General features: G+C 47.7%; 2 protein-coding genes across 17 annotated transcripts; both read right to left on the bottom strand.

Annotated features, from left to right (window-relative positions):
* Positions 1-29,784: 29,784 nt before the first annotated feature.
* Positions 29,785-88,989, bottom strand: LOC116938862 (toll-like receptor 2). Of its 16 annotated transcripts, none has more exons than XR_012930299.1 (4): positions 77,793-79,144; positions 63,547-63,624; positions 30,743-30,965; positions 29,785-30,549 (listed from the first exon to the last, which is right to left on the bottom strand). XR_012930299.1 is itself a non-coding variant. In XM_076054204.1 (4 exons), the coding sequence occupies exons 3-4, from the start codon at positions 58,499-58,501 to the stop codon at positions 49,652-49,654; spliced, it is 2,508 nt and encodes an 835-aa protein (XP_075910319.1). In that variant the 5' UTR covers positions 58,502-58,538; positions 63,547-63,624; positions 88,765-88,989; the 3' UTR covers positions 45,501-49,651. The 16 variants fall into 16 exon arrangements, 12 of the variants coding, with proteins under 12 accessions (XP_075910319.1, XP_075910336.1, XP_075910297.1 ...); XM_076054204.1 differs by lacking the exons at positions 29,785-30,549; positions 30,743-30,965; positions 77,793-79,144 and adding exons at positions 45,501-52,123; positions 58,466-58,538; positions 88,765-88,989; XM_076054221.1 differs by lacking the exons at positions 29,785-30,549; positions 30,743-30,965; positions 77,793-79,144 and adding exons at positions 45,501-52,123; positions 62,646-62,770; positions 88,765-88,927.
* A 34,454-nt stretch (positions 88,990-123,443) lies between these two features.
* On the bottom strand, positions 123,444-130,500 carry LOC116938864 (uncharacterized). The gene is made up of 2 exons (XM_032946605.2): positions 130,085-130,500; positions 123,444-127,373 (listed from the first exon to the last, which is right to left on the bottom strand). Exon 2 carries the CDS (start codon positions 127,330-127,332, stop codon positions 126,223-126,225), a length of 1,110 nt encoding a protein of 369 aa, XP_032802496.1. The 5' UTR covers positions 127,333-127,373; positions 130,085-130,500; the 3' UTR covers positions 123,444-126,222.
* Positions 130,501-144,179: the final 13,679 nt, after the last annotated feature.

Raw genomic sequence — 144,179 nt, 5'->3', positions numbered from 1 at the left:
TGAGGTTCAGCCGCACGCGATTTTTCTTCATGTAGTGAACAGTACTGTACACGGATATGACAAGAGTGCAATGTAGAGACAAGGTAAGCAGGTCACTTTCAATAAATATAAAGTATATAAGTACAAAATGCACAAGTACACATTCCTGCCGATTTTTCAACACTAAATGCAAGCTTGGGCACCACACCATGACAACAACAGTCCATGACCACACCAAGACAACACGCTGTCCCTCAATTTGCACAGTAACATTGAAATATCTGTAAATGGTTACGGATTGAAGTTACAAATCAAATTTGCACATGTGGCTGCAGTGTCCAGCACCAATCTTTTGTATCCCATTGGTCTGTGAAAAATTGCAAAATTAGGCTATTGTACAGTGGATGCTCAGGCAATCGTAATAATAATTAATATAATAATCTCTCTATATAAAAGGGAAATTTGTGAATATGTGTGTCTGTTCAAAATGTTTAGCGTACTTCCCGACATGCAACAAACTTGAAATTTGCCATGTGGTACCTTTCAGGCTATACACCATGCAAAAGATTTGAAATACACTTGTATTTTTATTGGGTGGGGGCGCAATAATGCATATACAGTATTTTGCACGGCAAGTGAGCGGTGACGTCACATCTGTAATGTCACCCGCATGCGGCAGCATCACGTGTGTGCCTGCTGACGTCACGCACCCCCCCCCACCCTCCGCGTACGCTGTGTATTCATCCAAGACAAGAATTCAAGTCCCGGGCGAAGTCGGGTAGTAAAGCTAGTTTAGTATATTTGGCTTTTGCCCCATTATAGTGCAAGTTAATTATGAAGGTGATATACTTTACAGACAAAGCTGTGGTACGTTAATGTCAGGGGGCGATGTATGACCCTGTGTGTTATAACCGTAAAACATGAACGTGGCGCTGCAAACAGCTTCATTTTACTGCGGTAACTGCTGGGGAAACATCGTCACTAAAGCGTATACCTTTAATCTTCATGGCCACTGAGCGCCACTTTATTACCTACAATTACGAAACGCAGGTCATACAATTTGCTTGCTAACACTTTTGAACGGCCTGAGTGAACTAATCTGCATTGAGACTCAAGGGCTCATAGGCTAATGAACAATTGAATCAACACCTCAAGTGGTCTTGTTCCAATTTAATGTTGTGGGTGTTGCTTTTATGCAATGGTGTTAAAAAAATCAACTTCACATAACTAGGTAAATGTTTCGGCAGAACAATGTTCTGTTGAGAGGCAATAAAAATAAGCTTGATTTAGATTGCGGAATACACTAAATAATTTTGCAAAAATATCTGTAGAAGATAAAATAAGGGGTTGAGGGATTTAATTGTGTAAAAAGTATTTTTTCAGCATCAAAACACATATAGTAAATCCTTGCCCATCGTTTTTGAAAATATCCGCAATTGGCAACTCCGCAATCCCCAAACTCAATGGCGGAGCCAGGATTTTCAGGTAGAGGCGGCAACCCCTCCAGGAATAAACAATGATAGGAGTTTCTACGTCATGGGACCTCCTTTGTCCGTACCAAAATATGATAATACATTTTTCCCGTTTTATCTGGCAACAAAACAGGTGTTAAGTTGTTAAAACACCTAACTGAAACCTTTTACAAGGAATCATGTCTGCATTAACCACAACACTTATGTTCAAAATGCAAACAAAAAAACATACTCTGTTTATATTATCAAACGCACCTGGCAAGCTGTAGAGTATGTTTTGTGTTTAATGCAGACATGATTCCTTGTAAAAGGTTTCAGTTTGGTGTTTTAACAACTTAACACCTGTTATGTTGCCAGATAAAAGGGGAAACACTTCTTCTCATGATAGGAGTTGTTAGTAAGGACTTGTCCCTTGCTTTTTATTCGATGTGTGTGCGGCAATGGTGCAGCCATCGATCGAGGGTCGAATTAGATCCGTGTGTGATCGGCATCGCGCTCGCTGAAGCTTAATGCCTTCAGGGAAGTCGTGTACTGTATACGCAACTGCGCACAATTCTGAGTCACTTATAACTGCGTGGTGCCACTGCAGTGGAGCAGCTCGGGCCGGCGCTACCCCCTCCTCGCACCCCCCCCCCCCCCCCACGAACGCACGCACGCCCCACTAAACACTCGCATGCACCCCCGTAGGGTCTCGAGGAGGGATCACCTGGTACGATGGGTTTTCACCCGAGAACTCCACTAGTAGGGACGTTCCACGGTTTCCCCGGACCAGCTTTACAGGCCGGCCGCGATGAAGCATACACAACACAGGGGGGATGGGAACTTCAGCCAGCACCCAGCAACAGGGTAAACAGTGCGGTGGGAGGGAAAAGCCCCAGGCCGATAAGAAGTTGACTTAAGTGGGAGGGGGCGAGGGGATTATCCTGGACACAGAGACAATGGGAAGGGGGGGGATGACGCGACCCCCCCCCCCCCCCAACGGCCAGGGCGCTCAAAACGGCTGCAAAGAGGATTCGATTGGATGCTCAGGATCACGTCATATGACCCAGGGATTAACGGGCTTTGGAAACATAAGGGGGGGCAGGAGGGAAAATTGGGTCAGAGTCCTTCTGGAGCAGCGGGAGAAGCCAGCCGTCCTCAGTGTCCGTGCGACGCCTGCAGGGTGGAGCTGAAAGCGATCGATCAGAAAAAGTCCCCAACGCGAGCATCTTCCGCAACCCCATCGGGCAGCTGCAGAGGTGAGTGGATACGTAAAAGGGAGGCCAATTCAGTCAGCTTGAGCTTAGGTGATAGACGCACTCTGCGACGGGTAGGTGAGAGGAAGAAGGGTGCTGGCTGGAGGGGGCCATACATGGGGGTTCCTATTCGCTCCGGGAAATAAATCTTAGCACAGACTGACGTTGTGACGTATGGTGCATGTATACGTGTGAAGAGCGGTGGTACAGCGATCGGCGTACGACGGTGTGTGGGTAACTTTAATCAGTATAAGTACGACGCGCGCGCACACACAAATAAATAATCAAATAAAGGGACGCTTGACCGCGCGGCGAGCGTAGCGCGCAGAGTAATTAATTGATTCCGAGCGCGCCATATTAACATACCAATGCTTGACCGCGCCGTGAGTGTAGCGGGCAGAGATTAATTAATTGATTCCAAGCGCCGTCAGCTTGTTGACACAACGGCTTAGGGGAGATTATTAACTATCCCCACACAGCAGCGAGCCAAACCCTTACGTAACCCACGCAGTTAGGACCCGCGAATGGGGGAAGGCACGCGCGTACTCAACCCCTCGCCGGGCTCGGCCAGCCGCTAGCTATCTCGGTTCGAGGTGACCCTGGTACGGGGGGCACGGGGGGCCCCGAAAGACCCATACGCGGAGGGGATGGGGGTGGCAAACATCGCACCCCCCCCCTCGCGCGTGGAGGGGGAGGGGGGCACGAGACCCAACCAATTAGATGTGGCGCCCCCCCCCCCGCTCGTGGAGCGTGAGGGGGAGATCAGCCCCCACGTAATGGGGAGTGGGGAGGGGGGCATTAGCCCCCACAAATGCTTTGCCGTTACTTATTCCCAATTATGGACTCAAGACTATTGTCATATCTCATAGAGTCCCTGGCACATAATAATGTGCTACACAGTGGCAGTGGGGGTCGCAAAATGCCGATTTATAACTAATAAACCTCAATGATCCGATCTAAATTAGGGATTTTGAACGGATCATTGGGGGGGCACGTGCGACCCCACCCCCACTGGCTCCGCCACTGGCTCTGCCAGTGGCGGTTTGGGCACTGGCTCTGCCAGTGCCCAAACTCAAAGGCAAATGGGAAAACTGGCGTTTGGTTTATTTGTTACCCTACAGCAACCAAAACATTAAACAGGAAGTATTTTGAATGTAAAATATTATATTTTCTTGTGTTAAATCTAACTTGTACGGTAAATGTGTAGAATGAACAAACTAAATGTAGTGTACAATGCTGTACACATATCCATGCATGTTCAGTACACTCCCGAAAGAAGCATCTCGGGTGGTTGAACCTCACTGCCTCCTCATTGGAGCCTGGGAACACCGCTTGGGAGATGGCGCGTGTGTTCTTCCACGTGTGGCTGGTGTGGGCTTACCTGTGTAGTGGGTTCCAGACACGGAGACGGCAGAATAGAAGCAGCACTATTTATTTAAACCTTAACAAGGGTTACACTAGAAGGGGTAGCGGCCCCTCCACCCGTATAACTCAGGAACACACCCCAGGCTCTCTAGCCTAAGCTCTAGGCTCCCAGTTCCTCCTGGTAGGGCTCTAAGGGAGGCTATCAGATCCGGCCCTGGTTAGACTCTGGGGCTCTGGGGCCGCACCACTGGCTTGTTGTGCCGGCCCTGAAAAGGGCAGCGGTCACAGGAGTTCCAGGGTCTCACCTAGCTGGCCTTCTTTCTTCACTGGTTGCTTCAGCCTCGGGCCCCACACTGTGCCCCAAGCTCCCTGGCTCCCCGCACTTTATACCCACTGGAGCCTTAGCGGACGTTGTTGTAGCCACCAAGGTGTGGGTGAACCACACCTTCCCGTGCCATGTGTTTATTCCCCATAGCACCCCTACATCACCCCCTCCCGTGTAACCCACAGCCGTCCCGGCTGCAACAATACTCGAACAATAAACACAACAAACCCCCACCCGTGCGTGCCTCATAAGAACGAACACCCAAATAAATAACCCAACCCACCTATACAAAATTACACTATATACACATATACATTGTACCCCCCCCCCCCCCCCCCATCAACGCAGCAAGAAAATTTAACAGTGAACAACAAGAGTAACAAGAACCATTATTACAACAAGCGGCGCGTTTTGGCGCGAGTCCGTTTTGCGGGTCCATCGTAGGGGCAGGGTCCGGTCGGCCCGGCAGTGGGCACCGGCTGTGCAGGTGCACCGTCTTCCATCACCCCGGAAGGGCAAACTCCGTCCCCACCGGGTGGCGCAGGCGTGCTGGAAGCCGTCATTCTTGAGGCGCCTGAAGGTGGAACAGTTAGCGAAGCATCAAGGGCAGGTGACGAAGACGCCGTCCGGGAGTCAGCGGACACATCACATGCTCGACCCGTGTAATGTGGTGGAGGGACGCGCGGCACCACAAACGGCTTCAGACGCGAGGGGTGTACGTGCCAGCGGCGTTTCCCCCACTGGATACGAACGCACTGCGGCCGCATAACCTTCACAATAACCACAGGGCCCCTCCAAGGCCTCAACAATTTCGGCGAGGTCGCCAATGGCACCTGAGGGCAGTGCAGCCAGGCTTGATCGCCTGGCTTCCACGCATGTGTGCGTGATTGGCGCGATCGCAACCTCTCGTTGGCCTTCTGCCGAGAGGAAGAGTTTTGGGCCGCTGCCTCCCGTGCCTCGGTCAACCTCAGGATATAAAATTGAACGTGGTCGGCCAATTTCGATTTTCTGCTGGTTTCCGAGACACGGAGCTGAGTCGCAATTGGTGGGTCAACGTCGCGACCGTACATCAAAAAGAACGGCGAGAAGCCGGTTGCCGCGTGAGAAGCCATTCTATAGGCGGCCAAAACCCCCGGAATGTGAAGGTCCCAATCGGTCTGGGAGTCACACACCTGGTGACACAACATAGATGTGAGCATCCTATGCAGCCGCTCCACCATGCCATCGGTTTGTGGGTGATAGGGGGAAGTGCGAATCTTTTTCGTACCAAGAAGCGCACACCTCGTGCAGAAGGACGCCAGAGAAGTTCTTCCCTTGGTCAGTCAGCAGCCATTCGGGAGCACCCTTGTCGAGGACATAGCCCTGGACAAAGGCCTCGGCAACGGCTGCTACTGACTGGTTAGCGAGAGGCCATGCCATAGGCCATTGGGTGAAATATTCCACGCCAACCAGCAGGTACTTGTTACCCCTAGGGGTCGCAGGGAAGGGCCCCAATATGTCGAGTGCGACGAGTTCGTTAACCCGAGAGACCGTGATAGATTGTAGCGGTGGGCAGGCGCCTTTCGCTGGTGGTTTTCGTTGGGCGCACTGAGTGCATGCACCCAGGAGGTCATCCACATCCCTTGCCATACCCGGCCAGAAGAAATCCAGCTGGAGCACGGCAAGGGTCTTGTGGGTCCCCAGGTGCAAAAGCCGCTCGTGTGCGGCCCAAACGGCCTTACCCCGCAAAGCGGATGGCACCACAAGCCTGTGACGGCAGGCCCTCCCATCCCAACGCATTAGGAGCCCCTGGAGCAGCCCGTACGAATCAATCCCCGCGACCCTCCGCACGGAACCCCCTGCGCGACTACGCAACGCGAGGAGGGATGCGTCCTCCATCTGGAGGCACCCCCATTCCGCAACAGACAACCCCAGCAAGGAGTCCGCACCTCCCTCCCCGACAGGACCCTCAGGCAAGGGGTCCTCAGTGGCAGCAGCGAGAACCGGGATATCTAAGGGGGGGCTATCCTCTGGCGGCTTACAACGCCCCGATCCCCTGAGACAAGCACAATCTGAGGCGGGCGGCAGGCGAGACAGCGCATCCGCATTAGTGTGCCGAGCACCCTTCCGATATGTGGTCGTGAAATCATAATCCTGAAGGATTTCGAGCCATCGGGACAATTGCCCCGAAGGCTGCGTCACCCGCAAGGCATATTGTAATGCCGCATGGTCCGTACGGACAGTGAAATGCCGACCGTACAGGTATGGGCGATACTGTTGCATAAAAAATACAATAGCCAAGAGTTCCCGACGCGTGACGCAGTATCTCTGTTCCGCCAGAGACAAAACCCTACTGCCATAAGCCACGACGCGTTCCACACCACAGATCACCTGTGAGAGCACACCCCCAATACCCGTATTGCTGGCATCTGTATCGAGCAGGAAGGGTTCCGAAAAATCGGGGTAGCTCAATGGAGGGGCCCGCACGAGAGCGTCGCGAAGGGAACAAAAAGCGACCTCCTCCTCCTGGCCCCAGTGAAATTTCACTCCCTTCGCCGTCAGAGCGTGTAAGGGCTTAGCAATGGTCACGAAATCCGCGACGAACCGCCGGTAATAAGACGCAAATCCAATGAAACTCCTGACCTCAGCCACCGAGGTGGGGGTTGGCCAGGAGCTGACACACTGCGTCTTTACGGGATCGGTGGATATGCCCGAGCGGCTGACGATGTGCCCCAAATAGCGTACGGATTCCCGTAGCAGGTGGCACTTTTGCGGCTTAAATTTCAAATTCGCAGCACGCATTTTGAGGAACACGGCGCGCAAGCGCAAAAGGTGTTCATCAAATGTCTTGCTGAACACGATGACGTCATCCAGATAGATCAAACAGACGTTCCACTGTAAGCCAGCCAAAACCAGTTCCATAAGGCGCTGAAATGTCGCCGGAGCGGAGTGTAATCCCATAGGTAACCGGTTAAATTGGAATAGGCCGTGTGGTGTGCGAAACGCAGTCTTTGGCTTGGACTCATCATCCAATGGGAGTTGCCAGAATCCGGATAACAAGTCCAACATAGAAAAAAAACGTGCACCAGCCAGAGCATCCAGAGATTCGTCCATCCGGGGAAGTGGATACGCGTCGGCCACGGAGATCTTATTAAGGCGGCGAAAATCCACACAGAATCGCAAGGACCCATCGTGCTTTTTGACAAGCACTGTGGGTGCTCCCCATGGACTGGTGGAAGGGGCTATAATGTCTGCAGCCAGCATGTCATCCACTGCCGATTTGACATGATCTTTTTCGGCCGGACTTAACCGAAAAGGATTCTGGCGTACCGGGGCATTGTCACCCGTGTCAATGTGGTGACGCAACAATTTCGTGCACCCAATGTCATATTTGTGTTTACTAAAGACATCGGAAAATTCCGTCAGAAGGGTGCATAGGCCGGCACGCTGGGAGTCGGACAGATCACTCGTGCCCGAACATAGTGCGTCCATCCAACTATCGCCCCCCTCAGGATGCGGTTGAGCCAGAGGATCGGTCCCCACATTACCCATAACCGTGTCTACCACGGGGACCGGCGTCGCGTGCGCGAGCACAGTTCCCTGAGGAACGACGGCCGTCTGTACGCCAACGTTAAGGACGAAGATAAACGGGTCATTGCTCCCCTTAACGAGCGTTTGAGCGGCCACCAGATCCAGCCCGTTTTCCCCAGCCCTCGAGGGCCCAAACAGAATTCCCTGGTCCAGAACACCGGGCACGAAAGGCCGACGTAAGCGAAGCGGCACGAGCATTTGCGCCCCGGGAGGTACACGCACCGTCCGTGTGACGAACGCTTGTATCGACGCGCACGCTGCCCTTGAGGTGACAGGAGAAGGCAGGAATGTTACCCATCGGCCCGAGGGAAGCTCGATGCAACCCTGATCAATTAGAATTTTAATCGGCATTTTGCCCAAAAAGTCCGTCCCCAACAAGCACGGAACCGCCAGCGAGGACGAGACTAATATCGGCCCGGAGAGTTTGATATCGCCAATGCAAATTTGTTCTCGAATTTGGCCTATGATACCCAGCGAACCCCCATTCGCTGCGTAACACGGAACGGTGACTGGGAGCAAGGGGCGGCTTTGAACGGGAAGAATATTATAAATCAAGTCTGACACAATGGTCGCCGAAGCTCCCGTATCGACGAGGATACGCACCTCGACCCCGTCAATGCGACCCGCGACCACGGACGAGCCTGCCGACGCAGCAACAATGCGGTGGGCCAATTCCGTCCACTGCCCCGGCCCGAGCACCCTCTCGACCCCGCCGCCACCCAACAAACCAATGGGCGTACCCCGAGGCCCGTACACCGAAACACGCGAGGTGGGGACAGGTGTGTGCACAGGCCGAGCATGTGGGGTGCCGCGACTTGCCGGGTTGCGATGCGGAGGCCTGTAGGCTGTAGCGCTGTCCGACCGTCCCGGCTGTCGTTGACGAGGCGCCCGGCATTCCGCAGCCACGTGGCCCTTGTGGCCACAGTTGTAGCACGTGATGAGCGCCTTGGGGTGCTCCTGGCGATCCAGTGTTGTCCGAGCCGGCTTCCCTCCGGATCTCCACTCCACCGGGCGACCCGCCGCGAAGACCTCCTCGGAGGGGGGGATGGTCGGCGTCCCAGCGCACACCGCAGCTGCGCCCTTGGGGACGAGAGGTGATCGATGCTGCGCTATCAGGTGCGCGTGGATGTGTCTTGCTGCCCGCAAGGAGCACATGTCCGCGTCGTCCTCTGCGACGATGACGATCTGTAGCTCCTGGGCCAACGCCAGGAGCTTCTCCGTCACCATCGCGTCCACCCCTTCGCCGTCCATCCGCGGGAAAGCCGCTTTTGCGAGGGCCAGGAGAGCCGTGCGATATGCCAGCGGTGGCTCCTTCTGGCCCCTGCACCGCTCGTGGAAAAGTTTGCGGCAGTCCGACCATGGCCCGTAGACTATGGTGAGGACCTGGAGCGCCGACTGTAGCGTAGATCACGTTGATCTGGGAGCTGTGATGAGCATAGCAAGGGCGTCATCGTCCAGCATGGCCGATAGCACACTCAACGCCTCGTTGTCCGTCCAGCCGGCCATTTCTTGATGAGTGAGAAAGCGGCGTTGAAAGGCCCCCCAGTCGCCGCCGTCTGAAACGAACTCCTTCAACACCGGCAGGCGTTGTTGAAACGATGGCTTCGTCTCTGAGAGGTGCCGCGCGCCATTTCCGGCCTCTCCGCCGGTGTTGGAGGGGCTGGGGACACCCATCGGCGGTCGCGCAGGTGATGACGATGCGCCCTCCGATTGGTCCTGACAGCGGGCGTCCGTTGGTGATGACGTCACCACCGCTGATTGGCCCACAGCGTCCACGTGGAGCTGCGACTCTCCAATCGCCGTGGCGGACACTGTCATGGCGGCAAATCCGAAATCTGGTGGCTGTGTTTCGGCGGGAAATGCCGTTGAATGGCGTTCGTCTCTCTGCCACCCTTTGCGCCCGCAGCCCCGCGCGGTTGATTTCCTCCAGCGTGGAAGCCGCGGCATACAGCAGCTCAGCCAGTCGAGAGTGAGCCGCCTGCAACCCGTCCTCCATCGGCGGCCACTCCTCCAGCGGCGGCTGCTGTTGGGGCGTCTGGGGCATCCCAGGATCGTCGGCCGCGGCCTCTGGCGCAATCCCAGGCGAGCCGTCCTCCTCCTGGGGTTCCTGTGATCGGTTTGTACTCCTTGTGTCCATTTTAAGACCACTTATGACACCAGTTGTAGTGGGTTCCAGGACACGGAGACGGCAGAATAGAAGCAGCACTATTTATTTAAACCTTAACAAGGGTTACACTAGAAGGGGTAGCGGCCCCTCCACCCGTATAACTCAGGAACACACCCCAGGCTCTCTAGCCTAAGCTCTAGGCTCCCAGTTCCTCCTGGTAGGGCTCTAAGGGAGGCTATCAGATCCGGCCCTGGTTAGGCACAGATCTCGGCACCCCGCCGACCAGACCGGCCCTTAGAAGGACTCTGACTTTGGGGCTCTGGGGCCGCACCACTGGCTTGCTGTGCCGGCCCTGAAAAGGGCAGCGGTCACAGGAGTTCCAGGGTCTCACCTAGCTGGCCTTCTTTCTTCACTGGTTGCTTCAGCCTCGGGCCCCACACTCTGCCCCGAGCTCCCTGGCTCCCCGCACTTTATACCCACTGGAGCCTTAGCGGACGTTGTTGTAGCAACCAAGGTGTGGGTGAACCACACCTTCCCGTGCCATGTGTTTATTCCCCATAGCACCCCTACGCCCGTGATGAATCGCACGTATTATTGTGCACTCTGCAGCGTGTTGCAGCATATGACACTTCAGGAGCCGTTTTGTATTACATTTGCTGCTGTAATCGCTACAGGTTGCCATGTGCGTTTGTTAATAATTATAAGTGAAGGCAATGATGATCCAAGATAAGAACCCAAGTCTCACGTGCACAGCAGGCCATGTCCAGCAGGGTGTAGATTATTGAGAGTACAGGGCACACCAGAAAGTTTAGATTTGGGGTGGACTCCGTGCTGGTGAGATACTACTTTAGCTCCAAATAAAATATAAAATGTAACTTTAATTAATCTTGAATGTTATTCGACTGACGGATTTGGTAATGTTAATTGACTCTTGATTTATTTATTGACGGTGATGAAGATATTCACAATTGAAACTTTGATATCAAAGTTGATTTCAATTTATAAAATACTAATTGGGTCTAGAATATCAACACTGGTACTCCCATGAACTGAGGGAGTGCGCTGAGGTGTTGTGTGATGTGGAGGGTGATAATGGTGTGTCTGGTCATGATTACAGGTGTAGGGACAGTATAACCGCCACTAGGGGGATAGAGCGCTGAACAGGGTGAAGGAAAGGCGCGGAGATGATTGAGGGTCGAGTGTCATGATGGTATATCCGCCACTAGGGGGATAGAGCACTCAACAGGATAAAAGGGGAGCACGGAGATGATCGAGGGTCGATTGAGTAACGTTCGGTTGGTCGGGTCACGTCGTCGGGTCGTGGAGCTGCAATAGCCTCAATTTAAGGGATTACGTAGTGACAAGGACGTCTACACCAATTATAGAACCAGCTCCGAAAAGGTCCTGATTAATAAACGGATTGCCTCCAACCACGTAGTGTGTGATTTAATTGAAGAGCACTACATCTGGTGTAAGAAGTTATAATAGTTGGTGATAGCGTAGTTCAGTCATGTTAACAAGGAGGAAGCAGGACGACCACGACAACGGGGCTCCCCTCACAATCGACGCGGGTGCTCAGGACCCGGAGATGGAGCAGGACACTGTTATGCCGCCGACGCGGGGAGAAGACCGAAATCTCACCACACTGCCGCCTCCAAGGAGTGAGTGCCGTACCAAGAAAGACATTATGGGAGACCTGGCCGCCGTCACTGCCTTAGGTGCCGTTAAACAGCAGGAGGAAGACGAGAGGATGCCCGTCCAATGCCCCGGACTTCCACCGCCGCCGTTTCCCACGCACGGAAAACCTGAGGGACGCAAGCAGCGCAAGTGCCTGCCAATTTGGACAGCGGGCGTGAAATACTTCCCGCCCAATTTCAAGTTCCACCGACAGCGCTATCCCAGGACCGTGGACTCAAGAAGAGACTACCATTCGTCAAGGAATTTACAGCAACTGGCAGCGATTGGGAAGCATTCAGACGTCGATTTACCGCCACTTACAAGCTAGCCAACTGGACGGAGGAGGAGGCGCTACGTGTGCTGCCAACGGCGTTGGACAACGAAGCTCTGGCTGCGTTCGATGCTATTCCCGAAGAGGACAAGCCCTCTCTGTCCCAAGCTCTGGCTCAGATGGCGCTAATCTACACTCCCCAGTCGCACAAGCACCAGAAGTTCGCCACACGGAGGCGGGGGGAGGCCGAGACGGCTCTCGCCTTTCGCAGCGCGCTTCTGGCGCTAGCAAAGTCAGCCTACCCCTGGATGGACCAGGTCGGTAGGGACTCGCGAGTTCTGGAAACGATGCTCCAGCTCGCCCGGGAACTATGGGTTGTGCTGCCTGCGATGGACGACGATGACCTCTCCTCGCTCAGAATTGCGCGGTGCCTGGAGGCACACTTCAGCATTCAGCAACGCTCCGATGTGGCTGCAGGCGTCCTAACCACCCCGGAGGGCGGAGCGGCCTAAGATGGAGCATCACCAAGAGCCTGCGCTTCCTTCTCCAGGGGTATGGGAAGGAGGGCAGATGCGAGGCCACACAGTGACCAAGGACACCCAACGGAGCCTTCCTCCCACCAGAGGGACGGGCCGGTGGTGTGCTTTAAATGCGGCCTGCCGGGACACGTCTCCATTGGCTGCCGCACTCTACGGGCAAGACCTCCCACATCGCCGCCGTACTACAATCCTCTCATCGGGGCCCACAGGCAAGTTGCGGTGCACCTCACACAGCCCACACATCCACCTCTTGCATCGAGTTTGGGATCGTGGGTCGTCGGTGCGAGTCGGGGCACGTCACGGGTGGGACGCGTTGTTGCGGGTGAAGGTTGGCCGCGGTGTCCCGCGCAATTGCACGCCTTGGGTCATTGCTGCAGCAGCAGTGTCGTCCAGTGTCATTGGGACTACCGATGGGATTGAGGTACGGTTACTTGTGGATACAGGTGCATCAGCGACAATCATTTTTTAGATTATTTACGTCAGTTTGCCGCCAAAATCTCACGCCATTTTGCCTGTTGATATCCCGTATTTTGCTGCAAACGGTCAATCATTGGGGATTATTGGACAGTTAATAGCGACAGTATGCATCGGCGACATTAGCTTGACGGGCCCTGTGCTTGTTTCCACGTCTCTGGCTATACCTTGTTTATTGGGAACAGATTTTATAGACAAAATGCCCCTGAAGATCCTTATCGGTCAAGGCTGCATAGAATTACCTTCAGATTGCCGAATGGCATTTTTAACATCGCCAAATTTCTTCCGCACGGCAAATACATCAGATCTGGCGATGGCCACCCGTACTGTTAAAATCCCCCCCGGCGCACACATGCTAATTCCCTTGCGCTTAAAGAAACACCTTGATAGGCAACATTCCAAGGAAGGGATGTTGTTGGTTCCCTCCAACAAGGCTGCTCGGGGAGAAAGCTTATTCTTTGCGTAGACCTTGGTGGCAAATAAGAACCGTTTATCCAAGTTTTAAACATGTGTTCGGTTGCATCAGTCATTCAAGAGGGCGCTGTTTGGCTTACGCATCGCCCGCATGTTGCGATAGTGAAATTGGCGGGAATGTGGCCATCGATTGTGAAATTGGTGGGAATGTGGCCATCACATCGGCTGCAGGACAGACTGAGCAAGGTGATGTGGCATGGCTTGATGCGCTCTGCGCGGAGAGCAACGATTTATCAACAGAACAGAGACTTGAATTGCGTGCGCTTCTAGAGGAGTTTGCCAATGTTTTCAGTAAAACTAAATATGATATTGGCTGCACGCCCCTGTTACACCACCATATTGATACGGGAGACTCCGTTCCTATTCGGCAAATCCGTGCAGATTAAGCCCCAAAGAGAAGAACTATGTGCGCTGTGCAGTTGACGAGATGTTGGCCGCCGATATTATTTCCCCGTCCAACAGTCCGTGGGGTTGCCCCCATTGTGCTCATCAAAAAGCAGGATGGGAGTCTACGCTTATCAAAGTTTCTGTAGCAGATGCGTACCTGCTCCTGCGGATGGATGACTCGTTAGATGCTTTGTCAGGGGCGAAGTTTTTCTCCACACTTGATTTACAATTGGGGTTTTGGCAGTTGCCTCTCGACAATAGCTCCAAACCTAAGACCGCTTTCCGCACACCACAAGGCCTTTTCGAATTCAACCGGCTTCCGATGGGTCTTAACTCGGCACCGGCTACTTTCCAAAGATTGATGGAATTGGTGTTGGCGGGACTTTAATGGGACGCGTGTCTGATTTACCTGGACGACGTCACTGTTTTCAGCCGTACATTCAAAGAACACCTAGGAAGGTTTCGGGCGGTTTTTCTCAAAATGTGGGTCGCAAAATTAAAATTTAAACCTCAGAAATGCCACCTGTTGCAAAGATCTGTCCAGTACCTCGGTCACATTGTCAGCGAATCTGGGATCTCGTTGGATCTCGACAAAACTGCGTGCGTGCTCACATGACCAACCCCCACGTCGGTGGGTGAGGTACGGAGTTTCGTTGGATTTGCGTTGTACTATAGACGTTTTGTCCCTGGATTCGCTACAATCGCCAAGCCACTTCATGTCCTCACGTCCAAGGGACAGAAATTTCGGTGGGGGGAGGAGGAAGCTGCATTTGCTGCGCTGCATTCAGCCTTGCCAACGCACCTCCCCTTCGGTACCCCAATTTTTCTGTTCCCTTCATCCTCGACACAGACGCCAGTAACACCGGCATAGGCACTGTATTATCGCAGGTTGTGGACGGTATTGAGCGGGTGGTTGCTTACGGCAGTAGGGTGCTGTCTGCTGCGGAGCAGCGCTACTGCGTTACACGCAGAAAATTGCTGGCCATAGTATTTTTCATCCAGAAGTACCGTCCGTACCTTTATGGACAGCAATTCGCTGTGCGCTTGGACCACGCAGCCTTGCAGTACGCGTTGCCTGTCGAACAGCCATCGGGTCAACTTTCCTACTGGCTGGAAGTCCTTCAGGACTATTCCTTCGTTGTATCCTACAGAAAGGGTGTCCGCCACACAAATCCTGACGCCCTGTCACAATTGCCACCCAGTGACAGGTGTGCATGCATTTCAGGCACGGGGCGATGCAAGTCCGCCAATACAGTACCACCACGGTCTGTCGTCGCTGCAGCAGATGCTGCGCACACAGAAGCGCCCAACATGTGGGATCGTACGCTCGGCCTCTCAAACACTGAGTGGGAGCAATTCCAGGTGGAGGACGCCTTGGTAATTAAAATTAGACGCCGTATTAACGACTCTGAGGCAGATGGGAACCGATGAGTCGGGTCTTCGGTGATCATTTCAGGGGGCCTGTTGATGAAATGGGATGCTGAGTTGCAACAGTACAATATAGTGGTTCCAACCGTCTTGCGGGGTAAACTGACATGGGCGATGCATGAACGCGTAATACATTACGGTGTCCCAAAGACCTTGTCTACGCTCCGCCTGCATTTTTTTTGGCCGGGCATGGCGGGAGAAGTACAAAATGTCTTGAGGGGATGCACGGAATGTGCGTGTCGGAAACCACCACCCAAAATGGCTTGTCCCCCCTTGAAATCAATCAGTGTGCCCCGTGTCAACGAGCTCTTGGCACTCGACATGCTTGGTCCGTTACACACCACCCCGCGGGGTAATAAATATTTATTAGTGGGTGTCGAGTACCTTTCACGGTGGCCGATGGCCTGGCCGGTGCCGGACCAGTCGGCTGCCACCATTACTGATGCTTTCCTCCACGGGTACGTTTTGGATAAAGGATCCCTGGAACGTCTCCTTACGGACTAATGCAGAAATGTATCTTCTAAATTACTCAAGGAAGTATACGGCCTGTTGGGCACAAAAAAGGTCCGCACCTCACCCTATCACCCACAGACTGATGGCATGGTGGAATGCCTACACAGGACTCTAACATCCATGCTGTGTCACCAGGTCACTGAGGATCAGTCTGACTGGGACCTGCACGTTCCTGGTGTTCTCACAGTGTACAGATTGGCCCCGCATGCATCCACCAGCTTCTCGACATTTTTCCTTATGTATGGGAGGGAATATGATCCACCCATCCAAGTTCAATTGAACCCGGAGCTGGGGAAAAGCAAACTGGCCGACCCCATGCGCCTTACCCTCAAGCACTTGTCAGAGGCTAGGGAAGCTTCTCGGGGGAATTCGGGCCTGAGGCAGGCCGCGAATGAACGGCTGGTTACTCTCCGGGAATCAGGGACTAAATGGGAGCCGGGTGATAAGGCTTGGCTCCACTGCCCCCAAGTTCCATTGGGTACATCCCTGAAACTGTACAAGCCCTGGCAGGGTCCAGTCACAATCATTGAGCTAGAAGGCCCCGCAGAGTGTACGCATTCAGATCGGCCGCTGGCGCTAGTTCATGCATGCGTTGTGATTTAAACCTTTTTATCCACCCGACAGTCTCGCTTCATCTCCACTAACCGAAGGCTGTGTGTCAGGCGTACCCGGCGAGCCGGGCCAAGGACTAGGGGACGTTGTCCCTCAGGCATCTACTGACTCTCTGCCCACAGGATCCCAGCGCTTAAGGACCATGGAGTAATCGGCTTCACCCGCAACGAGCGGACTTCCTCCGACGTCTTCTCATTCTCCTCCTCCGGAGAGGAAAACCCCATCAGGACCACTTCCACCGGTCCCTGGAAGCCCAGCAACGAGGACCTGCACTAGAACGAGCAGCTTAAAGTTACTTTCATGTCCTAATGCCGTTGGCTTACGTTCGATCACTCTCATGCTGTTTTGGAGGCTGGTTACAACTAGAATCAATATATAGAACGGAGTTGGAAGAAGATCAGAACGATTAAGTCATGAAAATAGTTTTTGTGATAATTCATGACATTTAATGCACAATTCATTACATTTAATGTAATGAATTGTGTTACGTTGTGCTGTTCGTTAAAAATGCACAAAATGGCCGAATTAGAGCTTGAACGTTGGGGTGAGGGGAATAGGTGATTTGGCAGAGATTGCTATCCTGATTTGGATACAGTATAAGAAAAAATAATTGTTTATTGTCAGTAAAGTATGATTTTCCCATTTTACATATATAATTTTACATAAAACTGATTACTGTTTTCAGGGACTAGGAAATTTAGGAGACGCTACAGATGTTTTGGACAGATGTTTGATGTTAAATATTTAAATATTTCTTGTTAAATAATACGTATGTTAAATGTTTTTAGATATGATACATTTCTGTTATCATTATTGAGATTTGGGATGGACTCCGTGCTGAGGGACTGAGCTGAGGTGTTGTGTGACGTGGAGGGTGATAGAGGGTGTGTCTGTTCATGATTGCAGGCACGCACATAAAGCGTTGCTGTTTCACAAACCTCTGGTGCCCATCTGAAGTGGAGTCGACCACTTATTATGAAGACAGAGTATCTTCTCATCGTCTGGAAATTTATTATTATTGTTGTCTATTTAGCCGGCCTGCCGGCGACACACGAAATCATTGCAAGTTGTATCGTTACAGGAACCGCATATGGTCGAGTTACCAGGGCTTGATTGGCGTGAAACTGTAAAACCACAATAGCTAACTCCGCGAGAGGGAATTGTTTGCTGTATACGATCCAATACGTACTTAAGTATTGAAAGGTTGCAGCCTGGCAAATGGACTTTGGTTTAGGGTCCCAGTAGCCACTAATTACGCCCTCATGGCAGGGGGTCACGTAACATTTCCCACGACAGCTGAGATGCCATCTGGATGAATACGCCATAAGCTGCCACAAGGACACTGTGGTGCCTTGACTTAACCACACACAGAGGTGTGCATTGCTTGTACAAAGTTATTATCCAGACCGTCAACTCAACAGAACTGAGAATGTGATCATCTCAGTAGGCAGCAGTAACACTAAGACACAACTAAAGACCAGTTATGTCATCATTACGACTCATCAATAATGTACAATAATCAATGTTTGTTGCTGCCACATGCTTCTGGAAACCCACATTGAGTAAGTGGTCTAAATGAATTACTGTGGTGCCTGTAGAGTCCAGCGAACTCAAGGGGCCTTGTGTCCCAGATTAGTGCTCGCCTGAGGAAGGGGGGGGGGCGTTTACAGTCAATGGGGCCCACGCAGGACATGAACTGAGCAGACCCAACAGAACTGAGAACCCTGTAACCCCGGGCCCACCCCAATTATTCTTAACAATGGTTCTGACAGTAATTAGGGTATTTGTGGTGGTGTGGCGGTGATGGTGATTGCTGCGATGGGGAGCAATAGTGGAGTGGTTAGCATACTGCCCTCATGGCCAACACCAGTGACAATTATCTGAATCGGTCTTGGGCTTCTCCTCGGTCGACTCTGCCTCAAATTAATACCTGGTGTGGTGTTATCATCGCCACTAGGGAGACAAAGGTGACCAGGCGTGGTGCTGGCCACCCACCCCCTCGTCTGCCATGCCGGCGTTCATAGGCGCTCGCACTTGCTCCTCCAGTCTGTTAAGGCTATACATAGGATCTTTGTTTTGTGGTTGTAGCAGTTATGGCAGTGTGGTGGTGCACCTCGTGGGGCAAAAGCGGCGTGGTGGCATCACTACCACTTGGTGGCGAACGGCTGTTGTTAATGGTGGTGGTGATGGTGGTTATTGTTGTGGTGGAAGTAGTCGTGCTAGCTGTTGTAGTAGGGGTGATGGATATGGAGTGAGTTTTGAGGCAAGGATCCGGGGGGTCCAGGTCGGGAAGCCAATGGGAGCCCACGCAGATTACCGACTTTGACAGCAGTTCTTACAGTCAATATCGGTCTGTCATCCACTCACACTCGCGCTGCCTTCAGCCGCAATCATTTATTTACAAGCAATAAGTTCTATATCTGAACTGTGGTAGTTTCACTGGAATATTTTGTCTCTCTCAAGTGATATTTTGAACATTTCCAAGGCTAGACTCTCGATCAATTCTCCGTTTATTGCATAACTGTGAATTGTATGTTTATATAATTGATACTCTTGTGGTGCCGCCGCAGCGGAGCCGCTCCAGCGGAACCGCGCCCACCACTGCGACGCCATCACCGATGCCGTGGATTTCCTGCCACTCTCCCAGAGCCAGTGCCTTCTCAGACGTCCGCCTTTTGGCCACTGCACAGTCGTGAAGCCGCTGCAGCAGGGCCGCTCTGCCGAGGTCGTGCCCACCGCCGCAAAGCCGCCACCGGGGGATGTCGACGCCGACGCGGCGCACCCTCACCACTCCCCCTCCCCCCCACACGAACGTACACACGCCCCACGTAGAGCCGGGAGGGGAGGTCACCTGGCTGGTTTTTGTCCAGAAGTCCCTAGTGGGATCGAACTTCATGGTTTCCTGCAGCCGGGAAATTGGGCGATCTTCCCCCTGTAGCTGACATACACTGTGGCACCGCGACCTAATATTAAAGTTGCATGGTCACGGCAAGGGCCATCGAACCACCGCGAGTGGAGCCACACATGCACAAGCACGGATCAGTGGACTGGTAGCGGGAGAACAGAGAGCGGACGTCGGTGAGATCACTGCGGCGACGTCACCCGAGCTGGGATCCGGGCATCGATATGGCGGGAGAATCCGAGCCCCTGATTGGACGGGAGTCCAAGGGTCTGAAAGAGCAAAATTCCTTTGTTGTAGGTAGGGTAAAAGGAGGGGGATTGGGGTAGCAAGGGGGTTCTTCTTCTTCAAGATCATCGCGGTCCCGGGAGCAGGAGAGTCAGCCATCCGAGACGTCCATGAGACGTACTCCAGCATCGACAGGCTCGCCGCCTCATCCCCTTACAGCGGTCAGTACATCGGGGAGAAGTAAGTACGAGTGAGAGAGGCGCAAGTTTGGGCGTTTTAAACCCAGGATAGAGAGCGGGGCGATCGGTAGGAGAAATCGACTCGAAGACCTCCGAGGGATAGATTAGCGTCCACTGACCATACCATCACAGGTAAATAAAATTCGCTAGTGGGGGGATAAAACTGTGTTGCGTGGTCTTTTGGGAGTGTGAAGTGGGGGGCAGTGTGCGCTGGGTGTCTACGTGTATGCGCGGCTTTGCACCTCGAGACGAAGCGTGGGGTGTTTACGTGCCCGCACGATTGCTCAGAATAGTGCTTAGCGATCGCGTACCTGGGTGGCTGTGTCGCGGTCACGCACCCGCACAAGTGTCTAATCGCGAGGTAGCTAGTTAAAGCGCCGAGCGCGCGCGTATTCGCGCGACTGTTTGAGCGGGACCTTTAACTCAGAGCCAAGCGAGCGTCCCCAATCAGCGGCGCGCGCACGGCAGAAACCCCGCCCACCCGTCCCCCGGCTCCAACCCCCTCGCGTGCGATTGGTTTGTTTACGGGCAGAGGGTAGGGGCGTGTTTGTTATTGTCGGCACACGTGGAGCGCGGGTGGGAGGGAAACACACGCCGCGCCTGTTTGTTTACGGGGGTGCGGAGATTTACTGGCGAGCGTGTTTACAGCCCCACCCCGCCGTTGCACAGTGTAGCGCATCGCAAGCGCAAAGCGTATGAGCCGCTAATTAAACTATGCAAACGCGCTCGACATCCCAGGCAGAGGTACAGGGGGGTGAGACGTTAGGGGTCGGTAGTCTGGACCTGACAGAGCAGCCGGGGGGTAGCGGTATGAGTGGAACGGGGGAGTCGGTGGGCAACGGCCCCGACAATTCAGTGATGGCGGGGGACGGTAGCCCCCACAGTTTGGCGTCAGAAGCGGTACGAACCCCCGCGTTACCCCACGCGAAAATAAGGCATATATTCACCGGCCGGGGTACACCTTCGTGGAAAGCATTTGCCCGCAACGTCCTAGGGGCTAAGGAAATTAATGGGTGGACGGACGCGCAGGTGTTATGTCAACTTAATATGAATTTGGATGGGCGGGCAGCCGATTTTGTGGAAGCCCTACCCGCAAGCGTGCAGACACAGCTAGAGGAGCTGATGCGCCGACTTGATCTGCGTTTTGGTACGCGCGATGAGGAGGAGGCAAAAGCGGCCTTAGAGGCACGCCGTCACCAACCCGGCGAGGACCTGCGCGATTATGCCGAGGATTTGCGCGAGCTAACAAAGATCGCACGCCCGGGGTACACGACGGAAGTGATTGAGGAGCTGGCCGCAGAGAAAATCCAACGATGCTTAACGCGGACGGTGTGGTGGCAGCCAGACATGAACTGTACGCGCCTCCCCTTTAATGCCCTTGTCGAGCGCGCGCGCAAATGTGAAAGAATTTCTAGCGAACGCGCACAGCTCCGAGGACTGGGACGGGAGCGCACCATCGCAAGTCTGTCCACCGAGGAGGAAGAGGAGGAACAGGAGCTCGCCAGGATGGTAAGGGGTCGGGAAAGGGAGCCTCCGGCATCCCCCAAAACAACCCCGGGATGGGTAGCGGGGATACAGACAGGCATCGGGGGGATCGACAACAAGGTAACCCAAGTAGGTGAAAGAATAACCCAAGTGGACAACAAGGTAACCCAAGTACGGGCACATATGACTGCGCTGCAAACTACGGTGGAGACGGTTCAGACCGAGGTGGGAGGGCTGGCTGGGAGGGTAGCCCGACTAGAGGCGGAGTCTGGGCAGCGGCGTACGGGAGGGGAAAGAGGGAGCGGGCAGGGAGGCTCCTACGGGGCCGCCGCCCTTCCCTGAGCATGTTACCTGTGCGACCAGCGAGGTCATCTGGTGAGGGACTGTCCCCAGATCGCCCGTGCTAGAAAGGCGCCAGGGTTAAACGCCAGCGCCCCCTAGAGAGTAGACCACCTAGAGGTGCAATCAACGAGGTCCCGAAACAAAACGGCGATAATAATAATGGTGAGCAAGTGACACCCACACAGGTGCCGGCACAACACCCAAGGACGGTGGTGAGGACGGGCGACTGGCTACGGGAGCTGGTGGCAGGAATCACGGGGGCCACGTCGCTGGTGGAAGGACAGGTGAACGGGCAGCGCACCCGGATCCTACTGGACACGGGAGCCGTAGCCTCACTCGTGAGCGCCGTGCACTGCAGCGTGCTCGGGGTTGACGTGAGTCGCCTGCAGGCCCCGGATTGCGCGCTGCACACAGCGAGCGGAGCCGGGATGGGGTGGCTGGGAAGGATCTCCCTCGAGGTCCGTCTCGGAAACCAGGTGTGCACCCAGGAATTCTACGTCTCGAGTGTGTTGTGCCATGAGTGTATTGCAGGTACAGACCTCCTGGAAAAGCTGGGGCTCAACGTGCAGCCCCACCAGCGATGCGCCGCCGTGGAGGGCAGCGGGGAGCGGATCCCGTTCCTGGGACCCGAGCCGAATCGCCCTTGCTTCACACCCGTGGCCGCTACGCTGGTGTCGGCCGTCACCATCTGGCCGCTCGCCGAGATGCTGGTGCCAGTGGCAACCCCCTCCGCCGACCCCACACACCGACCATCGGGCGAGGTAATGCTAACTCCTCACCCAGAGTTGGCAGCGCGGTACGGAGTCGTAGGGTCGGCCACGCTGGTAAACGCAGGTGGGGGCTGACTGTTCATGCGGGTGTTTAACCCACACAGTACCCCGGCGATGCTACAACGACGCACCACAGTAGCCACCATACACCCCCTGCATGCGCGCCACTCTAACGACTCGGTGTTTGCACTCTGGGTGGAAGACCCTGGCCACTCCGAGGACAACCAGGATCTGGCCTGGCAGGTCGGCCCAACCCCCCGGGCCGAGATCGCTCCCCTGCATGATGCGTTACATGTGCCTTGGGCAGATTTACCTAAGGGGGAGGCCGATCAGCTGCGCGGGTTGTTACGGGAGTACGCCGACGTGTTCAGTGAGCACGATTCAGATGTAGGCCGAACAGACCTTGTTAAGCACCAAATTGACACAGGTGCAGCCCGACCGATCAAACTCCCTGCATACCGGGTGGGCGCGCCCGAACGGACCCAGATCAAGGAGGCAGTCGCAGACATGCTACGTGATAACATAATTCAGCCCTCGACGAGCCCCTGGTCTGCCCCAGTGGTACTAGTGACGAAAAAATACGGGTCGACCCGATTCTGCGTTGATTACCGAAAATTGAACGCAGTCACCCTCGGCGACGCCTTCCCCATACCGCGCATCGACGACACCTTTGACAGCCTCGCAGGAGCACGGTATTTTTCCACCCTCGATCTGGCGTCCGGGTACTGGCAGGTGGAGATGGCGGAGGAGGATCGGCCGAAAACCGCGTTCACCACCCCAATGGGGCTGTTTTAGTTTCGAGTGCTGCCGTTCGGACTCACTAACGCGCCCGCGACGTTCCAGCGGTTGATGGAGTTGGTAATGCGGGGCTTACAGTGGGAACAGTGCCTGATTTACCTGGACGACGTGATAGTGTTCAGCAGATCTCTGTCCGAGCACTGGTCCAGGTTGCGAGAGGTGTTCCAGCGACTACGAGCAGCCCATCTCAAGCTCAAGCCGCTTAAGTGCTACATTGTGCAGCGAGAGGTAGGGTACCTCGGACACCGAGTCAGGGAGGCGGGGGTGCGCACCGATCTGGAAAAGGTGCGCACCGTAGTGGAATGGCCACGGCCCAGGAATCTGACGGAGATCAGGTCATTCTTGGGACTCGCCACCTATTATCATCGATTTGTTAAGGGATTCAGCGAGATTTCACGCCCCCTCACCCAACTCACCTCCCCTAAGAACCCCTATCGATGGACGGAGGCCTGCCAAACGGCCTTCACCACCCTCAAAGAACACCTCACCCACACCCCTACCCTCGCTTTCCCCGATTTCACCACGGATTTTATCTTAGACACCGACACCTGCAGCAGTGGGCTGGACGCGGTGCTGTCACAGGTGCAGGGTGGGATGGAGCGGGTCATCGCATACGCCAGTCGAACCCTGAGTGGGGCTGAGCTGAATTATTGCGTGACCCGTCAAGAACTGTATGCCGTGGTCTTCGCGTGTAAACAATTCCGACGGTATTTGTACGGCAGGAAATGTCGGGTACGCACTGACCATTATGCCCTGCAGTTTCTCCTTACATTCAAGGAACCGCGGGGGCAGGCAGATGGCCCGGTGGCTGGCGCAGCTGCAGGAGTACAACCTGCAAATAGAGTACCGAGCTGGGCGCACGCACGCAAACGCCCTGTCGAGGCGGCCCGCGGTGGGCACCGAGACAAGGGCGGAGGAAGCTTGCCTGTGCTTCACGGGGGGCCATTGCCGGCAGGTGGTGGACCCCAGGAGCGCACCGAGACTAACCCTCCCCCGGTGAGAGGCAGTGCAGTATGTGCCACAGAGACCCCGGTAGGAGGAACCAGGGACCCGGGGGACCACTCGGCGGACACGGAGCCCACACCCCGGGGCCCGACGGGTCGCTCAACCCCACCCGATCGGATCCAGGAGGACGTCGGCTGCGCCTTCCCGAGCCTGGACGGCGAGCAGCTGAGGCGGATCCAGCTGCGGGATCCAGATCTAGCGGCGGTGGAGGCGGCCCTACGGGAGAAAGAAGACACCCTACCAGGGCCCTGGAATGGTTTGTATGCCCGATTGTGCGTGCAGAACGGGGTGGTACGGGAGCTAACCGAAGCCGGCCAGCCAGGGTGCATCTGCGTCCCCGCCCAGATGCGACCCCAGCTGCTGAGACTAGTGCACGACCACCCGCTCGGGGGCCATGATGGAGAACGGCGCACTCGTGAAACCCTGCGCCGCCAGTATCTCTGGCCCAAGTTGGCACAAGACGTGGCCGCCTGGGTGCAGGGCTGCCGCGCGTGTCAGCAATGCGGGCTGAAACCGGCGCGATACCAGGTACCCCTGAGGCCGTTCCGCATCAGCCGGACGAACCAGTTGGTCGGGATCGACCTGCAGGGGCCATTCCCGCGATCCCACCGGGGCAACCGATATATTCTCGTAGCGGTGGAGTACTTCACACGCTATCCCGTAGCGGTAGCCATCCCCAATAAGACAGCCCTCGTAGTGGCCCGAGCGTTCGTGGAACACTACGTACTGAAGCACGGGATCCCCGAATGGGTCATTACTGACCAGGGTAGTGAGTTCGAGGCAGAACTATTCCAGGCACTGTGCCGGGAGTTCGGGATCCAGAAGGACCGAACTACGGCGTATCACCCCCAGGCAAATGGGATGGTAGAGAGAATGAACCAGACCCTAGCCGGGAAGCATAAACGCATGGCGGCCACGAATCAACGGGACTGGGACGAACACCTCCCCAATGCGCTGTTCGCCTACGCCACCACAGTACACACATCCATGGGACAGACCCCGTTCCTAATGATGTTTGGTCGCGAGTCTCGCCTGCCTACAGATCTGCTGTTCGGTGTCCCTCCGCCGCAAGAGGAGGAAGGGAGCCACCCCGTGGAGCACTTGATGGGGACCCTGCGAGAAGCTAGGGTCCGTGCCTACCCGCAAGGCGAGACCGCACACCGGCGGCAGGAGCGGGGCGCCCGACCCCGGATGGAGCCCCCCTTCTACTCGGCGGGCTCTAAGGTGTGGCTGCACACCCCTCGCGTCGGGGCCGGGCAGGTGGGGAAGTTAGCCACCTACTGGCGGGGGCCCTGGACGGTGGGGCGACAGATCTCCCCCTGGACGATACTGATTCAGGGGGGAGAGAGGGGCCGGGAGATGGTAGTTAATGTTCGGCGACTTAAACCATGGAGGGCGGCCACAGCGAGGGAGAACCCCGCCGTTCAAAGACTCCGAAACCCCGGGGTCCCCACACCCCCGATACCTGGGGGCCTCGCAGAGTATATTGGCCCCACGGGGTCCCGGGCCCCAGGGGGTCCCGGCCCAAGCCAGGAGAGACGAGGACGGCGCCCCTGAACCCTACCGCCCCCGAGTTTGTCTCCCAGCCCGCAGGTACCCAGGGCCGGAGGGAACCATTGGAGTGGAGAAGGAGACCGCCGCCGGAACCCCGAGAGACGGAGCCACCACCGCCGAGACCAGCCACGAGAGCCGGGCGAGTCCCGCGGACCCCGCGGCGCTACCTTGTAGGGGCAACCCAGGCGAGGTGCTCCAGTCAACCCGGGACGGGGACTGGCACCTCGGGGGGCTGTGTGGTGCCCCCGCAGCGGAGCCGCTCCAGCGGAACTGCGCCCACCACCGCGACGCCGTCACCGATGCCGCAGATTTCCCGCCACTCTCCCGGAGCCGGTGCCTTCTCAGACGTCCGCGTTTTGGACACTGCACAGTCGTGAGGCCGCTGCAGCAGGGCCGCTCTGCCGAGGTCGTGCCCACCGCCGCAAAGCCGCCACCGGGGGATGTCGATGCTGACGTGGCGCACCCTCACCAACCCCCCCCTCCCCCCCACACGAACGTACACACGCCCCAAGTAGAGCTGGGAGGGGAGGTCACCCGGCTGATAGGTTTTTGTCCAGAAGTCCCTAGTGGGATCGAACTTCATGGTTTCCTGCGGCCGGGAAATTGGGCGATCTTCCCCCTGTAGCTGACATGCACTGCGGCGCCGCGACCTAATATTAAAGTTGCATGGTCACGAGAAGGGCCATCGAACCACCACGAGTGGAGCCACACACGCACAAGCACGGGTCAGTGGACTGGTAGCGGGAGAACAGAGAGCGGACGTCGGTGAGATCACTGCGGCGACGTCGCCCGAGCTGGGATCCGGGCATCGATAGGGCGGGAGAATCCGAGCCCCTGATTTGACGGGAGGCCAAGGGTCTGAAAGAGCAAAATTCCTTTGTTGTAGGTAGGGTAAAAGGAGGGGGATTGGGGTAGCAAGGGGGTTCTTCTTCTTCAAGATCATCGCGGTCCCGGGAGCAGGAGAGTCAGCCATCCGAGACGTCCGTGAGACGTACTCCAGCATCGACAGGCTCGCCGCCTCATCCCCTTACAGCGGTCAGTACATCGGGGAGAAGTAAGTACGAGTGAGAGAGGCGTAAGTTTAGGCGTTTTAAATCCAGGATAGAAAGCGGGGCGATCGGTAGGAGAAATCGACTGGAAGACCTCCGAGGGATAGATTAGCGTCCACTGACCATACCATCACAGGTAAATAAAATTCGCTAGTGGAGGGATAAAACTGTGTTGCGTGGTCTTTTGGGAGTGTGAAGTGGAGGGCAGTGTGCGCTGCGTGTCTACGTGTATGCGCGGCTGTGCACCTCGAGACGAAGCGTGGGGTGTTTACGTGCCCGCACGATTGCTCACAATAGTGCTTAGCGATCGCGTACCTGGGTGACTGTGTCGTGGTCACGCACCCGCACAAGTGTCTAATCGCGAGGTAGCTAGTTAAAGCGCCGAGCGCGCGCGTATCGCGCGACTGTTTGAGCGGGACCTTTAACTCAGAGCCAAGCGAGCGTCCCCAATCAGCGGCGCGCGCACGGCAGAAACCCTGCCAGCCCGTCCCCCGGCTCCAACCCCCTCGCGTGCGATTGGTTTGTTTACGGGCAGAGGGTAGGGGCGTGTTTGTTATTGTCTGCACACGTGGAGCGCGGGTGGGAGGGAAACACACGCCGCGCCTGTTTGTTTACGGGCGGTGCGGAGATTTACTGGCGAGCGCGCTTACAGCCCCACCCCGCCGTTGCACAGTGTAGCGCATCGCAAGCGCAAAGCGTATGAGCCGCTAATTAAACTATGCAAACGCGGTCGACATCCCAGGCAGAGGTACAGGGGGGCGAGACGTTAGGGGTCGGTAGTCTGGACCTGACAGAGCAGCCGGGGGGTAGCGGTATGAGTGGAACGGGGGAGTCGGTGGGCAACGGCCCCGACAATTCAGTGATGGCGGGGGACGGTAGCCCCCACACTCTGATGGTTGATGTGACCTATTGTTACATTTAGATTGGTTTAACCACGACTAAGCTGATCCTTTTATAACTTTGTCAGTTGTTTTAGTCACATTTCATTGGAGCTTTCACTGTTCACTCCAGCCAATTATATTTTTTCAATTTGATTTTTTACTGAAGGTTTAATAAAGACACAGTGGAGGAATGTGAACAGACCAGATATGGCGCAATCATGGACGTGTGAGGGTTGTAATGAATACGATCACGAGCATGCATTTAGTGACACAAGAAGTCATAGAGCAAACAATGACAAACACGTTTATAACAATGTTTTAAACAGTCTCATTGCATAACCAAAATAGGTTATATTATATTGCCAGCTTTTCATATCCCTTCCTCCCCTGATGATAAAACCGAGGAAGCTTTTCTTAAACAATAAACCTTCGCCAGAGTCCTCAAGAGTCCAATCGGCAGTCGTAAATCCATGCCAGAACTCGACTTTCCCTTTTCCCAAAAGCCCCGGACTTCATTATCCGATGACAACATAGTCCTGTTGCACTCCTCTACAGAGAACCAAACCCCTTGATCATACAATTGATTTTGATTATCTTTATGTTTTGTGTAAAACTAATTATTACTAGCCAATACTAATTTCGGGTCGATTGAAATTGAGAGAAATAAAAATAATTGCAACTGTTTTAATAGCTACAGGCTCAGTGCCACTTGGAAGCATATGATCAGGTAATATACAGTAAAATTGCATGCCTATTCAGGTTATATTGTGGAGCCATGCGCTGAACCCTGCACGTTACTTTCTGTGGTCGGGGCAGGCACCCCAGGGGGTGCAGCGGTAGCATAGTAACATAAGCGCTTATTAAAATAAGCGCACACCCATAGTTGCTATCGCAGCTACACAAATGTAAATGGATACACGGTATGGCAGGGTACAAAGGAACCTCGGGCTACGGATGCATAAGCGGAATGTGGGAGACGTGTTGTTTGTGGGTTGCTCTCACTCCTCTCTCTGTGTTAATGCTAGGACCGCCATTCCCCCACACCTCTGACAAATGTTTTTTGGCCAAGTGACTCCAAGTTGGATGCCTGATTATGTTTTCCTAATGTATGAGGTTCAATGTGATCAAATACGTGGCGGTCCCCAGCAGAGTATAGAAATGGCCGCGCTCAAGCCCGTGGGAACGACCGCTTCTCGCTGGGAGTAATTCAAAAGTTGATTGACAGCGGGCATATGAGGAAGGCGGGGAGGGATGAAACGGGGGAGTTGGGGTTAAGTGATTGGCGCTGGCGAATCCCCTGTGAACAATCCTCTATCGGTCGCAAATCATGGAGCTAGGGCCCAGAGTGGGCGTAAACTATGAAGGGGAGGCATCGGGGCAATAGCGGCTCAGTCTGCAGGAGAGCGAGCTGGGGAGTGGTCGTGCGTGGACGAAGCCGTAGTAGATTTTGTTTGCCAGGAAATAACCCAACTTATATAGCAAAGGAGGAACACATTCATGATAGGTCATCGAGGAATAATTATTGCATGGGCAAGGATTGACCCAGGAACATTTCTGGGAGAGAAATTAATGTAAGGGAGGATGTCTCCCATCTCCCCGCTCATCTGGGACCCACTGCTCCCCTCTTCCGTGTCCTGGGGAGGGTTGCTGCTCACCGACTCCCGCCCCTTCGCTGCGGCCCCTCGGGGCCGCAGCGAAGGGGCGCGTAGCCACCAAAATTCAACGCGGCTACCTGCCCGGCACCGCGCACCAATTGCATGCACGGGACCCGGGGTCGGGGGTCGGGGGTCGGAGGGCAGGGGCGTCACTCGTACGCACGCAGCCGATTGGAGGAAGTACCTCGGAGCAGGTTTAAAGGGTTTTGTGAACAACCTCGCGGGTACGCCGCTCGTGCACCTCTCGCAGACGCTAACCACGAGCTACACAGTTAATCTCGGGTGCACGCCGCCCGTCTATCTCGCGTACACGTTAACTACGAGCTACAAGCAGTGGCGAGCGCACACACGTGGGTAAAATACACGCTCGTGCGCGAACACAAGATACCACAACAAGAAGGCTCACAGCACATGCACTCCTCTCTGCACTCGCAGGGACGACACGACAAGGTTTATTGTCTACTGGCGATTTATTCTCCGCGAAAAATGTAGCTAAACTACCCATGTCAGTGTGGGCCAGCAGGGAAGGTCTAACCTATCTCCCGGTAGTCTAGGACTCAATCTCTCCCGTCTCTCCCTGATCACTCTCCCTATGGATATTCCCTTTAATCTGACCTCTCTCCTGCGTACTCACGGTCCGACTCTGAGGTGTAGGAAGCCGTGGAAAGGCGAAGCTGCACGTAGTCCTTGCTGGGAATGGGGCCTGGCTGCGCTGCGACTCGTCACACGGACGATCCAGTAGCAGGCATGATGACTCCGCCGATCCTTGACCCCAGAAGAACACGACTCACTCACCTCTACCTCCTCTGCCCTTTTTATGGTCCCTACATCAAAGATAACGTGCCGCTAATCCGCTGGCCTCTCGTCCAATCAGGAGCCTCGGATTTCCCGCTCCTCGCTAATCCGATCGGTGCTCTCTCCGACGTCCGCTCTTTACACACGTTGTACACACGCAACGCAAGGAGGGGGCCCCCTGCCTTCCCGCCGCTCGCTACTCCGCCCACCCCCTACCTGCCTGCTGACCCGTGTGTGTTTTTGTTGTTTCCTATCCGCGGTGGCTCGGCAGCCCCGTCGTGACCATGTGGTTGCAACCCGAGTCACGGCGCCGCGGTGCACGTTAGCCTCGGGAGAGGTCGCCCAATTCCCTGGTCGCAGGAAACCGTGAAGCTTGGTCCCATGAGGGGGCTTCTGGGTGAAAACCTGTCAGCCAGGTGACCTCCCCTCGGGGCTCTATGTGGGGGTGTGTGTGTGTTCATGTGGGGGGGTGGTGAGAGAAGAGCAGCGTCGGCCCCGTCGCTCAGAGGTGGCGGCATCACGGCCACGGAGTCGTCAGGATGGCCTCGCTGCTATGGCATCACAGTGGCAGGCATGGCTCCGATGGAGCAGCTTCGCTGCTGTGGCACCACAACCTCCCCTCAGGGCTCTATGTGGGGGTGTGTGTGTGTTCATGTGGGGGGTGGTGAGGGAAGAGCAGCATCGGCCCCGTCGCTCGGAGGTGGCGGCGTCGCGGCCACGGCGTTGGCAGGACAGCCTTGCTGCTGCGGCACCACAGCGGCAGGCACGGTTCCGACGGAGCAACTTCGCTGCTCTGGCACCACAAGGATCCGTGGCCAAACACCATAAACTTGCTGCCTACCCGAGTGAAAATACAGGGCAAAGAGACAAGCATCTCCCTTGTTGTTTCAACGACTGTGAATTAACAAACCTGGTATTTTAGAGCACCACAATGTTTAAATTGACAACCACGGCATGTGAATACTCTTAAAAACGTGTTATGATGTATTGTTACATCACAATACAGCACAGAGTCAGGAGGTTTTGAAAATGACTAGTTGCATGTTTTATTAACATCCACTTATCCATATGTAGTGACATAGAATGGGTCACTACGGCACCTAGCACCAGTTACTTATAGGGGAACTGGGAGTTTATTAGCCCTCTCTGCAAGTAGGGCATGCAATGGCATAGAATGGGTCCCTAGGGGGTGTAGTTCTGGTGGCTGGCAGAGAGGGGGCATTTGAGGACGTAGCAGCCCGGTTGGCTGGCAAGGGCACGTGATAGGCCAGGGTAAGGATGTGGGCCAAAGGTAACAGAAGGGACACGTGGGGTATGGCCCAAAAGCTTCTGGTAGATTCCAGAAGGAGGCATGGCCGAGGGCGGAATCAGGCCACGCTGGGGCGCATGAAAGGGAGGTCCCGAGGCTGGGTCGGGGCTATCTGCTGGAATGGAGTCCTCCGTGCTACGTCTTCCCCTAGGTCTTCGGTCTTCGTGCTCGGCATAGTGGGTCAGGCAGTGTGCTGACTGTCCTGGCCCGGTTTATGTAGTTATCCCGTTGTGGTCCATAGAATAAACATGTTGCCTCCTGAGTTAGTGTGTGTCTCTCAGTGAACCTACCACACATACATAAGTGCCATGAGGTCTGGGTTAAACATATCAATTTGATAACGAATTATGGAAGTTTATATTTAATCGAAGGACCATTCAGGACAATATACATAATACGAATTATGTCAATTCTCCACGACCAAAGATGTTTCAAGGTGTATAGCCAGAGCTGTGCCCGACCGCCTTTTTCTTCCCAGTGGCTGTCACGGAATGGTGCAGCAGGAATTCATTTTAAGGATGGGGTGGGGGGTAACCAAGGCCGTTTTGCAATAAACATGGCTACAGACACACCACACCTAGGGACACTCAAGTGAGTCTGTGCTCACAAAAATCCTGGGATGACCTCCGGAGGGGGTATGATAGGGGTTATGACATCAGGCTCCAGGATGTCTGCGGAGCCAAAATCAGGGATGAACTCCTGCTGACATGATGGATGCACCACGTGTGCCAAGATAGGAGGAATGTCGGCCGCTAATGTGTCTTAGGTAATTAATCACATAAGCTAGAAATACAATATAAACAGCACACAAAATCATAGAAGTCAGTTCTGCACCGGCAGACTTCGACACTTTCCCTCGTGACTGCAATCGTGTTGAGTTCTGCACTGGCGGACTCCGGGACTTGCCCTTGTGACCGGTAAGAGTGTTGAGTCCTGCATTGCAGACTCTGGGATTTGCCCTCGTGACTGGAGTTCCTGCTAAGGCAGATTCTAAATGTAGCTAGAAGGTTTCTCTTACTTTTTTATTCCGTTTGTTTTTTAGTCGTTTGGGGAGCCAAGGGCTGCGATAAGTTACGTGGTGGCAGAAGATTGTTAATGAGAGCGCCCCTGGCAAGGTTGTCTTATACGTCCTTTTTCATGCCATTGTGGTGTGAATTTTCTGTTTAATACTGTACTTAGGTAACAGGGTCAGGGAATTGCTGTAAAACGCCTGTGGTGACATTAAGAAGCTTTCCAAGTGGAGACCTTAGGTACAAATCAGTATTGAGTGTGCACAGCATATTTCCCAAGATGCAGGCTGGGAAATCCTGTTGATAGCCGAGCCAGTGACTGAAATTGTATGAGGTGAATGGTTTGGAGATCAAAACATCCAGGAATGGTAGCATGCCATCCTTTTCCACTTCCATGGTGAATTTGATAAACGGGTGTATGGAATTGATGTGGTTGAGAAATTGGATCAGTGCTGGCAGGCCATGTGGCCAGATGACGAACGTGTCATCCACGTATCTTTACCACAAGGAAGGACGTAGGGTGGATGTCTGGATGGCATCTGTCTCAAATGTCTCCAGCAGAGACATGATGGCTCGTTGGGACATTCGGTCCACAGGAAAGCCACCCACACGGATGCCAATCTAAAGCCTAACTCCTACCACCATCCAGCCCAGAAGAATTCCCTCATCAAAACACTACACCATAGGGCCCGTTGCATCTCCGACCAGCACCACCTATCCAGTGAGTTGGAGCACGTACACCAACCCTCAGGATGAACGGATACTCAGACCGTACAATCCGCAAAGCTGTCTCCTCAGCCATGTGGAGACAACCTTCTGAGGATCCAACCAAAACCATCACTTTACCGTACATAGCAGGGGTTACCAAGAAGATTTCCAAAATCTTAAACACAAAATCCAGGTTCGTTTCAACACAGTACACAAAAATCGTGATTTAATCCCATCTGTAAAGGATGTGATTCCTGACATGCAATAACCTGGTGTCTACAAACTGAGTTGTGGTTGCGGCAGCAGTTACATTGGGGAAACGAAACAACATGTCTCGGACTGCGTTCGTGAACACAAGGCAGATCTGAAACACGGTATGACCGATCATTGTTTTAACGCTGTGGGCTCACACGAAATAGATTTTTGCAAGACGGAGGTACTCTGCAAACATACCGGCTCCGTTCAGAGATTTGTTCATTAAACCATCCAGATATATAAACACAGACACAACTTCAACCGAGAGGATGCGTACAAACTGAGCAATCATTGGAAGGACGTTATTAACCAGGTAAAATCTTAACTGGCTGTAATGTTTCCATCCTACCTGCCTATGTCAGCTGTTATTTCCGACTCTTTGTGTGTGTGTCTCTCTCTCTATCTATGCCTCTCTCTTAGATCTTTCCTTTGCATTGCACTCTCATGCCTTTAGATTGCACTCTCATACTCACATGCCCTTTGGATTTCACCCATTGGGTTACACTCATGCCTTTAGATTGCACCACTCTTCGATTTTACATTAACATGCTAATCTCTCACATTAACATAGCCACTTCCGTGCCCTCGTCTAGGAGGCTGCTTTCCTACCTTATAGTTACGTGCTAATTTTTCACTTTAACATCATGCTAATCTCTCACATTAACATAGCCACTTCCGTGCCCTTGTCGAGGAGGCCGCTCCCCTATCTTACAGTTACATGCTAATTTCTCACATTAACATCACTAGCCCCGGCCACTTCGTTATGACCCTTGGGCTACACCCATTTCAAACCTTTTAAAACAGTCTGCCTCAGCAGCAGAGCATGCTTTCCCACCTGATGACGGACGCTTGTGTTGTGCCCGAAACGTCATGATTTATTTATACCTACATGACTTGACCGAAATAACCAAAGAGTATGGATTCCTGCAGTCACGAAAGCTTCAAATCAAGAATGGTCTGCCTATTGTTCTCTTTTGATCACGTGATCGTGAATATTGGAATTTTTTTGTATTGTGATCATTCAGTAAGGATTGATGAGTATGTATGTTTGCATGGGTACTGTCGTTGCTATTATTTTCTGATTATAAGAGTTTGGGATATTAGAGTAAGTTTATATTAAAGTTTCTTAGATCAAACAGGTTTCCGAGGGCTATTTTCCTAGCTCATACATCAATGTCTTAATTATGAGAACTGTATCCTGCGGTGAGCTCTGAATACTGAGACGTGGCATAATTACACGTATAATTGTTCAAGCGAGAATGAGTAAATGTTAAAGCGAGAATGATTGTATTGTCACGATTGGTAATACATACCCCTAGACAACGAGGGAGGCAATAATAATAACTTTCAGAAATACGCGGAACTTCCGTGTGGATTTGGGCAGTCCCCAATATACAAAAGGGTATGATCTGAAGTCATACAACAACCGCCATTTGCTGCTAAGTGGCGGTGATGTCACCACGGCGCTTGTGCCAGGCTATGTGCCAAATTGCTGTGTTTTAGCTGCCCGGCGCTCCGCTCATTGTGAGCGTCGCTCCTCTGCCCTCCGTTGTTGTTGGAGGACAACTACCTCCAACTACCCAGTAGCTTCCTTGACGAGTCTCCTCCACAGAAGCCGACCTTGACACCGCTGATACCAGTCATCGGCAAGTCCACTCAGCTCCACATCATCCTGGCCCACATCACTCCATCTCTTCTCTAGCCCGTGCCCCACTCGTTTACCACCCTCTATCCGGCCGAACGGGCTACATGACACAGCCAACGCAGCCTTGCCTGCCGGAAGAGCTCACCGATGGGAGTGGCCAGCACCACGCCCGGCCGCCTTTGTCTACCCAGTGGCGTTGTTTACATACCGCAGCAGGTAGGCATTTGAGGCTAAGTATACCTAGGTGCTAGGGGATAGTCATCACAGTTGTTAAGGCACATACTCACTTTCACATGCACAGACAGCAGAGCTGCTGATAGGAGTCCACCAGAATCCTGGCCCACCATCGGTACAGCATAGGCTGATATAATAGGGCTTCGACATGCACCATCTCTTCATCATCTGCACCTGGAACCCGCTCTCCTGAGGATGCTCTCTGGCCTCGGGCTTCTTCGAGGTCAACGTCAGAGACTGCATCGGCACCGTGGTTGCAGAGGCGGTAGGGGCCGCTGTTCACAGGCCAACCTTCAACCAGCCATCTCCTCTAATCCTCGACGCCTCGCCTCTACGGATCTTCACATCCACCTTCACACATTTGCCTCGGCCTACTCATCTCACGCTCCATTACCAACAAATCAGCCCTGATTCACGATACCATCTCGGACCACCACATTGACCTTTTGCTCATTACTGAGACCTGGTGCAGGCAAGACTCCTCGCCAGCCATCTCTCTGGAAGTTGCGCCCCCGGGATACAAGGTTCTTCATAAACCTCGCGCAACTAACCAGCGGGGCAGTGGCTTAGCGGTCGTTTACAATGCACACTTGAAAATTAAAGAGCTTTATCTACCGATGGCTCCTGCCACCTTCGAGGTCCAGTCCGTATCTTTCACTACTAATAACGAGTGCTTTTCCATCATTTCCATCTATCGCCCTCCATATGGCAGCATCAATACCTTCTTAAACGATATTTCGGAATTCCTTTACCTCATTCCTAACCCATCTCACAGGCTCGTGCTTACAGGTGACTTTAACTGCCCCGGCAATACCCCATCCTCCATCGATAGTCACCTTGAGTCAACATTGGCCTGCCACAACCTGGTCATCACAAACTCAGGCCCCACCAGAGGTTCCTCAACAAATGTTGAGAGCATGCTCGACCTGGTTCTGGAACCTGACCAGCATCGACGCATCATTGCATTGGGAGTTTTCCAAACTGGTTACTCTGACCACTGCCTCATACTTTTTTCCCTCCAAATTCCCAAGCCAATCACTATCAAATTCATCCGCAACTCCCGTAATTTAAAGGGTATCGAGTTTTCTGCTTTACACCACCTCCTCGCAAACTCGCCTTCAATGTTATCCCCATAATCGGATCCAACCGTCTGCGCTCTCCAACTAGAAGCTGACATGAGGGCTGCGCTGGACAAACTGGCTCCATTAAAATCACGAACCGCTAGGCAGTCTTCCCACGACACTCACTGGCTCTCAAGAGACGCCATCATTGCTAAGCGAACCCGGAGGCGCCTCGAAAGTATCGCATCCCGCAGTGGTCTACCTGCTGATCGACTTGCCTACAGAGTTGCCTGCAGGAAAACTAACACACTTATACTTGTCTCACGTTCCTCCTACATTGAAGAACGCATCAAAACAGCAACCGGAAAACCGTGCATTCTATGGATAACCCTCAAAGATCTTCTACACCCCGGTAGCACCATGGTCCCTCACCTTAGCGATCCCCTGGCCTCACTGAAACTTGCCACCTCTTTTAACACTTACTTCACCAACAAGCTGATCACCATCGCAAACTCCTGCACGTCGACCCACACATCGCACCATTGTACCCCGCTCCAGTTCCTGAAATTGTAAGCATTCACCCAGACACCTTTCTAACTACGCTCAAGCCGGTGTCTACAAAAGACGTTTTCTCTTTAATTGAATCACTTCAATTGAAGTCATCTCCACTCGACGTGCTCCCAGGTTCCTTGTTCAAACAATGTGTTTCGGAACTCGCCATCATGATCAGGAACATCGCAAATGCCTCATTCTCTATGGGGTGTTTTCCATCCAACCTCAAATCTGGCCTGGTTTCTCCCTTGTTAAAGAAACCAAGTCTCGACCTGGATGACCTAGTTATCATCCCATCACTAATCTCTCGAGCCTCTCTAAACTCCTTGAACGACTAGCCCTCGCCCAGCTAAAACCACACATCACCTCCTCCGCAAACTACTGCTGCTTCCAGTCAGCGTACCGTCAAAACTACTCCACAGAAACAGCACTCACTAGAGTGCTCGATGGCATTTGAACGATTATTGATTCTGGCTCCATTGTTGCACTTATAAGTCTGGACATTTCGTCAGCCTTCGACACCATCAACCACTCACTCCTTACTTCCCTCCTGAAATCCGACTTCGGTATATGTGGCTCAGCTCTCAAGTGGATAGTTTCGTACCTTTCTGACCAGTAATCTTCAGCCAGGATGGGCACGTCCACATCGCCTGAAACAAAAGCATTATGCGGGGTTCCCCAGGGCTCCGTCCTAGGTTCCCAGCTCTTCACAGCCTACACTTCCCCGATCGGCCGGCTCATCGCAAGCTTTGGTGTTAAGCACCACTCATACGCGGATGATACTATTCTATTCACCGCCATCAATTCTAGCAATGCATCTGGATTCGAGAGGCTCTCGGAATGTACCAACACCTTGCAACAGTGGTTCACTGCACACAACCTAGCCCTTAATCCGAAAAAGTCAGTGGCCATCATGTTAGGTACCAAGCAACGTCTCAACTCATCAGCACTCCCAACACACAAACACATCTTTGGTCACAGCATCAGGTTCACCGATCACTTCAGCTACCTCGGTGTCATCCTAGATTAAACTTTATCCTTCGACCGTCAAACCAATCACATCATCAGTTCATGTAACTTTCACCTGAAGGCTCTCAGACACTTATGTCCTCTCATCTCCACTGAAATTGCCCATTAGCATGTTGCATAGTTGGGTCTCGCCTTAACTATTGCAACTCCCTCCTCGTCCGGACCTCCACTGGCAACCTAAAAAAGACTTCAAATACTACAAAACAACCTAGCACGCGTCGTCATTGGCCACACTCATCCCCGACTCGACTCACTTGCCTGTCTCCGTGCCCTCAACTAGCTACCCATCGCCAGCAGGGTCATATACAAGATCGCCTGCCTCTGCCACCATGCTTTCACATCTGCCTGCTCACAGTACCTTTCTTCATTACTGACGACTTGCAGCTCAGCACACGGCTGATGCCTGCGCAGCGCGACTCACGACTTCCTCTTGATACCAAGATCCAGGATGGTCACGTCTATGCGCCGCTTCTCAGTGGCAGCCCCAACAGTCTGGAACGCTATCCCTCTGCACATTCGCAGCATCACCTCGATCGCCTCCTTCAAAAGACATTTAAAAGCTCATCTCTATAACCATGCTTTCGAGCAACTCTGAGCTTGGCTCCACACCTCTGAGTTGCGGCCGTTAGGTCTGCAAATTTGTGCGCGTTATGAATTGCATTATTATCATATTATTACAGACAAAGATCCCACATATACTCTTTGGTTCTATTCGGTAAAGTCACGTAGGTAAAAATAAAACAACAAAAATCACTACGTTTCGGCCACAACACAAGCGGCCTTCATCAGGTGAAGGGACCAGACTGCCTCGAGGACAGCGCTGGAGTGAACACAGCCAAGCTCAGACCGCGACCTTTAAGCTGTGTGAGAGGAATTAAGGTGCCTTGACAAAGGAATTAGCATTAAAATTAGCATTTAATTGGCGGACTTAGCATGATGAACGGTGTAGAGGGGGTGAACATGTGCAAGTCGGCGAGGGGGGGAGGGGGAGTTTACATATTGATGGTGTGAAAAGGGAATTTTAAGAGCTGTGAAAGTTTGAGGTACCACTACTTGAAAAAATATATACTGTACCATTGAAAATTAGTTTAATGTTTGGTTCGATTTAGAACATCTTTCCAATGGTTGCTTAATTTGAAACCATCTTCTCGGTTGAAATTGTGTCTGTGTTTGTAAATCTGAATTGCCTCGTGAACAAATCTCTGATAAAAAAAAACCCGTGGGTTTGCAAAGAACCTTGGTATCGGAGAAAATTATATCGTGATCACCCACAGCATTGTAACAGTGATCAACTACAGCAGAATAATTCGTTCTGCCGTGTTTCAAATCTGATTTGTGCTCGCGAATTCGGTCAGAGACATGTCGCTTGGTCTCCCCGAAATAGCAATCACCGCAGGTACAACTCAATTTGTAAACCCCGGGGTACTGTAAGTCAGGAATGACATCCTTCACGGATGGGATCAGATCACGAATTTTGTGTACTGTATTGAACCGGACCTGGATCTTGTGTTTGTTTAGAATTTTGGAAATCTTTTTAGTAACGCCTGCTATATATGGTAGTGTGATGGTTTTGACCGGAGTATCAAGTGGTTGTTTCTGTATGGAGGGAGAAACAGCTTGTGGATGACACTTTCATCATTTGGCCACATGGCCTCCCAGCTCTGAACCTTTTCCTACACCACATCAATTCCAGACATCCCGCCATCAAATTCACCATGGAAGTGGAGAAAGATGGCAAGCTACCATTCTTAGATGTTCTGTTTGAGAGGAGACCTGATGGCTCATTGGGGCATTCTGTCTGCAGGAAACCCACCCACACAGATTCCTACTTGAAGCCTTATTCCCACCACCACCCAGCTCGAAATAATTATCTCATCAAACCTTTATACCATAGGGCTCATTGCATTTCGGACCAACACCACCTGACCAGTGAATTAAAACATGTACACCTGGCCCTCAAAAGGAATGGATACTCTGACCGTACCATCCGCCAAGCTGTTTCTCCCTCCATACAGAAACAACCACTTGATACTCCGGTCAGAAACCATCCGGTCAAAACCATTCACTACCATACACTCTCTCACGCACACCATCTCCCCGTGCAGTTGCACCACACACAAAATCGCAGACACCACACTGATGTTCTACCCACACACACAGAAATCACACTGCACCTGTATATTAACGACGCAAATGCACACTACCTGGAGGAGGGATACTTTGCGAGTAGAGCTTAGCCTAACTCTGCCTACGAACCCAATCACTCAAACGTCCTACCACATACCTCGTAGCTGTACTCACGGTGTCGCACGGACGCTGTGAGAGTTGGAGGTAGAAGGACGAGAGATAACTTCACCTATCACTGCCTCGTAGCAGCACTCTCTGGCATCACACGGATGCCGCGAGCGGCTCAAGGAGGCAGGACGGCAGGGAGTGGGTCTTGACAGCCCGGAGGTTGAAGACAACCGACTCAAATCGTCCCGGGCTACTCTTTTTTATTCCCTTAACTTCAAAGGCCCGGGTTGCCATTGTACTGCGTGGCCAATCGTGCGCTTACCTGCGGTTACCGCCCCCCCTCCCGTTACCGTGTCCTCCTTCGAGTGCTGCGCAGTGGCAGCTGCGGGCGGCGGCGACCACCCATTGTCCTTTTGTCTGGAAGGGCTCTCGCGCTTTTTGCCTGCTTAATATTCCGCCCTCTGTCCTCCCCCCAATGTTGTAACTCATTGCGGTTGGCCCAGGGAACCTTTTACTTTCTGCGCCCATACACGTTTAAGCCAATTTTAGGGGCACCGCAATGTAACCTGTCCTGCGAGGGTTGGCCAATCTCCTGGCACCGGGAAACCGTGGGACTTCTCTTCTAGGGGCCCTTCGGATTAAAACCCGATGTGCCAGGCAATCTCCCGCCAGGACACTACGTGCGTGTGCTGCATGCGGGTGTATGTTTAGTGCAGTGGCCAGTAGGGAATCATGGCGCTTGAGGAGTTGCTCTGCGGTCGTGGCACCACACAAGTTCTATTAGTGAGTAGGACACATAAGAGGGTGGGTGGCCAGCAGCATACCTGATCGCCTTTGTATCCTTAGTGGCGATGTTCATACATGGCACAAGGTACTTATTTTAGGCTGAGTCGACCTAGGGAAGGCCTAGAAGCAGTTAAGATAATCGTTACTGGTGGGCATTTGCAGGAATGAAACTTGCCTAGGCATGTTTATTTAACACAGCATAGTGCTCACCGTTAAATTCCCATTCCTGACGCAAAAAATTTTCACAGAGATCTCCCATGTACCCTTAACATATTGTTGGGGCAAGTGCAGCGAGCACCCATGAAGGCCGACATGGCACACAAGAGGGTGGGTGGCCAGCACCACGGCTTGCCGCCTTTGTCTCCCTAGTGGTGATGTTTCCACACTGCACTAGGTACTCATTTTAAGCTGAGTCAACCTCAGGGAGGCCCAGGAGCCGTTTAGAAAGTGGTCACTGGGATTGCAAGTGAGAGGGAATCTAACTCGGGATGCTGGGTTCGTATCGCAGCATAGAGATAATCGCTGCAATCCCGTTCCTAACACATACACTAAACACATATACACCCACGTGCGTACACACTCAACACGCACACTGCCAGTGGTGACATGAGGACTCATTACAGCTTGCGGAGGATTGATTCGTTTCGCCACTGCGAGTAGGCGTTTGCAAGCAGTTGTTTTCATGGAATTTGTTATCTCCGTGTTGCCGTAAGTGGGGCTTTCGTCCAATGATTGTGTCGACATATGATCAGTTGGACCAATGAATGGGCCTCAGGAACAGAATCCGTTCGTAAAGTGTTATGATGTTGAGTTGCAAATAATGTAGCATTTTCAGCACAGGATTATTAATTATTGCATGGACAGGGTGTATCACCTTTATTTTATTATCAGAAGTTTGTATCACGTTTACAGGTCATTTATACATGAGGTAACGCTTAGCAAGCATCCACCCAGCCTGTGCAATGATGCTAAGTATTGCCATACGACGCGAGGTCTACGTGAACAGGGTGGGGGAACTGGAGGAACGGCGCCACCCGAGGCTTTGCCGGTGCAGTGAGGGCCGGCCCGGGGTGGTCCCCACCATGGGCAGTCCTTTGTGCGTGATCTTCGCTAGACTCGCTGCCCAGATCACTTGACTCTCTGCCATGCTGCCTGGCCAGGCAGTGGGCCCAAAGGTACCACCCCCGGCTACCCCACAAACTTTTGTCCACCTGGCTGTCGGCCCCAGACGGCTCGGCTGACTCCATGTCCAAGTCCCGGAAAGGAGCGGGGGGGTGGGGAGGAGGCTGGAGGAGCAGCCCCGAGCTGCACTCGCCCCGAGCGTAGCCCACCTTAGAGGTACTCCTTCCCCTCAGAGTGCACTGGCATACGCCACACACTCATGCTCCCACCCCTCAGCTGGGCAACCACTCCGCACCCCACAACCTCACCCCGGGGTTAATACCCCACACCCTGCTTTGTTGAGTCGGAGGTGCCCGTGCAACCATCGCTTTAGGTGTGTACCTCTATGCATGTATGTACCTTTTGGTGGCCTAACCCGAGGGTGGGTATGTATGTGTAGAGTAATAGCGCTAGCTGCTGACGGAAAGTGGTAACTGCAGTCTACGGCAGTACACACGTCAGCAGGCGAAGACAACTAGGGCCGAGTTCATGGAGGGGTCCCATCTGGAAGCCCCGGGAACCTGCTAATAGTTCCAGAAGGGGGGCATGGCCAGGGTGGAGCAAGGTCACGCCGTGAGCTTAAGGGGGAGCCCCTCGCCGTGCTGTCTTCTCGCCACCGTTGTCGCCACCGTCTTCACCATCGCTGGGCGCCGCTAGCGAGACAGCCTGCCAACTGTTCTTGCTAGATAGTGCCGCCATCGATAGATGGTTCTGTGTGATATATAGTGTACACCCATGTAGGGTGCGTTTAGTCCCCATTGTGTGTGGAATAAAGGTGCCTAAAATTACCACTGTCTCCGAACTGCGTCACTACAACTGGTATCAGAAGTGGTTGGAAAAATTCAATAGACATTAGGATATAGTAGCAATGTCAAAGTTATCAAGGAAAAGGAACCCACCCATAGTGTCATCAGAGGATGAGGATGGCGAGACGGTCATCCCTCCAACAGCCCCGGGACCCAGGACCCCAGTTACAAACCCCATCAGCGCGAGAGCAGCGACTGCGGATCAGTGCGAGAGGGGCACCAACCTGCTCCTCGTGGCTGTCGGTCAGCTGGTCGTGCAGATCTCCGCATCCGCGCCTGCCATTCAGGGGATGTCAAGCGGGCCGTGGAGCTCGCCGGAGCTGCCATCTGCAGTGCCAATTCCCGAGGCGGAGACCACGCAGTTGCTGGCTGCTATTACGCCCATGGAGGGCACTGCAGAGCCTGCGGGGGCCATTTGGCATGGGCGGTGGGGCTCGCTGGAGCTGCCACCGGCAGCAGGGGTTCCTGTGGCAGAGACCACACAGTTGCCGACCGCCCTTTCACCCGTAAAGGGCACGGCGGAGACCACGCGGTTGCCGGCTGCCATTTCGCCTGTGGAGGGCACAGCAGAGCCTGCGGGAGACATTTGGCATGAGCCACGGGGCTCGCCGGGGCTGCCGTCTGCAGCGTCGATTCCCACGGCGGAGACCACGAGGTCGCCGGGTTCCAATTTGCACGCGGAGTTCAAGGCGTGGCCGGCAGGCACCAGTTGGAGCAGGACATGGGAGAACGCTATGGAGGCGTCACGTCCGGCGGTGCTGCAAGGAGCCGCGTGTCGACCATGGAGGCTGCCTCCCATTCGGGAGTTCAAGACGGCGGGAGGCGATTGGATGGCGCTCCGTCATTACTACGAAGCAGCTTGGGTGTCTGTCAGGTAGACGAAAGAGGTGGCCCTGCAGGCCCTACCAATGGCTCTCGCTCGCCAGGGAGGAGCCGTGGCCCTTTAGGCCATTTTGTTTGTTCCTCGGGGCCCCCAAGAAGTACAGGATCCTGCCCAAGGCGGGGGACCAGTGTCAAGGACTCGGTTCATGTGAGCAATGTGCGGTAAAGCGAACTCTCCCTAGGACTGTATGATTGGGGAAAAATTACGTGTTAAAGGGGAACGGGCGCTGAGAAGGGGTTGTGTGGTGCTGCGTGCTTTGTGTTGGTGGTTCTGTTTTTTGCCTGCGCCACACGCCAAGTGTCACGGCTGTTGTGTTGTCGGTTCGCGGGGAGCGCTGCGGTTGTACTGTGTGCCTGCGCGCTTGCCGACTTGCTCGGGGGGTTGTTGAGGCGCAGGGAGTAGCGCGATTGTGGTTTTGGATGGTTGTATTTTTTTGCGTTTTGAGGGTTTTTGAATGTTCCTCGGTTGTGGGAGTTGCTCTGCCTGTTCACCCAGTTGCGTTGCTGTGTATCAGCCGGGACAACTGTTGTTTTTTAAACAAAGGGGGGGGGGGGTGATGTAGTGTAATAGCGCTGGCTGGTGAACAGCAACGGCAACTGTAGTAGACAGACAGTACACACGCTGGTGAGCGTGAGCACGGGTGTATTGGGAGAACGGAGGAACTAGTGTAAGGGTCACGGAGGACCACATCTGGAGGCCCCTGGAACCTGCTAGCAGGTTCAAGAAGGGAGGTGCAGTCAGGGCGGCGCCAGGCCGCGCTGGTAGCATAAAAGGAGCCAAGAGTGAGGGCTCGAGGCTGCCGGTTCTGGGAACAGACTCATCTTGTTGTTGCTGTCGTCTCGTCGCCGTCGTCGCTAAATGTCTCCGTTAGATATTGCACTACAAAGGATAGTAGTTGGCTATCTCAGTCAGCGCCATCAGCGTTAGATGGCTAGTGTTATGTACAGGCTTAACTGAGCTACTGTGGAGAGTGTGCGGACAAGACCGTGAAAGTTGTTAATAAAGTGCCTTCTAGAAACTGTCTCTGAATCGTTGACACTACATGTGTATCTCTCCACAGCGTTGGTGTGAATACCACCTAAGGTCGGCCCCTCGTGCTCACGGCTAATCTACACTCTTCCCTCCTTTTAGCGTGCTGTCAGTGCGAGGCATAGGTATATCGGACCGGAGCTTGGTACGGTTCGAAAGAGGTGGAACTGCTTTATGCACGATGCAGATTATACGGTGGCGGCCCTTCTGGGCTCGACATGAGGCTAAAGTCGGCCCCTTGTGCCTCACCCATGGTGAATTTACACTTTTCCCGCCATTTCGTGAGCTCTAATGGCATGGGGCCCAAGCTATATCGGGCCAGACCCGATCCAGCCCCATAAAGGGGGAACCATTCGTACACAATATAAATTACTCGGTGGTGGGCCCTCTACGTGCGGTGTGAGCGTGGCCTAAATTTGGCTCCTTGCCCAAATACCACCCAAAACCCCCTCCACCTGAGGTTATACCGCCTTCCCATGGGTCAGAGAAATGGTTCCTCGGGATGGAGACCGTGTACACGTCTCGCTGGCGACATGGAAGGTTTTCTAAACTGAGGGCCTCCCGGTCGGATCGAGCCCCCTCATAGATTTAGCTACCCGCTTAACCACAACAGTCCCTTGCACACCCACACCGTGTATATATCTTAAACAAACACAAGATCCAGATTCGTTTCAACACAGTACACAAAATCCGTTATTTAATCCATCTGTAAAGGATGTGATTCTTGACATGCAATACCCTGATGTCTACAAACTGAGTTGTGGTTGCGGCAGCAGTTACATTGGGGAAACGAAACGACATGCCTCGACCGCGTTCGTAAACACAAAGCAGATCTGAAACACGGTAGGACCAATACCGCTGCCATTGCTTATCATTGTTTTAACGCTGTGGGCTCACGCGAAATAGATTTTTCCAAGACGGAGGTACGCTGTAAAACTATCAGCTACCTTCAGAGATTACTCTTTGTTTTTTTTTCAGTAAAGTCACATAATAGCGTACGACGTTTCTGTTGCAACACAAGCAGCCATCATCAGGTACAGAAGAGCTAAATTTGGGAGAGAGGGGAAACACATAACCTCAGATGTATATACAGACACCCAAGTAGGGGGAACTGACACAGATACAACAGGGGACACAGAGAGAGAAGCATACCAGACAAACAGGGTTTAGCAAAATTTTTGGAACCATGTAAAGCAACACAGATGGTCGGTCAAAACACAATTAACGCATAGTCCGGTTGATCACGTTATTTCAAAGATTGCTAAATTGCAAGTTAAGTATGAAACTCAAAATACAGACCACACACACACAGAGACATCCAAGAAGAGCGAACCAGCACAGAGACAAGCACACAGTAAAGTCGCCTTAAATAGGCAGCGAAGGCAAGGCTGAGGTATGCATGGAGCAGAGTGGGGGGTGGCAGCACACAATGGGACAAATCAGCATGAGGTAGTGGGGATCGGCAGCATGCACTCGGAAGCAACAAGGCCCACACACAGGCAGAGACAGCACAGAGACACAAATACAAGCCAAGACACAAAGGCAGATACACAAGCAGAGACAACACACAGACACAAAAGCTTCAAATCAAGTCTGAACCACCTCTCCGGGGAGGTAAGAGGTTTGTGTCTTTGTGTTGTCTCTGCTTGTGTATCTGCCTTTGTGTCTTGGCTTGGATTTGTGTCTATGTACTGTCTCTGCCTGTGTGTGGGCCTTGTTGCTTCCGAGTGGGTGCTGCCGATCCCCACTACCTCATGCTGATTTGTCCCATTGTGTGCTGCCGCCCCCCACTCTGCTCCATGCATACCTCATGCTAATTTTGTTCCATTGTCTCTCAGCCTTACCTTCACTGCCTATTTAAGGCGAGTTTACTGTGTGCTTGTCTCTGTGCTTGTTCGCTCTTCTTGGATGTCTGTGTGTGTGTGTGGTCTGTATTGAGTTTCATACTTAACTTGCAATTTAGCAATCTTTGACATAACGTGATCAACCGGACTATGCGTTAATTGTGTTTTGACCGACCGTCTGTGTTGCTTTACGTGGTTCCAAAAATTTTGCTAAACCCTGTTTGTCTGGTATGCTTCTCTCTCTGTGTCCCCTGTTGTATCTCTGTCAGTCCCCCCTACTTGGGTGTCTGTATATACATCTCAGTTCATGTGTTTCCCCTATCTCCCAAATTTAGCTCTTCTGTACCTGATGATGGCTGCTTGTGTTGCAACCGAAACGTCGTATGCTATTGTTATTTTATTATTTCTTATTTAGACGTGACTTTACCGAAAAAACCAAAGAGTAATTCCTGCAGTCACGAAAGCTTCAAATCAACTCCTACCTTCAGAGATTTGTTCATGAAGCCATCCAGATATGTAAACAGAGACACAACTTCAACCGATAGGATGGGTACAAACTGAGCAATCATTGGAAGGACGTTATTAACCAGGTAAGTCTTAACTGACTGTGATGTTTCCATCCTACCTGCCTATGTCAGCTGATATTTGCGACCATCTGTCTCTCTCTCTATGCCTCTCTCTTAGATCTCTCATGCTCACATGTCCTTTGCATTGCACTCATGCCTTTGGATTGTACTCTCATGCTCACATGTCTTTTGGATTGCACTCTCATACTCACATGCCCTTTGAATTGCACCCTTTGTGTAGCTCTCATGCCTTTGGATTGCACCACTCTTTGATTTTACATTAACATGCTAATCTCTCACATTAACATAGCCACTTCCGTGCCCTCGTCGAGGAGGCCACTCTCCTATATTACAGTTACATGCTAATTTCTCACATTAACATCACTAGCCCCGGCCACTTATTTATGACCCTTGGGCTACACCCATTTCAAACCTTTCAAAACAGTCTACCTCAGCAGCAGACCATGCTTACCCACCTGATGACAGACACTTGTGTTCCACCCTAAACGTCGTGATCTATTTTATTCTATACCTACGTGACTTTACCGAAAGAACCAAAGAGTCCTAATTACATATTAACATATTTTTGGTACATTTTCACATTTTTGCTTTTTATATATACATTTTTTTATCACAATATATACAACAATGGCAGACAAGGACCAGGATAGGACATTTTAACGTCAGAACATTATACATAAATGGAAGCTGGCCATGCTTGTTGGTGAACTGGATTCGTACAACATCCAAATTTGTGGGATAAGTGACACTGGATATATTGATGATGCAGTTGTAATGACCAAAAATAACCCAAAGCCAATGTGCAGCTTAACGGTTATTCAGAGATAGACCAAGGTCTCCGATTGGCGGAAAGAGGCCTCTACAGGAATTGGTCGAGAGGCAGGCTTTTGAAGTCATTGAAGGAAAAGGTTTGAATGAGAATAGGCGGAAAATAGAGTGGAACCCAGAGGCGACAGTTGGGATCCGTTAGAGGGGAAGGAGAGGGATTGGCTAAGGGAAATACAGTGAGGGAACATTCGCGAAAGGGGACTGCAAAGATATAAAAGGGCAGAGCACAAGGGGAGGGGAGGTTACAGGGAAAGTACAGCTTCAAGATCAAGCATGAAGCCCGGACCTTGATTGTTCTGTTAATAAAAAGTTGCTTCTCGTAGTCTGTCGTCCGAGTCTTTACACAGTGATATGGCCCAGCCGTAACAGATTCACTGCACATAGAAGAGGTTCAAGCTGGATTCCCGTAGCTGCCCTCTTGATTCGTACGAGTATATTAACCATAAATTACATGCCGTTTGCTTCAAAGTGAAAGCCAACTATTCCATGTTATCTTTCGTTAGGGAATGGCTATAGTGTGATGAGATACCCAAGCCCATATGATGGGATACTCCTAGGACAGAACTTGGAGCATGCACTTTTACTGTGCAACGGATGGCAGTATCTGGCAGTGGTTTATGCCAAGATGACATCTTGTTCTTTGAGTCAAGCATCAAGCAAATGATAAGACTACAGTAAATCCCCATTTAACGCGTGGGGTTGACACTACACGTTTTCGTTATGTTTTTCCTTTGAAGAAGTTTTTAGCTTAATGTGCACCATGCCCGCTATAACGCGAGTATAGCACGTGATGGACTATTCTCTATAACGTGAGTCTAGCGCGTGGTGGACAACTTTTAAGAGTGGCGTGGGTGATGGCAGTGTTGTTCGGGGATGTTAGGAGCTGGTACTGTAGCACAGCGGCACTGTAGTACTGGAGTATTGGCACTATGGCACTGTAGCACTGTGGTACTGTAGTACTGGTACCGCAGTGGATGGTACTATACTACTGTGGCACTAGCACTGTGGTACCGGTCCAGTAGTACTTGTACCCTACCTACTGGCACTGTAGTAATGGTGCTGTAGCACGAGCAGTGTAGTATTGGCACCAAAGTGCTGGTACTGTACTACTCTGACACAGTAGTACTGGTACCCTACTACTGGCACTGTACTACTGTAGTAATAGTGCTGTAGTACTGTAGGAGTGGTACTGTAGGAGTGGTACTGTAGTATTGGCACGGTAGCACTGGTGCTGTAGTACTGTAGGAGTGTTACTGTAGTACTATTACTGTGTTTTGGCAGCATCTTTGTGTGCAGCGTCACCTCACTCCCTCATATTTTTCACCCGCCATATCTCTCTCACCCACGTTATATTAAATCAATGATTGTCAGACATAGCGTATTTACAGAAATACTATGTAAACACAACACTTAGAAAACATGGAGAACAGTGTATTGTACTGTCAAATGAAAACAAAAATAACACGATCGGCTGGAACGGAAACCCCGACATTCACCGTGGGAAAATGACTCCAACTTCACGCGAATCTACGCAGCAGTTTTCACGAACGCAACCGCCGTATTAAGCGGGGACGCACTGTACAACAATTTCAAGGTTTTGGGGTTCCTGCTCTCTCTGACAGCTGAGCGTGGCTCGTAGGTTTGCCCAGAAGAGGGCCTGCTTGCTTTGCTCCACAGGCCACTCCAGGTAGGTCTTGCGCGCCATTAGGCGACGCAGCCGGCAGAAGCGGCTGGGCACCGAGTCACGTGGGATGGGCTCCAGCAGAACGAGCACCAGAGCACCGTCACGGCTCTCCATGAGGCGCTGCTGTGCAAAGTACAGCTCGTAGTGGCACCACTCGCTCTCCACAAAGCTCCGCGAGATGACAAAGAGAGTCTTCCGGCTCTGCTCGATGCAGTCAATGATGTTGTCCATGATGACGCGGCCGGGGACAAAGTCCCGCTCGTGCACGCACAGTCGGAACGGTGGTACTGAATGCGACTCCAGCTCAGGCAGGAGTTTCTCCATTACCCAGATTGCGTCGTACTGGCTGTATGACACAAACGCATCGTAGACTGCATTTTCATCCGAATCTGAGAGGAAATTCCGTCGCTTGGCTTGGAGCCAGGCCCACATCATGCGTACGTACCACAGTGCATCTAGGTACCAACAGAGCCCGACCAGGAGAGCGGTGCAAACGAATGTGGTAACACAAGCTATCACTATCTTTAGTGTTGTGTGACAGTAGAGTGTCGGGAAGGAGAGCGAGGACAGCTGTTTACCAATTGCATCCTCTGGATTTGAGCATTGGTAGTCAGCTGGCCATCCTTCAATGCGCAATGGTGAAGAATTCTCACAGAAGGTGATAAAGTGGCGGATGTCACACGTGCAATAGAATGGGTTTCCCCTCATGTCTAGTAAGGTGAAATTACCCAGACCGTGCAGGACAGAGGGATCCATTGTCAACAATGTGTTCCCAGCGATCGTCAGCACCTTCAGCCAGGGCAGAGCCTTGGGCAGCTCAACTGGGAAGGTGCTCAGCTTGTTATTACTCAAGTACAGCTCTTTGAGCTTTTCAAACTTCATCAATTTAAAGTCGATATTCTGAATTTTATTGTTGCTCATATCCAGCGAGTGCAGTGATGTGGGCAGACAGTTAAATGCATTTCCTTTTAGGAAATTACGGGACACATTAAGGAATTTCAAACTCAAAGGCCACTCACATCCTGACTCTCCATTCTTGCGTAGCCTATTCTCAGACACATCCAACGATGTCAGAGACAGTAAGTTTTTTAACATGGCACCAACTGTATCAAGGGAAGTGAAAATATTTTTGCGCAGAATTAGCTTGTTGAGTTTATCAAGGTTTGCAGAGTGTATCTTTCCACATACAGAATTTTCATTTAGTTTGTTATTTGATATGTCAAGTAAGTATAGATTACCAAAGTTATTTACAATGTCACATCCAAGGCTGATAAGGCTAGCATCAGTCACGACCAAAGATTCTAGATTTGAGGAAAGTGCATTTATGTTTTTTACGTAGAAAATACCATGAAAGTTTGGATTGTATATTCCCTCTATGAGGAGGTGACGTACAGATATGTTTGCACTTGGCAAAATTTTCCATGGAAACGCACTAAGGCCATTAAAATATATGTGCCGCATGTTCACTGCAACCAGTTTATTAGAACGAATGATGCTTGTGAAAAGAAAGACAATGGTCGGGATTGTTACTTGCAAATGTGATACATTGAATATTTCTAGAATGCTGTGTTGCTTAGAAACACATTCAAAAGGGTTTACGTCGCCAGAGTAATTAGTAAAATCAAGGAAGTCCAATTGCAACTCCACACTGTTACCGGAGACATCACAGATAATGCCAGTGAGCAGCGAAATGTTTGTGCGCAAGATCAAGGCCAGAGTCACACTCTGTAGACTGCGGAATGCTGAGAGGGATCCTGGAGTGTAGATGCTCAGGTCTCCAGTCACAATGGAGAGATGTTCCAGTTCCATTGTCTCGCTGATACTTTGCTGAATTTTAGTGACATTCAGACCCCCAACCTTCAGATGATGCAGAGTCTTGAGAAGTGTGAAGGAACCTGGAATATCTAAATAAATGTAGGAGTTGTTACTGACGTCCAGATACCTTACAGACTTGAGAAGAGCAAATGAGTCATCCCATGCTCCTGGTAATCTGTTATTACTCAAGTCAATGTCTTCTAAAGCAGAGTTATTTGAGAAAGCCAAGGAGTCAATGCTTAATATTTGGTTGAAGGCCACATTGAGAGATTTTAGATGTGAAAGTGCTGACAGGTGCTCTCTCTGAATGCTAGAGATCTGGTTGTAGGACATGTCCAAAGAGGCTATGGTGACTGGGAGGTATTCAGGCACAGAGTGCAGGCCCAGGTGTGAGCAGTCGGCTCTGTCTCCTCTTATCTGGCAGCCGCTGAAGATGTAATCCCCATGGCTCCACGCAGGTCCTGCCATCAGGACGAATGTCACCAGCAGAGTCACGCCCATATCCATTGCGCTCCCCCACCCTCCTGGCCAACACTGACGACACACAGAGTTACAACCGGGGGGTTATGCATGGTGAATATTTGCTTAGTCCCTAAATCACGCATGTGGCTGCACATGGAAAGAATGATGTCCAGGATATGGGACCTAGGTGACACCTAATGTTCTTAGCACCAGGGCTGGCAGTATAAGCAAATATCTAGATACCAACTTTGTCATGCAGGAAGAGCAATGTATTTCATACAATACTATGAGAATAGGTTTTCCCCTTTTTTATGGCAACAAAACAGGTGTTAAGATGTTAAAACACCAAACTGAGGTAAGGACAAGAAAAGATATGCAAGAATGGCTGGAAAAGCAATGTCGTGACATTTTATATACTATATAGCTGTTGGATGAACTAGAAAATATATTCCCACCACCAAGGGATGATGGAAATGATAACATCTTGTATGTTAAAGTAAAAAAAGGCAATAAAACATCTGAAGAAAAACTAAAGTCCTGGATTGGATGGCAAATGGTGGAGAAAGGAGAAAAGCTGGAGGGATGGAACTTATAAAATAAATGCAAGAGTTATGCTAACAAGTATGCAGGGAAGAGAAAATACTGGAGGATTGGACAAAATTCATACTTTTCACAATTCTCAAGAAAGGAGATCCCACCGATTGTAAAAAAATACAGAACCATCGCACTCATGAGCTACATAGCGAAGGTACAATTACATCTATTATTTAGTGGATGAACACTCAGGGTTTAGTAAAGAAATAAACACAGTACAGAACATCTTATTATTAAGGCTTATTGCAGAGAAAGCAAAGATAAATAATAGGCTGGTATCCAACTATTTTATATGTTTCCAGGTAGCATTTCATTTGACTAAGCAAGATATAACGTGGGCAACATTAAGATAATATGGAACAGGGAATAGACTAACACAGATTATCCAGGATATAGGTGAAAGTTCAAAGTCGGCAGTAAAGTTTGGATAGGGAAAAGGAGAATGGTTATAAACAACAATAGGTATGAGACAAGGAGATCGACGATCAGCATATAACGTCATCACATACTGGGAAAGAGCGATAGATCCCATTCAGGACAATGGCACAGGAATATCTGTGCAAGGAGAAAAAATACATAACCTGCGATTCGATGATGACAGTGTTGTATATGTAGGCCTTTTTCCAAAATTGATATTAAGAATAATTCTGCCAATATTTTTTTTAATAATAATCAATCGCGGTGTCGCTTGGGGCAAACCGGGGTGATGCGAACCCCCCTCCCCTCACAGCAGCTACCCTTCTCACTCGCAAACAGGCAGCCCGAGATAAGCCATAAAAGTGAATAAAAACCAAAAACCAAAGAGAAGGGGGGGGAATTGCTTATGAGATTCTGGGAAAATCCCTACACAGCTTCAAAGCCCGTACAAAACAACAAGCTCGCGAGCTTCCCGGGCAGCGAAAACCAAACAGACGAGTTTTAGGTTATTTTAATTAACAGAAAGTCCAAAAACTTAGCGACACGAAGAAGTGAACATCATAGACCCACACACTCACTCCGATTAAAGACCAGGCTACAATCTATATTAGTGGATTATTATTTCTCATATGAGTTTAATACTAAAGTTATTCACCATTATTATTTTTTTATTCTTCTCTCTACGCGACTTTACTAAGCACCAAAAAAATGAATTCTGGCAGTCAGGGATGTTTTAAACCGAAACTCAGTTACATCTCCAACCTCGGAATAACAAAAAATAAAAATAATAACTCGAGAATAAACAGCACAAATCCCTGGATACAGACGGGGGAATGAAGGTTGTTAAAACCCGAGGAACATACGTGGTGATAACAATGCTAAATCACGAATCTTGGGAAACATACACCAAATAATAATTATGAAGTATTAAACCGAGGGTTATCCAGAAGAGATGAGGTGAAATAGGTCAAACACACATAACCAAGATAAAATGTATCCCATAGAGAAAGGGGAGGGCATCTCCCCTTAAAAATCAAAATCAAACACCACGATGGAAATACTGTAAACACTGCTACAAACATACCTTGAGTCACTTGCAGAATCAGAACTACAAAGCGGTATGGTATCAAGCTATAAGAGGTAAAATAAAATGTTGAACTTCCAAACCATACAACAGAATACAACTTCAAAAGCCACAACACACCCCTTTGTGAGAGGCAAAAGAATGTAATACCGGGAGGGAAGAGAAGAGGGGGGAGAATGCGACCGGACAGGGGGAAACCCCCCTCCTTCCAGATTAATTATTGCAGAGGGTTGAAGAAGAAGGACACACTTGGGGGCAATCTGGGGCATCTGTTTTCATTTTAAGGCGGGATGGCTTGAGGAAGGCGACAGGAACCAGGCCTTGATGAAACTTATATTACTTCAATAAAATTAGAACACAGCCCGGAAAAACAGCTGTTCCCACAGGCTGAGAGCGAAATCAAAGGAAGTTCTGGTCCTTTGTGAAAAGGCGAGCCGAGGGGAGAGAATTTCACATAAAAACAGAGACACGACCCATACATCGACACTACAACCATCAGCTACAGAAGTCTGTGACAAGCTACACTGCGACCAGCGACAGAAGACAACCATCAGCTACAGAAGACAACCATCAGCTACAGAAGAGAACCGTCAGCTACAGAAGTCAACCGCCAGCTACAGAAGAGTTCTGCGATGGCGAGCAACGTCAAGCAATCAACCTCAAGAAAGGGCAGAAAGCGCCAAGCATCGACCAAGCCAGCATCGCAGAGAACCCGATTCACACGCAATCGGCACCGCCAGAGAGCACGGAGCAGAAGAGAGCACGCTGCAGCGTAACCAGCGTCGCCAAGCAAGGATGTCAGCTGCCAGCGGACAAGCTGCCGATGCTATCTGACGACGGGATTATCGCGCACCGACGGCGAGCGTCGTGGACAGAAACTGCGGCCGCCCGTGAGAAAGAGAGCCAAGCTGTCTGTATGATACGCCTACACTCACACATTACAACGCATCGCCTGGCATCTGCTTGACGCAAAGAATTGATCAAGGAGACAAACCACACATAACACATACCTGGACTAATAATAAGAAGACTCATGATAAGTGTGTCAACTATTAGCTGATAACGAAAAACATGGCTGCCATTGGGTTACGTGGATAAGGTCGTTTAGAATTATTTTAGTAGTTATGTTTCTGTTATTTGCATAAATATTACCAATTAATTCAGATGAAAACTAAACGTTTAGAAACCTAGGTTACGAATCTACACACTCACAGGGAGAACATTGTGTTAAAATCTTCCTTTTGATCACAGAATCTGCCCGCGAATTTATTGCAGCCTTAGCCAATTGATAAGTATTTGCTGAAGCAGGCATACTGCCGCACACCATTGTTCCAAGACATTTCGTTAATTACATAATCATGCCAATGAATTCATTGCCGTATACTTTTGCCTTCAGGACGTGTTTCTTTATTGCCATTCATGTGAATATCGTTGTATGAATTTTTAAGGACTTTTTCCTATCGCCGTATATGCTCGTGTTACTCTGAGGAATTAATCAATTGTTCTGTTACCTAGTTAACAAACACTGTCTGAGGGTTAAATGTACAGATCAATGAGGAGAACATCTCCAGGAGTACTGTGACAATTCCAAGCATGTTTTGTTTCGAAATTAAAATTGTTTAACGCAGAAGTGTCTGAGTGGTGCCTTCCTAAGTTTATGCATAATAATCTTAATTGTAAGAACTGTATCCTGCGGTGAGATTTGAATTTGGAGACCTGACAAACACACTAAGACATAATCAGTAAATGTTAAAGCGAGAATAATTGTATTATCCCGATTGATAATACAACCCTAGACAACGAAGCCAAGCTTAAATTAGCATACTTACATCACACTTGCATAACTTCATACAATTAATTGTATTATCCCGATTTGATATGACCCTCGACAACGAGGTAGAGCCTAATTATCATAACGGCATGCATCAGCATAATAGCATACAATTACATAACTGAATACAATTACACCTTCCCAATTAGCATAATGTATGTGCATAATTACATAAATTAGCATGTTTCGGATAACTACGCGTTTTCCCATTTTCATTAAATTTTTATTGTTTTTATTAATTTTTTCAAGACCCGGCATATACAACAATAGACATGGTAGAAGAAAGCAGTATAGTACTGCAGGAAAGTGTTCTATGCTAAATAAGTTAGGAAAGCATTCAGGACTCAGAATTAATGTGGAAAAGAAATATACTATGATGTTTGTAAGGGAGGACATTGAGAAAAAAAAGTATTACTAGAAAGCAGCAATATTGTGAATATAAAGGAATTTGCATAATTAGGAAGTCTACCGACATGAGACAACGACTGCACGAAAGACATAAGAGCGAGGATCTCATGCAAAATGAGTAATGGCAAGATTCAATAACATCTGGAGAAGCAAGAAAATCAGCTACAAGACCAAACAGAAACATCTTAAGGATATGGGTGTCTAGTATAGCGTTGTATGTCTTCGAGACTTGGACATTGAAATTGATTGATAGAGATATGATATGGGCATTCGAAATGTATTGCTGTAGAAGGAAATTGTATCTAAACTTGACCCAAAGAGGGACCAACGTAGAAATAAGGAAAAAGGTTGCACGTAGAAAAATACCCGATGCAGGCAGTGATAAGAAGAAAACTGGCACTATTTGGACACATATGTAGGATGGACAACAACAGGGAAAAAAATGCGTTTGGAAAAATGGAAGGAACCGGAAAGAGAGGAAGACCTAATAGAGAATGGTTTGACAACGACATAAGATATTGGTGCCAGAAAGATGTGGCACTACTCAAGTATATTGCCACAAGACAGAGAAATGTGGAAACAAGTGACAAAGTGTGCAATGGACACCTACGGACTATCTACCCATGGATTGTGATGATGATGCTTCTAATGTTCAAGATAGACTCCGCTGGGAAACCTGGCATCCAACTAATCTCTAAGCGCTTTGAACTGATCACATTCCAAGTTGCGTCACCCACTTTTCAAACATAGTAAATCCCTTTTCACGTGCGGCATTCAGACGACATGTTTTCGCTTGAACACGGTTTTACTTTTACGAAACAGGTATCGCTTAACACGCACTGTGCCCACTATAACGCGAGTCTAGTGTGTAAAGGACTACTCGCAATAATGTGAGTCTAGCGCGTGATGGACTACTCGCGATAACGCAAGTCTAATACGTGACGGACTACTCTGTAACGTGAGTCTAGCACGTGACAGACTACTCCCTATAATTCGAGTCTAAATTGTGACGGACTATTTTTCTGAGTGGCGTGAGTATTGGCAGCATTATTCGGTGATGTTGAGAGCTGATACTGTAGTACTGATACTGTAGTACTAGCACTGTAGTACTGGTACTGTAGTACTATTACTGTAGCAGGGACGTGCTGTCAGGGGAGGCAGAGCCTCACCTGTCATACTCCAATGAAAATATCTGTTACGAAAAGTAGAAAAAAAGAATAATCAAATAAAATGAATATTAAGATTTTTCCACTAATCTGTGTTATAAATGTAATTTCTGTATGATGCCAATCATTTTTATTGTCAAAATCGCCAAATTTGTGGAGCTCTGCTGCAAAAAGGTGAGGAAGCGACGAGCTCAGCCTCCCCTCTGATTGCGCAACCCCTCAGTAACTGGATGGAGCACGGACAATAAGCGCGTGCCTGTCACTATCTCAGTATGTCACCAATGTAATGTTTGTAGACCCCTTAATTTCATGTTCTCGCCTTCCATACTTATATCACGTATGTGTATAAAGATATTTAGGCTCGCTGGTCTCGTCATGAAACTGCAATGAAAAAGCACCAGGGGCGGCAGCTATCACATCTGCCTTACTGAGGGGGACGTGTCTAACACGCCTCCCTCAGTGAGGCCACGCCACCCTCAGTGTGTGAATCTGGCTCTGACACTAGCCAGTGCCTCCCCAGCCATTGACCTCACCGCACGTCACTGTGCTGTAGTACTGGTATTGTCGTACTAATACTGTAGTACTGTAGTCCTGGTGGTGTAGTACAATCAGAAGGATAAAGAAACGGATTGGACTAGTTGTATATGGGGATGGGATTATGGACACGAATGTTGTGGAAAGGATGGAAGAGCGAAAAGAGAAAGGCAGAGAACAGAGGCGCATGGAGAAGATGGCAGCCAAGGAGCTGCCGCACAGGCAGAGCAGCACCACAAGAGATCACGATCCAACTCCTCTCTGTCTGCCTCTTCCCTTGCACGGCTCCACTGTGCAATTCTCTCATCCAAGCATCGTCCCATCCCCCAAACTCTTACAATAATAACCTTGCTCAATGCAAGACACGTGTCAACTCTTACCTCTGATTGTGCTGTCTGTTGGTGACCGCTTGACATTTTGGGGCCAGTGCTCAAGCACCTGTTTAAACAAAATCTGGACGACAGCGCAATAAAGCCAAGATCCCCCATATATTTCGATTTAAAGCTTTCGTGACTGCAATGATTCATCTTCTTTGGTTCTTTCGGTAAAGTCACGTAGAATGAGAATAAAATAATAAAATTGATAAAATAAAATAACACAATAATATTCTCACGACGTTTCGGCCACAACACAAGCGGCCTTCATCAGGTGAAGGGAGCGAGACTGTCTGGTAGGACAGCGCTGGAGTGAGAGAGCCACGTTCAGATCACGGCTTTTAAGCTGTGTGAGAGGAACAAAGAGCCTTAGAGTCGCGGCATCTCTTCAGAAAGGTGAGAGACTCGATTAGTTGAGCCTTCTTATCCCGAAGTCTGTTGAATGATCTTAAGGATGTGTGGAATCCCTCCCCGTAGAGGCGGTTAAATTTCGATTTAAAGCTTTCGTGACTGCAATGATTCATCTTCTTTGGTTCTTTCGGTAAAGTCACGTAGAATGAGAATAAAATAATAAAATTGATAAAATAAAATAACACAATAATATGCTCACGACGTTTCGGCCACAACACAAGCGGCCTTCATCAGGTGAAGGGAGCGAGACTGTCTGGTAGGACAGCGCTGGAGTGAGAGAGCCACGTTCAGATCACGGCTTTTAAGCTGTGTGAGAGGAACAAAGAGCCTTAGAGTCGCGGCATCTCTTCAGAAAGGTGAGAGACTCGATTAGTTGAGCCTTCTTATCCCGAAGTCTGTTGAATGATCTTAAGGATGTGTGGAATCCCTCCCCGTAGAGGCGGTTAAATTTCGATTTAAAGCTTTCGTGACTGCAATGATTCATCTTCTTTGGTTCTTTCGGTAAAGTCACGTAGAATGAGAATAAAATGATAAAATTGATAAAATAAAATAACACAATAATATTCTCACGACGTTTCGGCCACAACACAAGCGGCCTTCATCAGGTGAAGGGAGCGAGACTGTCTGGTAGGACAGCGCTGGAGTGAGAGAGCCACGTTCAGATCACGGCTTTTAAGCTGTGTGAGAGGAACAAAGAGCCTTAGAGTCGCGGCATCTCTTCAGAAAGGTGAGAGACTCGATTAGTTGAGCCTTCTTATCCCGAAGTCTGTTGAATGATCTTAAAGATGTGTGGAATCCCTCCCCGTAGAGGCGGTTAAATTTCGATTTAAAGCTTTCGTGACTGCAATGATTCATCTTCTTTGGTTCTTTCGGTAAAGTCACGTAGAATGAGAATAAAATAATAAAATTGATAAAATAAAATAACACAATAATATTCTCACGACGTTTCGGCCACAACACAAGCGGCCTTCATCAGGTGAAGGGAGCGAGACTGTCTGGTAGGACAGCGCTGGAGTGAGAGAGCCACGTTCAGATCACGGCTTTTAAGCTGTGTGAGAGATACAAAGAGCCTTAGAGTCGCGGCATCTCTTCAGAAAGGTGAGAGACTCGATTAGTTGAGCCTTCTTATCCTGAAGTCTGTTGAATGATCTCGCTCCCTTCACCTGATGAAGGCCGCTTGTGTTGTGGCCGAAACGTCGTGAGAATATTATTGTGTTATTTTATTTTATCAATTTTATTATTTTATTCTCATTCTACGTGACTTTACCGAAAGAACCAAAGAAGATGAATCATTGCAGTCACGAAAGCTTTAAATCGAAATTTAACCGCCTCTACGGGGAGGGATTCCACACATCCTTAAGATCATTCAACAGACTTCGGGATAAGAAGGCTCAACTAATCGAGTCTCTCACCTTTCTGAAGAGATGCCGCGACTCTAAGGCTCTTTGTTCCTCTCACACAGCTTAAAAGCCGTGATCTGAACGTGGCTCTCTCACTCCAGCGCTGTCCTACCAGACAGTCTCGCTCCCTTCACCTGATGAAGGCCGCTTGTGTTGTGGCCGAAACGTTGTGAGAATATTATTGTGTTATTTTATTTTATCAATTTTATTATTTTATTCTCATTCTACGTGACTTTACCGAAAGAACCAAAGAAGATGAATCATTGCAGTCACGAAAGCTTTAAATCGAAATTTAACCGCCTCTACGGGGAGGGATTCCACACATCCTTAAGATCATTCAACAGACTTCGGGATAAGAAGGCTCAACTAATCGAGTCTCTCACCTTTCTGAAGAGATGCCGCGACTCTAAGGCTCTTTGTTCCTCTCACACAGCTTAAAAGCCGTGATCTGAACGTGGCTCTCTCACTCCAGCGCTGTCCTACCAGACAGTCTCGCTCCCTTCACCTGATGAAGGCCGCTTGTGTTGTGGCCGAAACGTCGTGAGAATATTATTGTGTTATTTTATTTTATCAATTTTATTATTTTATTCTCATTCTACGTGACTTTACCGAAAGAACCAAAGAAGATCCCCCATATAGCCTTTGGCAGCACCAATTTCAACCAGCACGACGTGGTTAGTGGCCAGGACCACGCCGGGCCACATTTGACTCCCAGTGCCCATGTTTACACACCACCACTGGTACATATTTAAGGCTGAGTCGACCTAGGCGAGGCCCAGGAATAGTTTACATATTCGTCCCCGATGGTGGCCGTGATAGGAATTAATAGTGGAATGTGCTAACCACTGTGCCACTGCTCCCCTTAGAGCAATAATGTGGGTATACCATTGAGTACATTAGTTCAGCAGATCTAATGTTACAGAACCTTGTCAAACTGACCTTGGAGTCAGAACACAATAATAGCATTGACAGCTAACTTGGGAACTGAGAGGGAGAGTACTCCCCCCTTTTCCGACCATACAATGAATTGCTTGCAGCTTTGTTAATATAAACGAAACACAATCTACCTCCGAAAAGGAAGGCTTCGACATAACTAAGAAAGTTTTCATTTATTGGAAACCGAGGCAGCTCTTTCTTATAGGCATAATCCCATAAATTAAATAAATATTTGGTATACATTGCTCAGTTCATGATTTTAGTATATCCACGCATACCACCACTGAACTGTGGGCAGATCAGCAGTGGCTGTGGCTCTTCGTGGTCCATATTTGCCGAGTGCAACAGCTCGTACACTTGGAAGGTCGCTCCATCACGAGATCCGACCGTATGCGGTCAAGACAGAGCCACCACTGGACGTGTAGTGGAAAGCAGTGGATAAGCAGAAGAGAAGCTGTAACACAGCTGTAGTAAGTTCAAAGCAGTAAGCTATAGAGGGGTTTTCAGGAGTTGAGAAGCTGAAACAATATATAACGCAGATCTGTAGATTTTCCGTTGTTGAAGAGTGAACATGTGTAGTGACATAGAATGGGTGACTAGGGCCCGTAGTGCTGGGAACTGGTAGAGAGTGTGATTGTGGGTGTAGTAGCCCGGTCTACCAACAGGGCAGGTAAAATGTGCCACTGGAGCGCGTAGCGCCGGTTGCTGGCAGAGAGGGGGGATCTGAGGACACAGAAACCAGTCTGCCAGCAGGGCACGTGATATGCCGGGGTAAGGGATGTAGGGTAAAGGTGACAGAGGGGACACGTGGGGCAAAGCCCAGAACCTTCTGGTAGGTTCTATAAGGGGGCGTGGCCGAGGGCGGAGCCAGGCCACGCTGGGGAGGATTAAAGGGAGGTCCCGACACTGGGTCGGGGCTGTCGTTTGGAATGGAACCCGTCGTCTACGCAAGTCTTCGTCCCCGTCTTCACCTCCTCGGCATTGTGGGTCAGGCAGTATGCTGGCTGTCCTGACCCGTGTGTAGTTATCCCCTGTACTAAATATATAATAAACGTGTGTGCCTGCTACTATTAGTGTCTCTGGAGTGACTACTACACATGTAAAGAGTCGTTGGTGACTAAGTGGAGATAAGTACGACTCAAGGAGAAGATCCACAAAGAACACCGACATCAAGTGGCAAGCAGTAACCAACACGAGCTCTAGAGTGACTTTATAACTACAAGTTCGTGGACGATTATCACGGTGAAAATTTATGTCAAGCTGTCGCCTGACGGGGAGAGAGAGCTGTGCTGTCTATACCCACGAGGAGATCGTGTCTGCACATCGTCAGAGTTGAGCATTGAGAGCACAGCTGCTGTGCTGTCGTATGTATGCTTGTTCAACTTCTTTCGCACCATACGTAGCCAACCATGCTAATCGGAGGTGCTGTCATTATTTACCCGCGTCATCGTCATGGCGGGTCCGTCGTTCATGTCCCCACTGCTGGTGTGTGGCTGTGTCAATGCACCATCGCGCTGTCGACATCGATCTGCACTGCACTGGAAGATGCACCGTGCACAGACTCCTACAGCCGAGAGAAGCGCTTATTAATAACTGCAAACTAAGAATACTAGACTATTGCTCAAAGTCCAATTAATCACTAAAGTATCACAACTATACTTCGAGTGTGTGGTATCAGGTCCTTACTAATTTTCTGAATCTTTAATTTAGATAGGAGGAATCCGTCGGGCTATGAAGCAATTTTTCACAGATGTCCAGTAGGGGCGGGTCAGCAAGTTCCAGTTGTGCATACACATTTACTGCTTTTGATGTCGGATAGTTTTATATTCATTGCTTTCACATACAGAGCATTGCCTCTTTGATCTGCTTTTTGATAACTATGCCAATAACATTCGTAACAATATAATTATAAGTTGTACCGAACACTGGTTGCATATTAATGTCTCTTAGTAAAGACTTTCTTGCATTAAGGTAATGTTTACCACGTGTGTGGTTTACCAGTGGGTTCAACCATTCCGTTGCATGTGAGGATATCAAACGAATCAGATTTCAATGGGTTACTTTCATTATTAAAATATACCCTAGACAACGAAAGACCCAAATAATAGACAAATACAAATTTGAATGACAACAGCCGCTATTCCCCACGAAGTGGCGGTGACATCACAACGCGCTGGTGCCAGGCTAGGTGAACTCTGAGGCAACGTGAAGTGTCGAAGCCTCGCAGGCAGGAGGTTATTTATACATCAGCCCATCTCTTTTCCAGCCCGTCGCACTGTGATCTATCTAGCCTTGTGGTTAAACCCAGGATGGATGATCGGAGGCACACACGGCACATACGGGCAATGGAGACGCTCCCGCTGCTGCTGCTGTTGAGGCTCGTGCTGCTCGCTGTGCTGCTCCCTCTGTTTCCTGCAGCTGCAACGGAGAGAGGATGGTGAGAGGGCGAGAGAGTGTGGGGGTGGAGGAGGGGTGTTAGAGATGAGTGTACCAACGAGAAAGAGGGGTAAATGGAGAGAGATGGGGGGGGGGTCTATGGAGAGAGAGAGGAATGTATGGAGAGAGAGGAATGTATGGAGAGAGAGGGGTGGTGTTTGGAGCGAGAGAGAGGGGTGTATGGAGAGAGGGGTGTATGCAATGGCGGAGCCAGGATTTTCAGGTAGGTGGGGCAATCCCTCCAGCAATGGAAAATTATAGTTGTTAGTAAGTGAAGACTTGTCCCTTGCTTTTTATTCGACGTGTGTGATCGGCATCGCACTCGCTGAAGGTGAATGCCTTCAGGGAAGTCGTGTACTGTATACGCAACTGCGCACAATTCTGAGTCACTTATAACTGCTTTTCCGTTGCTTATTGCCAATTATGGACTCAGACTATTGCTCTGTCATATCATAGAGTCGCTGGCACGTAATAATATGCTACACAGTGGCAGTGGGGGGGTCGCAAAATGCCGTTTTATTACAAATAAACCCCAATGATCCGATCGAAATTAGGGATTTCGATCGGATCATTGGGGGGGCACGTGCCTCACCCCACCCCCACTGGCACTGCCAGTGGGTGTATGGAGAGAGTAAGAGAGGTGTTTGACTTTCAAACCACTTTATTGCTGCAAGCAGCAAAGGCGATGGAGCCCATTTCGATAAAAGTCACCGAATACAGCATCACGTCACCAAACACTACCCGCAGCACATGCGCTACAGGCGCAACACAAACAACACGTCATTACGCACGCCATTAAATGCAGAATGCGGTTTGCACTGGCGCAGAGGGCTTGACCGGCCCTCCACCGTTCAAAGAACATAGTTCATTTATTTGGTATAGCCCTGTGAGCCATTCGGCTCTTGAATCGGGTGCAACCGCAACAAACAAAAAACATGAACAAGAAAACATCTTAAAGTGATTATGTGACTGTGCAAACAGAAAATACAGGAAAAAATATCAAAAAATTCCTGAAATAGCACCGAAACACCAACGCTGTGTGCAAAAATCCCAGTGGGATGCAAGTCAAATAACAACAACAACAACCACAAGACAACTAAGATTAAGGCCATCAGTCTAACTCCGTACTACAATAAACAAAAACATGGCCAAAACAAAAAAACTTTTCGAAATCACCAAAATAAAAGCCATAAATCCAATGTAACAGTGATCATAGGGACTGTGACCGAATTTTTTTTACAATAAACTACATAAATAAATGATAACACCAAAATCTAGAGCCATATTTTGGCCACTGAATAGCAGTGGCAGCTAGGGTTGTACAACTCCTCTAGAGCAGTTTTGAGTGAAGATCTCATAGGTAGTGATTCAAGTTGCAGTTTATTGGCAATAGCATTCCAGACCCTGGGGGCATCAATAGCAAAGGCCCTTCCTCCAGTTTTTGTACGGCAATAGGGAATGTGAAGCTGGTAAATGAGCGAAGACTTGAGGTCAAATTTGTTCTTTGAAACAGAGAGGAGATCCAGTAGGTAGTCTGCGGAATTTTTTGTAAGTACATCGTGAATAAATAAGATCTGGTGCACAAGCCGTCGAACATTAAGAGCTGTTAAGTTTGACCCAATGTAGAGATCACAGTGGTGAGTCCTATATGGGCAGTTCAATGCAAATCTTAAGGCCGAGTGATAGATGGAATCAAGCTTCTTCAGTACAGTACTTGGGGCTGATTTATACACGTCACAGTAGTCAAGTAGAGGCAGTATGGTAGCTTTTAGCAATTCCAAACGAAACATTGGGGGGAAGCAGTGCTTGTGTCAATACAGAAAACCAATTTTTATTTTTGTCTTTTAACCAATATAATCAATGTGATCTTCAAAACTAAGTTTTGAATCCAGGATGACCCCAAGATACTTATAGATCTTGACTTGCTCTATTTGATAATTATTCAAGGAATGTAATTGGGGAAAAATAACTTCCTGCTTTAGTCCCGGAGAGAAGCATAGCACCTTGGTTTTGGAGGTATTCAGGACTAGTTTAAGATAAACTAGCTGATGTTGTAGTTTGTTGAATCACCCTGGAGCTTAGCAATCACGTCATCCGGAGAGCGGCCAGCAGTAATCAGTATCGTGTCATCTGCAAAAAGATTTAACCTGGAATGATCCAGTTCAGTGCTCAAGTCATTGACATAAAGAGAGAACAAGAGGGGTCCGAGGATGGAACCCTGTGGAACCCCTTTTGTTATCTTAACACTGTTTGACCTCCAACCATCTGTGAATACAGTTTGGGTGCGAGAAAAGAGGTATTTTTTAACCATTGTACTGTGTTCTCGGAAAAACCAAGGCAACTTAGTTTACTAAGCAGGGTGTTGTGGTCTACTGTATCAAAAGCTTTGGACAGGTCAAGTAAAAGACAGGCACAGTACTGCTTATTATCAAGGCTATTGTAAATTTGATTCAAAGAGTCTAATGCAGCAGATGTGGTGCTGTATTTTTTCCGGAACACAGATTGTTTTAGATGTAGTAGATTGTTGGTGGACAGGAAACTGCTAATTTGGTAGTTCAATAATTTTTCAAAAATTTTCATCAATGGGGACAAAATTGAGATAGGTCGGTAGTTATTGGGATCATCTTTGGGCCCCCTTTGTGAAGTGGACGGACATAGGAATGTTTCCATTCTAGAGGAACTGATGCTTCTTTGATGGACAGGTTGAAAATATGGGCTATAGGTTTGTATATTAGGTGACCAACAGTTGGTAGAGCAAAGACGGGAAAACTATCTGCTCCGGTAGAGGAGGACCCTTTGAGGTAGGACAGTTGTTTCAGAACATTACTTTCGTGGATTGGTTGGAAACTAAATTAGTTTAATGTTTGGACAGGGATGTAGGAATTTGCAGGAGCAGGGGTGACTCCCAATACATTATCAAAAAGATTACCAGCTTCAGAAAAATGAAGGTTAAAATTGTCAACTATTTTTTTGGGATCTGAAAAATATTCCCCATTTCGGTGATGCTCAACGGGCAGATTTTCTGTTTTGGATGCCTTTTCGATAGATTTGATTGTTTTCCAAAAAATCCTGGCATTTCCATGTGATTCCAGGAGAGTGGAGGAAAAATAGGCATTTTTTGCATGCCGTATTTTTTTTACGCATCTATTCCTTAAAATCCTGTATTCTAGCCAGTCATTTACCAAATTAATTTTCTGAGCACATGCCCAAGCCTGCGTCGCCAGCATTGACGTGGTACGCGTGCTCCAGCTGGAGCCGTGCCTTAAGCAGGCCCCTGAACATTGACACCGCAGAGCAGCCGTCAGTGTCGCCTTGAAGCATCTTTTTCCTGGTCTTGTAAACTGCCATTTTTGCTTGGGCATAGACGAAGTTTGTAAAATCGTGGCCCTTATTAGCCAGGCAAGGCATATATGAAACTGCTCTTGTAAAAAGGTTTATGCAGAGAGAGGGGTATATGGAGAAAGAGGAGGTGTATGGAGGGAGAGAGTGAATGGAGAGAGGGGGGGTAAAATAGATGTAATTTGCATTCACAGTAACTGAGGAAAAACTGGTCCTAACCGGTTAAGGGATTTCCTTACATTTGCCAATGCCTCGCATTAAGCGGAATAACTTTTAGCTCATAAACATAGGGGCTACCGTGGTGCCAGTTACCGCATTGACTTTTCAGTGTGGAGGTAACCGGTTTAAGCCAATCTCCTGGCCGGGAAGCCAGTTTAAATAATAGGGCAAGTGTCCCTAATGCCCCGCTCTGTTCACCCAGCAGAATAAATGGGGGCCCCCACAGTTGTTCAACCATCAGATACCGCGTGTGGTGGGGTAAAGTGTAGGTACGCCCACCTCTTCCTCATAAACTTACCCTGGAAACGATTACTGGTCTGGTTCATGGGCAAAGCCTTACTTGTACGCATGTGTTTGTATGAAGATGGAAGCCTTCACGCGGCCCACTTTGTTCAGTGAGAGTTACCATCAGAGACGGTATCCCTCTAGAATTCCTCCATCACTTAGCTCCTATGGGACTCCAATTTCTGATACAACTGTACACAAACACCATGAAAACTGTAGATATAAAAAATAGAAAAAATTAAAGTAAATAAAATAAAAATAAAACTTACGACGTTTCGATCACAACACAAGCAATCGTCATCAGGAGGAAAAAGGAGGCCGTGATGGCGTGGAGGCCGTGATGGTGGGGAGGAGGCCGTGATGGCGGAGAGGAGGCCGTGATGGCATGGAGAAGGCCGTGATGGCATAGAGGAGGCCGTGATGGCGGGGAGGAGGCCGTGATGGTGGGGAGGATGCCGTGATACACTCATTCATCTTACACTGACTCATTCACACATCATACACTGACTCACTCACACATCATACACTCACACAACCACTGACCCATTCACTCATCATACACTGGGAGTGTCATGCTGCCAGCTATGACTGCAAGTTTGATCGTACATGTTATGTATATCGTTTATTGTTACATTTGAATCACAGTTCCTATGATTACTGTTGTTACATTGTTTTTATAGCTTTATTTTGGTGATTTCGAAAACATATGGTTAAGCCATGTTTCTTGCGGAAGTGCGGAGTTGGCCTGATGACTTTAATCTAAATTGTCTTATGGTTGTTATTATTTGACTTGCATCACACTGGGATTTTTGCACACAGCCTTGTAATATGGTAGGTTTTTTTTCTGGAAGATTTGCTGGTTTATCCAGGATGTTTCTGTTGCGCGTCATTGCTTTAAGATGTTCTCTGTTCATATTTTGTTTGTTGCGGTTGCACCCGACTCAAATGCCGCATGGCTCACAGGGCTATACCTAATAAATGAAAAAAAAATAACTTGATATCTACGTGACTTTACCGAAAGAACCAAGAATATGAATTCGTGCAGTCACAAAAGTTTTAAGTCATTCATTACTGTACTCAAACTGGGCAAGCTAACTGACAATCCGGAAAGCTATAGGCTGATATCACTCCTGTGCATAATCTATAAACTCCTGGAACGCATCATCCTCCAGAGAATCAGCCCCCTCGTTGAGCCAGTGATCACTGAAGAACAAGTGGGATTCCGGCCTGGATGCAGCTGCTGTGACCAAGTTGTAGCCCTTGCAACGCACATCGATGCCAGATTCCAGAAGAAATCCAAGATCGGTGCAGCCTTTTTGGACTTGTAATCGGCCTACGACTGGATTAACGACTTGATGTTGAAGTTCACAATAACCATTCTCTGCCTCAAAATAATGCTGAGAAATAGGTGACTGCATGTCTATGTGGCCAACAAATCGAGCTCATCATGGTTCTTCAGCAATGGATTACCACAAGGTTCATTATTCTCGACAACGCTCTTCAATATCTACAATGACATGCAGCCAACCAGGTCACGCAAATGTTTTATGTGAATGACCTTGCTCTGGCAACACAAGCTGCCACTTTCAACAACATCGAATCCACTCTGAACCAAAACATAAACACCATGGCTTAAACCAAAACCCCAAAAATTAACAGTCACCGCTTTTCATCTTGATAGTAGAAGCCCCAAGTATACTCTGAAAGTGACCTGCGGCAATAATGTGCGACACGACCACAGTGAAATCTATCTCGGAGTGAAGCTGGACCAACCACCTGAAAAAGGTAACTGCCAGACCAGTATGGACCAGACGTAGTAACACTCGACTTGTTGATGTCTAACTGAACACTGCAATGCGGTGTATCACTGTAATCCTGAAGTTGACCCCAACACCCTGGCTGCTCGTGCTGTCACAAATCTTTCCCGCATCTATCTGCAGAAAAGCTGCAATCCTTCGGGAAATACTGGGAATACAGGAAAACAGTTGCCTTCCCATTCATCAGGACCTCAATAACATCCCTCATCATCACTTGAAGTCACGCAAGGCCTTTTGGACCCATGTGCTTTACCTTCAACGAATACAAGCAAACAGTTGCCTTCCCATTCACCAGAACCTCAATAACGTCCCTCGTCATTGCTTGAAGTCACGCAATCCCTATTGGACCCATGTGCTTAACCTTCAACGATGTGAGTTCAACCCCAATGAAGCTTGGATATCTGAATGGAATTCAAAAGAACTCACAAACACCTTGTAAAAAACCCAACGCAGAAGATCCCTAGTTTTGATCTTCCATGAAGCTCATGATCCACCCTAAACCACATCCGCACAAACCATGGCAGAGATGGATACCTGATGCCGAAATAGAAATAAAACTCCCCAGTGTGCGACTGTGGTCATCCAGAACAGACTGTACAACATATAAAGATGCAATGCCCAATCCACAAATACAAAGGAAACATTACAGAGATAGACTCTGCTGCTCCTGACGTGGTTGTCTGGCTTGACCACCTAAATGTAAAATTGTAGTTGTTTCTCTGCGTCTACATCAACCACACGAAAGAATACGATTTGATAGCCATCAGACATCAGAAGTGTATCACCCGTGATTTTAATCAGACAGTTTAAATGAGAACAGAGATGTTAGAATTGAGATGCCAATAGATGAAACTCGGTGGTTACAAAACTTTTGATGCAAATTGTGTGCGAAATCTCGGAACTATTAATAGACAATCAGACGCGCGTCGCAGATTTTTAGGATTGTCTAATGGTAATAACAACAGATTAGACAAATAAAGAGCAGATTTACGGACGGTATCCTTGTGAATGAAAATGCCCCTGCAGTGAAAATGTCTTCACACTCCAAGGATATTTGTACAGTCATGGCACAGAGGAGGAGGTCACAGTGGCGCGTGCTCCTGTACGGAGTTCCCACAGCGAATTGTAACACAGCTCGGCAAACCTGGTTAGCTTTGTTTAAGTGACCCGAAGAAGCAACCCGAAGAAGCAATCCGACATGCTGCTACATCACTGGCTTGAAATGTTTATCACGTAATTAACTCTTACTGGCCACATAAAGGAATCGGAACCAATACAGCTCTACAACCTTAAGTGGTACCAACAAGGGCAATGTCTGGCCTGTGCTGAAGGACGATTATTCTTAAAATTCGGGCTGCCTTTGCTCTTGGCTCTCCACATCTTTCAACAGCCGTCATTCACCACCTTGTGGCCGTTACATTACCACAGCGCTTGTGCCAGACTAGGTCCACTTTGATTCCACGTGAAGTTCCGAAGGCTCGCTGTCAGGAGGTCACAGGGCAGACCCAGATATTTTGGGTTGACTCACTGAGATGACTGACATAGCAGCACCTGTGCTCCCTCCTGAGTCTCAACTCTTCATCAGGAGGGTCCTGCCAGGTTTTTGCAGCAGGTGGCGATGTTGCTACTGCTGTGTGTGATCCCAATTGAGTAATTTGTAGGTACATTTTTAAGCATTGGGACGTTTTGACCAACACCCATTAAATGCGATGCTTTTTGTAATGTATTAAAAGAAACAGAGAACCTAGAGGAAACCCCTGCAAAACCGGGGGAGAACAAACACAGAGGAGCATGCGAGTTGGGAATCGAGCGCAGGTACTTCCTACTGCTGTTATTGCTGCAATGCTCACTCGATTGTGACACTGTAAACCTCGAACTAATTACAATCAAAACTGTATTGTTTTTATTCCTCTAACTTGAGTGATGTTCCTTATTTTGGTCATTAAAATGGAACAATGCGTCTTCTTTGTAAGCCCACTGGCGTCAGTGCAGTGGACATAATCTTTGATGAACATCTTTGATGAAGATAATGTTCACTGCATTAATACAATAGCTGTCTATTTGGATTTAGAACATCTTTAGAACATCCTGTATTCTTACCAGAAAGGGTAAAATATATTTTTTTCATAATTTTGATACCAGCAAACTGCTCCACCCGAGCTATTAATGATTTTATATTTCCATTGTCTTTGTACTGTTCGCTTTTTGGCATTCTCTGGTCTAACACCGGTGAGACAAAGGCCGTAAAGGAGGTTGTCTGGTGTAGGTCAATCAGTTTCAAGGACAATGCATACATGATTATCATAACATGTTTGTTTGCATGTTTTACCACAAGCATGTATGGTTAATGTAGACTTTGGTGTTTGCTCATCTTAAAATCTCCTGTATGATATCCGGCAAGGGTAAAGGCTTTTTCTTTTAACATCATCTTGATACTGGCAAAAAGAGTCACATGGAAGAAAAAAATGCATTAGCTCCTTTTATCCTAAGCCTATCTTGGCAGCCTTTTAAATTAAGTTTTAATATTTCCTACACTTAATTTACATTAGAAGTTATGACTTTGCCACCAGCAAATATGATATATACTGAATGTTTTATTAATCATTCGTATTCATGTCTGTTTCTCTAATTCCATTTTCGGAAATATCTCTAATGTTGCTGTATTGTTTAACTCCCGTTCTTATCTTATTCATAGAGATTAAAAGCGGTAACAAAAACAGAGCAATTTAGATGGCAAGGGACGTGTAAGGGCCGAGGAATAAGTGAGGGCCGAGGAATGAGTGACCATAACAGAGAGCACGTGGGGTCACGAAATGGATATAGGAGAGGGACGGGGCGGAGTGGAGTGGCAAGGGGAGGGAAGTGGACGTGAATGGTAAGTGGAGAATAGGTGAAGCTTTAAGATAAGAATGGAAGGAGGTTCAGGAGGGGAGCTGTATAATGTGCAGGGGCAATGTTGAGTCTATAGGCAGTGTTGCATCTATGGGTAGTGTTAATTTTATGGGCAGTATTGAGTATGTGGGCAGTGTTGAGTCTTTGGTTCTATTGGGTAAAGTCACATAGGTGAAAATAAAAGAACAAAAAAATGAATAAAAAATCACGACGTTTCGGCCACAACACAAGCGGCCTTCATCAGGTGAAAGGACGAGACTGTCTGGAGGACAGCGCTGGAGTGGAAGAAGCCACGCTCAGATCACGACCTTTAAGCTGTGTGAGAAGAAAAACACCAAGCGCCTTTTTTTTGTTATTTTATTTTCACCTACGTGACTTTACCCAATAGAACCAAAGAGTATGGATCCTAGCAGTCACGAAAGCTTTAAATCTAGAAGTGTTGAGTCTATCGGCAGTATTGCATCTATGGGCAGTGTTGAGTCTATAGGCCGTGTTGAGTCCATTGGCAGCGTTCAGTCTATGGACAGTGTTGAGTCTGTGATAGTGTTGAGTCTGGGCAGTATTAGTCTATGGAGGTGTGTAGTCTTTGGGCAGTGCTGAGTCTACGGGCAGCGTTGAGACTATGGGCATGGTTGAGTCTATGGTAAGTTTATGGGTAGTGTTCAATCTATGGGCAGTGTTAGTATATGGGCAGTGTTGAGTCTATGAGCAGTGTGAGTATATGGGCAGTGTTGATTCTACAGTGAGGGAAAAAAGTATGTGATCCCCTGCTGATTTTGCACATTTCCCCACTGACAAAGAAATGATCAGTCTATAATTTTAATGGTAGGTTTATTTGAACAGTGATACAGAATAACAACAAAATCCAGAAAAATTCATGTCAAAAATGTTATAAATTGATTTGCATTTTAATGAGGGAAATAAGAATTTGACCCCCTCTCAATCAGAAAGATTTCTGGCTCCCAGGTGTCTCTTATACAGGTAACGAGCGAGATTAGGAGCACACTCTTAAGGAGTGCTCCTAATCTCAGCTTGTTACCTGTATAAAAGACACCTGTCCACAGAAGCAATCAATCAATCAGATTCCAAACTCTCCACCATGGCCAAGACCAAAGAGCTCTCCAAGGATGTCAGGGACAGGATTGTAGACCTACACAAGGCTGAAATGGGCTACAAGACCATTGCCAAGCAGCTTGGTGAGAAGGTGACAACAGTTGGTGCGATTATTCGCAAATGGAAGAAACACAAAAGAACTGTCAATCTCCTTCGGCCTGGGGCTCCATGCAAGATCTCAACTCGCGGAGTTGCAATGATCATGAGAACGGTGAGGAATCATCCCAGAACTACACGGGAGAATCTTGTCAATGATCTCAAGGCAGCTGGGACCATAGTCACTAAGAAAACAATTGGTAACACACTACGCCGTGAAGGACTGAAATCCTGCAGCACCCGCAAGGTCCCCCTGCTCAAGAAAGCACATATACATGCCCGTCTGAAGTTTGCCAATGAACATCTGAATAATTCAGAGGACAACTGGGTGAAAGTGTTGTGGTCAGATGAGACCAAAAAGGAGCTCTTTGGCATCAACTCAACTCGCCGTGTTTGGAGGAGGAGGAATGCTGCCTGTGACCCCAAGAACACCATCCCCACCGTCAAACATGGAGGTGGAAACATTATGCTTTGGGGGTGTTTTTCTGCTAAGGAGACAGGACAACTTCACCGCATCAAAGGTACAATGGACGGGGCCTTGTACCGTCAAATCTTGGGTGAGAACCTCCTTCCCTCAGCCAGGGCATTGAAAATGGGTCGTGGATGGGTATTCCAGCATGACAATGACCCAAAACACACGGGCAAGGCAACAAAGGAGTGGCACAAGAAGAAGCACATTAAGGTCCTGGGGTGGCCTAGCCAGTCTCCAGACCTTAATCCCATAGAAAATCTGTGGAGGGAGCTGAAGGTTTGAGTTGCCAAACGTCAGCCTCGAAACCTTAATGACTTGGAGAAAATCTGCAAAGAGAAGTGGAACAAAATCCCTCCTGATATGTGTGCAAACCTGGTGGCTAACTATAAGAAACGTCTGACCTCTGTGATTGCCAACAAGGATTTTGCCACCAAGTACTAAGTCATGTTTTGCAGAGGGGTCAAATACTTATTTCCCTCATTAAAATGCAAATCAATTTATAACATTTTTGACATGCGTTTTTCTGGATTTTTTTGTTGTTATTCTGTCTCTCACTGTTCAAATAAACCTACCATTAAAATTATAGACTGATAATTTCTTTGTCAGTGGGCAAACGTACAAAATCAGCAGGGGATCAAATACGTTTTTCCCTCACTGTATGGGCAGCGTTTAGTTTATGGGCAGTGTTGAGTTTATGTGCTGATCTATTTTTGTAAATTATTTTTATTACCTTGATTTGAAGCTTTCGTGACCTCAGGAATCCATAATTTTTGGTTCTTTCGGTAAAGTCATGTAGCTAGAAAAAATAATAGATCACGACGTTTCGATCGCAACACAAGCAATCATCATCAGGCGGAAGAAAGAGTGAGTTGTTTTATTATACTTAAATATATACATTATTTCGGCCTTGGTTTGTGAGAGCTTGGATGACTCCATAAATCAGGCACAATGGTCATTCTTGATTTGAATGGTCATTGTAATATTTGGTATTTTCCAGAATCTTATTATATAGAGAAACCTTTCATAACACTCAATGCTTCATAGCAATAGAGCACCTGGGTTAAATTTACAACTGGGGCACCCTTCTGTTTGGAGTTTTCATGGTCCCTCCACCCCCCTGTTATGTAGAGTGAGTCAGTGAAGTGTGTTTTCTCTCTCCTGCACTGCATGGATGATTTCTGGGTTCTGTGATATCCTGCTTTAACTAAAACACATTCCAATGCTGAAAAAAATTCCTCCAAAACTATTCAGTAAACAAATACGCACGGAGAGGCAACAATCAACTCCCTTCCGCAAAAAAAATCGATAGGACTTTCCAGAAACATAGTATCCAGACTCAGTGAGGCATTCCTGGGTAAACAAGAGTAACAACACATTGCAAATAGATAATGAAATGCTACTTTGGTTATTTAAAAAAATCGAACATGCTTCTCCATTTCTAGCAATAATACAGGGGATGTTAAGATGTTCAAAGATAAAATAGACACCGATTATCACAAGGCATGGAGTCTGCATTAACCACATATGCTTGTGATAAAACATGCGAACAAACATGCTCTGAAAATATATATGATTGCTGGCCGTTTTTTGTCAATGTGTGCCTCATATGCCCCTTGTGGGGTGTAACTTTACGCCATGCATTCGGTGTGTACTTCCCTCTGGACAAATACCGAGCGGCCTCTACCATCCCCCACAGCAACTCGCAGCTGCGCTCTCCGGGAAAACCCACCCTTCTCTACCCCCTCTTCCCTTTGCACGCATCCATCTTCCAGCCATATTGGGCAGAAGGGTAGTGGCTACAGCCGTCCTTAAGGGTACATGGCGAATTGGGGCGACCACCCCGGGCCCCCCGTTTGGGGGGCCCAAAGCTTTAACATCACGCTGTTCTATGGTTCTTTCGGTAAAGTCACATAGATAGAAAAAATAATCATAAAAAATAAAGTGATAAAAAAATATCACGACGTTTCGATCGCAACACAAGCGGTCGTCATCAGGAACAGGGAGATTAGCCGCTGAAGGCAAGCTGTTTATAAAGGTTTAGAGATGGGCGGGGCAGCTAATGTTAATGTAGGAGAAAGCCCCACACCGGCAGTAGGTCTACAGTCTACACCAATCAAATCATTGCACCTCGCTTCACACACCCACACTGCTGACGGTGAAGGTTGACAAGAAAACACAAATCAAGTCATGACCCAAAGTGGTTGATGACATATTTCCAATGATTGCTGAGCTTATAACCATCCTCTCGGTTTAAATTGTGTCTGTATCTGTAAATATGGATGGCTTCACGAACGAATCTTTGTTGATAGCCAGTAGGCTTGCAAAGTACCATAGTCTTAGAGAAATCAATTTCGTGCGAGCCAGCTGCATTAAAATAATGATCAGTCACGGCAGGAATATTGGTCCTACCATGTTTCAAATCTGCCTTATGCTCACGAACACGGTCCGAGACATGTCGCTTAGTTTCCCCAATGTAACTGCTGCCGCAGATACAGCCTGGTTTGTAGACGCCGGGATATTGCATGTCAGGAATCTTGTCCTTCACAGATGGGATCAGATCACGAATTTTATGTACTGTTTTAAATTGGACCTGGATCTTGTGTTTGTTCATGATTTTGGAAGTATTTTTGGTTACCTCTGCTATGGCAAGGTGATGGTTTTGATTGGATGCCTGGATGATGTCCGTCTCAAATTCCATGAAAATATTGGCTACAACCGGAGATAAGAGATAACCCATTGTGGGGCCTTCAGTTTGTAGAATTTTCTATTCCAGGTGAAGTATGTATTTGTGAGGCAGTGCCTCACCAGGGCCGGTACATCAGCATTCCATCCTTGTTGAACCAAATCTTCAATTATTGTAATAGTATCGGGCACAAAAACTTTGGTTAACAAATAAACTACATCGAAACTAACGAGCAAATCACCTGGGGACAGTGAGATGTCTTTAATTGACGATACCAGGTGAGCTGAGTTAAGTACAGAAGAGGTGCTCTTACCAGTGAATGGCTGCAAGGTCTCAGACAGATATCAGGCCAGTTTGTAGGTGGGTGAGCCAATGGTGGAGACGATGGGACGAAGGGGTGTACCTTCTTTATCGATTTTTGGTAAGCCATATAATCTGGGTGGTCTAGCAGCAGAAGGTTTTCAGGAAAACAGTTTGGTCTGTTCAATTAATGAAGCTGAATCAGTGATGATACTGTTCGTTTTTGTAACGAGGCTGTTGGTGGGATCTCTTTTAATTTTTGTGTAGCTACATTCATGAAGACGGTCCTGAATTTTGTTATTATACACGGTTTTGTCCATGATGACCGTGGCATTGCCCTTGTCGGCGAGAGGATGACGATATCCCTCTTTTTCAATTGAGATAACTCAAAACGCTCATCCTTACTGATGTTGCCGTCTGGTATCTTATTGCTTTTGAGGGTTGCAGCGACTTCAGATCTTGTCATGTCTGCAGCGATGTGTCCCAAACCCTTAAGAGCTACATCGACCTGGGAAATGATGTCATCCACTGGTATGTGTTTGGGGGTGCCTGCAAAGTTTAACCCTTGAGCTAAAACCGACTTTACACCATCGGAAATTGGGCTATTACTCAGATTAATAACAACCTTAACGTCTAACTTTGTAACATGTGGGTCTGATTTCTTCTTGGAAAGGAGGTTGAACTTGGAATTCAGGTTATTATTACATTTAGCTGACATTGTAGCAGCTGATGAAGCAGTCAGGTTATCTACATGTTCCCAATCAGATGTCAATGTTAAGTGTGATTTCAAGAGTGTCTTGTCTACATGATCTAGTTCAGAACGGAGCAGTCTAATTCTCTCTGAGATCAGGGCCAAGCTAGCCCTGAACAAGATTCATTTGGCATTGGAAGATGTGATGCCAGCAGAAGTCAGTGTAAATGAGATCGGTATTACCTTAGAGTCGCGGCATCTCTTCAAAAATGTGAGTGACTCGATCAGATGAGCTTTCTTGTCTTGGAGTTCGTTAAAATATCTTATGGTTATGTGGAAACCCTCCCCATAGAAGGCGGTAAAATTTTGACTTAAAACTTTCGTGACTGCAGGAATTCATATTTTATGGTTCTTTCGGTAAAGTCACATAGGGAAAATAATAAATAATACTTCTGGTTTAGTTTTAAGGCGTCGGGGGGCCCCCAGTGGGGGTTTTCCCCGGCTCCGCACCTCCCCCCTCATGGAAGGCCCTGGTGGTGGCACAGTGGTAACGCTTGTTGTGCTTTGTGAAAAAATAAGAGTTCTGGGTTTTGATTCCTGACTCCGGGCACCATTCTGCAGGGGTTTCCGTTGGGTTCACGGATTTTTCTCCCACAGATAAAATAACAATACACGTGACTCGTCTTGGCAAATATCTGAATTCTGAAACATTACTTGCAAGTGGTACCCTGAAATTGTGGCAGGAGTAGCTCGGGCGAGAATGAGAGTCAACATCAAAAGTGATTTCGTACTCAAAATGAGCATTGAGGCGTTGTGCTTATGTCCTGTTTACAGTCCTGAACATTCTTCAATCCTACGGTAAGGTGAGGGTATAAATTGGACAACCACTGTTGACTTCCATACAAAGTAGTGCAGTACCCTACTTATAAATTATTCCCCCACGGGGATAATGCGCTGAGTCAACTCAACAAAGAGGGTTTTGAAATAGTAACCTCCGATGAGGGGCTGGCTGTTCGAGGCTAGAATTTTGTTGATGAAAGCCTTGAATCGCGTTCTTAAATAATGTGGGGCAGCTCCTTCAAGGTTGTGTTGACTGTAGGGGGAACTGTGTGATTCATGCGTCGGTGTGAGCCGTAGTATAGGAAGCGGTTTACTCTACGAACCCAGCTACCCGAGTTTGATTCCCGATCACGGCTATCACCAACATAAGTGACAATTATCTGAACCGGTCCTGGGCCTCCCCGAGGTCAGCTCAGCCTCAAATGAATTCCTTGTGCAGTGTGTAGTGAAACAGCGCCCCTGGGGAGACAGGCGACCAGCCGTGGTGCTGGCCACCTACTCCATCGTGTGTCACAGTGCAGGCCTTCATATATGATGGTCGCTAACAGGACTTGCCCCAACAGCTTATTTAGGCTACACAGGATATCTTTGTCTCTGTGGTGTTTTTTAATTGTATTGGAAATAAAAAGCAGAACCCATCACAAAACCAACAAGAAGTAAGAGATCCTCTTTCTTTTTTGGTAGCAAGAACGAAACGCCTGGATGCAGAAGCCGCCCACATACAATGTCTGCATGGTTATCTTTATTTTTTATAATACTGAAAAGAACGCGGGTTTAGTCTGTTGCAACTCTCATCAGCCACATCATTTATGCACAAGCCTCGAAAAGACTCCCACTGTCTGCTGAGTAAACGTGTGTACTCTTTCATACTTGTGTATACCCTGTGTATACGCGTGTACCCGTACTCATCATCATACAGAGTGCCGGATTTAGGCATACGATACAGCTTAGGGCAGGAATGGGCAACCAAAAATAAAAACAGCCGTATTTTTCGAATTCCGTAAAAGAAAACTCAGTATATCAAAAGGCGTTACACAGTTAGTTGGAAAATAAAGGAGATAGGGAAAAACTACACTCCAAAACCGCAATTTTCCATAATAGAGGTTTTTGGGTTAGATCGCGTAAATATGTAAATGTGTCGTTAAAACCCGCCACCACCTGACACAGCCAACTGGTAAGGTTTGTCACGTAAACAGAACATGTCAATTCGTCACTAGTCTAGTACAGCACACCGGTGTGTTGGAGAGCCAAGTCACAACATTTACAATCTGAGTACGACGTTTTGCCAGTAATTACAACGAGCAAAGACCCGTGTAATCACCATACTGATACCCAAAGATTCACCACCCATAGGCTAACCATACAGAGACCCATACACTCATCACACAACAGACCCATAGATTCACCACACAGACTCATAAACACACTACACTGAGACCCATAGACTCAGTAGACAGGGACCCATAACCTCACCACAGAGAGACCCATAGACTCACCACACAGAAACCAATAGACTCACAACAGAGATACCACTAGACTCACTACACAGAGAGGCATAGACTAACCACGCAGATACCCATAGACCCAACACGCAGAAAGCCATATAATCAACACAATGAACCATGACTCACTACACATAGAAGACTAGACTCAACACACAGATATCCATAGACTCATTACACAAAGCTAAAAAGTCACCATACAGATACCCAGACTCATCACACACAGGGTTAACAACCCACCACACAGACCATAAACTCACCACAGACCCATAAACTCATCACATAGAGACCCATAAACTCGCTATACAGAGGCATAGACTCACCACAAAAAGAGCCATAGACTCATCACACAGAACTAAGGACTCAAAAAAGAGACAGACTCATTACACAGTAATAAATAAAGGAATCATACAGAAAACCATCGACTCACCACACAGAGACCCATATACTCACCACACAAAGAACCATAGATTCACCATATAGAGACCCATCGAATCTCCACACAGAGACCCATAGACTCATCACAAAGAAACCCATATATTTACCATACAGAAACCTATATTATACTCAGAACACAGAAACCCATAGATTCACTACACAAACCCAATGAATCTCCACACACAGAGTGCCATAGACTCACCACACAAGACACCCATATACTCATCACGCCGACATCCATAGACTCACCATACTGAGAGCCATAGACTCGTCACAAATAGAGCCATAGATTCACCATGTATAGACCCATAGATTATCTACATAGAGACCCATAGATTCACCAGAGCCCCATAACTAATTGCCACACAAAGAGCTATCGACTCACCACTCAGAAGACCATATACTCACCACAAAGAGACACAGACTCAGCATTCAGCGATTCATAGACTCAGCACACGTTGACCAATAGACTCAACATATTGTGACCCATAGACTCATCATGCAGACACCCATAGACTCGCCACACACAGAGCTATCGACTCAACACACAGAGTACCATATACTCAACACACTGAGAGTACTAAACTTACCAAACAGATTCCCATACATTCAACACACACAGAGCTAAAGACACACTAAAAGAGACCCATAGGCTCACCACAGACCCATAAACTCATCACACAGAGACCCATCGACTCACCACACAAAGACCCATAGACACTATACAGAGACGCATAGACTCACAACACAGAGACGCATAGATTCATTACAAAGACCCATAGATTCACGATATAGAGACCCAAATATTCTCCACATAGAGATCTACAGACTCACCAGAGACCCATAAATTCACCACACGGAGACCCATCGACTCAGCACACAGAGACCCATAGGCTCATCACGAAGATCCATAGACTCACCACACAGAAACCAATAGGTTCACCATACAGAAACCCATAGAATCATCACGCACAAAGCTAAAAACACCCCACACGGAGACCCATAGACTGACCATACAGAGACCCATAAATTTACCACGCAGAAACTGCTAGCCTCAGGACACAGAGACCCATAGACTCATAACTCAGAGAGTCATAGACTCACCACACAAAAACCCATACACTCACCACACAGAGACCCATAAACTCACCACGAAGATACCCATAGACTCATGATGCAAAGAGCCATAGACTCATTACACAGAAACCCATAGACCCATACACAGAAACCCAAAGAATCGCTAAACAGAGCTATCGAATCAACACACAGAGGACAATTCACTTAAAATTCTCATCACACAGACACTCATAAACTCATCACACACAGAGCTAAAAACTCCCCACACAGAAACTCATAGACTGACGATAGAGACCCATACATTTACCACGCAGAAACTGCTAGACTCAGGACACAGAGACCCATAGACTCATAACTCAGAGAGTCATAGACTCACCACACAGAAACCCATACACTCACCACACAGAGACCCATAAACTCACCACGAAGATACCCATAGGCTCATGAGGCAAAGAGCCATAGACTCATTACACAGAAACCCATAGACCCATACACAGAAACCCAAATAATCGCCAAACAGAGCTATCGAATCAACACACAGAGGACAATATACTCAAAATTCTCATCACACAGATACCCATAAACTCATCACACACAGAGCTAAAAACTTCCCACACAGAGACTGATAGACTGACGATACAGAGACCCATAAATTTACCACGCAGAAACTGCTAGACTCATCACAAAGATACCCATAGGCTCAACATAAAGAGTCCCATAAACTTATCATGCAGAGAGCCATAGACTCACCACCCAGAGAGCCGTAAACTCAGCACACAGTGAGACATAGACTCACAACATAGAGACCAATAGATTCACCACATAGAGACCCTCAGATTCACCACACAGAGACCCCTAGGCTCACCATACAGATATCCATAGACTTACCACATACAGCCCCTTAGACTCACCACACAAAGACCCATAGATTCACCATACAGAAACTCATAGATCCACGACATAGAGACCCATAGACTCACCACACAAAGACCCATAGATCCACCAAACAAAAACCCATACTCACCACACAGACACCCATACACTCAGCACACAAATACTAATTAACTCACTGCAAAGAAAGCCATAGACTCACAACACAAAGACCCATAGATTCACCATACAAAGACCCTTAGACTTTCCACACAGAGACCCAGTGATTCATCATACAGAAACCCATAGATTCACCATTTAGAGACCCATAGACTCACCACACAGATACCCATAAGCTCATTATGCAGATAACCATATGATCACCACACAGAGAGCCGTAGACTCAACAAACATTGACCTATAGATTCACAATACAGAGACCCATATATTCAAATATAGAGACCCATGTACTCACCACACAGAAATCCATAAGTTCAACATGCAAAGACCCATATGGGGCCTATTTAGCTTGACAGGGCATAGGGCCCCAGCAATGTCGCAATTCTGTCCTGGTGTTTACCCTGAGCACACGTGCAGCCAGGAGCGGGAATTCCCCAAAACAAGGCAGCAGACCACAATAAGCCATGTGTTGGACATGTGGTTGTGGCTTAAATATCACTGCAGAAGTTGACCAAGCAACTCAACTGTGAAGTTGTTAATCATCCCCTATGTAGTTATTCATCTACTACAGATCACCTCCTATATGACTCAAGCATTGAATGGCACTACTGATAAGCACGACTAAATAATCCACGTATGATCGTGTTTTAAAATCAATTATTTTTCATTACCGGGCAATAATACAGGAGGTGTTAAGATATACACCAAATAGACACGTATAGCAAGGCATCAGTTTAACATTAACGATTCATCACACGTGTGGTAAAACATGCAAACAGACATGTTTTGTTAATAATGTACGCATCTTTTAAATGGATTGGCCTACACCAGAGACTGCCTTCTTTATTGCCTTGTCTCTCCACCAGTGTTAGACCAGAGAACAATGCTAAACATCACAAAGATGATGCAAATATGGAAGCATAAATGTCTTGGCATTGTCCTATGAATACTCTAGTGAAGGCTGGTGAGAGATGATGAGAGTTGTGGGAGGAATGTTAAGAATTATTATTTAATACAATTGTAGTGACATCACTGGATGTCACCATGTTGTGGGTGCAGTACCAGCCCTACAGGAGACGGTGTGTGGGTGCCGACGTAAGATGAAGGTCGTGTGAGGCTATGGCACTCTGGTTGACCCGGGAGGACACGTGACCGGTTAAGATGACAGGGGGGTCATGTGATGGGGACCTAGGTCCTTCCCGATGGGTCTGGAAGGGGGAGGTGGCCAAGGGCGGAGCCAGCCACGCCGCAGAAAATATAAGCCGAGTCCTGAGAGGGATCGTGGTTGTTCATCCCGGGAAAGAAACCCTTCGTCTATGATCTTCGCTCTACGAGTGTGTTGGAACTAAATAAATGCATTGCCTCCAAAGTCTATGTCTGCGACTCAGTTGAACCCACTACACAATTGTAATTCAGTCCATTCCCATCCCTGTGGTGCAGGGCGATCACAAAGGCACTGCTGTGTGTCGCAGACACAGTCTACATGAGGTTCACAGTAGGGGGCGATGCTGCTAGGTGTAATCCCAATTGAGTACTGTGGTATTATTAACGAATTTATACAATCTTGACAATAGCGCCAGCACACAATGGCTTAATTGTTAAATCAATATCACGGAATCTTTGAAATCCTCCGTGAAGCAGAGCGCCAGTGCGTTTTTAGAGTGGTGCATGTGTATGCACGCATTGAGAAGCTGTTTGAACGATGTTGATTGCCAATATGAAAGGCAGCCCGAAAGTTGTCCTTCAGCTCAGGCCAGACATTGCCCATCTTGGTACCACTTACGGAGGCAGAGCTGTTGGTTCCGATTTCTTGATGTGGCCAGTAAGAGTGAATTATGTGATAAACATTTCAAGCTAGTCATGTAGCAGTGTATTGGGTTGCTTCTTCGGGTCACTTAAACAAAGCTAACCCGGTTTTCTGAGCTGCGTTACGATTTGCAGAAGATGCTCCGTACAGGAGAATACGCCACTGTGACCTCCTATGCCATGGCTGGGCATATGTCCTTGGACGTGAGAAGACATTTTAACTGCACGGCCATTCTCATTCACAAGGCTACCATCCGTAGATAAGCTATTTATTTGTTTAAGCTTTTTTTATTACCATTAGACAATCCTAAAAATGTGCAACAGTTCCCACACTTTACCTCATCACACACGGTACCTGCTTATTGACCAACTGTGAGGGCCCCCATTTATTTATTATGTTGGGTGGACAGAGCGGGGTGTTAGGAGCACTTGCCCTATTATTGAAACCGCCTTCCTGGCCAGGAGATGGGCTTGAACCAGTGACCTCCGCACTGCAAAGCCAGTGCGGTATCTTTCCCCACGACAGCCCTTATGTTTCTGAGATAAAAGTTCTTACACTCAATGCGAGGCATTGGTAAATGTACGGCAATCCTTAACTGGTTGGCACCGGTGTTTCTCTCTCTCTCTCCATACACCCCTCTCGCTCTCTATTTTCTCTCTCTCTGCACGCCGGGAAATGGGTGTGTTCTCATGCCGCTCCTGCTAACCTGCTATCCGCGCATAGGGGCCTGGTTTTTCCTCTATCCTGATCTCGCCTGAGAGAGTTTTATGCACCTTTAATTTTCCTCTCGGAGTTGGCTTGTGTCTGCAAATTTTCTCCCCTTCAGTGTAAATAGTTGTTAATGCATGTGGTTTCCTTTATTTCTGTTTTCCTGGTGCTTTTCTGCCCATACGGCACTCACCTCGCTGCAGGCTGCTCGTCTTTCAGGGGCCTAGGTCTTCCTATTCCCCCCCCCCCACCTCTTCTTATAACGCTCTTTTCTTTATATTCAGTATTTTTTTTCAAATATCTTTTTCGTATCACGTTAGTTTTATTGTTGCTGCTCCCTATATCAACAATGGCAATAGGATATGTAAGAGGCTCTTACTCGGAATAATGGCCTCATCTGCTTTCCTCCAGTAGAGGTCAATATAGAGGACGTAGCTGCGGCTGGAGGGACCTGTGTCTGGCAAGTGTTCTCGCCACCTCACACATGAGCTGTGGCATGGTCTTGTTCCTGGCCAAGGAAGATTTGGTGGTGCACGTTCCCGGAATGGGCCTGAACATTAAGGGGAAGCTATTTGTGCAGTGCACTCCTCCGGCTTCCATCGCTGTAAAAGTCCTCATCTCCAACACCCCACCCTTCCTCAAAAACGCCGACTTGCAACGAGATCTACAGCGAACTTGATTAGGCACTTTCGTGACTGCAGGAATTACTCTTGTTTTTTTCGGTAAAGTCACGTAGAAATAAAAAAAATAATAATTATAAAATAGCATACGACGTTTCGATTGCAACACAAGCAATCATCATCAGGTAGAGGAAACAACCGCAGATATATATGCAGACCTTAAGTAGGGGGAATTAACACAGATATACCAGGGGATACAGAGAGACGGAACATCACACTAAATCAAACAGGGTTTAGCAAAATTTGGAAACTACATAAAGCAACACAAACAGTCGGTTAAAACACAATTAACGCATGGTTTGGTTGAATACGCTGTTTCAAAGATTGTTAAATTGTAAGTTGTGTGAAATTTAAGATAGTGATAGAATACTTACCGTAGAGAGACCTTTGGGGGGGAGACACGCGCACAGTTAGGGGGTAAAGTAAATCTGTCCCGAGGCTTTAAGAAGGCCAGCGATGTAGGAGGGCTAAGGCTCATAGACAATGGGACACAAATTTGCATGATATAAGTTGTCAGGCACACAGTTGTCAGGCACACCCAGAGATCGGGCGCAGCAGCGCACACTTAGAGGTCCCCAGGCACACAACCATAGGTAGAGACAACACAGCGACACAGATCTAACTCAAGACACAAAGGTAGACACACCAGCAGAGAAACACAAAGAAAACAATTCATACCTTCCCGTAAAGGTGGTTCGAACTTGAATAGGTGCTTTCGTGACTGCAGGAATTACTCTTTGGTTTTTTCGGTAAAGTCACGTAGAAATAATAAAAAATATAATTATATAATAACATACGACGTTTCGATCGCAACACAAGCAATCATCATCAGGTAGAGGAAACACGTAACCGCAGATATATATACAGACCTTAAGTAGGTGGAATTAACACAGATATACCAGGGGATACAGAGAGACGGAACACACTAAATCAAACAGGGTTTAGCAAAATTTGGAAACTATATAAAGCAACACAAACGGTTGGTTAAAACACAATTAAACGCATGGTTTGGTTGAATACGCTGTTTCAAAGATTGTTAAATTGTAAGTTAAGTGTGAAATTTAAGATAGTGATAGAATACTTACCGTAGAGAGACCTTTGGGGGGGAGACACGCGCACAGTTAAGGGGTAAAGTAAATCTGTCCCGAGGCTTTAAGAAGGCCAGCAATGTAGGAGGGCTAAGGCTCTTAGACAATGGGACACACATTTGCATGATATAAGTTGTCAGGCACACAGTTGTCAGGCACACCCAGAGATCGGGCGCAGCAGCGCACACTTAGAGGTCCCTCGCAATCCAAGGTTTTACTGTAATGGAATGTTTGTTGAAGTCGCTGTTGATCCATTGTATGTGTGGAGACAGTGGACTGGAGGGCACGAGTATAAATTACAGAGGATTGATAATAATAGAAGGCGAGTTGTGACAAGGGGGAGCCATCAGGGAAGTTCAGAGTTCGAGAAAGGGGGCGTGGCCGGGGGTGGGGCAGGAGGCGAGAGGAAACGTTCAGGGCTGCCTTGGGATCGGGGTCGCCGCTGTCTTCATTCCGTCGCTGTCTTCACGCCGTCGCTACTTGCGTGCCATCCCTGGCCCAAGTTATCTGCGTGTTATCCCTGGCCAAGTGATCCGCGTGAAGTGTCCTAAATAATAATAAAGCAACCCTCTACAGTTCCTATCGTCCGAGAGTCATTACATATGTATCAATTGTGACGGATTGGAGCATGTAATATTCGGGGTGGGTCCGATTTGAGTCCAGGGTACGTCCGCAGTGGGTCAGGGGTGGGTTAGGGTGGGTCTGTGGTGGGTACACGGGTGGGTCCTGAGCAGGTTTGGGGTTTCTGGATTTATTTATCCAGAGCACGTATTGTTTTATATACCATGTTCCTTTTTGAGGCATCTCACTTGCTAACCTAAGGAGTCTCGATTCCATTTCAGGGAGTCCGGATTTTATTCCAGGGAGTCGGAATCCCGATTCCAAATCATTTGGCTGGAGCCTGGCCCTGCGACTATCATTGCAGTGCATTGACACGTGGTGTCTTCTCGTGGGCGGATCTCTAGTGGCGGATTATTAGGTGAAGCTCAAACGCAATTCACATAAACAAACTAAACATAAATAATGCTTTGGCCTTAAAAGAACAACACGTAGAGGCGACATTTCGGGATAAATAACTCAACCAACGTGGATGTCCACTAAATAACCTACCCAAAAAAAGAGAGCAAATAAACCCAATAACTTTAACCAGTGAGTGGTTTCAGTGTATGTGTGTTGTTGTATATAGGCCTTTTCCAAAAACATATTAAGAGTGATATTGCCTACTTTAAATGTAATAGATTTTCTCATATATATGTATTCAGTGAGTTCCAAAAAAAAAATAAAGTGATGCATACCTGTAAACTCCTCTCTCGAGACAACAAAAGGACAAAATGACCCCCTGCTGACTTGCCCACACAGGGGGCATCTGGAGATTAATTACTGCAGAAAGTTGTAAAACTGGAATGATCACATTTAGGGGCAATTGAGAACATCTGTGTCCACAGGCCATGAGATGACCGGAAATAAATTAGAACAAACAGACACACACACGTATACTGGACACATGGTCACAATCAAAAGGACAGTTGTTCTGTCATCAAATAAATTATGGTCCTTTGTGAGAAGACGAGCCAGAGGCTAAATTTGTTGGATATAACAAAGAAGCCAAACCACTCAAATCAGTCTTGCAACGGCAAGCTCCGGGGTATGGTCCTCGAAATCAACCATGGGTGTCGAGTCTTGCAGAGGAGAGGGGCTCTTTGTTGCTAAGTGTTGAGTTCGGCGCTGACAGACGGAGTATCGCTGAAAGTTGTATTCTACATTTATCCTTATGTTTTGAGTCACTTTCAGAGTCAAGGACTGCGAGAAGTTGCATTGTACCAAGCTATAAGAGTTGTGAGAAGCTAAGAGGTGTGCGAATACATTTTATGAGTTTTGGAGAGTGAGTGAGGAGCAGCGGACGAGCAGCTCACAGCAGGAGCCCTCCTGGGGGAAGGGCTGGGAGCGCCAAGGGTGCTCGCGCAAAGCAAGCTGCTGAGAGAGGGGGAAGCTGCGCGGCCACAGGCCTTCCGGCTGATAACCGACCTGGGCGCGCAGACAATCTGCAGACGTGCTGAAGTGGAAGCCCCGAGCACACTCCAGCAAAAGTTGAGCTCGAGGGACGATCAACAGTGTCTGGTGCCAACGGGGAAGACGCACTGCCGCCCAGCGGACGGGCTGCGAGCGCTATCGGGCGACAGGACCATCGCGCACATCATCTCTGCCAGCGCGGGAAACCGCCGCCAGCATGGGCAGCGTGCTGACTCAGCAACCACCCCAGCGGTGGAGAGACTGATGGCGCAGCCGAGAGCGCCGTGTGTTCGACACACATCGACCCAGTGCCCCCTGCTGGAGGCCTGAGGTATTTTCGGTACAAGGAACTGCACCACGGAAGCCATTGATTCGTCAGAACCACAGTTAGCAGAAATAATACGTGGACAACTCAAACCATACTGCCCGCTATAAATATTGGACCTCTTGGTCACTGCCCTCCAACACAAACACACAACGCGCATATCGGTAAGAATAAGATTGTTCCAAGAAGTTTTTTTTCTTTTGCAAAGGGTTGCCATTCCAAGGTAGTGTGTTAACGATTAGCTGGTGGTGAAAAGCAGTATTCTGTTCCTTGAGTTGCATGAATACGGTCGTTTAGAAGTATTTTAGTCATTCGTTTTCTCATTATCGCATAACCTTACCAATGAATTAATTGATGACACACTAAACATTTATAAGCGTCTGTTACGAATCTACATACTCACACAAATAATATTGTTTTGAGACATTACATTTAATCACACAATATTGCCCGTGAATTCATTGATGCCCCATTATCCAATTGATAAGCATCTGTTAGCTAAACCTACACACTCGCACGTACACTATTGTTTAGGGACATTTCGTTAATTGTGTAGTAGTCGTAGATGGAGACGGATTCGTAGTAGGAATTAAACACTTTTATTGATGTCCTTAACAACGATTCCCTAGGTCCTTAACACGAAGGGGTAACGGCCCCTTCTACCCACAACCTAGGGAGGTACAGCCTCCGGGCTAGCTTACTCTAGCTTTGGGTCTGACTACTACTCTAGCTCTCCGGCTAGCCGGACCTAGGGGAGGCTGACCCACCACTAGCACCGGTGGGCGTTCGACCACTGGCCCGTCCAGTCCCGGCCCTGAGAAGGGCGTCAGGCTGAGGGAACCTCAGGGTCCTAGCCTGCTGATCACTGGTACCACACTGAGCCCCGGCCCTCAGAAGGACGTCGGGGCTTGGGGTCCAGGATCTCCTCTTCAGGTGGCTCCACGGCTTCGGCTTGAGACCAACTGCCTCCTGCTCTCAGGAGCCTGCCTTTTATATGATTTCCCACCGAGGGTCGGGGTTTCCGAGGGATCACAGATCCCTCGCAGCCCCCTCCCCTCAGGAGAGGTGCTGGCCACAGGAAGCCCAACAATCTGTGCTTGTTCGACCCCACTTTCTGTCTAGGAATAAGGGTTCTGGGGGATCCCACACACACACTTCACAGCCTCCACCCCTCGGGCGGGATCTCAATCAGGGTTATGAATGACCCCGCTCTGGTAGGTACTGTGTAGCGTGTGCGTGTTTACAGTGACCCCCCCCTCCCCCCCCCTGTATAGCCCGCAGCCGTCCCAGCTGCCATGACAATAAGCCTTTCCTTTTGACAATAATAAAAAAAAACTGAACATGAACTCGCGTGCCTCAGCAAGAACAACAACAACGAACAGTAGCAACTCGCAGGATTCGCCCCAACCCACCTGTACAATTACACGCCATGAATAAAACATACAAAACCCGAACTCGACCACGCGCATTTTCGACTCCCCTTGTGCCCTGAATCCCACCCGTCGATGAACCCACCGGCAGACTGAAGAAGGGACAAGTGAGGCAATGACCGGCGCATACACAGGGGGAGGAGGCGGACAGTGTGGGAAGTGGCGACAGGCCTTAAGAGAATCGGGAAAGCCTGGAGCGAGTCCTTGTAGCAGGACCATCATAAGGGCCAGGAGTCCCTGGTGGGGGACTGGGCGGGGCCGAGCGATGGACCTCCGGTTTGTCAGCAGAGGCGGATGCCGGTGCTTGCGGGTCAGCTCCCTGTCAGACGGCCGGTGGAGCAGCACGGCCATCCATCGGCGTGAGTGCCGCTGGAGAACTCACTCCTGTGGTAAGTGGGGGAGCAGCAACACGGCATGGTGCATAGGAAGGGTCAGGAGAACAACCCCCCAGGCCATCTGACACACCTCGCGTACGGTCCCTGCGAGATGAACGTGAGGTGACAGTGAGTGGCGTGATGTAGGGTTTCAGTCGTGACGGGTGAACAAACCATTACGCCGCCCACACGCAACCCGAACGCACTGGTCCCGAACCACCCGAACAATGTCCACTGGACCCCGCCAGGGTTTTAGCAATTTCGCCGATATCGCCAAGGATACTTGGGGGCAGTGTAACCATGCCTTGTCCTCCACAGACCGTGTGTGTGGATACGCGGCGGTTGTGCAGGCGTTCATTTGCCCGTTGTCTCGCCCCGGAGTTTTCCCTTGCGGCTTCCCGCGCCTCGACCAACTTCTGTATATTGAACTGAATGTGGTCGGACAGTTTCGACCGCGACGCGGCTGGTTTTACCTGCAGTTGTACGTCCACGGGGGGGTCAACATCCCTGCCATACATCAAGTAGAAGGGCGAATAACCCGTGGCTGCGTGAGGTGCCAATCGGTACGCGGCCAGAACCCCGGGCATGCGGAGGTCCCAATCGAGCTGCGCCTCATCTACTTGATGGCACAACATAGAGGTAATTGTTCGGTGTAGACGCTCGACCATACCATCGGTCTGCGGATGGTAGGGGGAAGTGCGCACCTTCTGGGTGCCTAACAGGTCGCAAACCTCCCGCAGAAGGACAGATGAAAAGTTCTTTCCCTGGTCGGTCAACAGCCGTTCCGGGGCGCCCTTATCCAGGACATAGCCCTGGAGAAAGGCCTCCGCAACGTCCGCCGCCGACTGGTTGGGGAGGGGCCAGGCCATGGGCCAGCGGGTGAAATACTCGACCCCAACCAGTAGGTACTTATTACCCCAGGCAGTGACCGGAGAGGGCCCGAGAATGTCCAGTGCCACCAGTTCGTTGACGCGGGACACCTGAATTGACTGAAGCGGCGGGCAGGCTGGCGTAGCTGGGTGCTTCCGCCGTGCACACTGTGTGCAGCTTTTTAGCAAGTCAGCTACATCGTAGGCCATCCCTGGCCAAAAGAAATCCAATTTCAGAGTGTTGAGCGTCTTATGAGTGCCCAAATGTAAGAGTCGTTCGTGTGCGGCCCACACGGCCCTTCCCCGCAGAGCGGTAGGAACAACCCTGTAACGGCGAGAGCTGGCATCCCATGACATGAGGAGACCATCACGCAAAACGAATGTCCCAACACTTTCCCGGCCATTCAAGGTACTCGTACGTTCGGCACGGTGGCGCAGTCTAAGCAGGGAGATATCCTCCATCTGGAGACGTCCCCATTTTCTCAAGAGGGAACTCAAGCAATGAGTCACGGGCGAAAGAATCGTGCTGGTCCTGAGCAAAACCGTCCTCTGGGCCGCCAGCCTCTGCTGCTGCAGCCAGGGGAGAGGTAGGCGCAGCTACAACGGCCACTTTGCACCTCCCAGAGCCCGTAAAACACGCGCATCCTTCCCCTGGGGGAAGGCGCGACAAACCATTAGCGTTCAAATGCTGAGTGCCCTTACGGTAGATCACCGTGAACGCGTAGTCCTGTAGAACTTCCAGCCACCGTGACAACTGGCCAGATGGCTGGTCTATCTTTAGCGCATATTGTAACACTACGTGATCGGAATGAATGGTAAAGTGCCTACCGTACAGGTATGGCTGGTACTGTTGTACAAAGAAGACAATAGCCAGCAGTTCACGGCGAGTAACGCAGTAGCGCTGCTCCGCCGGGGATAGCACCCTACTGCCGTAGGCGACCACGTGCTCGACGCCATTCACGATTTGGGAGAGCACCCCGCCAATTCCCGTGTTACTGGCATCAGTGTCCAGAATAAAAGGCAAGGTAAAGTCAGGGTAACACAAGGGAGGAGCACTGACAAGGGCATCGCGGAGGGCCTTAAACGCCCTGTCCTCGACCTCCCCCCACTGAAACTTAGCACCTTTAGCCGTCAGCGCATGAAGGGGTTTGGCAATTGACGCGAACCCCTCAACGAACCGGCGGTAATAGGACGCGAACCCTATGAAGCTGCGGACCTCGCCCACAGACGTAGGAGTTGCCCATGTTCTGACGCAATCGGTTTTTTCAGGGTCGGTGGCAATGCCTGTACGGCTGACAATGTGTCCGAGGTACCGTACTGATTGACACAATAGAAAACATTTTTGGGGCTTAAATTTGAGATTAGCAGCACCAATCTTGATAAACACGGCCCGCAACCTATCCAAGTGTTCCTCGAATGTACGACTAAAAACAATCACATCGTCGAGATAAATGAGGCATAAGTCCCACTGGAGCCCAGCGAGGACCAGCTCCATAAGTCTCTGAAACGTCGCTGGGGCCGAGTGCAAACCCATGGGCAACCGATTAAATTCAAAAAGACCCTGTGGCATACGGAACGCGGTCTTAGGTTTGGACGCCTCGTCCAAGGGAAGTTGCTAAAATCCGGACAAAAGATCCAAGGTGGAGAAGTACCACGCCCCCGCCAAGGCATCTAGAGACTCGTCCATCCGAGGGAGTGGATATGCATCTGCCATCGAAATTTTGTTAAGTTTCCGAAAGTCAACACAAAACCGCAAACTGCTGTCATGTTTTTTGACAAGTACAATCGGGGCTCCCCAGGGGCTGGTGGATGGTGAAATGATATCCGCGGCCAGCATGTCGTTGACGGCCAACCGGACATGTTCCTTCTCAGCCGGGCTCAACCGAAACGGATTCTGCCGAATGGGAGCGGAATCGCCCGTATCAATGTGATGGTTCAGCAGGGTAGTGCGTCCGATATCGAATTTGTGTTTACTGAAAACATCGTAAAATTCACGGAGCAATGCGCGTAATTGGGATCGCTGGGAGTCGGAAAGTTCACCAGGCGCAGAACAAAGGGAATCCATCCAACCGTCATCGAGGTCGGAATGCGTGGTGGATCGAGGCGCGTCATCCACATGGCCCACAACATGGTCACCGTGGAGCGCTAGTGACGCGTGGGCAATTACGGCACCCTGGGGCACGACCCTCGTTCGCAACCCCGCATTCAATACCTGGATGAAAGGTTGGCTCGTACTAGGCACGAGTGTCTGTGCGCCCACCAGCTCCAATCCCCGTACGGCTGTGTTGGATGGAGCCAGCAACATCCCATACGTCCCCCCTGGCTCGAGTGGCTTACTCAGCCGAAGCGGAACAAGCATTTGTGGGCCCGGCAGAATCCGAACCGTCTGAGACGCCATTGCCTGAACCGTCGCACAAGCCGTATGCAACCGGGTGAGCGAGGGTAGGAACGACATACGACGGCCCGAAGGAAGCTCAATACAGCCTTTGTCAATCATGATCCTAATGGGAATTTTACGGAGGAAATAAGTGCCCAACAGACATGGAACGGCAAGGGTATTAGAAACTAAAATGGGACCTGTCAATTTAATATCGCCAATACAAATTTGGGCATTATTTTGACCAATTATTCCCAAAGAACCCCCGTTCGCAGCGAAACAAGGGACAGCGACAGGGGTCAATGATTGACATGGCTGGGGCAGCACATTGTAGATCAGGTCGGAAATAATGATTGCCGATGCCCCCGTATCAACCAGCACCCGAATTTCAATCCCAGCAATGGTGCCGATGATAACGGAGGAACCCGTGGTTGCAGCGATGACCCTATGGGCCAACTCCGACCATTGACCCAGTTGGAGTGGCCCCTCAGGGTGTATGACATTTCGGTCCTGAACTCGCAATGCAACACGATCGAGCGACGCAACCGAGTGAGGGATACGAGATAAAGGCAGGGACCGAATGCGTGGTGCGTCGCGACTCACCTGTGGCCCTTGTGAAGCTGCAGGTGGGCGGGTAGAGGGTGGCGGGCGGCCCGGAGCACGTCGTCGAGGAGCCGGACAGCCAGATGACAGGTGTCCTTGTTGTCCGCAGTTGTAGCACGTGACACGGCCTCCGGTCCGCAGTGAAGCGCGTCTCTCCCGTCGTGACTCGTCCTGGTGAGGCCGGTCACCCGCTCTCCAGCTGGAGGCGTGATGCGACGCGAAGGCCTGGTTGTCCCAGCCGTCTCCCACCGGGAAGTCCATGTGTGCAGTGCATGCCGTCTTCGGCTTGTCGCGTTGAAGGAGCAGTTCGGTGTGCAGATATCTTGCCGCACGCAGGGAGGAGAGATCGTCCTCGTCCGTGACGTGAACGGCAATGTGTAGCTCACGAGCCAGCGCCAAAAGATTCTCTAGAACTATGGCGTCGATGCCATCGTCGTCCATGCGAGGGTAGGCAGCCTTGGCCAGCGCCAGCAGCACGCTTCGGAAGGCGAGGGGAGTCTCGTCTGCCTCCTTCGTCCGGGTGGTGAAGTGATGCCTGATCTCTGACGGGGGCCCGTACACCAACGCCATGTGGTGGAGGGCGTCCTGCAGCGTCGCACGCCGAGCACTCGGGATGGTGAGGAAGGTGGCCAGCGCGTCGTCAAGAGTGGACGGGAGAGCCCGAAGTGCCACCCCCTCCGTCCACCCAGCTGTCTCACAATTGGAGATGAAACGGCGTGAAAAAGCCATCCAATCACCACCCTGTGGCTTGATCACCTGCAGTGCCGGCAAGCGTTGGTGGAGCACCAGCTCCCAACCCGCTGACTCTTCTACCGCAGTGGTTGCGGCGTTCGTGGGAGCGCCATATATCGGTATGTCCTCCAAAAACGGTGGTCGCGTAGCTGATGACACGGCCGCGTCCCATTGGCGGGCACTCCGGGCGGAAGTGACGTATAGTTCCGGGAGCCCGTGACTTCCGGTGGAAGTGACGTCACCTCTGGCCGCGCCAGCCCGCTTCCGGCGGCAGTGACGTGACGCTGCGCGGAAGGGACGTCGCTTCCGGCCATTTCTTCAAAATATTGCGCGGGAACTCCCGCGGCGACGGCGGGAACGCCACTCGCCCGCTGACTCGGCCTCGCAGCTTCCCCTCCCGGACCCACCCACGTTATTTCATCGAGGATGGCAGCGGCAGCATGCAGGAGGTCAGCGAGGTGGGAGTGTGCCGATAGGAGCGACTCTCCCACTGGCGGTGAGTCGATCGGTGGTCGGGGAGGTCGTAGGTCCCCCGTTGAAGGACCATCCTCCGGCTGCGGCATGGCTCCCTCTGGAACCGTTTCTTGATCAGCCTCATTTTCCGGAGCCTTGGCAAGTGTCTTCCGTCTAGTCTCCATGGTGGCGAAGTATTCGGCCACTTCTGACCCCAGTTGTAGTAGTCGTAGATGGAGACGTAGTAGGAATTAAACACTTTTATTGATGTCCTTTACAATGATTCACTAGGTCCTTAACACGAAGGGGTAACGGCCCCTTCTACCCACAACCTAGGGAGGTACAGCCTCCGGGATAGCTTACTCTAGCTTTGGGTCTGATTACTACTCTAGCCCTCCGGCTAGACGGACCTAGGGGAGGCTGACCCACCGCTGGCACCGGTGGGTCTTCGACCACCGGCCTGTCCAGTCCCGGCCCTGAGAAGGGCGTCGGGCTGAGGGAACCTCAGGGTCCTAGCCTGCTGATCACTGGTACCACACTGAGCCCCGGCCCTCAGAAGAACGTCGGGGCTTGGGGTCCAGGATCTCCCCTTCAGGCGGCTCCACGGCTTTGGCTTGACACCACCTGCCTCCTGCTCTCAGGAGCCCGCCTTTTGTATGATTTCCCAGTGAGGGGCGGGGTTTCTGAGGGATCACAGATCCCTCGCAGCCCCCTCCCCTCAGGAGAGGTGCTGGCCACAGGAAGCCCAACAATCTGTGCTTGTTCGACCCCACTTTCTGTCTAGGACCAGGGTTCTGGGGGATCACACACACACACTTCACAGCCTCCACCCCTCGGGCGGGGTCTCAATCAGGGTTATGAATGATCCTGCTCTGGTAGGTACTGTGTAGCGTGTGCGTGTTTACAGAGTGACCACCACAATTGCATAAATTACCAATGGATTTATAAGCATCTATGTTACGAATCTACACACTCACATGATTACTATTGTTTTGAGATATTACATTTAATCACACAATTATGCCCACCAATTAACTGATGTCCTACTTGCCAATTGATAAGCATTTATTAGCCAAACCTACACTCTCACATGTACACTATTGTTTCGTGACATTTCTTTAATTGCATATTCTTACCAATGAATTCATTGATGTCACTATTGCCATTAGGCACATGTTTCTTTAGCGCGGTTCCGTATGAATTTTGTCATTTTTAAGGACTTTCCAATCCTTAGTTTTTTCGGTAAAGTCACGTTGAAGAGATTTTTTTATTGTTTTATATATATTTTGTTATTTTGTTGTTTCTCTTCAACGTGACTTTACCGAAAAAACTAAGAATATGAATTACTGCAGTCACGAAAGCTTTAAATCAAAATTTAAAGACTTTCCAATCGTCGTGTATTGTCGCGCGACTATGAGGCGTTAGCCTATTGTTCTATTGCTCAGTTTAACAACGTAACCATTGAAGTTTAATTGGACGGATCAATGAGAACGATATCTGCAGGAGTACTGTTGCAATTTCCAATCATACAGTAAGTGTGTTCGCATACAGTATTAGAAGGTTTTTAGATATTAAAGTTACTTTCCACAGAAGAGTCTGAGTGGTTCCTTCCTAGACAACGAAGCCGAGCCAATAATAATAATAATTAACATAATTACACGCACGCCTATAAATATATATAAACACCCAGGTCTGTCATTCTGTCATTCTGTTGTGTGATTAACACGGCACGGATTGGTTGAAGTGTGTCACGTGACCGCGAGCAAGCAGCCAACCAGAGGTGTGCCCCTCACAAACATGTACGCCCCCCAGGTTGCACCGTAATAATGCGCTGTGGGCAGCTGATCTGCCACCACGCTCACGGGCCGACAGGGGTGGGGGCTGAGGGAGAGGGGGACCCCCCCTATCCACAAGACCCCTTAAAATAAGAGCCTTCCACCCCCCCCCCCGTGACTGGAGGTTGACACCCCAGAGCCCCCAGGGGTGGGGGCTGAGGGGAACACCCCCCACCACTTCCTAAGACCCCTTAAGATAAGACCTTCCAAATAATCGTAACAGTTCTTTCAGTGATTAATAAGTCATAGCTCTTAGAAGTGAATGTAAATATCGCAACTAAAGTTTAACTACATTTTCATTCATTCACATTAACGTTACATCGCGGGATCATCAAAAAAGGTATGTAGAGTGAAAGTTTTAAGTGAAAGCCGCGTAAAGACGCTCTTATTCGACTTATTGAAAGTCCTCAAGTACATCAAAGCCGTTCGCGTTCTTTTTACAGTACTCTACAATAATACTTTTTAATAATAGTTTTGACGGTAAAACACATGTGCACTACACACACATGTATTACGTACGGACATATACACGGTTCTAATTACATTAGTACTGTAGTTTTTTGGTGCTTAAATCCACTGCTAGATGAAGGCCCACCGCACGCTGTGCGAGTGGATCGTAGGGATTTACTTGACCAGTCTGTTGGGGGCCGCCGCAGGCTGTGGTTGTTGGGGGGCGCCGCAGGCTGTGCACCGCAGGCGCCCCCGAACAACCACATACTATATTACTCTCCTAAACACACACACATAGACCATAAACATATATTCCACGTAATACTTTATACACATTTAATCACACACGATTGATTATATTACCCTTACACTCAATTAACATGAAAACACATACACACGTTTAATTATTTTATGAATTTAGCCTAATTTGCATAACATTTGCATGATTTCATAAATGTGCATAATTGCATACATTTTGTATTTTATATTTTACAATTAATTAACAAAATCACAACACAGTATATACAACAGTATGCACATGTTAAAGTCGATGGGGAGCAGTAGTGTAGCGATTAGCGTGGTGCGCTACCAACCCGGCGACCCGAGTCTGGTTCCCGCTCACAGCCAATACCAATGACGATTATTTGAACCGGTACTGAAACTCTCCGAGGTCGACTCAGCCTTAAATGAGTACCTTATGCAGTGTATAATCATCGCCACTGTGGAGGCAAATGCGGCCGGGCGTGATGCTGTTGTGTATATATCGTGTTGTGTCAAAGTAGCACATTAAGAATACAATTATAAAATTGTGAAAAATGTGTTAACTTTTTAAATTGTGTAATGTTAACGTAATTAAATGTGTTTAAAATGTGTTTATTTAGGTGAATGATTACACTGTAACAGTTTTTTTTTGTTCCTGGGTAGTAGGTATTATTTCCTAATTGCTTATGCCTCAAAAGTACAGAAAATGGCTATTATTCCCCACACACTTTGCTTTTGTAACCAGGACAATGATATTTTGAAATGTGCCTATTTTCCAGAACCTTCCAGATAGATTCAGTGCTGAGTATACTTGGAGTAACTTCTAGAACATTCTAGAACTTTCCAGTAATATAAATGGTAGTATAAATACAGGGGCCTGAAGCCCACTAGTTCAGTTTAGTTCCAGCTGCGTGAGTGGATACACATCTGCATTTTTCTGAGTTGGCATCAAGAGGCTGCAAGCATCCCGCAGATCCATTTTGCTATGTCTGCGGCCAATGTATCAAGACAAGAGTGAAAAAGTACTCTGTGGAAGTATCTGCTAAGATGTGTGAGGCCTACAAGGCATATTTCGGCATGCCTGTCAGGGATCAAGACAAACCCTGGGCGCGTCATTTCACCTATGAGCAATGCAAAAAACTCCATAAGGTAAGATGGACCAATTGTTGAGCGGAATTTTTTGTTATTAAATTTGTTACAATGTTTAAAATTGTAAAAGTTTTAAATTTTAAAATGTTTTACTCTTTTCAATGTTATTGAAAAAATATATCAAATATGAAAAATGTTGTGAGAATCTCTTACACATCTGTCATGGAGAAATACATTTATTTTTGTAGGATGTGACAGAGGGGAAAAGAGAGCCATGAAGTTCGCTATCCCAAGACTTTGGCGAGAACCCACTGACCACTCAAGTAACTGCTACTTCTGCATGGTGGACCCTTCCAAACGTCGGGCTGGTCAGAATCCACCTGCTATCACGTATCCGGACCTTCCTTCATCCATCGCCCCGGTGCCATACTGCCATGAGCTCCCCGTACCCACTCCTCCGGAGAGAGAGCAGCCGTCTTTAGAAGAGAGCAGTAAGTCAGAGCGAGGAAGACGTTGTAGATCCAGATGACAATTTCAGAGGTGGAGCTGAGGAGAGAAACCCGAAACCCATACTACCCCAACCAAAAACACCTCAACGACTTGATCGGAGATCTTGGTCTCACCAAGTCCAATGCCAAGCTTTTGACATTTAGGCTCAAGCAGTGGAACTTGTTGGATAAAAATGTGCAAGTCGCAGATCAGAGGAAGCGTCACCAATCATTTTGCAGCTTCTTCACCCGTAAAGATGGGCTCTGCTTCTGCCACAATGTGACCAGTCTGTTCGAGGCAATCAGAATCGCCTGTAGCCAGAATGAGTGGCGCCTCTTCATTGACAGCTCTTCCAGGACCCTCAAAGCTGTGCTGCTCCATAATGGTAACAAGTACCCGTCTCTTCCCCTGGCTCACTCAGTGCACCTCAAAGAAGATTACAACAGCATCAAGACCTTGCTGGGTGCCTTTAAGTATTACGATGAGTACGGCTAGGAGGTCATCAGAGACTTCAAGATGGTGGCATTCCTGATGGGTCTCCAAGGCGGTTTTACCAAGTTTCCCGGCTATCCTTGCCATTGGGAAAGCAGGGACACCAAGGCGCATTACCACAAGCGGGACTGGCCATAGAGGACCGAGTTCTCTGTGGGGAGGAACAACGTCAAGTGGGAGCCACTGGTGGACCCCCGGAAGGTGCTGATGGCACCACTGCACTTCAAATTGGGCCTTATGAAACAATTTGTCAGAGCTGTATATAAGGAGTCGGCAGCCTTCAAGTACCTTCAAGACTTCTTCCCTAAGCTGTCTGAGGCAAAGGTCAAAGCCGGTGTCGTCATCAGACTACAGATAAAGAAGATCCTGGAGTGTAATGAATTCCCCAAGAAGCTCACTAGGAAGGAGAAAGCGGCTTGGAATAGCTTTGTCGCAGTGGTTCGTGGCTTCCTGGTCAATCACAAGGTCGAAAACTATGTAGAGCTGGTTGAGACTCTGGTGAAGAACTATGGCACAATAGGCTGTAGGATGTCCCTCAAAGTCCATATCATTGATGGTCATCTTCATCATTTCAAGGAGAACATGGGAGCGTATTCGGAGAAGCAAGGCGAGTGCTTCCACCAGGATATACTATACTTTGAACGCCGCAACCAAGTACAGTATAACGAGAACATGATGGGAGACTACATTTGGGGGCCGATTCATGAAAGTGATTTACAGTATAATTGTAACTCATAATGAAGGTTTTTGGGTTAGATCGCGTTTATTTATAAATGTGTCGTAACCCTCCACCACCCGACACAGCCAATCAGCAAAAAAAAAAGTCACGTTTATAAAAAGACAAATAATTCACTACTTTAGCCCACCGGTGTGTTGAAGAGTGAATCCACATTTACAGTTTGAGTACGACGTTTCGCTGGTAAATACATCCAGCATCATCGGGCAATTCGCCAGAATGGTAAAGCCCTCGCTTGCTCCCGGTTTTATATAGAGCAGCAGGGTGACGTCATCACTTAACTCATATCAGGTGCAGTGATTAGAGGCGGAGGGGGGGGGTATTGTAATTATATAATCGATTAGTAATCAGTCATTGGTTATGATTAGTAATGAGTTGTAGATTAGTAATTCTTTAAATACAAATGTAATGTGTGTTATTTAATAATACGCTTCCAGGCCGCACTAAGCCTGTAGCTGTCAGAGCGATTCAAGTTATTCTTGTTCCTCTCAATTTCAATGGATTCTCTAATTAGTCTTTGCCAGTAATAATTAGTTTTACACACCACTGCAACATTGTCAAAATCAATTGAGTGTCCTTGTTGACAAGCATGTTCTGCCACTGCCGACAGTTGTGTTTGAGATAATTTAATATTTCTCTAATGTTCTTTTAGTCTTACGCTGATGTTACGTCCCGTCTGTCCAATGTAGCAGCTGCCACATAAACAATTAATCCGATATACACCTTCTGTTGATAATTTAGGTAATGCGTCTTTAGTGCAAGATACTAGTTTTTGAATTTTGTGTACTGTACCAAATCTTACTGTAATGTTTTGCTTTTGCAAAACACGGGCTAATTTGTCAGTTACTCCTGAGTTATATGGACTTTTTATTGTTTTAACAATATGGTCGCTTTCAGCAGTATTGCTTTGCGATCGTGATTTGGCATTCAGTGCTCTGTTAATTTGATCATTATTGTAGCCATTCTGTCGTAGTGCATCTTTAACGTGTTTAATCTCTCTCACTAGACTCTCACCATCTGACACTGTTTTAGCCCGATGTATGAGCGTCTTGATAAGAGAGGCTTTTTGAGCTGGATGATGATGTGATTCTGCATTCAGATAGGCATCAGTGTGCGTTTGCTTTCTGTAAACGCTGTGTGTTATTTTGCCGTTTAGGCCATGTCCAAGCAAAATATCTAGGAATGGGAGTGTGTTATTCACCTCCATTTCCATGGTGAACTGGATGGCCGGGTTTTGTGCATTGAGATGATTTAGAAAATCATTAAGTGTATCTTTACCATGTGGCCAGACAACCAAAGTGTCATCCACATATCTAAACCAAAAGGATGGTTTTAATGTGCTCGAGGCAAGTGCTCTTATTTCAAAGTTTTCCATGTACAAATTTGCTATAGCAGGGGATAAAGGAGAGCCCATTGCTGCTCCTTCCTTTTGTTTAAAGAAATCCCCTCTCCATAAGAAGTAAGTGTTATTTAAACAATGGCCAGCAAGTTTCGGAATATCTTTTGGTAAACCGGTATTCTTTACTAGTGTATCAAGTAATTTAAGCGATTCGTCCACTGGAACCTTAGTGAATAGAGAAATCACATCAAAACTTACCAGAATATACAGTAAGATTTGGTACAGTACACAAAATTCAAAAACTAGTATCTTGCACTAAAGACGCATTACCTAAATTATCAACAGAAGGTGTATATCAGATTAATTGTTTATGTGGCAGCTGCTACATTGGACAGACGGGACGTAACATCAACGTAAGACTAAAAGAACATCAGAAAAATATTAAATTATCTCAAACACAACTGTCGGCAGTGGATGAACATGCTTGTCAACAAGGACACTCAATTGATTTTGACAATGTTGCAGTGGTGTGTAAAACTAATTATTACTGGCAAAGACTAATAAGATAATCCATTGAAATTGAGAGGAACAAGAATAACTTTAATCGCTCTGACAGCTACAGGCTTAGTGCGGCCTGGAAGCGTATTATTAAATAACACACATTACATTTTGAGTTAAAGAATTACTAATCTACAACTCATTACTAATCATAACCATTGACTGATTACTGATCGATTATATAATTACAATACCCCCCCCTCCGCCTCTAATCACTGCACCTGATATGAGTTAAGTGATGACGTCACCCTGCTGCTCTATGTAAAACCGGGAGCAAGCTAGGGCTTTACCATTCTGGCGAATTGCCCGATGATGCTGGATGTATTTACCAGCGAAACGTCGTACTCAAACTGTAAATGTGGATTTACTCTTCAACACACCGGTGGGCTAAAGTAGTGAATTATTTGTCTTTTTGTCAACGTGACACTTTTTTTTTGCTGATTGACCATATCGGGTGGTGGAGGGTTACGACACATTTATAAATAAACGTGATCTAACCCAAAAACCTTTATTATGAATAATATTGGTCGCGAAAGCCTACATGTTAAACAGTATAATTGTAAACCTATAAAACTACTCACTTCTACATCTTTGTAGTCATTGTTTTATTTCTTTAATATAAATATGTAAATTTTGATTCATATGTTGTTTTTTCTGACTTTATGTGATCGAAAAGACACAAGTTCACCCGTTTTCTCATTGAAAATAGGTAAATTTCAAACTATCACTGTCCTGGTCACAAAAGCAAAGTTTGCGCGGAATAATAGCCATTTTTTATACTTTTTAGGCATAAACAATTACGAAATAACACTTACTACCCAGGAACAAAAATTGCGTTACATCGTGAATTATCGTGATGCTTACTGAAGCCTTCGAAGTTCGGAGAGTCGTGCGGCGCTGCAAGGATAGGTGGGGGTCACGGGTTGCTGAGGAGATGGAGTCTGCCTCAATAGCCTACGATCGCAAATCACTCTTGAAATCCATCAAAGGGAAAGAAAGGTGATCTGCTCTCCAACACCCAGGAACAAGTTTGCAGATGTGCTGAACATTTATGTGAGGTCTTGGGTGGGGAAATCCCTCAGCCTGTAAAACATCATGGAGCACAGTGAGGATGACCCTGTTGAGGCTGCCGTGTCTCAGATTTGTATACTCTCATCATGTACGGCAGGGAGACAAAGGCGGCCGGGAGACACTCTTTTTCCCTGGCCCCCGGTCTCAAGTATCTGCAAGGCCATGCCAGTGGGACATAGCTCATGGCGCCTTTAAATTAAACTCCCTGTCCCACTCTCTCGCTGTCTGTCTCAGTCTCTGCCTCATTATCGTGCAACTGCTAGCTTTAGCACAAACACCCGATGGGGTCTCTCCCGCCCTTGCTTCAGGGCTGCGCCTTTATCCTGGACTACACCGCCATGCGTCTCAAGGCTCCTCATTAATTTCGTCATTCCGTCTGTCTGCGGTGGAGAAGTGTTATCTATCAGTTCTCAGCCTTGTGAGTACAGGTGGCAGCAATAATGAGTCGGCTCTATCCTCTCTCTCACGCTACGATCTAGACAAAGGCGCCTCTGCTCCTCTTCCATTGCCCTTGGGTCAACACTGTGCTATTATTCGCCTATGCTAAGGTTTGGGAATTCGTTTTAACTTTAGTAAAAATTCTGTGTTTGCCATACGCTTCGGTCAGGTTGTACAGGAACTTATTAAAGATTAATTAACATTCAGTATTGGATTAGCAAATGGGCAATAATTCATTGATGTAGCTCGTAGCCTTGTCTCCAATTGGAGCGAGCACGAGGATCGATAGCCTACTCCTGTTGTCGAATTTCGAACTTTAACGTTACTTTAAAGCAATGCAGTGTAACTGGATGATCTTTTTGACTTACCTATGTCTGTGGCTACTGTGAACTCTCCACGACCCTAGGCACCGCTTGCTCTCAGCCTGCAGCTTGCTGTGCTGCGCTCTGTCTGCCTCATTTAATTTCAAAACAACGGCCCTCTCATGGCCTCCACGTGCGGTTTGTTTAGGTTAGCCCTACCTTACACACAGATAGCCTGTGATAATTGCCTTGCAATTTCCCAACCCAATTATTGCCAAGGTCTGCTGCTGAGTTCGTTAGCACGCTCTTATCTCCGCTTTCACCCGCTACGGGAGGACAAGGCGTCTTTTTGGCTTACGTGTTGTTTTTCAGTTACTATGCTCTTATGTTTTTATTCATTAATTATTTAGAAGAAAAAGTATATATGTTTAAGCGAATTTCTTGTTAATATTAATTTTTGAAAAAGGCGCATATCCAACATTCCGCTCTTTTAAAAATGAATCGTGGTCAAATGGCCATGGGTTATTAAAAAAAAATGCCTTTTTCCATCTTGAACCATCGACAATCCTCAAGCTTGGAATTATTTCCTTACAACGTGCGCGTATGTGTCACAACTTAGCATGATTACATTTGAAATAAGAAAAATATTAAGGCAACACGTTACATCGGTTCTTATCCATTATTGTTAGACAGCGATTTTGTTTTTAGTTCCTGGGAAACGCTGGATAGCGGTTTCGAATACGGTGGCACACCGTTTCCCTCATGTTACTTCTTTGCAACATGTTTACCAAGTTCTTGGCAACCTTACTGCCACCTTTGGTCAAGAGTATATCATAATTTCTCTCATGGCGAGGTATTTTAATGTAACCTGTGACCTTTCCATGCCACATCACACCATCATCATCCGGGTTCATCGTCGTTATGGCTTTCACCAAATGAGTACGTTTTACTGGTTCGTATTGGTAATTTTTTATCCCTCTCTTTCCATCTGGAATTATGTGGCGTGAAATTATGCTGTGTGTAACCAGGATCAGTAAACACCACGAGCTTCCGTGCTCGATTGTCGGGGACATTTGCATTCTCCGCAGCCCTGTGTACATCGGTTGACTCCGGGAGTCGATTTGTTTCTGGGCCACGATTCGATTCCATGCCTCTGAGTACTCTGTATTTCAACAAAATTCCCGATCCGTCATGGATCTTCATCTCCATTTCAACACTCTGATCTCCATCCCTCCTTAGTGTGCCAGAGCAGAATTTTCCACTCAAAGACTTATGCTTGTAAGTCTCTGTAGCACTTTTCTCTGCCACACTCTTAGTACCCTCACGCAATTTCGCGACACAAGGGGTGGTATTTCCATTTACCAGACAATCAGGTTTTACTTCCCCTCCCTGTGGTTGGTTATCATCTCCTGTCGGATCATACTTCAATGCAATTATGTTTTCTGGTTCGATAGGTGTGTCAATTACGGGTGCAACACTTGCGTTCTCCACCACATTATCAGAACTGGTGCCCGACGCATTTAATTTTTCCCAATCATCACTCTCCTGATTTCCCTGTTCACCAGCAGTTTGCTTTATTTCTTTAACGGGGCTGTGATCTTTTTCCAGTTCAGTGGACAACTCTCTCACTGAAAACTTCCTCTCAACCCCTGTGAGCAATTCATCACGTGCCCGCGTTACCTTTTGTGTCACAGCCAAGCTCACGCCTGTCTCCCTATTTCTCATGCCTCTGCTCTCTCCTGGTAAAGCTGGTGGTGGGATCGATCGGAAGTGGGCAGATTGTGTTTGATCCCTCGTGTATCGTGGCATTGGGACCCGGCATGATTCTGCTCTCGGTCGCCACATGCCGCGATTTTCGCAAATATGCGTCTTTGTACAGTATGATCGCTCCCAGCCTGTGGGCTATTGCCTCGCGGGATGGTTACCCTGTCTTCTGTGGGTGTAATTATGTTGGTAGGTTGTGGATGCTTTCCGTGGAATTGGGAATCGGCGTGATTCTGCTCCTGGCTGCCACAGGTGGCGATTTTCGTAAATATGTGTCTTTGCTTCACCCGAGGGGAATATACTCCTGGCCTTGGGTTCTCCTTCACCAGTCTCCTGTTCACCTGTGTGGCCACTAGTGGGCGGTATATACTCCATGAGGGGACAGTCCTTGGGAACTACTGGTCGTAGGTCGGCTTCTTCAAGGTCCTTTCCCAGTATGTTGGTCAGTAGTTGAGTGGTCTGTATTTCTGCGGGACGCTTGGTTTTGTTCTTGATTGTCTGTGCCAGGTCGTTGGGTTCTTGTGTTATCGTTTGAATTCCCATAGAGTCTTTTCCGGCTTCTTCATCTTCTGGATCCTTATGCTGCTCTGGCATTGACTGTGCCCATATTTGCCGGGATTCAAGGTTCATAATGGGTTTAATGCGATTCAGTAGTTCGATCCCAATGATCAGCTCTTTTCCTGGGTTCTGTACGACATATAGTGGATGGCTCATGTTGATTTTGTTGAACGTGAGCTTCACCATGACCTTGCCCAATGGCCGCATGTGGGTCCCTTCGCATCCTGAGTAGATGAGCCTACTTGGCATCATCTGTAACGTTTCATTCTTCCTCTGAAAGACAGTCTGGAGTTCATCAAATAGGTCTCTGGATATCATGGATATTTCTGCTCCAGTATCACAAAGGCCCTGGCTGGTCAGGGTGTCTTGCAGTATTACTTCCACGTGGACTTGTCCGACCGGTCCTATGGGAATTAATTCCCACAGATGGTACCCTTTACCCTCTGGTACCACTTCGGTGGCTGCTTTGGGGTTTCTTGAGTTTCTTATGTTCACTTGGGCTATCTTTGCGTTGGGTGCGTCCTCTTCCTGTGTGTGTTCTGTTGGTATTCTTGCCTTTGCTGTTTGCATGGGAGTCTTCATACTCTCTTGGTGTTCTCTTTCCATCCGAATGTGGTGGGCGTATTGACTCCTGTTGGCTGCCTGTGGTCTATGCCCTATTTCTAGTGGAGGCGGCAGTGGGAGACAATATGGTGATTGGTTCGGTGGGCATTGGCTTCCGCGGGGTAGGTATGACCCGTCACTCGCTCTCCCTCCTCCATAGTTCCAAGATCCGCCCTCTTCTGTATTCCAGGGTTGTGGCGGCCATGGGTGCCAGGTTCCTCTGGCCTCGCTTCTCTCTCTTCCATTGTTCCAAAATCCATGCTCTTCTGTATTCCAGGGTTGTGGCGGCCATGGGTGCCAGGTTCCTCTGGCCTCGCTTCTCTCTCTTCCATAGTTCCAAGATCCGCCCTCTTCTGTATTCCAGGGTTGTGGCGGCCGTGGGTGCCAGGTTCCTCTGGCCTCGTTCTTTCCCCACGTGGAACGTTATTCAGCGTGTTGTTGTTGGGTGTTGATTCTAGTGTATTTGGCGCCCTCTCCTGGGGGGTTTCATGTCCGTCCCGTGTGGTGTTATTATTTCTTGGTAATTCGCTTCCCTCCAGATCGAGACGTTCTTTATCTTTGGTGATGATGTGTGTTTTGGCTATGCTAGTGGTTCTCCGTTCATTCACCCAGGCCGTGTGGGCTTTGCTTTCGATCTGGCGTAGGGAGGCAGTCTCGGGGTCCAGTATCATTCCTACTATTATCATTATTTCAGGTCTTAGTGATTGGAAGAACATAACTTTTAATATTTTCCCTTCTTCCTGGGCATTGTCCACGTCACCTGCGTAATATGCTCTCTTGAAGCGTAGGAGATAATCTCGTGGGTCTTTGTCTACACGCTGAGTCATCAATTTTGCCGCGTTTAATCCTTCGGATCGTGTGGAGTATTCCCCAAATCTCTAAATTACTGCTCGGCTCAATTGTTTGAAATCACTCTTCACCCTATTTGGCAGGGATGTTACCCATGGTGTGGCGGATTCATGTAGGCTCCTTGATAATAAACGCGCCTTTTCTGCTGATTTATTCAGACCCCGGATCATTGCTTCTGCTTCTACCGTTGCGATGTGAGTGTGTATATCCCTGTTCTTGTGTCGATCGAAATAGGGAATTCTCACGAGCACTTTGTCCATTAGTTTGATGGTTTTACTATTGAAAGTGTGTTGATCGTCGTCGGTGGCGTCTGTTCCTGAGGAGTGCTCACTCGAGCTGTCCCTGCCTTCGCTATCACTACTGTCATGTTTCCTCTGTCTGTGTCGTGACCTCCCTCTGTCCGAGGATTCGTATCTGTCCCGTGGCTTGTGTCCCTTGTTTCTCTTATGTGGGTCTTGTGATCCATGCTTGTTGGTTGGTGTGCGTGATCTCCTTGAGCTGTGTCTATGTGGTGAGTGTTTTTGTCCTTGACCTTCATGCCATCTACTACATGTGTGGTGCCTGCTAGGTGTTGTGCTGTGTTTATGTTTGTCTTGTGCTTCATGGTTGTCGGGATTCCTGTGTTTGTCATCTGTGGTGCGGGTGGTTTTGCGTTGGTGATTTTTACGTGTCGTGCGTCTCTCTGGTGAGCTGTCTGAGCTCTATGTATGTGATTGGTCATGCTTGTGTGATGTGCATCTCTCTGGAGAGTGACCCCTGCTGTAGGTTCCACGTCGGTCGTGCTTGCGTGGAATGTGTCTTTCTGGTGAGCTGTCTCTGTCATGTCGCTCGTCTCGCCCCAGCTCCGCCCTTTTTGGTACTATTCGTACTGAATATCCTGGTGACTTAGTGTTAATCTCTTGTCTCTCTCTAACCTCGAGGTGGTCAGCCTCATGTTTTCCTGTTTTCATCTGTATCTCTCCCTCCCCTCTCTTGGGCCGCGAGGGGGGATCTCTGTCAAAACCACTTTGATCGGTAGCCACACCTCCTGTGGGACCTGTCCCTGGGTTACGTCCACGTGGCTCGGAGTGTGGTAAACTGCCACTCCCGTATGTGTTATGTGTATCAACATCTGGGGGTTTAACTGGTGCAGCTAGTGCCGATTCTTTCTCTCTCACGAGGGTGTGCAGACGCTCTACCTCCTCTATTAGGGACAGTTTCTCCTCTCTTTCCCTTGCAAATTTTTCCTCATTCCATAATCTTTCTCTGTCTGTCTGTGTGAGGAGATATGAGTCTAACATTGCTATTTCTGCAATTTTTACATCGTTTTCACTTTTGTCACATTTTATCAAGTCCTTAGATAGTGTCTCAATGTCATCAATACGGCTTTGATCCCATGTGTCTCTCTGATTTGTTTGCTCTGTAGCAGTTCAGCCTGCACGTTTTGACACTATATCCCGCAATCCACTCAAAAATTCCTCTTAATACAAGCATCTCTGGTATTTATTCAGAGTACATCTCAAAGCAGTTGTATCACAGAATGCATCAGTTCGACTTGTGTTAATAATCTTACTCCAACTATCTTTGTTATACACTGCTACTCTGGTATTTTCCTTCAGAGTGCGTTTTTTGTTTGTTTTACACCCGTTTACAGTCACAGGGCAATGTTTGTTCACAATACCTTGGTTAATACAACAGTGATTCGTTCCTTAATTCAAGCATAAACTGTCTGCGAGAGATCCCGGACGAGCCCCCAATTTGTTGTGTATGTGGGTGTTATGAAAATTGGATGAAAAATAATGAAAATTAAATGAAATTTGAAATTTGCACAATGTATCCGAAATTATGTTAATTTGTGTAATTACGCGTATAAATTATGCTAATTCGAGAGATAATCGTATTAATTATACGAGTGGGTGTGGTTATGTCAATGACAGCCTTTATGATAATCAGGCCCTGCCTCGTTGACGAGGTGGTGTTATCAATCGGGATAATGCAATTAATCGTATGCAGTTATGCTAGTGTCAGGAGTCAACTCGGCTTCGTGGTTTAACTTCGTATTATCGATCAGGATAATACAATGATTCTCGCTTTAGCATTTACCGAGTATGGATTAGAGTTTATGTTAGGTCCCCAAGTTCAGGTCTCAATTAGAGTATTTAATGTAAGGTCCCCGAGTTCAGATCTCAGAGTGTTTATGTAAGGTCACCAAGTTCATATCTCGTCGAAGAACCAGATCTTATGCATAGATTTCAGGAAAGAATCACACGACCACTTCTGCATTAATCAATTTATTTCTAATTAAACCTTAACTCTAAAAGATACAACTCTCGGCTTGGAATTACAACAAAGTATCAACGCAGTCTCATCAATAACTGCGTGGTTTCACTTTGACAACAGCACCTGTGGTTAACTCCGCCGCGTGACGCGAGCTGTTGGTGAGAGAGAGAGTTGTTAAAACATCTAAACGCAACAAAACTTGATACTCTATTATGAAAGATTATATTGGAATTCACTCTATTATGACAGATTATACTGGAATTCACTTTATTATGAGATATTATACTGGAATTCACTATATTAGGAAAGATTATACTGGAATTCACTCGATTATGAGAGATTATGTTGGAATTCACTATATTATGAAAGATTATACTGGAATTCACTCTATTAGGAAAGATTATACTGGAATTCACTCGATTATGAGAGATAATGTTGGAATTCACTATATTATGAAAGATTATACTGGAATTCACTCTATTAGGAAATATTATACTGGAATTCACTCGATTATGAGAGATAATGTTGGAATTCACTATATTATGAAAGATTATACTGTAGAGTACGCGAGTACGTGCGCGATCAGTGACGAGAAGTACTTAAAGATTATATGACGATATTAATACGAAAAAGGCGATCAAAAACAGTTATTATTCCCAAAGGCACCAATATCTTAACAGATCCATCGGGTAGATTTATATGATTACCGCAATGGCTTAGGGTGAGGGTGCAGTGGGGTGTGCTCTCTCCCCTGATATCCTTATCTTGGACTAACGTTTAATTAATTGTGGACCAGATCGCCTGATAAGTAAGCCGGTTGGATACGCTATTCCCCTCCCACGTGAGCGTAGCTCCTTGGTGAAGGTGTCAAGGATTCATTCGTATTGATGGATCGGTTGGTACTTATGCGATTAGAAGTACAGCCCAAAACAAAATATTAAGGAGGAAATATTACGAATATACTTATAAACGACGGAGTGTTCACTCGATATGCCGCGATGCCTTCACAGCCACTGATGGCCTATGGACTTGAGTATTGGCTTCTGGTTAAGGACCCGTGTATGTTTGAGTGATATGAATTGTTTTGAATAGTCAGTGTTTGGAGCTGAGTCTTTAGGTCAAGCGAACGCCTGATTTGTCATGTAGTGGAGCAGTGTGCGTCATACGGATCAGTTGATTAGGCTCGGCCCACACTGGTTAACGTAGGCTGACCAGCTGAAACGTTGTTGTAGTTGCGATGGCGTACACAGCACGCTCGTAGCGTGCGCGGGAGGTGACGTCGGCTTGTCAGCTGGCCCACGTTGTTGTAGTTGATGGCGTACACAGCACGCTCATAGCGTGCACGGGAGGGGAGTCGGCTTGGCACGGTTGCGCAATCGGCGCTGGCGATGCACGTTCGTAGCCTTGTCGCTAAACAGCGACCCTCGCCACCCCGGTGGGCGGCAGAGACCTCCGCGTCGGCAGAGGCCGACCCATGCAGGGGCGAGTTGAGCTGTCAAGCGGGTCTTGCCCGCCTGCAGATGAGATGGGGAGCCGCTCCGGGGAGTTGAGCCCCGATGATGATGAGTCGAGCCGACCAGTGGTCGCAGCTCGCCCCTGAGCCGACCCGCAGGTCGAACTTTTGCTGATGAGATGGCGAGCTCAGCTGATGGGCTCAGCTGAGCTGAGCTCAGCCGAGCCGAACCAGACTCCGATGAGCCGGCTGAACCCTCTGGTGAGCCGACCCACCGGTCGAACTGAATTGAGGTGATGAGCTCCTTGCTGAGGAGCTGAGGAGCTCCGTTGAGGAGCTCCGTTGATGAGTTCCCCCGAACTCTTGAAGATGAGATGGCGAGCTCAGCTGATGGGCTGTTACTGTGATTAATTACGACTTTGTTGACGTCTATCTTTTCGGTGTGTGGATCCGATTTTTTGCTGGAGAGGTGATTGAATTTGGAAATCAAATTGTCCCTACATTTGGTCGACATAGTGGCAGCCGAAGAGGTAGTCATATTGTCTACATGTTCCCAATCCGATGTAGACATTGTTACTGTCAATGTTAAGTGTGATTTGTAGAGTATCTTGTCTAACTGATCGAGTTCGGTGCGTGTAAGTCTGATTTTTTCCGAGATAAGAGCGAAGCTAGTTCTAGCTAGAATTCGTTTTGCATTGAGAGAAGTTGCAACAGCAGAGGTTAGTGTAAATGCGGTTGGTATTACCTTAGAGTCGCGGCATCTCTTCAGAAAGGTGAGAGACTCGATTAGTTGAGCCTTCTTATCCCGGAGTCTGTTGAATGATCTTAAGGTTGTTGGAATCCCTCCCACGTACCTCTTCCATATGGTCGGGCGGAGAGTGGCAGTCTGGATGGCGTCAGTTTCAAAATTTTCCATGAATACGTTGGCTACAACCGGAGATAGGGGGGAGCCCATTGGGGTGCCCTCAGTTTGTTTGTAGAAAGTTCCATTCCAGGTGAAGTATGTGTTGGTTAAGCAATGTCTCACCAGGGGGGATACATCAGTATGCAGTCCTTGATGAACCAGGTCTTCAATGAGAGCGATGGTGTCAGGTACCGGGACTTTGGTGAACAAGGACACCACATATATATTTTATTTTTTTATTGGTTCACTATATAGTATTCATTATATATTGTACTGTATACCCAGTTACTGTGAATAGCTCAGATGTGTAGGCCTTGACTTCAACATAGCCATTTCTGTGACCAGTCACTAGCTAATCACTCAGTTATTTCAATTCTAAATTCGCCTAGTTATTTCAATGCTAAATTCTCCTGTTTGATTTGTACTAGGTGCCTCGGATGAATGTGTATGCTCTGACTTTAACATAGCTATTTCTGTGACCAGTTACAAGCTAATCACTCAGCTATTTCAATGCTAAATTCTATGCTAATTCCTTTGTCAAGGGGTGCCTCTGCGGATGTGTATGCTTTAACTTAGCTATTTCAATGCTAAATTACATGCTAATTTCTTTGTCAAGGGGTGCCTCTGCGGATGTGTATGCTTTAACTTTAACATAGCCATTTCTGTGACCAGTCACAAGCTAATCACTCAGCCATTTCAATGCTAAATTATATGCTAATTCCTTTGTCAAGGCGCTTTGTTTCTTCTCACACAGCTTAAAGGTCGTGATCTGAGCGTGGCTTTTTCACTCCAGTGCTGTCCTACCAGACAGTCTCGTCCCTTCACCTGATGAAGGCCGCTTGTGTTGTGGCCGAAACGTCGTGAGAATATTATTGTGTTATTTTATTTTATAAATTTATTATTGTATTCTCATTCTACGTGACTTTACCGAAATAACCAAAGAAGATGAATCCTTGCAGTCACGAAAGCTTTAAATGGAAATTTAACCGCCTCTACGGGGAGGGATTCCACACAACCTTAAGATCATTCAACAGACTCCGGGATAAGAAGGCTCAACTAATCGAGTCTCTCACCTTTCTGAAGAGATGCCGCGACTCGAAGGTAATACCAACCGCATTTACACTAACCTCTGCTGTTGCAACTTCTCTCAATGCAAAACGAATTCTAGCTAAAACTAGCGTCGCCCTTATCTCGGAAAAAATCAGACTTACACGCACCGAACTCGATCAGTTAGACAAGACACTCTACAAATCACACTTCACATTGACAGCAACAATGTCTACATCGGATTGGGAACATGTAGACAATATGACTACCTCTTCAGCTGCCACTATGTCGACCAAATGTAGGGACAATTTGATTTCCAAATTCAATCACCTCTCCAGCAAAAAATCGGATCCACACACCGAAAAGATAGACGTCAACAAAGTCGTAATTAATCGCAGTAACAGTTCCATTTCTGATGGTCTGAAATCCGTTTTAGCTAAAGGTCTAAACTTTGCTGTCACACCGAGACACTTACCGGTTAATGATATAATTGCCCATGTCGACGTTGCACTCAAGGGCTTGATTCACATCTCTGCAGACGTAGCAAGATCTGAAATCGCTGCAACCCTCAAAAACGCTAAGTTGCCACCCAGCAACATCAGCAAAGATGAACGTTTTGAATTATCTCAATTAAAAAAGAGGGATGATATTGTCGTCCTCTCAGCCATCAAGGGCAATGCAACTGTCATCATGGACAAAACAGAATATAACAACAAAATTCAACAGCCTGGTTACCAAAACGAACAAAATCATCTCTGATTCAACAGCATTAATTGATGAGATCAAACAGTTCTCGTTGAAACCCTCTGCTGCCAGACCACCACGATTATATGGCCTTCCAAAGATACACAAAGAAGATACACCCCTTCGTCCCATCGTCTCTACTATCAACTCCCCCACCTATAAACTGGCACGTTTTCTTGCTGATATACTGCGACCTTTCACTGGAAAAACCACCTCTGCGGTACTAAATTCTACTCACCTGGTATCGACAATCAAAGGCATTTCCCTGTCCCCAGACGACCTGCTTGTCAGTTTTGATGTGGTGTCCTTGTTCACCAAAGTCCCGGTACCTGACACCATCGCTATCATTGAAGACCTGGTTCATCAAGGACTGCATACTGATGTACCCCCCCTGGTGAGACATTGCTTAACCAACACATACTTCACCTGGAATGGAACTTTCTACAAACAAACTGAGGGCACCCCAATGGGCCCCCCCCATCTCCGGTTGTAGCCAACGTATTCATGGAAAAATTTGAAACTGACGCCATCCAGACTGCCACTCTACGCCCGACCTTATGGAAGAGGTACGTGGATGACACCTTTGTCATCTGGCCACATGGCCAGCCTGCTCTAGACCAATTCCACGACCACATCAATTCCATACACCCAGCCATCAGATTTACCATGGAGGTCGAAAAAATGGCAAACTACCCTTTTTGGATGTCTTAATTAAAAGGAGACATGATGGTTCAATGAGCCACTCTGTCTACAGGAAAGCTACCCATACAGATGCTTACTTGAAACCGGATTCCCACCACCATCCATCCCAGAAGAACTCCCTCATCAAGACACTATACCATAGAGCCCAATGCATTTCCGACCAGGAACACATTACCAGTGAACTCAAGCACGTACACCAGGCTTTCAGGACTAATGGTTACTCCGACTACACAATCTGCAAAGCCATCACTCCAGTCATGAAGAAGGATCCTCTTGTGGAGCCACTCAAAACCATCACCTTACCCTACATTTCAGGGGTCACTAAAAAGATCTCCAAAATCCTGAATAAACACAAGATCCAGATCCGATTCAACACAGTACATAAAATCCGTGATTTAGTTCCATCTGTAAAAGATGCTGTTCCAGACATACAGTACCCGGGCGTTTACAAACTAAAGTGCCTCTGTGGTAGTAGCTACATTGGAGAAACCAAACGACATATCTCGGACCGCATCCGCGAACATAAAGCAGACTTGAAACACGGTAGAACGAACTCCTCTGCCGTGGCAGATCACTGTTATAATTCAGTGGGCTCACATGACATTGACTTCTCCAAGACGGAGGTTCTTTGCAAACCAACCGGCTACCATGAGAGATTCGTTCATGAGGCCATTCACATATACAAGCACAGAGACAATTTCAACCGAGAAGATGGATTCTGGCTTAGTAACCATTGGAAAGATGTTTTAAACCATTTCCGTTCTTAATTAATTGTATTTTATGATGACCTTCAGACCGCAGCTCTTTTGCCAGCATTGACTCTTAATACCTCTCACACCACGGTTAATGGTATGGTTTACAACATGGAGTATAATAGCGCCTCGCAGCTGTCTCTCTCCCCCTCCTCTGTTCCGACCATGGATGAACTCGTCCGTCTGAACGGGACCCGTAGCTATCCGTGTTGCTAAAGTTGAGGGTAAGAATCCACCCATTTTTTTTGCCATATAGCATTGTGATATATAACGACTTATTGTTGGTAGCTTAGCTGATTGGAGAATATAGAGTTTATTGATAACATTAAGGTAATTTATATTTTAGTTTTTTATTGGTTCACTATATAGTATTCATTATATATTGTATTGTATACCCAGTTACTGTGAATAGCTCAGATGTGTAGGCCTTGATTTCAACATAGCCATTTCTGTGACCAGTCACTAGCTAATCACTCAGTTATTTCAATGCTAAATTCGCCTAGTTATTTCAATGCTAAATTCTCCTGTTTGATTTGTACTAGGTGCCTCGGTGAATGTGTATGCTCTGACTTTAACATAGCTATTTCTGTGACCAGTTACAAGCTAATCACTCAGCTATTTCAATGCTAAATTCTATGCTAATTCCTTTGTCAAGGGGTGCCTCTGCGGATGTGTATGCTTTAACTTAGCTATTTCAATGCTAAATTCTATGCTAATTCCTTTGTCAAGGGGTGCCTCTGCGGATGTGTATGCTTTAACTTTAACATAGCCATTTCTGTGACCAGTCACAAGCTAATCACTCAGCCATTTCAATGCTAAATTATATGCTAATTCCTTTGTCAAGGCGCTTTGTTTCTTCTCACACAGCTTAAAGGTCGTGATCTCAGCGTGTTTTTTTCACTTCAGCGCTGTCCTACCAGACAGTCTCGTCCCTTTACCTGATGAAGGCCGCTTGTGTTGTGGCCGAAACGTCGTGAGAATGTTATTGTTATTTTATTTTATAAATTTATTATTTCATTCTCATTCTATGTGACTTTACCGAAAGAACCAAAGAAGGGCAACACGGTTTATTTGTAACTATGAACAAGACTCTCCTTAACTCCCACTATCTAGGGAGGTACAGCCTCCGGGCAAGCGTGCCCTCACACTTAGTCAACCTGGCTCTTGGCCCTCCGGCTATCTGTGCCCGCAGGGACGCTAACCGACCCGACCCAGCCGGCCCCGGACCTTACAAGGACGTCGGGTCCCGGGTTCCCAGGGTCCTAGCTAGGCTGGTCTTCTCTTCGTCTTCGGAACACTGCCCTGAGCTGTGCTTGAGGTGCCCCTTTTGTACACCTCCTGGGGACTCTCCGCCCCCGGTACCGCCCCCTTTCTGGAACCTTCCAGGGGGCTCTGGAAGAACTCCCCAACCCCTCACCTGGGGTCTTGGGGGGGGGGGGGGGGTGGGGAGAACCCGGCCCCTCAACGGTCCGGCTCTCTGTAACCTTTCCCAGCTCAGCGTGGCACCCCCTATGGGCCTGTGCCTGCAACTGCAGGTAAGTATATATACTGACGGTATAAGATGTGCATTTCCGATGCTACACAGGTATACTGTACCCGGAAGTGCTGTATCATTGGCTGATACCGTGGGGTGGGATGGTCAAGTAAAGCCGTGCAAGCATCTCGCAAAAAAAGACAAAGACCCCCCCATATAGCCTTCTTATATTAACTACATGAACTCAGTGAATGTATTTTGTGAGTATTGTGTATGTAGTGTGTATGTAGTATTTGTAGTCGTTAATCTGGCTAGATTAACTCATTGCGAGTGAGTACAGCAAACCCTTGGCTTTCATGGGTTTATTGTTGGTGGTTTCGACCTATTGTGGGCAATCTTTCTGTATTCCCCATTTAATTATCGCGAGGGGTTTGGCCTTTCACGGGTATACACGGAAGTATCAATCGAGAAGCTTCTCAAATGATGGTGTTGTGTGGCTAATACCATTGTAACGACCTCAATTCTAGAGCACTCACCCGAACCAAACATGCAACCATTTAGACTACAGGGAAGTAGGCCAAGGCCTCCTATTGGTACAGAGAGGCCTCCATAGCGATTGATCGGGAGGTAAGGTTTGAAGGGATTGAAGGAGGTTCAAACTAAAAAAGGCAGGAAGCGATGGTTGAGTGTTGATGTGACAGTTGAGAACCATCGAGGAAGGATGGGGATTGGCTGAAAGGAGGACAGAGAGAGAAGTTTTGAGAGAAGGGGCTTGAAACGGATAAAAGGGGAGAGCACAAGGGGAGGGGATGTTTGGGGAGAGTAGTACACAGGTTGCAATACAGAACATTATAACTACATGGACCAAAGGATGATCTCAGCGGGATTGGACGCAGATATAACGTTCGACCACACTGCCAGATAATGATTATTCAACATTTGCTTGCTAGACATGCTGAGTATAAACTTGCAGAGCCCCATTGTAATTTCAGGCGAGGGCAGTTCTGCATAAATATCACTTTTTCTGTCCATCTGCTACAGCAAAGATGTATGGATTTTCAGCAGAATCTAGATCTCTGCTTTCTTGATGTAATCAAGGCCTACATTACTGTAAAGAGGCTTGGGCTTTGTGTTGTTCTTGGTTTTAAATTCCCCTGCCCCTCTGCTGACATTCGTTAAGGATTTTCTTTTGGACAGGCCTGGTATAACCTGCATGGCTAGGAGTCAGAGCCATTTCCTGTTCAGCTTGGCGTGTAACAGGAATTCTATTGTATATTTCCTTTTTCATTAATTCAAACATTTAATAATTCCAAATGTAATATTGTCTGGTTGGTTGTCATAGTACACGGTGCACATATGTGGCGACATTGAATTCTGGGAGCCGGGTAACCATGGAAGGGCAAATCAATTAACTTTAGAATGAAATTGATGAGCAAAGAGGCTTTAAGTACAAAAGCCTAAAGGGAATCACAGGATTTGGTGACAGTCTTGGGAAGCTCGCTGATTCTGCTTCCCAGGAATGAAATTAATTGATCAATATCAAAGGACACAACTAAGCCAGGGACAAACAAAAATATCAAAAAAGGCACCCACTGCTGTTTCAGCTGCACTCTCACAGCAGTTGCTTATTCCAAGCTGTGGGTTCAAAAGTTGACATTTACAACCACCGCATATGCTATTCTTAAGCATCATGGTATTAAAACGTTAACTTCATGATAGGATGTTCCATCATAGGACAATGCAGCTCAGTGTCAATATGTTTCAATATGACTATTTTACATGACCTCATTAACAATTACTGTTTAATACTCCGCTAGCCTGTCGCTCTTCTCTCACACCTCCACCTTCGTCCTTGCCCCCAGCGGGGGATCAGCCAACACCGCTTGGGAGGACGAGGTGTGGAGGGCGAGGTCCCAGGCTTCTTCTTCCCGGCTCTTGTCCTCTTCTATCCTTAAGCTCCAACCAATAATCCCGTGTTGCTCCGCACACACCCTTATATCCCACCCCCCATTAAGCTGGTGCCTCAGCGGCGCCTCCTGCACGTGCTCTCTATCTTATCATCTCCATCTCCCGCCTCTCCTGCATCTACACCGTGTTCCCATGCTCGCACCTGCTTGTCCCCAATGCACCCGGTTAATTATTGCTTCTCCCCCTAATTGCTGGCGCCTATCTGGCGGCTACTCTATGTCTTGATGCTTGCAGCTGCTCGCCCCCACCACTACATATTTATAGCAGGTAAATACTCTCAACGCATGATGTTGATTCTAAATATGTAGGAAAACACTGGAGGATCTGGACAAAAATGTACGTGACCACGGAGAGACACCGCAAACTGCATACCAGGCAAGGTAGTTAATATCTCATAGCCACTGTGCCAGCCGAAGCTCCGGGTGCCGTGCAGTCCCAAGGAGGGATCCGCCCGACGCGGGCAAGACAGCAGCTCAGATATCGCATGGGATGGCGAGGGAGCCACCTGATGTGAGCAAGGGAGCTGCCCGACGAGCGACCACTGGCAGCCAGGCCACCAAGAGGAGGCCCGGTGAGCACGGGGGGCAGGCGCCTCCAAAGCAAATGAAACAATGGGCGTTGCAAACATAATTAAAATTATAAAACAAAACGATAGTGGTGGTGGTGAATAAAAAGGGTAAGAGTGAAGGAGACCGTGTTTGTGTTTAAGTAGCTCTGCGGTGTGATGCGGCTTTTGAACTATTTTGGAAAAAATATATTTTTTAAATGGCTCTTCTTCTTCGAAAGCTTGCCGATCCCTAATCTGGCATCATTGTTATGCATAACAGGTGCTATCGGCTAAAGTCGCCCCCGCTTACTGTGCAGCAGAGGGCAGTGCAGAAAAACCCATCATTATACTGTACTTCTATGAAACCCACATCTATGCTGTTCCCTGACCTTCACACCACAGGCGAAGTATGGCCTAGTAACTCGTCAGGTGGTGTAGGATCTCATCTAGTAGTGGAGTGATACACATATTTTGGTCAAATTACGAAAAAAATGGCTTTCTTCTTTGAAAGATTGCCGACCCCCCCAGACGCAAATTGTTCCCTTTCGCCGGCACTCACCCCTTATCAGAAATACGGAGACTAAACTTGGCTAATAGCAAAATCTTTATTTCATATACACTACACTACTGTAAAGAAGCTCCTTCGCAGGCTCCATTTTCTAGACGATTTATTTTACAGTAACGTATTTACAAGTCGAAAGTATGACTAACACGTTCACAAGGCTATGCCTATCTGCAGCCGTGGTGGTTCCCACTCGATTAATCTCGAACAGTCTTTCTTGATGGTTTCCACCAAGTCGATCTCGAAAAGTTGGCCCGATGATTTCCACAATGCCTATGTCCAACAGTCGGCCCCGATGTCATCCACCTGGAGTCATCCTTCAGTCCCCAAGCCAGTGCCCTGATCGCAGGCCTCGCTCCCCCTTATAATATAACCACTCGGCTATGCCCTGGTAACTTCCAGCACTTTCCCCTGGTAGATTCCAGCAGACTTTACCATCTTCTACTTCCCTTCTTGAACCTTCCCACGATCAGTACCCTGCACCTGTTTTCACCCATCTCCACTGACCCCACTATAACCCTTGAATGTACAGTACCCCACACTACTATACAGTACGCTATACAGTGAGGGAAAAAAGTATTTGATCCCCTGCTGATTTTGTACGTTTGCCCACTGACAAAGAAATGATCAGTCTATAATTTTAATGGTAGGTTTATTTGAACAGTGAGAGACAGAATAACAAAAAAGCCAGAAAAACGCATGTCAAAAATGTTATAAATTGATTTGCATTTTAATGAGGGAAATAAGTATTTGACCCCCTCTCAATCAGAAAGATTTCTGGCTCCCAGGTGTCTTTTATACAGATAACGAGCTGAGATTAGGAGCACACTTTTAAAGGGAGTGCTCCTAATCTCAGCTTGTTACCTATATAAAAGAAACCTGTCCACAGAAGCAATCAGATTCCAAACTCTCCACCATGGCCAAGACCAAAGAGCTCTCCAAGGATGTCAGGGACAAGATTGTAGACCTACACAAGGCTGGAATGGGCTATAAGACCATTGCCAAGCAGCTTGGTGAGGTGACAACAGTTGGTGCGATTATTCGCAAATGGAAAAAAACACAAAAGAACTGTCAATCTCCCTCGGCCTGGGGCTCCATGCAAGATCTCACCTCGTGGAGTTGCAATGATCATAAGAACGGTGAGGAATTAGCCCAGAACTACACGGGAGGATCTTGTCAATGATCTCAAGGCAGCTGGGACCATAGTCACCAAGAAAACAATTGGTAACACACTACGCCGTGAAGGACTGAAATCCTGCAGCGCCCGCAAGGTCCCCCTGCTCAAAAAAGCACATATACATGCCCGTCTGAAATTTGCCAATTAACATCTGAATAATTTAGAGGACAACTGGGTGAAAGTGTTTTGAGAAGGAATGCTGCCTATGACCCCAAGAACACCATCCCCACCATCAAACATGGAGGTGGAAACATTATGCTTTGGGGGTGTTTTTCTGCTAAGGGGACAGGACAACTTCACCGCATCAAAGGGACGATGGACAGGGCCATGTACCATCAAATCTTGGGTGAGAACCTCCTTCCCTCAGCCAGGGCATTGAAAATGGGTCGTGGATGGGTATTCCAGCATGACAATGACCCAAAACACACGGCCAAGGCAACAAAGGAGTGGCTCAAGAAGAATCACATTAAGGTCCTGGAGTGGCCTAGCCAGTCTCTAGACCTTAATCCCATAGAAAATCTGTGGAGGGAGCTGAAGGTTCGAGTTGCCAAACGTCAGCCTCGAAACCTGAATGACTTGGAGAAGACCTGCAAAGAGAAGTGGGACAAAATCCCTCCTGAGATGTGCAAACCCGGTGGCCAACTACAAGAAACGTCTGACCTCTGTGATTGCCAACAAGGGTTTTGCCACCAAGTACTAAGTCATGTTTTGCAGAGGGGTCAAATACTTATTTCCCTCATTAAAATGCAAATCAATTTGTAACATCTTTCACATGCGTTTATCTGGATTTTTGTTGTTGTTATTCTGTCTCACTGTTCAAATAAACCTACCATTAAAATTATAGACTGATCATTTCTTTGTCAGTGGGCAAACGTACAAAATCAGCAGGGGATCAAATACTTTTTTCCCTCACTGTATACTACACTATACACTACTATATACTATAATAACCTACTATACACTAATATATAAGGGAGAGAAAGGAGCTCGGCTCTATTTTCTCCCCCATGCAATTTCCTCAATATTATAGGTCACCAATGCGGACTTTTAAACGTGCTTTGACGGCGACAGAAAGATAGACAAATAACTAGATCCGGAATAGAGAATCTTAACATTTATAATTTATTAACTGTGCCTTGGTTCATTATGCACTATTGACGCACTATGCACAAGGACACAAACCAACTGTGGCAGATCATTTCTCAACAACCAAGTACAACCAACTGTTAAAAATTTTACACATCTACACAGCATCACCGCACGTCAAAAACAGACCAACGAGGACAAACTCTCAAAACTCTCGGTAAACATTAACAGCACACATCAGCACAGCGTCCCCTCGCATCTACAATTACAAAACACTGAGTATAACCAACTCTCAAAACAGCACACATCTGCATAGCTCCCCTGCACGTCCACAAAAACAGAACACCGTGGCAAAAAAAACCATACAGAATAACGCGACGACTGGTCATACCAACCCTCATGCACGATCCACTCAGAACTTGGCTGGCATCTTCAACAGCACTCTGAGCAATTCAATGCAGTTGTAGTTTATGGACTTGGTTTGAGCTATCAACAGCGCTTTGAACAACTTGACACAGTTGTAGTCTGGGGAATTTGTTGTGGAGCTTCCAAACAGTGCTCTGAGCGACTCAACGTAACGGCAGTCTCGGTTCCCGGCTTGCACTCACTATAGCGTTCAGAGCAACTCAGCTCAACAGCCGACCAAGGCACCAACTCGGCCCTCCCCGTAGCACTGAAAGCAGTGACTCCACTCACCAGAAGCACCGCGCACCAGCCAGTCCACACAACTGCAACAGCGCTCACAATGACTCATCATACATCAGCGTCCCCGAGCAACTGACCCCCCACCTTGGGAGCCCCCCCACCTTGGGAGCCCCCCCGGACCTAGCGAACGCAGACCACCCCTTGCCCCGGGAGCCCCCCCCCCCAGGCCCCGACAAACACCGTCTCCTGTACACGCGTAGCGTTCACCTAAAATTATATCCCACCTTCACAGCATCTCTCTCTCTACCCTCCCTCGTAGGCAATCGGCTGCCTCTTGCTAGGTCGCCTACCTCTATCTCTTGCCCCTCAGGCCATGTGAATCAATTTGGCAGGTACAGCGTCCTCCAATCAGAACCTCGTAAATTCGTTATATTAAACCTGATTTTCTTGGCAACACTATCCTTCAATCACATATAGCCCCATCGACTCTCACCCCACGCAAACTGGCCTGCCCGGACTGGCTAATTCAAGTCCTGCCCCCAGTCAAAGCCAGACTTAGTGGCGTCGTTGCTTGAGGGTTTTAGAAAATTATTTCCCCCATAACTGCTCACCCCCCCCTTACCTCATGTAACCTCAGTCACCTCGGCTCACCCGGGCTAGAAATTGCTCGTCCACACCCACACCGTTACAACTACGACTATAACACTACACCACTATATATTACACTACTATGAAATAACAGAACCACTTTATTAACACGCCAAAAAAGCACAACTAAATGTGCCGCAGTCGCGAGATGTTAACTTCCTCTCCTGGTGTGCAGGTGGTGGTGGGTTTGATCTCGACCCTGACGCCTAATGTATATTTGGAGTTTGCATGTATCGCTCTCTTCGTGGTAGTATGGATTTTTCTCTGGGTTCTCCGGTTTTTCCCTCCACATTTAGAGACATGCATTAGATTTTTCTGCCATAAAGGTCCACATATGTCACTTTATCATGCGAGTGGTGGTGCTAGCAGAGTCACAATTGCAGACATCTGCCATTCTGATCACGTTGTGTGCTGCCCAACCTAATTGCTTCATGTACTGTATATACAGTACTGTACTAATGTATAATGTACCATAAAAGGCCCCACTGCTTCTCGACAATCAACTTGGAATGCTCTACAACTGACTGGTGAGTACCTCGGTAAAAGAGTAGAGTATTTCTTATATCATAGTTAAAAGGTATGGTTAGTTTATTTCTTGAAAAATGTCATGTACTTGGAAAATTTGATGAACCATAAGTATAACTCTCAAATAACCGGCATATTGATTAACCAGCACTATGCATTTCCCATGGATGTGAGATAACAGAGTTTTTGCTGGACATCTTAACATTTTGAAAATAAGTGTTCATCAAATTATAACTCCAAGTAATCAAAAGACATAGCGACAATATTGATTTACTGTAATCACATTACATAGTGTTCACTGCAAATAGATTTTTGACTGCATGATGCCTACACCTGCATGCACTCAGAATGAGAGAAGCCAAATGGTAGCACGTTTGATCTTTGTTGAAGAGGTTCACAGTTCAAATCTGTCAGGCAGTCCTCATGATTATTGCAGCAATATTAATCAAAAATGTGCCATCTGCTTTACAGTGGATGTTTAACATTTTTTGGCTTCAGGGTCAAAATTTTGCCAAATTAGAAAAATTAGCCACAAATAACCCAAATGGGATTAGATAATAATCATTAATCATCTCCCCACCCTACTGGCAGTCTCTAGCCCATATGCACTGTTGGATATGTAAAGTGCGAAATAAGTCAAATATGCATACATTTATGTCAGCACCATATAAATGTCAAGATTATGATAAAAGGTGAATGCTATGGAGGTTTTTTTGTCTCGTGCTCCTGTATATAGATCTACCCAACCTGCAGGTCCACACATGCTGGCTGCTCGTATGCTGCATTGTCCAAAGAGTCCACATCATCAACATCCACAACCTGCTTGGGTTCATTTTACTCTTCCTCAAGAGTCCAACCTATCCAGCTTCATGCTGCCTCCATCGACAACTTGGAAGTGAAACCTTGGAGTAAAATCTTCAACTCCACACATTTGTAATAAGAAAGACCTGTGAATAATGTGGATGAAATGGAGCTTATTTGTCTCAAGCTCGAGGTGACACATCTATCTGGTCTCCATTTGATTCTGTATTGCCTGAAAATTCCACCCACACCTCCACATCCACAAACTGCTGATGGTGGCCTCGCTCTGCCTCAGAGTCAGAATTCTCCTCCTGCTTCACACTGCTTCCATTGATGTGGTCGGATTTTGGAGTTGAATTGACATGTTCACATTTCACATTCACTTCTTCACTCTTCACCATCACTTCTTCACATTTCAGCTTCACTTCTTCACTCTTCGCATTCACTTCTTGATATTTTATTCTCGCTTCTTGACATTTCACCTTCAATCCTGGCCACGTTTCATATTTGGAATGTTTTTCTGATTCTTGTTTTATGAGGTATGAGCTCATTCCAGCACTTTGACTTTCACACGTCGATTTCAGATTAATATCCTTGTGAATCTTTTGATGCCTGTTTCGAATCCCTAACTGTCGAAACGCCTTCCCACACACAGTGCACTGGAAGGGTTTCTTTCCTGTGTGTATATTCCGGTGGTTGTGAAGAACTGATGACCGTGCAAACGCCTTTCCACACAGAGTGCACTTGAAGGGTTTCTCTCCTGTGTGTGTTCTCTGGTGTCTGTGAAGATCTGATGACAGTGCAAACGCCTTCCCACACACAGCGCACTTGAAGGGTTTCTCTCCTGTGTGTGTTCTCTGGTGTCTGTGAATATCTGATGACAGTGCAAACGCCTTCCCACAAACAGCACACTTAAAGGGTTTCTCTCCTGTGTGTGTTCTCTGGTGGATCGGAAGATCTGATGACCGTGCAAATGCCTTCTCACACACACTGCACTTGAAGGGTTTCTCTCCTGTGTGTATTCTCAGGTGCCTTTGAAGATCTGATGACCGTGCAAACGCCTTTGCACACAGAGTGCACTTGAAGGGTTTCTCACCTGTGTGTGTTCTCTGGTGTCTGTGAAGATCTGATGACAGTGCAAACGCCTTCCCACACACAGTGCACTTGAATGGTTTCTCTCCTGTGTGTGTTCTATGGTGCTGCCTCAAGCTTCCAGTGTGATCCGTGCTGTATGGGCACTGGTCGCACTGGTGTATTTTAGTACCAAGTTGGGCTGAGTGTCTTGGCTCCATTTGACTGATTCTGCAGAGCAAAGTGGCAGAGGAACTGGGAGCTGCAGACAGAACACAGCAATATCCACACGATGTATGTGAGCATAGATGCACACAGGTATACCCATATATACAGTTACACATGACATTCACCTATGACATACACATCTATACTCAAGCATTCACAAGAAATAAAGCAAAAATCATCCCCAATACATCATACAAGCTCATTTAAGGCTCGATATGCTATTGACAATCACCTATTGTCCTGGCACGACAGACAATGTGAGTGCAAGTGGTCAGCATTATGCCTGGAGGTCCCTGTATCTTCAATATCAATGCTAATCCATAACTCAATGTACACAATTTCGGTTGCGTCTGGATACTGAAGAAATGTTGACTTGAGAAAATTTCTGCTAAAAATAAAGGCTGTTAAAAATAAAACAATTTGTAATGGGAAAATAATGTAGCAAAATGGACAAAGTAATGTTCAATTGCAAATTGGAGGTCCAAAGCCAGGATCAGATTTGCTTGAATGCTCGAATAGACACTTGTTACTTTAGCTGTGTATGTGCTGTGTTCATATCCTGTTTCCATGCTTGTAAAACATTGGATGGAAGAAAAAAACCTATCACTTTCATTAAATCTTGGTATTTAATAGAGTCAACATACTTTACAGCAAATGCAAACTTTAGAATCTACCACACTGGCACGATGAACAAGGTGGTGGTGTGGCCAGAACCATGCTTAGCTGCCTGTATCTGCTCAGTACTGACGCTCATTTCACCAAGCAATTAAATTACGATCAATCAACCCAGTGGAGGATCACAATAAGTTATATCACTTGTCAATGTCTACTGTTAGCAATAATCCAACTCTGATTGTTGGATACATAATGCAGTGGACTAACAACTTCGCCTCGTTCCCCATGTAGATATGCTCTTATGTAAATGTTTCACATGGATAAACAGATTATATAAACAAAACAGCCACCATTCAACACTAATTGGAAGCAACATCATAACAGTGCTGTCAGGATAGGCGCAATTTGAGGCCATATAAGTGTGGAAAACCTTCCAGCAGGTCATGGGAATTATACAGGTGTTAAGGGATGATTGACTAAGATGACTGCCAGATGCACCACCTGTGCTCCCCACTGTGGCAACATGTGTTTTATACTTCCGATTTAAAGCTTTCGTGACTGCAATGATTAATCTTCTTTGGTTCTTTCGGTAAAGTCACGTAGAATGATAATAAAATAATAAATTGATAAAATAAAATATTATTGTGTTATTTTATTTTATCAATTTATTATTTTATTATCATTCTACGTGACTTTACCGAAAGAACCAAAGAAGATTAATCATTGCAGTCACGAAAGCTTTAAATCGGTGTTTTATACTCTTTGGTTCTATTGGGTAAAGTCACCTACGTGACTTTACCCAATAGAACCAAAGAGTATGGATCCTAGCAGTCACGAAAGCTTTAAATCTAGAATAATGTGTTTTAGCCACTCAGTGCTCTGGCTATTAATGTGGGCATCGCTCCTCCGACCTCGTTGCAGGGCAAATGCCTCCAACTGGCCTGCAGCATTCCTCACGAGCCTCGTCCACAGAAGCCTATCTTGACACCGCTGGGTAAAGTCTTTGGCAAGTCCACTCAGCTCCAGATCCTACTATACCGTATCAGTTCATCTCTTTTTCAGCCCTATCATGCCCGTTTAGCCCCCTCTATCCAACCAAGCAGAGGCTGCTTGGGCATTCGGTGGCTGGGCATGCAGACTACATGATCCAGCAAACAGAGCTTTGCCCGCTGGAGGAGCTCACTGATGGGAATGTGTGCAGATCTTTCAAGGATTTGTAAGCTCCTCACACAACCCAGCCTGGTTAAACACATGATGGATGGTTGGCAGGCCAGCCTGAATGGATCCTAAATCCTCTCTCTCCCATAATATAAATAGCAACCCTCACAGTGTACACACACAATACACGCACTGTACACACACACTGTAGACACACAAAAAGATCCCCTGTATGGCCTTAACAGACTACATATTCTTTGTTCTTTCGATAGTCACGTAGAAAGAAAATACAAATAAAAGAAAATAAAATTTAAATTTTATTATTTTTATTTTAATAAAATTTACTTTAATGAAATTAAAATTGTATTGTTATTTTCTATCTACGTGACTTTACCGAAAGAACCAAGAATATGAATTCCTGCAGTCACAAAAGTTAAGTCAAAGCCTTAACAGATTGTTGGGGAAAGTGATGTTAGTATCTATGAAGGCCGGTACAGTTCACGAGGGGGTGGGTAGCCAGCACCACGCTTGACCGCCTTTGTCTCCCCAGTGGTGATGTTTACATACACCAGGTACTCATTAGAGGCGGAGTCGACCAAGGAGAGGCCCAAGAACCGGTTCAGATAATTGTCACTGGTGTTGGCCATGAGCGAGAATCGAACTCAGGTGGCCGGGTTTGTAGCACAGCGCGCTAACCACTGCGCTATGCACAGTGCAGACACAGTGTCCATGCAATGGACACACGTTGTACAGTGTACACACGTAATGTACATATACACATTGTACATGCAGTGTAAAGTACGCAGTGTATACTGTATACAGTAAACACGCAATGTTCCTTTGGAACATACACGCGTACAGGGTACAGTGTACACAATGTTCACGTTGTTGTTGAACTCTGTAGAATAGAGGAATTTAAGGTTAATCTAAATAAATGTAAACTCTAAAACCACTGCTCACCACACCACTCACCCCGATTTCTCTCTCGCTCAGTCTCTGACGTCACTACGCGCGCGTCATCAGCGCGAGACGGCTTGGGGAGGTGTACCCTGCTAGTGACGTCATGTGGTCAAGTAACTTCACCGCTCACGCGCACAAGCGCGTGACATCATATATGATTGGTTCATGCCAATTGCCCTCCCAGCAAAATTAAAATTTGGGCAAAGCCACGCCCATTCATCTCATCGATAGGACCGGGTCATTAACAATGTATTTAGATTAATATTATTTGGTTCTTTCAGTAAATATACGGTCTAGTTCAGTACGGATCAGTCTAATTCTCTCTGAGATCAGGGCTAAGCTAGCTCTGAACAAAATTAGTATGACATTGGAAGATGTGACGGCAGCATAAGTCGGTGTTTCCCTTCTACGTGACTTTACCGAAAGAACCAAGAATATGAATCCTTGCAGTCACGAAAGCTTTAAATCAAAATTTAGACCATGTAGATAAGACACTCTTGAAATCACACTTAACATTGATGAAAAAAATGTCTAAATCTGATTGTGAACATGTAATAACATGACCGCTTCATCTGCCGCTACATTGTCAACTAAATGTAAAGATGACTTTATTTCCAAGTTCAACCTCCTTTCCAATAAGAAACCAGATCCACACATTGAAAAGTTAGACGTTGACAAAGTTAAATTTTGACTTAAACCTTTCGTGACTGCAGGAATCCATATTCTTGGTTCTTTCGGTAAAGTCACGTAGATAGAAAATAAAAAATAAAATAAAAGCAAAAAAAAACACACGACGTTTTGATTGCAACACAAGCGGTCTTCATCATTTTTCTCTCCGCCTGATGAAGACCGCTTGTGTTGCAATCAAAACGTCGTGTGTTTTTTGCCGTTTGGCTCGGGGGGGGGGGGAGGAGGGGGAGATTACCTATTGATGGTGTGAAAAGGGAATTTATAAGAGCTGCGAAAGTTTGGGGTACCACTACTTGAAAAATATTCTGTACCATTGAAATTAGTTTAATGTTTAGTTCGATTTAGAACATCTTTCAAATGGTTGCTTAATTTGAAACCATCTTCTCGGTGGAAATTGTGTCTGTGTTTATAGATCTGAATTGCCTCGTGAACAAATCTCTGATAAAAACCCGTGGGTTTGCAAAGAACCTTGGTATCGGACAAAATTATATCGTGATCACCCACAGCGTTGTAACAGTGATCAGCCACGGCATAAGAATTCGTTTTGCCGTGTTTAAAATCTGATTTGTGCTCGCGAATTCGGTCAGAGACATGTCGCTTTGTCTCCCCGATATAGCAATCACCGCAGGTACAACTCAATTTGTAAACCCCGGGGTACTGTAAGTCAGGAATGACATCCTTCACGGATGGGATCAGATCACGAATTTTGTGTACTGTATTGAACCGGACCTGGATCTTGTGTTTGTTTAGAATTTTGGAAATCTTTTTAGTAACGCCTGCTATATATGGTAGTGTGATGGTTTTTACCGGAGTATCAAGTGGTTGTTTCTGTATGGAGGGAGAAACAGCTTGGCGGATGGTACGGTCAGAGTAACCAGTCCTTTTCAGGGCCAGGTGTACATGTTTTAATTCACTGGTCAGGTGGTGTTGGTCCGAAATGCAATGAGCCCTATGGTATAAAGTTTTGATGAGATAATTCTTTTGGGCTGGGTGGTGGTGGGAATCAGGTTTCAAGTAGGAATCTGTGTGGGTGGGTTTCCTGTAGACAGAATGCCCCAATGAGCCATCAGGTCTCCTCCCAAACAGAACATCTAAGAATGGTAGCTTGCCATCTTTCTCCACTTCCATGGTGAATTTGATGACGGGATGTCTGGAATTGATGTGGTGTAGGAAAAGGTTCAGAGCTGGAAGGCCATGTGGCCAAATGACGAAAGTGTCATCCACATATCTCTTCCACAGGGAAGGTCTGAGGATGGAAGTCTGGATGGCGTCTGATTAAAATTTCTCCATGAAAATATTGGCTATCACTGGTGATAAGGGGGATCCCATGGGGGTACCCTCATTTTATTTGTAGAAGGAGCCATTTCAAGCACAGTAGGTATTGTTGAGGCAGTGCCTAACCAGTGCAGGTGTGTCGGGGTCTAGTCCATGTTGGACCAAATTTTCAATTATTTCAATGGTATCAGGTACTGGGACCTTGATGAACAAAGATACCACATCGAAGCTGACAAGGATATCGTCAGGGGACAGTACAACGTCTTTGACCATAGAGACCAATTGGGCTGAGTTAAGTACTGCTGAGGCGGTCTTGCCAGTGAAAGGCAGCAAGGTATCTGACAGAAAACGGGCTAGTCTATAGGTAGGGGAGTTGATCTTGGATACGATGGGTCGCAGTGGGGTGCCTTCTTTATGAATCTTGGGAAGACCATAGAATCTAGGGGGTCTTGCAGCAGAAGATTTTAGGGAGGGACGTTTAGTTGGGTCGATTAGGGAGGTCGAACTTGTGATGATCTTGTTGGTTTTTATCGCTAGGCTACTAATAACCTCTCACACCACGGTTAATGGTATGGTTTACAACATGGGGTATAACAGCGCCTCGCAGCTGTCTCTCTCCCCCTCCTCTGTTCTGACCATGGATGAACTCGTCTGTCTGAACGGGGCCCGTAGCTATCCGTGTTGCTAAAGTTGAGGGTAAGAATCCACCCATTTTTTTTCGCCATATAGCATTGTGATATATAACGACTTATTGTTGGTAGCTTAGCTGATTGGAGAATATATGGAGTTTATTGATAACATTGAGGTAAATTTTGATTTAAAGCTTTCGTGACTGCAGTAATTCATATTCTTAGTTTTTTCGGTAAAGTCACGCCAAAGGGAAACAACAAAACAATAAAATATATATAAAAAATAAAAAAAAAATTCTCACGACGTTTCGACCATAACTCAAATGGTCGTCTTCAGGTGTGTTGGTTTGCATAAATTTATTTTTAAACGGCGCATTTATTTATTTATAAAAAACGTTAGTGCCAAATCGTTGCGCGTGGCGCTAACGTTTTTTAATAAATAAATAAATGCTTCGTTTAAAAATAAATTTATGCAAACCAACACACCTGAAAACGACCATTTGAGTTATGGTCGAAACGTCGTGAGAATTTTTTTTATTGTTTTATATATATTTTATTGTTTTGTTGTTTCCCTTCGGCGTGACTTTACCGAAAAAACTAAGAATAACATTGAGGTAATTTATATTTTAGTTTTTTATTGGTTCACTATGTAATATTCATTATATATTGTAGTGTATACCCAGTTACTGTGAATAGCTCAGATGTGTAGGCCTTGTCTTCAACATAGCCATTTCTGTGACCAGTCACAAGCTAAATTTCTATTTAAAGCTTTCGTGACTGCAAGGATTCATCTTCTTTGGTTCTTTCGGTAAAGTCACGTAGAATGAGAATAAAATAATAAATTGATAAAATAAAATAACACAATAAAATTCTCACGACGTTTCGGCCACAACACAAGCGGCCTTCATCAGGTGAAGGGACGAGACTGTCTGGAGGACAGCGCTGGAGCGAAAAAGCCATGCTCAGATCGCGACCTTTAAGCTGTGTGAGAAGAAAGAAAGCGCCTTTACAAAGGAATTATCATAGAATTTAGCAATGAAATAGCGGAGTGATTAGCTTGTGACTGGTCACAGAAATGGCTATGTTGAAGTCAAGGCCTATACATCTGAGCTATTCACAGTAACTGGGTATACACTACAATATATAATGAATACTATATAGTGAACCAATAAAAAACTAAAATCTAAATTACCTCAATGTTATCAATAAACTCTATATATTCTCCAATCAGCTAAGCTACCAACAATACGTCGTTATATATCACAATGCTATATGGCGAAAAAATGGGTGGATTCTTACCCTCAACTTTAGCAACACGGATAGCTATGGGCCCCGTTCAGACGGACGAGTTCATCCATGGTCGGAAAAGAGGAGAGGGAGAGAGACAGCTGCGAGGCGCTGTTATACTCCATGTTGTAAACCATACCATTAACCATGGTGTGGGAAGGTATTAAGAGACAATGCCCGCGAAAGAGCTGCGGTCTGAAGGTCATCGTAAAATACAATTAAGAACGGAAATGGTTTAAAACATCTTTCCAATGGTTTAAGCCAGAATCCATCTTCTCAGTTGAAATTGTCTCTGTGCTAGTATATGTGAATGGCCTCATGAACGAATCTCTCAAGGTAGCCCGTTGGTTTGCAAAGAACCTCCGTCTTGGAGAAGTCAATGTCATGTGAGCCCACTGAATTATAATAGTGATATGCCACGGCAGAGTAGTTCGTTCTACCGTGTTCCAAATCTGCTTTATGTTCGCGGATGCGGTCCAAGATATGTCGTTTGGTTTCTCCAATGTAGCTACTACCACAGAGGCACTTTAGTTTGTAAACGCCCGGGTACTGTATGTCTGGAACAGCATCTTTTACAGATGGAACTAGATCACGGATTTTTTGTACTGTGTTGAATCGGACCTGGATCTTGTGTTTATTCAGGATTTTGGATATCTATTTAGTGACCCCTGCAATGTAGGGCAAGGTGATGGTTTTGAGTGGCTCCACAAGAGGATCCTTCTTCATGACTGGAGTTTGGCCTTTAAGGGTTGGGGTTTAAGGGTTGGCGTTTATGCGTTGGCGTTTAAGGGTTGGTGTTTAAAGGTTGGTGTTTAAGGGTTGGCGTTTAGGTTAGCATTTGAGGGTTGGTTTTCAAGGCTTGGTGTTGAAAGGTTGGTGTTTAAGAGTTGGCATTTAATGGTTGGCGTTTAATCGTTGGCGTTTAAGGGTTGGTGTTTAAGGGTTGGCGTTTAAGCGTTTAAGTGATGGCGTTTAAGCGTTGGCGTTTAAGGTTTGCCGTATGAGGGTTGGTGTTTAAGAATTGGCGTTTAGGTTAGCATTTGAGGGTTGGTTTCCAAGGCTTGATGTTTAAGGGTTGGCGTTTAATGATTGGCTTTTAAGGGTTTGGCCTGTAAGGGTTGGCGCTTAAGCATAATCATTTAAGGGTTGGTGTTTAAGCCTTTGCTTTCATGCGTTGGCGTTTAAGGGTTGGTGTTTAAGGGTTGGCGTTTAAGGGTTGGCGTTTAAAAGGGTTGGCGTATGCTCGTTGATCTTTAAGGGTTTGGCGTGTAAGGTTTGGCCTTTAAGGGTTGGTGTTTAAGGGACGGTGTTTAAGGGTTGGTGTTTTAGGGTTGGCGTTTAATGCGTTGGCGTTTAAATGGGTTGGCGTTTACCCGTTGTTCTTTAAGGGTTTGGCGCGTAAAGTTTGGCCTTTAAGAGTTGGTGTTTAAAAGTTGGTGTTTAAGGGTTGGCGTTTAAGGTTTGGCCATTTAAGGGTTGGTGTTTAAAGGTTGGTGTTTACTCGTTGGTCTTTAAGGGTTTGGCTTGTAATTTTTGGCCTTTAAGGGTTGGTTTTTAAGGGATGGTGTTTAAGGGTTGGCGTTTAAGGGTTGGCGTTTAAGTGTTGGTGTTTAACGGTGGGTGTTTAAGGGTTGGCGTTTAAGCGTTGGCGTTTAAGTGTTGGCGTTTAAGGGTTGGCGTTTAAGCTTTTAAAGTGTTGGCGTTTAAGCGTTGACGTTTAAGGTTTGCCTTATGAGGGTTGGTGTTTAAGGATTGGCGTTTAGGTTAGCATTTAAGGGTTGGTTTTCAAGGCTTGATGTTTAAGGGTTGGCGTGTAATGATTGGCGTTTAAGGGTTTGCCTGTAAGGGTTGGTGTTTAAGGGTTAGTGTTTAAGGTTTGGCGTTAAAAGGTTGGCGTTTAAGCGTTGTCATTTAAGGGTTGGTGTTTAAGGGTTGCGTTTAAGTGATGGTGTTTAAGGGATGGTGTTTAAAGGTTGGCGTTTAAGGGTTGGCGTTTAAGGGTTGGCATTTAAGGGTTGGCGTTTAATCGTTGGCGTTTAAGGGTTGGTGTTTAAGCGTTGGCGTTTGAGGTTTGCCGTATGAGGGTTGGTGTTTAAGGATTGGCGTTTAGGTTTGCATTTGAGGGTTGGTTTTCAGGGCTTGATGTTTAAGGGTTGGCGTTTAATGATTGGCGTTTACGGGTTTGGCCTGTAAGGGTTGGCGCTTAAGCGTTGTCATTTAAGGGTTGGTGTTTAAGCGTTTGCTTTCAAGCGTTGGCGTTTAAGCGTTGGCGTTTAAGGGTTGGTGTTTAAGGGTTGGCGTTTAAGGGTTGGCGTTTAAGGGTTGGCGTTTAAAAGGGTTGGCGTTAACTCGTTGGTTTTTAAGGGTTTGGCGTGTAAGGTTTGGCCTTTAAGAGTTGGTGTTTAAGGGTTGGCGTTGATGCGTTGGCGCTTAAGGGTTGATGTTTAAAGGTTGGTGTTTAAGGATTGGCGTTTAGGTTAGCATTTGAGTGTTGGTTTTCAAGGCTTGATGTTTAAGGGTTGGCGTTTAAGGCTTGGTGTTTAAGGGTTGGTGTTTAACGGTGGGTGTTTAACGGTTGGCGTTTAAGCGTTGGAGTTTAAGTGTTGGCGTTTAAGCGTTGGCGTTTAAGCGTTGGTGGTTGATGGGTGGGCGTTTACTCGTTGGCGTTTAAGTGTTTGGCCTGCAAGGGTTGGTGTTTAAGGGTTGGTGTTTAAGGGTCTGCTTTCAATGGTTGGTGTTTAAGGGTTTGCGTTTAAGCGTTTAAGTGTTGGGGTTTAAGCGTTTGCCTTTAAGGTTTGCCGTATGAGGGTTGGTGTTTAAGGATTGGCGTTTAGGTTAGCATTAGATGGTTGGTTTTCAATTCTTGATGTTTAAGGGTTGGCGTTTAATGATTGGCGTTTAAGGGTTTGGCCTGTAAGGGTTGGCGCTTAAGCGTTGTCATTTAAGGGTTGGTGTTTAAGCGTCTGCTTTCAAGCGTTGGCGTTTGAGGGTTGGTGTTTAAGGGTTGGCGTTTAAGGGTTGGCGTTTAAGGGTTGGCGTTTAAGGATTGGCGTTTAGGTTAGCATTTGAGGGTTGGTTTTCAAGGCTTGATGTTTAAAGGTTGGCGTTTAAGGCTTGGTGTTTAAGGGTTAGCGTTTAAATGGGTTGGCGTTTACTCGTTGGTCTTTACGGGTTTGGCGCGTGAAGATTGGCCTTTAAGAGTTGGTGTTTAAAAGTTGGTGTTTAAGGGTTGGCATTTAAGGTTTGGCCATTTAAGGGTTGGTCTTTAAAGGTTGGTGTTTACTCGGTGGTCTTTAAGGGTTTGGCTTGTAAGGTTTGGCCTTTAAGGCTTGGTGTTTAAGGGATGGTGTTTAAGGGTTGGCGTTTAAGGGATGGCGTTTAAGTGTTGGTGTTTAACGGTGGGTGTTTAAGGGTTGGCGTTTAAGCGTTGGCGTTGAAGTGTTGGCGTTTAAGGGTTGGCGTTTAAGCTTTAAAAGTGTTGGCGTTTAAGCGTTGACGTTTAAGGTTTGCCTTATGAGGGTTGGTGTTTAAGGATTGGCGTTTATGTTAGCATTTGAGGGTTGGTTTTCAAGGCTTGGTGTTTAATGCTTGGCTTGGTGTTTCAGGGTTGGCGTTTAAGGGTTGGCGTTTGTGTTGGTGTTTAACGGTGGGTGTTTAAGGGTTGGCGTTTAAGCGTTGGCGTTTAAGTGTTGGCGTTTAAGGGTTGGCGTTTAAGCTTTGACGGTTAAGGTTTGCCTTATGAGGGTTGGTGTTTAAGGATTGGCGTTTAGGTTAGCATTTGAGGGTTGGTTTTCAAGGCTCCGTGTTTAATGCTTGGCGTTTAAGTGTTAGTGTTTAAGGGTTTGGAGTGTAAGGTTTGGCCTTTAAGGGTTGGTGTTTAAAGGTTGGTGTTTAAAGCTTGGCGTTTAAGGGTTGGGTGTTTAAGGGTTGGGGTTTAAGGGTTGGTGTTTAAGGGATGGTGTTTAAAGGTTGGCGTATACGGGTTGGCGTTTAATCCTTGGCGTTTAAGGGTTGGTGTTTAAGGGTTGGCGTTTAAGCGTTTAAGTGTTGGCGTTTAAGCGTTGGCGTTTAAGGTTTGCCGTATGAGGGTTGGTGTTTAAGGATTGGCGTTTAGGTTAGCATTTGCCGGTTGATTTTCAAGGCTTGATTTTAAAGGGTTGGCGTTTAATGATTGGCGTTCAAGGGTTTGGCCTGTAAGGGTTGGCGCTTAAGCGTTGTCATTTAAGGGTTGGTGTTTAAGCATTTGCTTTCAAGCGTTGGCGTTTAAGGGTTGGTGTTTAAGGGTTGGCGTTTAAGGGTTGGCGTTTAAGGGTTGGAATTTAAGGGTTGGCGTTCAAAAGGGTTGGCGTTTACTCGTTGATCTTTAAGGGTTTGGCGTGTAAGGTTTGGCCTTTAAGGATTGGTGTTTAAGGGACAGTGTTTAAGGGTTGGCGTTTAAGGCTTGGCGTTTAAGCGTTGGCGTTTACGGGTTTGGCCTGCAAGTGTTGGTGTTTAACGGTTGGTGTTTAAGGGTCTCCTTTCAATGGTTGGTGTTTAAGGGTTGGCGTTTAATGCGTTGGCGTTTAAGGGTTGGTGTTTAAATGGGTTGGCGTTTATACGTTGGTCTTTAAGTGTTTGGCGCGTAAAGTTTGGCATTTAAGAGTTGGTGTTTCAAAGTTGGTGTTTAAGGGTTGGCGTTTAAGGTTTGGCCATTTAATGCTTGGTGTTTAAAGGTTGGTGTTTACTCGTTGGTCTTTAAGGGTTTGGCTTGTAAGGTTTGGCCTTTAAGGGTTGGTGTTTAAGGGATGGTGTTTAAGGGTTGGCGTTTACGGGTTGGCGTTTAAGTGTTGGTGTTTAAGGGTTGGCCTTTAAGTGTTGGTGTTTAACGGTGGGTGTTTAAGAGTTGGGGTTTAAGCATTGGCGTTTAAGTGTTGGCGTTTAAGGGTTGGCGTTTAAGTTTTACCTTATGAGGGTTGTTGTTTAAGGATTGGTGTTTAATGCTTGGCTTGGTGTTTAAGGGTTTGCGTTTAAGCGTTGGCGTTTGTGTTGGTGTTTAACGGTTGGTGTTTAAGGGTTGGCGTTTAAGCGTTGGCTTTTAAGTGTTGGCGTTTAAGGGTTGGCGTTTAAGCTTTGACGTTTAAGGTTTGCTTTATGAGGGTTGGTGTTTAAGTATTGGCGTTTAGGTTAGCATTTGAGGGTTGGTTTTCAAGGCTTGGTGTTTAATGCTTGGCGTTTAAGGGTTGGTGTTTAAGGGTTTGGAGTGTAAAGTTTGGCCTTTAAGGGTTGGTGTTTAAGGGATGGTGTTTAAAACGTTGGCGTTTAATCGTTGGCGTTAAAGGGTTGGCGTTCAAGGGTTGGCATTTAAAAGGGTTGGCGTTTACTCGTTGGTCTTTAAGGGTTTGGCATGTAAGCTTTGGCCTTTTAGGGTTGGTGTTTAAGGGACGGTGTTTAAGGGTTGGCGTTTAATGGTTGGCGTTGATGCGTTGGCGTTTAAGGGTTGGTGTATAAAGGTTGGTGTTTAAGGATTGGCGTTTAGGTTAGCATTTGAGGGTTGGTTTTCAAGGCTTGATGTTTAAGAGTTGGCGTTTAAGGCTTGGCGTTAAAGTGTTGGCGTTTAAGCGTTGGCATTTAAGGTTTGCCGTATGAGAGTTGGTGTTTAATGATTGGCGTTTAAGGGTTTGGCCTGTAAGGGTTGGTGTTTAAGGGTTAGTGTTTAAGGGTTGGCGTTAAAGGGTTGGCGTTTAAGCATTGTCATTTAACGGTTTGCGTTTAATAGTTTAGGTGTTGGCGTTTAAACGTTGGCGTTTAAGGTTTGCCGTATGAGGGTTGGTGTTTAAGGATTGGAGTTAGGTTAGCATTTGAGGGTTGGTTTTCAAGGCTTGATGTTTAAGGGTTGGCGTGTAATGATTGGCGTTTAAGGGTTTGGCCTGTAAGGGTTGGTGTTTAAGGGTTGGCTTTCAAGGGTTGGTGTTTAAGCGTTGATGTTTAACGAAGAGTTGGTGTTTAAGGGTCTGCTTTCAATGGTTGGTGTTTTAAGGGTTGGCGTTTCCTCGTTGGTGTTTGTGTGGCGTGCAAGGTTTGGCCTTTTTAAGAGTTGGTGTTTAAAAGTTGGTGTTTAAGGGTTGGCGTTTAAGGTTTGGCGTTTAAGTGTTGGTGTTTAAGTGTTGGTGTTTAAGGGTTGGCGATTTAGAGTTGGTGTTGAAGGGTTTGGCGTGTAAGGTTTGGCCTTTAAGGGTTGGTGTTTAAAGGTTGGTGTTTAATGCTTGGCGTGTAAGGGTTGGTGTTTAAGGGTTGGCGTTTAAGGGTTGGTGTTTAAGGGTTTGGCCTGTAATGTTTGGCCTTTGAGGGTTGGTGTTGAAAGGTTGGTGTTTAAGAGTTGGCGTTTAAGGGTTGGCATTTAAGGGATGGTGTTTAAAGGTTGGCGTTTAAGGGTTGGCGTTTAAGCTTTGAAACTGTTGGCGTTTAAGCGTTGACGTTTAAGGTTTGCCTTATGAGGGTTGGTGTTTAAGGATTGGCGTTTAGGTTAGCATTTGAGGGTTGGTTTTCAAGGCTTGGTGTTTAATGCTTGGCGTTTAAGCGTTGGTGTTTAAGGGTTTGGAGTGTAAGGTTTGGCCTTTAAGGGTTGGTGTTTAAGGGACGGTGTTTAAAGGTTGGCGTTTAAGGGTTGGCCTTTATGCGTTGGCGTTTAAGGGTTGGTGTTTAAAGGTTGGTTTTAAAGGGTTGGCGTTTAGTGTTTAATGCTTGGCGTGTAAGGGTTGGTGTTTAAGGGTTGGCGTTAAAGGGTTGGCGTTTAATCGTTGGGGTTTAAGGGTTGGTGTTTAAGGTTTGGCGTTTAAGCGTTGGCGTTTAAGGTTTGCCGTATGAGGGTTGGAGTTTAAGGATTGGCGTTTAGGTTAGCATTTGAGGGTTGGTTTTCAAGGCTTGATGTTTAAGGGTTGGCGTTTAATGATTGGCGTTTAAGGGTTTGGCCTGTAAGGGTTGGTGTTTATGGGTTAGTGTTTAAGGGTTGGCGTTAAAGGGTTGGTGTTTAAGGGTTGGTGTTTAAGGGTTGGCGTTTAAGGGTTGGTGTTTAAGGGTTTGGGCTGTAAGGTTTGGCCTTTAAGGGTTGGTGTTGAAAGGTTGGTGTTTAAGAGTTGGCGTTTAAGGGTTGGCGTTTAAGGGATGGTGTTTAAAGGTTAGCGTTTAAGGGATGGTATTTAAAGGTTGGCGTTTAATCGTTGGCGTTTAATGGTTGGTGTTTAAGGGTTGGCGTTTAAGCGTTTAAGTGTTGGCGTTTAAGCGTTGGCGTTTAAGGTTTGCCGTATGAGGGTTGGTGTTAAAGGATTGGCGTTTAGGTTAGCAATTGAGGGTTGGTTTTCAAGGCTTGATGTTTAAGGGTTGGCGTTTAATGATTGGCGTTTAAGGGTTTGGCCTGTAAGGGTTGGTGTTTAAGGGTTAGTGTTTAAGGGTTGGCGTTACAGGATTGGCGTTTAAGGGTTGGCGCTTGAGCGTTGCCATTTAAGGGTTGGTGTTTAAGCGTCTGGAGTTCATCAAATAGGTCTCTGGATATCATAGATATTTCTGCTCCAGTATCACAAAGGCCCTGGCTGGTCAGGGTGTCTTGCAGTATTACTTCCACGTGGACTCGTCCGACCGGTCCTATTGGAATTAATTCCCACAGATGGTACCCTTTACCCTCTGGTACCACTTCGGTGACTGCTTTGGGGTTTTTGAGTTTCTTATGTTCAGTTGGGCTATCTTTGCGTTGGGTGCGTCCTCTTCCTGTGTGTGTTCTGTTGGAATTATTGCCTTTGCTGTTTGCATAGGAGTTTTCATACTCTCTTGGTGTTCTCTTTTCATCCGAATGTGGTGGGCGTATTGACTCCTGTTGGCTGACTGTGGTCTATGCCCTATTGCTAGTGGAGGCAGCAGTGGGAGACGATATGGTGATTGGCTCGGTGGGCGTCGGCCTCCGCGGAGTCGGTATGACCCGTCACTCGCTCTCCCTCCTCCATAGTTCCAGGATCCGCCCTCTTCTGTATTCCAGGGCTGTGGCGGCCGTGGGTGCCAGGTTCCTCTGGCCTCGCTTCTCTCTCTTCCATAGTTCCAAGATCCGCCCTCTTCTGTATTCCAGGGTTGTGGCGGCCGTGGGTGCCAGGTTCCTCTGGCCTCGCTTCTCTCTCTTCCATAGTTCCAAGATCCGCCCTCTTCTGTATTCCAGGGTTGTGGCGGCCGTGGGTGCCAGGTTCCTCTGGCCTCGCTTCTCTCCCTACGTGGAACGTTATTCAGCGTGTTGCTGTTGGGTGTTGATTCTAGTGTATTTGGCGCCCTCTCCTTCATGTCCGTCCCGTGTGGTGTTATTATTATTTCTTGGTAATTCGCTTCCCTCCAGATCGAGACATTCTTTATCTTTGGTGATGATGTGTGTTTTGGCTATGCTAGTGGTTCTCCGTTCATTCACCCAGGCTGTGTGGGCTTTGCTTTCGATCTGGCATAGGGAGGCAGTCTCGGGGTCCAGTATCATTCCTACTATTCTCATTATTTCAGGTCTTAGTGATTGGAAGAACATAACTTTTAATATTTTCCCTTCTTACGGGGCGTTGTCCACGTCACCTGCATAATATGCTCTCTTGAAGCGTAGGAGATAATCTCGTGGGTCTTCGTCTACACGCTGAGTCATCAATTTTGCCGTGTTCAATCCTTCGGATCGTGTGGAGTGTTCCCCAAATATCGTAATTACTGCTCGGCTCAATTGTTTGAAATCACTCTTGACCCTATTTGGCAGGGATGTTACCCATGGTCTGGCGGATTCATGTAGGCGCCTTGATAATAAACACGCTATTTCTGGTGATTTACCCAGACCCCGGATCATTGCTTCTGCTTCTACCATTGCGATGTGAGTGTATATATCCCTGTTCTTGTTGTGTGGATCGAAATAGGGAATTCTCACGAGCGCTTTGTCCATTAGTTTGAGGGTTTTACTATTGAAAGTGTGTTGATCGTCGTCGTGGCGTCTGTTCCTGAGGAGTGCTCACTCGAGCTGTCCCTGCCTTCACTATCACTACTGTCATGTTTCCTGTGTCTGTGTCGTGATCTCCCTCTGTCTGAGGATTCGTATCTGTCCCGTGGCTTGTGTCCCTTGTTTCTCTTATGTGGGTCTTGTGATCCATGCTTGTGGGTTGTTGTGCGTGATCTCCTTGAGCTGTGTTTATGTGGTGAGTGTTTTGTCCTTGACCTTCATGCCATCTACTATGTGTGTGGTGCCTGCTAGGTGATGTGCTGTATTTATGTTTGTCTCGTGCTTCATGGTATTCGGGATTCCTGTGTTTGTCATCTGTGGTGCGGGTGGTTTTGCGTTGGTGATTTTTACGTGTCGTGCGTCTCTCTGGTGAGCTGTCTGAGCTCTATGTATCTGATTGGTCATGTTTGCGTGATGTGCCTCTCTCTGGAGAGTGACCCCTGCTGTAGGTTCCACGTCGGTCGTGCTTGCGTGGAATGTGTCTTTCTGGTGAGCTATCTCTGTCATGTCGCTCGTCTCGCCCCAGCTCCGCCCTTTTTGGTACTATTCGTACTGAATATCTTGGTGACTTAGTGTCAATCTCTTGTCTCTCTCTAACCTCGAGGTGGTCAGCCTCATGTTTTCTTGTTTTTATCCGTATCTCTCCCTCCCCTCTCTCGGGCCACGAGGGGGAATCTCTGTCAAAACCACTTTGATTGGTAGCCACACTTCCTGTGGGACCTGTCCCTGGGTTACGTCCGCGTGGCTCGGAGTGTGGTAAACTGCCACTCCCGTATGTGTTATGTGTATCAACATCTGGGGGTTTAACTGGTGCAGCTAGTGCCGATTCTTTCTCTCTCAAGAGGGCGTGCAGACGCTCTACATCCTCTATTAGGGGCAGTTTCTCCTCTCTTTCCCTTTCAAATTTTTCCTCATTCCATAATCTTTCTCTTTCTGTCTGTGTGACGAGATATGAGTCTAACCTCGCTATTTCCCCTCCCATATGTCTCTCTGCTCTGTCTGCTGTCTAGCAGTCCGTCCAGTACGTTTTAACACAAATTCACGATATTGTTTTCCCATAGATTTCATGTCCTCCTAGGAGGTCCCCTCTATATCGGTGTTATGCGTTGGGGTGTCAAACTCAGAATGTTGAGGGTCATGTCGTTCTCTATAATGTAGTGTAGTTAATAGACTTAAGAGTGTATCTTAATTCTAACATCTCATGTGCGGCGTGAGTTACTCTGGAATTCCGCTTCAGAGCACATATAAA

This window comes from Petromyzon marinus, chromosome 4 (assembly GCF_048934315.1).
Source record: "Petromyzon marinus isolate PM22_M1 ecotype Great Lakes invasive population chromosome 4, UKy_Petmar_22M1.pri1.0, whole genome shotgun sequence".
Taxonomy (NCBI): domain Eukaryota; kingdom Metazoa; phylum Chordata; class Hyperoartia; order Petromyzontiformes; family Petromyzontidae; genus Petromyzon; species Petromyzon marinus.
This window is presented reverse-complemented; position numbering and strand designations above follow the sequence as displayed.

Coding starts and splice junctions, on each gene's coding strand:
- LOC116938864 (XM_032946605.2), bottom strand. CDS start 127,332: ATGGAGCCAAGACACTCAGCCCAACTTGGTACTAAAATACACCAGTGC.
- LOC116938862 (XM_076054182.1), bottom strand. CDS start 86,153: ATGCAAATTTGTGTCCCATTGTCTATGAGCCTTAGCCCTCCTACATCG. Junction 63,625..86,025: donor CCCCCAAAGGTCTCTCTACG/GTAAGTATTCTA, acceptor TCTCCGTTGCAG/CTGCAGGAAACAGAGGGAGC. Junction 58,539..63,546: donor CGGGAGCGTCTCCATTGCCC/GTATGTGCCGTG, acceptor GCTGTCGTCCAG/ATTTTGTTTAAACAGGTGCT.